Source organism: Lagopus muta, chromosome 1 (genome assembly GCF_023343835.1).
Source record: "Lagopus muta isolate bLagMut1 chromosome 1, bLagMut1 primary, whole genome shotgun sequence".
Taxonomy (NCBI): Eukaryota; Metazoa; Chordata; class Aves; order Galliformes; family Phasianidae; genus Lagopus; species Lagopus muta.
In genome coordinates, this window is record NC_064433.1 from 35,670,521 (window position 1) to 35,797,994 (window position 127,474).

The 127,474-nt window shown below is 39.0% G+C and overlaps 1 protein-coding gene across 1 annotated transcript; it reads left to right on the forward strand.

Moving 5' to 3' along the window:
* The first annotated feature begins 24,029 nt into the window (after positions 1 to 24,029).
* On the forward strand, positions 24,030 to 110,874 carry LGR5 (leucine rich repeat containing G protein-coupled receptor 5). Its single transcript, XM_048941128.1, has 18 exons — positions 24,030 to 24,280; positions 57,098 to 57,169; positions 72,093 to 72,164; positions 73,787 to 73,858; positions 83,519 to 83,734; positions 86,166 to 86,237; positions 88,361 to 88,429; positions 91,236 to 91,307; positions 92,157 to 92,228; positions 92,329 to 92,397; positions 92,536 to 92,607; positions 94,466 to 94,531; positions 94,740 to 94,811; positions 96,251 to 96,322; positions 97,866 to 97,991; positions 103,241 to 103,386; positions 104,354 to 104,437; positions 106,921 to 110,874. The coding sequence occupies exons 1-18, from the start codon at positions 24,066 to 24,068 to the stop codon at positions 107,787 to 107,789; spliced, it is 2,508 nt and encodes an 835-aa protein (XP_048797085.1). The 5' UTR covers positions 24,030 to 24,065; the 3' UTR covers positions 107,790 to 110,874.
* Positions 110,875 to 127,474: the final 16,600 nt, after the last annotated feature.

Genomic DNA, 127,474 nt, shown 5'->3' on the forward strand with positions numbered 1-127,474 from the left:
GAGAAAGAAGAAGAGGGAAAAAAAGAGCAGCTTATATTGTTGTAGTTATTTCTATTTTAAAATACTTAGGAAGAACTTAGATACCTCAGTGACAGGCCAGTTCCTAGATGGACTGTACAAGTAATCGTGCAAAGAATCACAGCCAGGGCAACAGCATCAGGGTTTGTTGTCCACATAAAGCAGACTGGCACATACAGCTCCTGTGATACACTTGGAAGCAAGCAAACCAATTTTCCAGGAAATAGCAAGGAAGAGTTATTAAATAATAGACGTGGTATTGAAGCCAGTCATTTGGTCTGCAGTGGTTCAGAAGTTCTGCCATACTGACAGGGTTTGGAACTCACCCAAGTCATATCAAAGAATGCCACTTAGCACTAGTGGTGAAAATCATGAAAATTTAGACTAGGGCTGTAAGGGCAAGGGGAAGAATGTGATGTAGGATCAGGATTGCTATGTGTTGGCTTTTTGTGGAAAATAACCTATAGGGTCAGTCTGTCTGTAAAGTGGACAATCTTTTACCAAAAAGACATCACAGAGTTTTAGATCAGCAATAACCACCAAAAAGTCTGAAATTTGGATTCAAGGAATTCAGATCTTAGATGATTATTATTCTACAATTGCTTTTGTTCAAAATGACCCCCATTCTACAAGTCCACACTATTAAACAAAGCAATCACTTGAAAAGACCATCACCTGATTGCTGTGTGTGAGTTTCCCACAAGGAGCCTCTAGTGCAAGCACAGGAATTTATTTGCAGCCTAGATAAATGCAGTTTAGCACAGATCTAGGAATAAACACTGAAGGCAGTGTCTTGTTATGCTAAGCAGGTAGTATTTCTGTTCATTTGCTTTCCACTCTTTTTCTCGCCTTAAGTGTGCACCTCCTTTTAGAAAAGTAGAATCCCGAATCTACTCAGTTCATATTTTTTTATTACTATATAAAAAAAAAACCAAACCAACAAACCCTGAAAGTTAAATGACACTACCATGTAGAACAAAGAGGGAGAAAACTTCAGTGTATCGGGGGAGGCACAGGGAGAAGGGGAGGCAACAAACTCATTGTGTTGTTCCGGACAGGCAGGAAGAAAGATAAGATGCAAGGGATGTGGTTTATTTTAGCTGCAGCTTTATTAACTCAACTCCCCTGGGAACTACTATCAATAACTTGTACAGTGCAGGTCGTCATTCTTTCCATAATTATTCCCACCTGCTGGAGAGCTGCAGTTGGCCTCCTTTCTACCATCACTCCTCCCCTCCCCACACACACCTCCACAGCTGGTTACCAGCCTGCTACTGACCAGCAGACCCATCAAAAAGGGTAACAGGGCTGGAAGAGAGTTATCTCCTTGCTGTTACAGCAGTTCCGGCTCCCTCTCAGTTTCCCTCTCAGCTATACCTTTCTCTAAGTCCTCCTGCACTTCCAGTTTATCAGACATTTAGGTATTCAGGGAAGAAATAGCTATGCTGTGCATCTGCCACCTGGAGAAGACAGCAATTGGCTTGGTTGAGCTTCTCCACCCTCCTCCCTGTTCCCCAGAGTTAATTCACATTTACAATTATGCATAAAGCTCAGTGTGTACAGACTCAGTAAAGTGCCCGAACTAGAAATAAATGTCATTTAGCCAAAATGCTGATTATCATGACATTTAAGATTGCTGTAACTTTTACTTAGATCAATATTTGAAATTACTATTTTAAAATAGTAAAGGAAGTGTTTCTTTATATTAGTCAGAGAAAGTAAGAAGCAAAGAGCATTCCAATTCCCATAGTTGTTATATATACATAAGATGATCTGTTGACCTCACATTCTTGACTTTGTTCTTTAGCAGCTCTAGGAATGAGTATGGTACCAGCAGGAAAAGAGAACAAAGAGCTTGGAGTAAGAGGAAGGATGTGTTTCACAAGATCCTGAAAGGAGGTTGCGGTGGCAATGTGCAGGTCTGCCTCTTCTCCTGCATAATTAGTTATAGGACTAGAGGGAATGGCCTCAAGCTGTGCCAGGAGAAGTTCAGGCTGGATATCAGGAAAAAAATTATTCTCCAAAAGAGCAGTCAGGAGCTGGAATAGGCTACCCAAGGAGGAGGTTGAATCATGTTTGTTGGGGAAATATTTCTTCAAGGTAGATGGTTGGACCAGATGATCTTGGAGGTCTTTTCCAACCTTGGTGATTCTATGACTCTATGATTGTATCACACATATGAGAATGAGACACACCTTTTCTCTGCATGCAAGACAGCCCCTTGGGTTACTTAAACAAAATGTTTATATGAGTTGCATGTGTGCATGTCTGATATAGGAGTGTATGTGTGCACTCCTTGAGAACTGCTGTGCAGAGAAGGACTCGGGGGTCCTGATAGACAAGAAGCTAGACATGAGCCAGCAGTGTGCACTTGAAGCCCAGAAGGCCAGCTGTGTTCTGGGCTGCATTAAAAAAGGAGTGGCCAGCAGGGAGAGGGAGGTGATTTTCCCCCTCTACTCGGCTCTTGTGAGACCCCATCTGGAGTACTGCGTCCAGGCCTGGGGCCCCCAGTACAGGAAAGGTGTGGAGCTCTTAGAGAGGGTCCAGAGGAGGGCCACTAAGATGATCAGAGGGCTGGAGCACCTCTCTCATAATGAAAGGTTGAGGGAACTGGGCTTCTTTAGCTTGGAGAAGACTCTGGGGAGACCTTGTGTCCAGGTCTGGAGCCCCCAGTACAAGAATGACAGAGAGCTGTTGGATAGGGTCCAGAGGAGAGCCGTAAAGATGTAGGGGAATGGAGCACCTCCCCTACAAAGACAGGCAGAGGGAGCTGGGCTTGTTCAGTCTGAAGAAAAGGTTGCAGGGTGACCTCATTGCAGCCTTTCAGTACCTAAAGGATGTCTACAAACAGGAGGGGAATCAATTCTTTGAAAGGGTAGAGAAAACAGCAGGACAAGGGGAAATGGTTTTAAGTTGAAGGAGGAAAGATTTAGGTTGGATGTCAGGGGGAAAGTCTTTACAGAGAGAGTGGTGGGGTGCTGGAGCAGGCTGCCCAGTGAGGTTGTGGATGCCCTGTCCCTGGAGGTGTTCAAGGACGGGTTGGATGGGGCCCTGGGCAGCCTGGTCTAGAATTAAATGGGGAGGTTGGTGGCCCTGCACATGGCAGGGGGGTTGGAGGTCCGTAATTCTTGAGGTCCATAATCCTTGATGTCCCTTCCAACCAGGCCATTCTGTGATTCTGTGAGATCTCATGGTGGCCTTCTAATACTTGAAAGGGAGCGTATAAAAAAGAGGAGGAACGGCTGTTTATGAGGGTGGATAGTAATAGGACAAGGGGGAATGATTTTAAACTGAGACAGGGGACGTTTAGGTTAGATATTAGGAGGAAGTTTTTCGCACAGAGGTTGGTGACAAACTGGAACAGGTTGCCCAAGGAGGCTGTGGATGCCCCATCCCTGGAGGCATTCAAGGCCAGGCTGGATGTGGCTTTGGACAGCATGGTCTGGTGGTTGGTGCATGTAGCAAGGGGGTTGAAACTGGATGATCATTGTGGTCCTTTTCAACCCAGGCCATGCTATGATTCTATGATTCTATGATTCTATGATTCTATGTATTCACTGGCAAGAACATGAACCTGTGTGTCCAAACCATGTTGGGAGGAACAAAGGATGGGCAGTGGGAAAGACAAGAAAAATGCAGTCAAATTATACTCCCATTACAAGTTCATCTTTTAAGTAAATAACCAATTGTACATTCAAAGACATGCAAATAAAAGCCATTTATCAGGAAAAATGCACAAAATTTCCTGAAGAAAATTCCATTTAATAATCAAAATGATATGACTGTTGCATCTTAAAAAGTAAACCGTTGTTATGCTTCTGATCTGTTATGAATTTTTATTTATTTTGGCAACATATTTACATCTTCTATGAATTATCAGTGAATGTAAGAAATAACAGATAACAGCATACAACAATCAGCATAACAGATTTGATTGAAAAATATGTATATATTTTAAAGCCATTAAAACATGGTCGTATACAGTAGTTTTGCTATCACTTCCACGTCCTTTTAGATAAGTATCTCCCTTCTGCAGACAGCCATTAATGCAGATACTAACCATCCCTTCCAAACTGTCTCTCTTTTTTCTTCTCCTATTGCAGAATTAAAATAATTAAAAATTATACTGATTTTAGACTCAGTATGAGACCAGAAATAAGTCTGTTCACGTTGACGTCAGAGAAAATGGCTCATGAGATTCTGGCTCCATGAATACATAAATAGAAGGATTTTGCATTTCTTTTTGGTATTTATTTATTTCTTCACACCTAATTAATACATGAAATCAGTTGTGTAAAGGAAAAAATGTATATATCAAAATAGAACACATTTTCATCTTTTTTTTACATTTTCTGAATTAATTGCCTTAAAAATGAAGTATTGAAACACAAATAATATATTTATTTCTTGTAAAAATATGTCATGGGCAAAATGTTGAATGTTGAACTGCTTAGAGAAATTTACTCCTTTCCATTTTTCACAAGAAGTTCCACTATATGAACTGATGAATCTTTTCTGGAACTGAAGAGATTTGTCTCTGTTCTTGTATGCAGAAGAATGGAAATATGGTATTCTATCATTTTGCTGTACTGGGTCCAGGTTCATTTGATTTTTTTCCTAATGTTTTGGAAATATACATGACATGAAAACCAACGTCTGGCCCAGTAGGAGATAGTAAAATACTTCACAAACACCAGATGGGATTTTAACAATGCTTGTAAAAACATAAAATGCTTGAAGCGTTTTCTGGAAACCTAAACCCAAACACGTTCCATCTCATTATAAGCCCTTTTTTCACCTAGTGAATTCCTTTAAATTTTCTGTTTGAAGACTGACAGTGTAATAGATCTCTGCTAAACAGAAAAGAAACCTCCAAATCAACCTCTTTGGAAACTAATATTGATACATATAAAATTCTTGTGTGATGTCACCAGCGTAACTCCTATGTAATCTTCATAGCATGATTGCATGGTCTCAAAAAAAGAAGCCAAACAAGAAAAAAAACACATCATGGTATTTTCTGTTCCATTATTCTATTAGATAACTGAAGCATAATATACATTACTGCATTTATGTTTAAACAATCAGATAATATTTTAAAAGTAAAAAAGAAGACTACCTATCCATCATCACATCAAAAGAAATGAGTTCCTACTCCTCCAGGATTAGGAATGCAGCAGAATGGAAAAATTCAAGAAATCTACTTTTTCCACAATATATACAGTGATTTAAATTTAAAAAAAGTATTGACAAGAGTTATTTAGATGACTTTCCAGTTTATTTTCTGTTTGATGCATTTTACTTTCAAAGCTTTAATCTCAAAATGTAAGGCAGTTATAGTTGAAATAATATGCATTAAAATGGAATGATATATTTAGAAATGATCAAAAAAAGAACCATTCATGTCAAAACAGTGGGTAAGCTCACAGTCATCTCAAATTTCAACATACTGCATTGACAAAGGATGAAGAGAATCATCAAAATCTTGTAGGTTTTCCCTGGAAGGAAAAATAAATTGTATGAAATAATTTAAATTAAGTTAATTTAAATGCAATATAATATAATTCTTTAGAAGGAAACCATTTCTATATAAAAGCAGCCTTACAGCCTACTCATTCACTGAAATCCAAAGAACATTAGAACTAACTGGATATTTTTATGTATGCATTACTGAAGTATTTTATTTTTCTCACAAACATTTCTTTTTTATGGAGTGGCTTCACTTTCCTGAGCAACAGATGAGCAACTCTCATACAATCTGATATTGTTGTGCCTTCGTGAGACAAGAAGTTCTTTCAAGGCAATATTTGTCACCAGCATTAATAGGCATACGTGTGTGTTTTACTGATCCAGGAGCCCAAGACTCCTTTATTCTGTAAGTGGCAAAGCCAAACTTTCTGCTTTCTTTTCGAGAGCAGACCTTTGTGATCAGAGTTTAGCACTCTTCTCATCGTGCTCTGGGAGCTAACTCAACACCAGGAGAAAGGAAGGGAAATGCCTGAAGATAGCCAGGGGTGTCAGCTTCATGGGCTGCCAGGATCATGCCTGAGGACCTTTAGGCAGTACCAGAAGAAAGTAATGCTGGGAATTAGCTTTTCTGGAATCTTCTTTAGGAGTTAGGTACCTTATTTCAATGCAGATTCACCAGTCGTCAACTTTTTAGACATTCTGGGGAAGGAAAGAGCAGATAAACATTAATAATACAAAATAGATGAGATTAGTAAGATTTAGTTCCAGAAATGCCTGTTTCCATTTGAAGATACTTAATGGAGTGTGACACTGTGGGTGTTTTCGCAACAGGTTCATCAGATTTTCTCAGTTGCAATTTATGTTTATTATTTCATTTTAAAGAGGTGACAAATTTGAGACTCTCTTAGAATACACACTTCCTAGCTGTGACTCTTGGATGAATTTATTTTCAAAAGTACAGTAAAGCCACAAATGAGTTATCTTTAAATAAGGTAACTATTAAGTGTCTTGGAGTTTCCCTATCCCTTTGCACCATGGGCCAGCATCTCACAAGGTGAAGCCTGATATCCATATGTTTTATGAGCCTAAATTTTGCACCAGCAAGTGCCACAATCGTATCTTCAAACATAGACTTAGTTGAGAAAACAGATGGATATTTGGGTGATTGAAAGCCCAGTGAAGACTAATTGAATCCAGTGTGAACATTTCCACCAATTTAATTGGTATTTATGTTCACAGCAGGACTATATTTTTATTACGAAATTAAAGATTTCTGTAGACAGGTACATAAAACAAGCAGTAAAAGCGTGGAGGCAGAAACATCCTGACCTCTGGTTTGGTGTGTGAGAATCCCACACTGAAGGTTGTCCAGTGAAGAATGATTTCAGCAAAGCCAGTGCTGAAACAATCGTTTCTTGTTATGCATTTTGTGAAGTTGCTTGTTCTATGACTTTAGTAACAGATATCAGCTAAGACACTGAAATACTGTGCATTATTTATTGATGGCATTTATTCTCTTCTCCTGTGGTATATTATTGTAGTTCCTGAGAGTTTGATTTGAAATGTTGTTTCTGGGTTTTTTGGTTAAGTATTTTTAAAGCCTTAAAGCTACCAAGATAAAGAAAAGGGAAAGCCATAATAGATTCTACTCATGAAAATTTTATTTTGGTTAAGTAATGTATGTGCATCAACTGCACATTTGGCTGCATCCACTTGCAGACAAAATCTGTCTCCATAGAGATTTATGTGCAAAAACTGGAGACAAACTTCAAAAGTTGGAGCACTTTCGTGGAGATCTTTTTACAAGGTCCTACAATTTGAATTCACCAGTTCCACTCATGGCACTTCCTGGAAGCCCACCCTAATTCTGAGTGTACAGTAGCAAAAGAATCAGGCACTGTATATATTCCTAAGTGAGAAAGATATAACAGTCAGCATCCTCAGGGAATTCACAGAATATAACCTGTTTCACTGTTTAGTTGTGTACTAAAACATATATTTGTACAATTGTGGTCTTTTCAGTATTTTTATTTCTCTATAATCCCATATAATTTCTATCTTAACTTCAAAGTTAAGGTATGTGCAGGGTTTCTTTTGTGAACATCAGCCTTCCACACTATGCCTGAAGTGTACAAGTCAAAGTAGTTTTTCTCAAGTTTATATTCATCAGCATCACCAGTAAAAGAAGCTCTGCAGCTGGACCTCCATTAGCAATGCTATTGTGCAAGACTGATAATAAACCAAATCATTCTCACTGTATTTTCTGGCTCTAGAGAAAGAGGAAAGCAGCTAAAACATACTGGCAAGAGCAATGCCACCTTTGGAAGAGCTGTGAGCACCACATGTTCCAGTTTTTTGTCTGCCTGCTGCCCACACATAACTGCTGAAGGACAGGCTGCAGGCTGCCTGGTGATGCATAGCGTTGGATGTGGGCCTGCACTGTCTTCCATTTGCTTGATTTTATGCTTCAGATTTCCTTAGCCTGTACTTGAGAGACTTTGTCAGTCCTGAAGGAGTAAGCCTGTGGTTCTGTGGTTCTGTGAATTACGAGAGCTTTGTCATCGGACTGTACTCATCCTTAGAGTCAGCACAGTGAGCTGGCAAGACTCAACACACAACGAGAGCATGCAAGAGAATCAAAACTGTACCATTTTTATGGTGCACTTTCGCTTTATATACAGAATTGCCTTCCGAGTTCCATGCTGAGGTATGGCCTCTGAATTTCAGTATCTCACTTCCCCTCTTTTGAAGATGGCTATGTATATGTTATTTAGGCTGCCACAAGAATAATAAAAAAAGCGAGTCACACTGAGAGAATATTTTTCCCGTTTCTTTTTGGCTATGGAATGCAACTGTCAGTTATTTGCGCTGGTGTGTCTATGTGTCCAGATGCTGCTTTTCAAGTAACACATCCTACCCAAACTCCACATAATGGCTCCATCCACATCTAGAGCCTTCAACTGCTTTGGGTTCCCACTCCTACCTCCTCTTTCTCATCCAAGAGAGAGTCTATGAGGCTGAATGAGTCCTGAATTATAATCCTTTTAATGGACCCAAATACTAACTGCCCTTTGTGTGTTTGAAAATTTACATCTGGAAACAATAATAAAGCCACTTTGCCTATAAGTAACTTTATCCATTCCACTTACAATTTACAGAGCATTTTCTTTGTATTTCTATTTAAATAATTTGGCAAAGAGATCTCTCAGATCCTGGCTGATTCTCCTTGTCTTGGCTAAAGGGTACAGTGTACCCTTTCAACCTCCAAATGTGATCTTTCAGGCTCTTCTGAACAGAAAGCTTCTCTTTGAAGTGCTGAGGCAAGCCAGTGAGGCTGGTTCACCCTCCTGCTTCCAGAAAACATATTATTCACAAATTGGAACACCTACTCAACTGTATAGGACCAAGCTATGGGCTTCGATACAGCATATTTCAGCAAACATTAGCCCTTGTTATTTCAGTAGAAAAACATAAAATGGAATAAATGATTAAAAAAGAATTTATTCTTGTATAAAAGCAGATATATTGAATATAAAAAGAGCTTAGGAAAAATAAAACAGATTTCATAGAATATAGACTGCATTTTAATGAACAGTGCATGCTTCTCCTAGGATTTTTTAGGCAGCATATGGAAGACTTTTTTTTCTTTTTTTTTTTTCTTTTTTTGTCTTTTATAATAGAACCAAATTGGCTAAAACCCAGATGTCAATGAGAGTAGCATGTTCATATTTTTAAATTAAATGGCATTTATACTAATTACATAATTGGTTCTCCAGTACTTTGGAAATGTGCTAGAAAATCGAAAAAGCATGCATAAATCTAACACCTAAAGCCATGCTCCTTTTTTTTTTTTTAGAAAGCAGTTACTGTTCAGTAATGGCCTCAGTTCTTCAAGCATATCTGTGCTGTGCAGCATCATCTAATGCAGCCCCTCAGTCATTCATGTGAATTGAGCTAGCTCTGCTACCTGAGGCATTTGGCCAGAAAGAAAGGCAAATTCAGGTATATTGATATACAAATACACAGGCAGGCAAACAGCCATGCACTGTGGCATAATTTATCCCTTCTGACTGAAAATTTCCACTAAATTCAACAAAAATTAGCAAAACAATGTGTGAGCTGAAAGATTAGTCCCTACAGCTGAGGAGTTGAGATAATTATGGAAGGGAATGGGTTCCTGAAACTACACTGTGCTCAGTGTGAGCTGATCCCCCTACCTTTCCTAACCACATCCTAGCTCAATTAACTGAAATATTTTTGTCACAGAAAAACCGAGCCTTGAAACATCATCACACAAATCCCAGTATGTGACAACCAGGCACAGACTCAGATATGAACAATACAAATTGTTTATTATAGGTTCTCACATCATTTACACACATTCACAGGTTTTCCTTCTTTAGCTTTCCCATCCACCTTTACACGTTAACAAAGTGTCCCACAAACAGTCCTTAACTGTGCATACAGGTGCTTATCCAATCAGAGCCATGGGCAATTTCTTTTGCTTTTCTCTTCTTCTAGAGACATCCATGGTTCTCTGCCTTGCTTTCTCATTCTGTTCATCTTGCTTCACAGCTGCTGCTCTGAATAGTCTTTCTTATATTCCCACACAAGCATCATGTGTCTCAAAGCCAGGTATAAAGCAGAGACAAGTTTCCAGTTTGAGGATGCTTTCAAAGCAAGTTGTTTTCCTAAAACTCCAAAAGCAATACCTCCTGTTTATTTCACAGAATCACAGAACTATAGGGGTTGGAAGACACCTCTTGAGATCATCTAGTCCAACCCTCTGCAAAGCAGGCCTCCTACAGCACGCTTCACAGGTAGGAGTCCAGGAGGGTTTCCATTTCCACAGAAACCACAACATATACAAAGAGTACAATAACACATTTTGATAGAACAAATTCTCAGCCACAATACAGTATTTTTCAACACAGCTAGCACCATTAGCTACATATTTTTGCAGCAATGAACAATACCCAGCGTGCCGCACTCGTCAAAATCTACACCAGAGGAAAGGACCCACAGTTTCACAGCTGCTGTAACTGAGCCGTTGCTAGGAAAATGTTGCCCATGCAGTCCATCTTTTATCAGTCTGAACAGATGAAAATCAGAAGGTGCCAAATCCAGACTCAGTGGTGGGTGTGGTAGGAGAGTCCAGCCAAGACTGGCAACGTGCTCCACAGTTTTAAAATTGGTGTGGGTCCAAGAGTTATTGTGTTGCAGCAGAACAGATGTCTTATTCTCTGATCTGACTCTGACAGTTCAAGCCTTCAACATAGCATCGTGATGTAGCCATCAGAGTTCACGGTTTGTCCAAGTTCCAGAAGGATCATTTCTTTGCTATCCCAAAACACAGTGCACATCACTTTACCCTCTGAGGGCTGTGTCTTGAACTTTTTCCTCAATGGGAAATTCACATGTCACCACTGCACAGACTGCCATTTTGACTCCAGCTCATAGTGGTGATGCTACATCTCGGCACCAGTGATGCAATTCAGGAAGCTGTCACCTTCAGCCTTGTATTTGTTCAACAGGTTCTAACAAACTTGCATACGGTGTTCTGTTCCTGTGTGAACATTCATGGGACTCACCTGGCACAAATTCAGAGATACTCAAATGTTGCCAGCATTGTTTCCAACATATTTAAGCCAATTTTCAGCTCCTTACACAGTTTCCTGGTTGCAATCTACTGATTCATGAGGATAAGCTGATCAAGACTCTCTTCGTTTCTTGTGTGACAGCTGTGCTGATGCTTGATGGCCATCTGGAACATGGCTTGTCTTTCACGTCACTGTCACCACTGCTGAAACACACCCCCACCATCTCATTGTGCTCCCATCCACTGTTTGGTCTCCATAAACATTCAGTAAGCATCAATGACTGTCAACGGTACCATTTTTTCCACACAAAGGAATTCAGTGATACATCTTTCCTTCATATGCATTTCCCTGTAAGACACTGTTTTGTCAGACTGCCCCTTTTGCTGCCAGCTGTTACACAGCAACAAAATATAACAGGATATTAGTGGGAAGGTTCAACCTCTACTGCCATGCTAACAACATCTGCCTCTGATGTCATGGACCAACAGAATGAAATAGGAGGCATTACTTTCAGAGCAATCTTCATAATTTAGAGTGGTAAATGGTGTCTATTGACAGTGTCTTCATGGGCTTAATGCAAGTGAGTTGTGCAGACCTATCTAATACGTGCTGTTGATACAAGGGCACTTCTGAAGTAGTCACATTATCAGAGTGAGTTCTAAAAATGCCCAGTTTATTAGTGCATACATCATACAAAACCTTAACTACAGATGCATTCAGTTGCCTTTCACATACCTGAGGGAGTATTGCTGTTTCTGTGTACTTTATCATGCCTATGTATGTATCAAAAGGATAAAAAAAAGTTACAGATGTGTTAATATAGCTAAAATCATTTTAAATATATGTACATTATGCTACAAAGTAGACTGAAGAAGGATTGAGTCTTCTCTGTAGATAACATCTGGTAGGTGTTACAACAGAATAGACTCAATTAGGGGCACATGCCAGTACTATCATTAATCCCTTGGACTGCATTGTAGGTTCAACATTTCAGCAAGTATCACTGATACAAAACAACCTGTAAAACATAAAGTAACTTCAAAGCCAGCTTTGTCCATGACATATTCAATGCCAATTCCTTCTGGTAAAACAGACCGGCAACACATTAAGGATCACATGAGACTTTTCCAGCTTATCTTTGTACCATTCAATTATGATATTTTTCTATTTCCTTAAAATTTGTCTAGTGAATCGAGTACTTTGACCAGTGAAAACTAACTAGTCATGAGAACTATTGCCATAAAACTGCCAGCATGTTTTGTATCCCCTTCATCATCCTGTTACTTATATTATAGCTGAGTACATCACTGCTAACAGGGGATTGAATTGGTCATCCTGTTTCTTAAAGATTCCAAACTGTCCCTTTAGAATTGACCTTCGTGGGTTAGGCTGTAGTCATTAAAACAAAACAAAACACAAAAACAAACAAACAAAAAACCAAGAACTTTGAAATACACTTCATAATAATTCTGATAGCATATTTATGAAGACAGCTTTCCTGAAGATTAATAGAAAAACCATGGTCCTTCTTTTGAGGGTTAGCTTTAAATGGAATCACAACACAGGCTCAAACAAACTTTTCATCTGATACATTCATGGCAGGATGAAATGGAATCTGTTGTAAGTAAGCTGATCTCACTACTTTTTCACATCTAATTCAAACTTGTCAGATAAGAACCGGAATTGGTTTTCATCCATGGCCTGAAGAACCAAGAAAATCACATTGGACTCCTGAGTAAAAAAAGGGAAAGAAGTATTCACAAAAGCTAAGTCTGGTCTTCAAAGAACAGACTGGCTAGACTACCTTTACTGTTGATAGAAGAAAAACTGTAGTAAGGGAAAAAAATCAAGAACACGTAGAACATGGCTTTTTCTCTGAATCATCTTCTAAAGAGGTCTCTCTCTCTTGAGAATACTGTATAGGTTTCCCTGCTTCCAGATGGCAAAGTAAACTTTCATATAACCTGTGTACTATTGTTCAGTACTTTGAGGAAGGATGGTGAGCTCACATTCATATATTCTCATGCCTGTGCAGTGAATGGTTGTGGAAAGCAGCTCTGTGGGAATGGTTGGTCACAACACAGGGTGTTAAAAGTATTCCTTTACTTTCATACAGTCTGTGTATCTTTTCCTCATTGTACAGGCATGTTGGAGACTATCAGATAAACCCCCAGTCTAAAATCCAGAGCCTAGGATTCTTTTCCAAACAAGCTGTATGTGATTTTCCCCAGCTTTATTAATCAGTTGGTGCAGGGAACAAGAAAGCATTTTCATTAATGGCTGAGGAACTCACCAATCTGCAGCCCTGTACTCTGCACCTGTATTGTATTTCTCTCTCCTTGCTAAGGCGTGCTGTTAAGCATAGAGGTGAAGTGCCGGAGGCGGATCCAGGACCCTGTCTTTACACAGACAGAATGACATTTTCTACCTTGGAATACAAAAGACCATTCAAGATGAACATTGGGTTAAAAGCTGTATTATACAAACTCTTTTTCATAACTTTAATGTTCCTTTTATATACTACACGTGTTTAGTATTGAAATATGCAACGCTGTATATCAGATAGAGGAAAGGCTGAAGAAAGCAGAAGAGATCTGATTCAATCTTTAGCTCATGGAAGGACCAATTTCAGCTCAGGTTGCTTACGGGCTTATCCAGTTGAGATCTGAAAAGAAATCAAAAGATCCTGACGTAAGTTATGCTTGAGAGTATGGGAATGGCTAAAAATAAGTTACAGATGGGATATTCATTTTCTGCTGAGTTTTACACAAGATAGGGATTGTTATATTGCATCCTTTCTTCTCCACCTTTCCACCTCTTTTAGCACCTCAGAATTTAAGTGTTTTAAATAAACTACAACTCATTTATTCTCAATTGCACTGTTTGAAAATGTATTCTGGAGAAAGGCTCAGAACACCACCGGCAGCCAGCAGAGGGGGCCCACGTTTTTAACTTGGTTTGGTCTCATTGAAATCCCTAAAATAAAGAGCGTACAGCTTCTGCCTGAAAACGGGAGTGTGGGTTAGAGATGGTAGCCAAATTACTTCTAATTTGAGCAGAAATCTCTCTCTTGTGTGTGTGTGCTTTTGGCAAAACAACAAATAAAATTCCCGCCTTCCTGTAATCAGTAGTAAGAAATTATTTGCTATGAATATACAATTGTATGGGAATCTATTCAACTTCTTCACAGATCAACTTATAGATATGGTTGGAATCTTTTAATTAACCCTTGACCTCATATGCCTTTTTGCCTGTCACTACTTTTTCAAAAGTCAAAATAACATCTTCATCTTCTTCACTTCACTTACCACTTTAAGCTCCAGCCTTGCAAAAATACAGTGACTTTGTCCACACAAGCAGTCCCAAAGAAGCTTTGTAGCATACAAAAAGTGTATTTATAATATTTACGTGTAATTCTTCCAGAGAGTTGTTTGCCACCTCAGTGTCTTTCTGTAATATGCTTTTCTTAATAGCTCTATCATAAGTCATGTTAATTACTCTCTGAGTGAAAGTATTAATAAAAGGTACTGTATTTTCCATGTTAGGTAAATTTTTTGCAGGATTGTCTCTGCCATTCACCTGAAGGTAATTCTAAGCTTCAGATTTTACTCTGGTGATGTGCTGAGATAGAAATGGAATAGTCCTGCATAATAAATGCCACAAAAGCATCTATTATTTGGACAGCCCATAAGAAGCTGCATTTGAGAAATATCTGTGCACCCAATAAGACATTCTCTTGTATCTATCAACACACATAAACAGTAAAAACCAAAATAGCTTATTAGCAGATTATTTCAAATTTTTGCACCTCAGAATAAATTAGTGTTGAAATTAACTGAATGCTTTCTTTCAGAACTAAAATTCCCAAGAAACAGAAGAAATTCTTACCGTTTGGGAAAAAAAAAAAAATTCTCTTAGAAGTGCATTGGGAAAAACATTGCAGATAAACTGCTGGGCACCAGTAAAATTGGAGAAAATTCTAACTACTAAAACTCTGAATTAAAATACAGCATAGATTATCTCTTTTTGATTACCACAGTTAGTCTAATGTCTCAAACTGTTTTCGAGTTGTTCTGAATTAATAACTCAGTCCTGCAAGCTGAAGACAGAAAAAAATACTAGTGCCTCAAAAATGAACAGTTGCATTTTGATAATATACACAGAGATACATTGTTCTGAAGATTTGGGGTACAAAGGAACATTACTAAAGAGTAGTAGTATCTGATTTGACTCAAATTAATCTGTGAATTTGACCTCATGACCTAAAAAAACCTGATTATAACATTGAAGTATACAGGTATATTCATAACATAATGTATAATCTGACAATTTATCCCAAACCTCTAACACTGCATGGAAGATGTAGATTTTGCTCTCTGCTACAAAAGAATGGGTCAGGTTGAGAAGATATAAAATCTGAAGCAAAAGTGGGTGTCTGAATTCAGTATGGTCACCCACAAACAACACAGCACCCTTTATGAAGCCTTCCTCTCTTCCCAAGTCATTGCAGTTGTGTTAAATTTCCATGTTCAAAGAAACACTCCCTAAAATAATCAGCCAACAGACCCGGTACTTATGACTTCTTTCCATCATAACATTTGCTAAAATTCAACATTAAACATTATTGTTCTTAATATAAAATGCATTAAGTGCATATTTGTTCTACGGATGAAGATGTGTTCCTTGAAAAGGAAAATGTATCATGGAAACGAAAACGTAGAAATAAAATGCTTTTGACTTGGTGCTTTTGAAACACATTCCAAATGGTCAAACTTAAAGTAATTATTTTTCAGTACAATGCATTTCTTTCTCCTTTTGTCATTTTCTTCCACTTAGTATATTTTAGATTCCATCTGTTTTTACCATAGTTCACAGAAATATTTCAGAGAAAAATTAAACTTGACCAAAGGCTGCTTCCTATTCCACTGCTCCTTCTGACAGATTCCAAGTTGCATTAGACCAAAATTATTAGTACTGATTTTCTTTCAACCTTCAATTTCACCTATCTCAGGGGCCCATGCTTTGAGCCAAATGCAGACAAAAAAATGTACGTAATCAGAATACTAAGCCTGAGTTTTTTATATTAGCCCTTATTTCTCAAAGTTTCCACTCTCCTGAGTATAACATCTCAGAGCTCTGCTCTACTGTAACATTAACTTTAATCACAATCAATGCAAGCTTGCTTTTTCTTGGCAACCTTGGTTTAACTATCCACAAATACATAAAATAATTAATATAAGTGCTTTGAACTACCTTCTGGAAGAATCTATAGTTCTTAATCAGCTTCAGAGAGATGCCTAGGAGATTAAATTTGGGTGGTATGAACACTCTCTCCTCATCTACTATCTCCATTAATTACTAAAGAAAAGTAGCCAAATGCTTAGAGGCCTGATTTATTAACAGAAATAAATGCATTGGCTTCCATGAAACTATACTTACACTGTATTGCTCTGAATCTTGCCCTTTCAGCTACTACTACAAAATGAACTTTACTCAGGATTTACAAGAACTTAACCGAGGTCTGAACCAGGTCCACAGACTACAAATTTGAACTTCTTTCAAATACTTCTTTTTTAAAAAGTCCTGCAACAGCCATGCATTGGGACATTTCAGTGCTAATGACAGTAGTCTGAATAATATCCAGCACTGAAAGCCTTGTTAGCCTTGTAAGAGGCTCTAAGGTTCCCTGCACAATCAGCGGATGTTGATGAAGTTTTCTCAGCTTAAAGCCAGGGTAGGCAAGTGCCACTCAGGAACCCCTTTGGTTTCACAAGTGACAGAGGAAGTTCAGTGATATAACATCCTGTTCCATGCTTTTGTAGAGGCATTGCATGTCATGGGTCCATGCTGACACTCCATTAAGCATGGTTTACAGATAGAAAGGTAGTTCAAGTAAGCTGATTGCCTCAAAGGGAAACACAACTCAAAACAGCAATATCCACCCTACAGTCAGCTCATCAGCCCTGCCAAGGAGCTGAAGAGAAGCAACCTAAGGCATGTTAAAAAAATATTAATGTTATATAAAGGTCTGATTCTAACATTCAATCCAGAAGTATATCTCCATCTTTTAAAAACATCTAAGGCAAATATATAGCAATTAACAGACTATTAACACTATCAGGGGCACAGTTCGTAGAAAAAGGCCACAGAAAATTGATGGTTGTGTACTTCATAACGACTGAAGGTTCCAAGCTTTGTTACCTCTTTCCCTTGCAAGTCCTTTGTGAGCCACCTTCCCAGCTCTTCTTTGTAATGACCTGCCTGTGACTCCCATTCCAAATTTCTCTTAGTTTTGAATGTCCCAGTGTTCTTCTTTCAAACTCAAGACTCCTCTAACTCATCCACTCTAGTCTTCCTATAAATATCTGGGCTGTAATCAATCTTCTTCCCTTTACTCCATGTTTCTCTCCATAAGGCTCCTTAAGTCTTCAGCTCTGCAGCAGCTGCAGGCACACAGCTCCATTTTTACTTCCTTCTGACTGCATTGCTGCTGTTCAGGGCCAGTCCCCTTCCTCCAGCTGCAGCAGGGGTACTGCACAGGCGTCAGCCATAAAGAAGAAACATTTCTTGCATATCTACATAAGCACTCCATTTTTCCTGCCTCACTGGCAAGCTCTGTTGGAGTCTTTGTGTATCTGTTAGAGGAACAGACGTATGCTTTAACCTTTCCTGCTCTTTGTGTCATTCTGTGTTAATGTAGATGGGACTACATCAACACAGAAGAGTCAAGAGGTGGGTAATGTGTCCTGTCAGTTTGTCATAATGGTGTTAAACTTATCAAAGTGAAAATGAGACATAGGAGCCACAGAAAGATGGACTCTTCAACACCTGCTCTCATTAACTATGTAACTATGAAGCTTTGTTGCTTACTTTTGCACTAGACAATATATCAACGGCTTTCCAAAACTTCTTAAAAAATAAAGTCCTGTAGAGTATTTCTTGTTTCACTGTTCTAAAGACCAGTTCAAGAATGGGAAAAGCACTGTTATCACAGTGATATAGCGTGTCTGAAATACTGGTGTTATTTGTGACCAAAAAATATTTGCAAAGAAATTTCTTTCTGCAAAGAAATCCTCTTTTTCTGTGCTTACAACTCAGGAGCCAAACACTCAGACAAAAATAAAAAATAATGTAACTCTTCCATTTGGAGAGGGATTTACAGGAACACAGGATATTAGACCACATCTAAAGTCTCTTGTTAATTTGTCACAATTAGGTGCTTCTTAGATTTCTTAGATGCTGATCCTTAAATGACTAAAACTCTTAAAACTACCAATGAAAAGGAAAAAAAGGAAAAAAAGGACAAAAAATGGAGAAAAGGAAAAAAAGCAAAAGGAGGAGGGAAGGGAAGGGAAGGGAAGGGAAGGGAAGGGAAGGGAAGGGAAGGGAAGGGAAGGGAAGGGAAGGGAAGGGAAGGGAAGGGAAGGGAAGGGAAGGGAAGGGAAGGGAAGGGAAGGGAAGGGAAGGGAAGGGAAGGGAAGGGAAGGGAAGGGAAGGGAAGGGAAGGGAAGGGAAGGGAAGGGAAGGGAAGGGAAGGGAAGGGAAGGGAAGGGAAGGGAAGGGAAGGGAAGGGAAGGGAAGGGAAGGGAAGGGAAGGGAAGGGAAGGGAAGGGAAGGGAAGGGAAGGGAAGGGAAGGGAAGGGAAGGGAAGGGAAGGGAAGGAAAGGAAAGGAAAGGAAAGGAAAGGAAAGGAAAGGAAAGGAAAGGAAAGGAAAGGAAAGGAAAGGAAAGGAAAGGAAAGGAAAGGAAAGGAAAGGAAAGGAAAGGAGAAAAATCCATTATTGTGACCTCCTTCAAACAGCTGCAAAACAATGTATTCGCTCTTTATACAGTATCAAGCAAATACACTTCAAAAACCACAGGAACCCCAGGGTGTTTGCCACACAGACACAGTGAAAGAAGGAAGGATGAAAAGAATTGGACAGAATTTCTGTATGAGTTGCTAAATTAAGAAATGACTCTATGCATGCACATGGTATATATCAACTCTCATCTTTGCCCAAAGAAGAATGCAGATCTCCACAGCACGTACGGGACATAGAAATACATCATACATCTCCACACACCCACATATTCAAGGGTTTTATGTTTTAAAAATGTTAGGGAAAGAACTCTGGAACTCTCTGTGAACTGGAGTTAACTTCCTCACAGATGTGGATGTATTGACTTTCCATTGAAATATGGAACTTTTGTTGCATTAAGTGAGCAATAATTTGCAGAGCTTCCTCCAAATCCCACTGACAAACACCAAACTAGATATGGCACTTTCTGGACTTTATATTGTGCTCTAAATATGTGCAAATTATTTTAGTGTTTGGCTTCAATATTTGCTGTTAAACTGAATGACTGGCCACTGGTTACCCTGCTGCAGTGATAAAGAATCCAGAAACCATACAACTGAGAAAACAGTCACAGTGATTCATCCATCACAATGTATCTTTCCAATATCCTGGGTTTTTTGCACATTTTTTCAGTCTTTTTTGAGCAAGATTTGATACCACTTGTTATTTGAGGTTCAAATTTGTCATATGCTTTCCTGCGCATGTAAGAACAAACGCATGTGAAAGCATGACAGACTGTCTCTCTCACAGACCTGTTGCAATGACTTATTTACTGTCAGAAGGCATGGTTCAGAAAACCGTATAAATTTGGTTAGTGGAAGGACAGAGGCAATTTGACTTGCCTCAGTGCCCTACTGCTCATGCTTTATGGTTCTTAAAAAACTGCATCACATCTGATGATGGTCCTCTAGGGCTATAGTAAGGCAAAATTTGAATGGACAGTTAGATAAGGTTGAGAAAAAAAGACCGATGGGCCAAACAGAGAGCTGATGTTTTCAAATATTAGTTGTACTGATGAGAGATATTCCTCCTTCCTGTATCATCTTACCATTCTTCATTTACATACAGCCTACGTGTTTTCCTCTTGTGCTCTTATATGACACACAGATATATAAAGATACAGTAGCAGACCAATTACTGCTAGAGTTTAAAAGCATCATTGCAAGTGTTATTTAAAACACATCTTTCCAATTTTGGTGAAATATCCACTTAATGCTTTTGCAGCCTGGCTTTAATTCCCTAAATGATGTCACATCCACCTCAACTTAAAGTAATAGTTTTTCTTTATATAGCTTATTTCCATGTCTTCACTCTAACACATGGATTTTATTTCCTATACAGAGTATTACTGTAATGATCAGCTTTCATTCTCTCCAAACAAATATTCAGTAAATCAGCCTCCTTTGTATTTACATTTCTTCCTCATTTATTTTCCCAAATCACTACCTATTAAAATGTGCCTGGAAAAACATTTCTTTTTCACTTTCTATGCGTGCTTTGCAATCAATCTTTTTTCAGAGTGAAAATAATGTCAGACATTGCAACATGCTTCAAAATTATACTAAGCCAACTGTCACAGTACAGATTGTAATAATAATTCTGTTTTTCTATTTTTGTCCTTTCTTCCCATCAGCTATTTCTCTACTGAAGAATATTTCAGGTGAATCCAAGAAAGCTTCACTTGTCAAATGTGCCATCTTGCTTTTAGCTTAACTTCAGAACTGTTGAGGGAAGACTGCAGCTAGATGGCAGTGTGCCAAACAAAAGAATAAACATAAAAAAGATGATTTCTAAAGATTCGTGACAGAGCATGCCCTAAATAGCATGAAAATCTGAACAAAAACAAGTTAATGGCACATAATCCATAATATCACTGCAATTGACATGTTGTGGCCATGTGGTAAATAGAGCAAGGGTAATTACAGTTTTCTATTTCTTCTAGGTTCTAGGAGCAACTCTGCCCTAACCATCCTCCATTTATTACGTAAAACAGAAATGGTGCCATCTGCCTTAGTCTGAAGGACATTGTAAATACATGTTTTAACTTAAGATTCTCACTGAAACAAGAAAGGTACATGACACAAGTGTGAATGTTTACTGAACAGGTAAATATGAAATTGAACATAGCATACAGCCTTCTGCTGTATGTATAAAAACACTACACAGCAATAGTTACTAACTGAGAACTATAGTTACTTAGTTATTTAGTGAGAACTATTGGTGATAGGTGGATGGTTGGACTGGATGATCTTGTAGGTCTTTTCCAACCTTGGTGATTCGGTGATTCTGTGATTCTGTGAAATGGCACACACAGTCCCTCGAGGCTGGCCGTAACAAAAGGATGAGTCAGGAGTCCTGCAAAGTGAAAAGAATCCTTCTGCACAGATAACGATGCAACTCCAGCACTGCTCTACAGTAGCACAGCCTAAGGGCTAATGGAGCTTCACACTTGCTTAATGAACCGTTTCAGCCCAAGGACTACAACATGCCCAATGACGAATTTGCTCCCCCAGTGGTCAGAAAAAGAAATCCCACTCTGTGCAACAGCTTTGTTCTTTCCATGGCCTAACTACATGGTTGAACTGCCTTCTGCGTATTTACTATGAACAAGAAAGGAAGAAACATGCTATGTTCAACTGTAAACTACCTTGACCTTCCCAATTGTTTTTTTTATTATTATTATTTGTTTGTTCGTTTTTGTTTGTTTGTTTGCTTTGGCTCTGTATTGGAGTTGCCTTAATACCTAAACACTAGCTGCTACCTTTGCTAGTGCAGGATCTGTTACCGTTTCTGCTTTAAACTCCGTTTTGGCTGCGACAACCAATCATAGCAGAATGAGGTATAACTTTCCATTGTTAAATGCTTTAGGCACATTGCTTTTCTTTTTTTTAATCAGTTCATCCAGTTTAAGCTTCCAAAGCAGAAATAGCAGTTAAAGTTTCTTTTTATAGTTCTGCACTTTAAAATCAACTTTCACATGAAATCTAAAGCTTGTCCTGCTGTAATTAATCATCTGCCCAAAAAACACATTAAATATATCTATCTACTGTATGAATTGTTGTGCTTTTAGTGTGCGTATAATACATAATGTTTTTTGCATTCAAGCAATCCAGGAAAATGCCTTTTCTATTGATAAGCCTTAAAGGTGGAGGATCATCACATTATCACAATCAGAAGACAGCTTCTTTGATTGAGTATCAGGAAGATACTCAAGAGATTCAGGACACTGTTTTGCTGAAAGCCCTTTGGGTTTTGTTTACTACCCTGATAAAATACAAAGATGGCTGCAGAATAAGTGACTAAGACTGCATGCCAAGATGGGAGAACCTGCAGGCAGTCTTAGGGTCCCAACAGCCTTTTGGAACAACAGCACCTCCCTAAAACATTACCAAACTGGCAGATGTTTTTCCTTTTCTCTTTGTGGAGAATCAGGGATCTGTAAGAAAATAAAATATGAAAAGAAAATAACTGAAAAGTTTAATTTAAAAGCACAAAAGTAAGAACTATCCATGTGCAATCCTGTCACATCCTTCTTTTAGTCCTCCAGCTACTCTTCTTCCAAAAATTCTTTAAATTAAATAGAAGCACATTGAATGTTTCAAAGAAAGTCACTAGCAGAACAAATGTATTCATGAAAAATAAACAACACTCAAAGAAGGATTTTTAAAGTAAAACTCTCACTACAAATTTATCTGTCCACTTTCAGATATCTGGTGCAATTGGATCAAATCCTCAGCAGAAAAGGAACAAACAGCATTTGCCTTGCTTTCTAGAACAAACAAAATATGTGTGCAATGGCCTCAGGTTATATAAATACTATTTCCCTACACTTATGAGAAATATTTACTTCTTTGTTAACTAAAACTATTCTGATACCTTTGGCAGAGAATGTTCGTGACTCTAAAGTCATGAAGTACGGACGCCTAAAAAAGACTATTTTGCCCCAGAATAAAGTAAAATATTCATGGTTCATCAAACCATTAGCACGTATCCATTCAGCACAACATAAAATCATGGAATGGTTTGGGTTGGAAGGGACCTTCAAGATATCTATTTCTAACCCGCTGTCATGGGCAGAGTTGCCATGCAGTTCAGAAACAGAACTACTGCTACTTTGCAGAGACATTAGGCATGGGAAGTCTGAGATTTGGGGTGGAAAAGGTCACCCTACAGCACACTAATTTTTGCAGAATTTTTCTACTTGGCCATTTTTTCTTGTAAATCTGTGCTTTCAACAACTACTCTCATTAGTGTAGAGTAAGGTGATGCTTGGAGAAAGCTTCCCACCAACCCATAGGCCTAAATTGACAAAGCATTCAGCCTAAAGAGCAAGACAGCAGATTCCTTCTTTATTAATTTAAATAGAGCACTTGAGCACCAGTGCAAGGTCCTTCTGCAGCTCGGGTTACATCCAGCGATGGTCCAGAGGTGGGAATAGGGATTAGAACCTGGGTGGTATGTAAAAAACAGTATTTTGCCAGCCTTTTCATTAGGCTCTCATTTCAGACTTAATTGTAGAGACGGCGTAGCTGAAAACCTTTAACTAATTCTCTGCGGTGCACAGCAAGCAGCTTGACCAACCATCCAGCCACCAGTTTGAACAAGACTTGGGCTGGAACGTGGTTATTAATCTGGTTGCGAGTCCTAAGCCTGGAGCCTGTGGTGCGATTTGGAGGGGGACAAAAAAGAACAACCACAACACCGCTGTGGCACAACAAAAAGGCTCAACATTTTGCCATCCTCCCCACTCCCTTGGTTTTGAGGGAAAAGAAGGAGGGAAAGAGGGGGCCAACCGCCATTTCACGACCGCTCCCCTCCCGCCGCTTCCCTGAGGGGAGCTGTTGCCCCGAGGGAGCTCCCGCCCTGAGGCGAGCCCTGAGGCGCCGCGGCCGCCCCGCCCCGGGTACCCCCCGCCTCCCGCCTCTCCCCGCCCGCCCGCTCGCTCGCACGGCGACGCGGACAGGGCCGCCGCGCTACGGCGGGCAAGGCTGGGGCGGCGTCAGCGGGCGCGCGGTGCCGGCCGCAGGGCTTTAAAGCAGCGTGTAAGCTGAGATGCTACCACAGACAGCGGCGCGGCGGCGGCGGCCGCAGCAGCTCCACGAGCCCAGCCGGCCGCGGGGCGCGCGAGCCGGGACCCATGGCGACGTCCCGCGCTGCCCGCGCCCTCCTCCTCCTCCTTCTCCTGCTCTGCCTGCCCGCGCTGCGGCGAGGGGCGCGGGGCGGCGGGCAGCGGCCGCGGGGCTGTCCTGCGCCGTGCCGCTGCGAGCAGGAGGGCATGCTGCTGCGCGCCGACTGCTCCGACCTGGGGCTGACGGCCGTGCCCGCCAACCTCAGCGCCTTCACCTCCTACCTGTAAGTGCGGGACGGGAGGGGGCGACTTCCATAAGAGCCGAGCGGCTTTTTGAGCAGCGGGCGGGCTGTAAGGCGTTTATGGGCGTCTCGCTGTTTCCGCGCCCGCTTCGGTGTCTGTAGAGGATCGCCATGCGATGTGCCGTTCGGAAGCTAATTAACAGCGGCTGCAACAGCAGAGACTCGATTAGATCCGCGGGGACGTTATCTCTACCTTCTCTTCTCGGGACAGCGCCGTGAGCTGCGGCTGCTGCCGGCGCGGTTAGCGGCTGAGAGCGGCGGGCAGGTGGCCGGGCCGTCCCGCAGTCGCCGCTCTGCCCCGAGCACTGCGGCACGGAGCCTTGCGCCGGCGCCAGGTGAGCTCCGCGCTGCGCCGCGCCGTGCGGAGCGGCCGGGGCAGAAAACTGCTGCATTTCTTGTAATAACAGTAGTAATTCCAGGGAAACTTTCTTTCTTTGCTTGCTTTTGAGATGGCTCGTCGTTAAGCCTCGCTTGGTTTTGTGTTTGTGCACGGTGTCCTAGTGCCCTTCGTGGTGATTTCACACAGATCTTCGCGGCTGCGTGCCAGTAGCTTGTTAGTGGGATGCTTCTCCGTATCCAGCACTTCTTGTGTCTGTCTTGTCCACCTGTGTGTGACTGCTGACATCCGCGCTACTGTGGCTGCTGTGAAGATGCATTCCCAGGGCTGCGTGCCTGTGTGGTCCTGACGTGGTAATTCTGAGCTAACTTGTCACTGCTGTGCTTCAGAGGGCATAGAACACACATTGCGTCTGGGGAAGTGGATGGAACTCAGCTAGAAATGACAGATGTGACAACATAGGCAAGGTAGAAATGAAATTCAACCAATAAAACGTGTTTTAGAAGAGAGCTTAGTTGAGAGAAAATAGTGGCTTTGAAAGAGGGTGTGCAGCTGAAAGCCTTTTCTTTCTGCACATCAATACTTTTCTGGAATTTATCTCCATAAGATCAATTTTAGCTTATTTTTATCCTAAACATTTCAAAGTCAAAGCTATTAGTAACGTTAAAAGGCGGAAGCCCATGGTATTTAATGGCTGCTTATAGCAGAGCAGAACTTGGCTGCACACAACTGAAATGCAGTCTTTAAGGTGCGCACAGAATTTTTCACTGGTTTTTCAAGCAGCAGGTGAGGATTTGGGGCACACACATGACTCAATACTTTCTTGTGCTTGGGAAAGTCATTACCAGAGAGAAAGTCATTATATGTAATGAATGTATAATGGCATACGTATTTAAACTGTACATGTCCTGTGTCAAGAAGAAGATGCTCTAAACTCAGTACTGCTTGTAGGAATGCTAAAATTGGAAGAAAAAAAAGAAAAGAAAAAAAGAAAAAAACACAAAACAAACCGAACTTCTGAGAGCCTACTGTTTGTTTTATGAAGAGAAAAAGAACATAAATATGCATGATGATGTCAAAACACCACTGCTGTGCACGTCTGCTGTTCAAAAGCTGTGTGTCTCCAGCAATCTGCTTCTAAGCAGACTTATGACCTGCTCCACACTTTTGTTTTCTCAATCCTCTTGTCCTTTAGTGGGAGAATGTCCTTCTCTAGTCAATAATTTTGTTCTGCTCAGTAGCATGCACCCTGAAGTGTGAAAACTCCACTGCGGGGCAGGCAGACTTCTAAGTGACCTAGGCTGTTTGCATGCATGCGGTAGTCAAGTGGGTAAAAGACTGGTGCATACATTGGTGCATCCACACTTACAAGGCTGTTATACTTGGATTGATTAATTATTGCCTAATTATGCAGAGCTGTAGCTCCTGACTGCCTTCCGTACAGAACTGCCAAGACTCATTTTCTTTAGATGGCTAAGCAATGGTAAATTTTAAAACATTCCTGTTTGTTATAGAGATGTTTCCTTCCATAAGCTTTGTGGCCCAACCAATTGCTTCTTGATTTATTCTTTTGCCTTTGGTTTTGTTTTCTGAACAAAACACAAATGTCTTTTTGTGTTGCGACAATTTTTGCTTTAGAATAAAGCAGGAAGTTAAAGCTTTATGCTCAAATTAACTCTCTTTCCAACAAAGAACATCTTCTCCGGCAAATTCCCCCATAGTACAGTGTATACATCTGGCTAAAAACTGCCTGTGGTATTACCTTATGCTAAGACTGTGTTTGTGTTTTGGTTGTTTCTTTGTTTTTGGTTTTTTTTTTCTGAATTTCTATCATTCATGTCTCATTCACTTGCATAGGGAAAAAAAAGAACAAACACGATATCTTGTTGTATGCTGGATATTGTGTGAAAATGTCAAATACCAAAGCCACATTTGTCTTATGCTGGGACAAACATCTACAGATGATGAAATGTCATGGTGCCTAGATTCTGCTTTTTGTATGAAGGTGCTCTTGCAGTAAAGCCAAATGTAGTCTACAGCTGGACCTGTTGTATGTTTCCACATTCTCATATAAAGTTTCAATCCTTGTTCCCCCATCAAAAATAATTTCACTGATGCTTTTGTATCTGCTGCCATGAACTGTTAGAATTTTAAGAACAGACACGGAGAATCCAGGAGTTTCTTGCCGTTTCTTCTTCATTTGCTTCTAGGCTAAATAATGTGTATGTAACATACAGTGTATGTAACGCAATTCCTGTTGACATTAATGTGAATTCCATGTGCTTGTGAAGGGCAGCACTGAGTCTCTGTTTCAAATTAAGAACATGTCACTTTCCTATCAGTACGCAGTGAAAAGAAGAAGCCAGGATCTACAAGTCTGTGGCACAAGGGACCTCATTAATTCTCAAACCAAGCCTGTGAGTTAGTGAAGTATTATTACCATTTATTGTGATGTGGAAAACTGAGGCAAAAAAGGGGGTTGCTCAAAGTTAAAGTTTATGACAAAGTCAGTAATTAAAGCCAGAATACCTTATCCCAACTCCATTCTTTAACCACAGCCTATTTCTCCTACATAACTGCTCATTAAAAATAGCGTAAGATTTGGCTACTCCTGTTCAAGAATATTTAATATGACAAGTATATTAAAAAAGACTGTTTTATATCTCTTGTGATGACAATCCAGAATATAGCCTTTAAAGATTCTGAGGGTCTTTGTTATATGGTTGGATAGCACAGAAAAGAAAATCAATCATAAATGCCAGTGCTGTCTGACAGTTCAGCTGCTGTGTTCTTCATGATCAGAAACTTTCCATAAAGCCCTTAACAAGAAACTCTGAAGTGGAATATTTTCATAATGTTACAACCTTGGATTGATACAGATGTATGTACATACATGGGTAACTATCACAGGATATGGTGTATTACCTTTTCCATCATGGTTTACTTAATATGTTATTTCAGGATAAGTGTTAATCACATTTTTAAAATGCTACTTTTGAGTACATTATAAGTCTGCATAGTAACATTTAGAAAAATCTGGTTCATGTCACTGTTAATCCTTTATAGGAATTACTTGTTAAAAAGATATTCTTTTTAAAAACTATGTTAACACTGACAGTATTACAGTAAAGCCTATGAATATCATAAGTTTTATAATGTATTCCTTGGATAAACTTTGGCCTTCTGTTTCATTCATTTCCTTAATATTGCATTTAATAATAATTATTCCTGTAAAGCACACTTGAAGTTTTTGAGGGTCTTTGAAAGTGTTTAAGAGAACTCAACATTAAAAAAAAAAAAGACAATTCTGGGAGAAAAATTATTTATCTTGGAAGGTTAAAAAGTACATTTGCATGAATTGTCTGCACTTCTGAAATGAGACGGTGATTTCTGTGTTAGGAATATACAAAAACATGAAGCCAGACTCTCTGGGGTAAGTTTGCCCTTTTTTATTATCACATTCTAATATCACAGTGCAAGATCAAGATCTGTATACCTCTTCATCTAACGTACCATGGGAATGACTGCAGTGTTTCGGGGAGATCAGACAGCGAGGTATCGTCATAAGCAGGAGCAAGCTCTTTAAAGACTCTTGCAACTTGCAGATCCCTTGACAAGTCCGAGGTGTTAGGTTGCTAGTAAAATGCCTGCCTTTCCTTAGAAAGGATTTCTTTACATAGCTACAAACTTTATAAACCATTTTTTCTCCTTTCTAGTTGAAATACGTTAAATGTTCAGCATGTGGTTTCAGGTCATAATCTGAGTCTCATCCTAGTGAGAGATGAAGGTAAATCCAGATTCTGGGTTTGGAATTTGGTGTTACATTCCCTTTTTGAAACAAAAACTCCGCTCGTGGCAATGGTTGGTATAGAGAAGTAAAATGTATGCATAGGTAAATCAGAGATGCATGAAAACCAGGGAAGTGACAACCTATTTAATGTTCCTGTTCATCAGCTTCCAAGGGACTTGCTTTAAATTTCAAAACATAATGTGTCAACTCTCAGCTAGTTTCTTTGTGAAAAAATTTAGATTGAGTTTGACAGTGTCGCTCTTCACACTGGAGAATACAGTGCTCAAATTAACTCCTTACACTGCTCTGAGTATAAAGGCTGAGCAGTCTTGTGCTGCTCAGAGGGGAAAAAAGGCGCTCGCGCTACATCTCTCCTTTGTAGCATTTACTGTGTGGAAATGCTGCATAAATTGACAGGGAAAAGGAAGCTCTCTTTAGGCTGGTAGAATACAAGGAGCTGGCAGGGTGGAGGCACCTTCAGTTCGGTTTGGTGTCTGAAGTGCACGGGACAATTGGCCGGGCAGAGGGGGCCCGACTCCAGCTGGGAACGCGTGCTCCAGGCTGACCTTCCCAGCCAGCATGCCAGCGGAGATTAGACTTCCCTCAACTGCTCCCTTGTTAACCCAGTCTTTGCTCTGACATGATTTGTCTTCCAAATGTATAAAATTGCTACTAGTTTTGCTGTCTAGATCTTTCTTTTTTTCTGTGTTTGCTGGCCAAAGATAATATTTCATCCACATGCACTGCTTTCCTAATTCTCTGTTGGTCATTTAAGTGGTCTCGATTAATGCAATTTATGGTATTTTCCTTCACTTACTTCCTTGAACTGTCCAGCAGATCTGATTCTTTTCCCAGTAAAAATCATGGTAAATAAGGTGTGGTTCCTTTGGCTCCGAGTAAACCGACTGAGGGCAGAACATGATGTGGTGTTTTTGACATACCAAAACAGCTTTAGACTTCAGCTCAAAGAAAATACCCTAACGTCTTAAAAAAAGAATGAGATGTGATCAAAGCGTGCTTACTCCTCAGAGATTTAGCAATTCAAGTGGCAAATCCTTATGCTACACGCTCTGTGCTGTTTGCTGATGAGGCCTGAGTAATGTCTGTGCTCTTCTGCTGATCAGGTGTGGGAAAGTTAAGGCCTGGAGAATTGTAGAAGAAATAAATGTAGTTGGGGAGGGGCAGGGTCTGAAGTGGTATTGCTCACTGAAGGAGTACAGTCCTCTTCTCTCTTTCGGAAAGGAGATTTAGATGAAAACTGCACAAAGCAAAGAGAATGAGCACCTTATACTATGTGAGAGTAACTCATGGTACCCCTCCTTTTCATCCAAGAAGCATAGTTTTGTGTTTTATCTTCTAAAAGCTTATGGCAACAGCTTGGAATTTTTGAACTAGAGACCTCAGAATGAGTATTAAAGCAGCAGCACTCACTCTGAATTCCATCCTGGAGCCTCTTTTTTATTGAGCTGAGAAAGACCTATCAGTGCTGCTTGGAGACAAGCAATTGTTCAAGTGGGGAGAGCACAAGCTCAGTGGTACAAGGTACAACCACCACAATTAGATACAACCACCACCTGTTACTCTGAGCAGGAAAGGAGTGGGATAGCAATGCAAATCCCCAGGAACTAATACAGGATGTCCCCAGCTTGATAAGGCCTTTGCAGAGACAGTGCATTCTGTATCACCTTAAGATTTCTGATTTTGCTTTGTTTTATTATTCTTTTTTAGCTACGAGCTTTAGGTTTTAGAATCAGTGGCCTCAGCACTAATGTCCACCTCTAGGAAAGAGGAGTGTCCTGTCTAGACAGTGCTGCAAAAGTAATTATTCTAAAGTGTATTGTTATCCAGCAGTGATAATTGTAATAATTAACCACTCTCAAATTAGGACTTTATTGGTAACAAATGGACTCTTAGTTTAGGCCCGATTGTATAATTTGGCTTCAGTCCTGCAAATACTTATTCGGATACTTATCTGTAGTGTCAGGAGTGGTTCTACTGAAATCACATGTGCAAATGATTGTAGGAGCAAGGTCTTGTGTAATTTTAAAGCAATTCTCACCTTCCCCAAATATGAATTCATTTGCGTTACATAGTTTTATTACAGTGTTCTTCTACACTGTCTCACTGCACAGCCTAAAGCATTAGGTATGTAATAAAGAACCTAAAAGCCTGTATTTCCTTCTTTTTTTTTTTTTTTTTAAGTTTTATATAAAATGTGTACATAATTTAGTGAGAAAAGCACTATCTTTCAGCAATTATGTAATTGCAAGTAAACAATTTTATATATATAGATAGATTTTTTATAACTATCACTGAAATATTTTGTATGGTAGTATTTCAAGAAAGGCAGGAATCGCTTTGGTTGGGAATAGGACACTCTTGCATGTAGAGGTGTGTGCGGGTAGGTAGATGTGCCCAAAGCATATCAGCACCTTGCAGTAGAAACAAATGCTTCTTCCATCTCACAAAGTCTCTTGCAGATGTTTGAATTCTTTTTTTATTGATTGTAATCATGCTTACTAATGTCACTTAAGTATTAAGTTTTTGGGTAAGGCAGAAGTATTTGTGGGATATAGACTTAATCTATATAATGATTGTGTATAAATTTAACCCTTTTCATCTTAAGAACTTTGGTTGTGCTTATAGATACATAACTATGCCAATAAAACCTGTTCAATAATTTCTTGAGGCTTTGAAGGGAGTGTAAAGATGGTGTTCAGTACTGCTTGCTTAGTGCTAATACTTTTCTATTTTATGTTTTTTTGCTATTAGTTCATTTACCAAACACTTTGATCCATTTTGCTTGAGGATTAAACAGTTATAGCACCACTGTTAGGCAGGAATAAAACTTCCTAGCTCTTGTTTCTGCAGCAGTAAGCATCTTATGATGCCAGTTACACCATGTCTTCTGGATCCTGCGATAATATAAATGCTAGTCTTAGTGAATGAGAGAGCAGATGTGAGATGATGTCAGCACTAAGAGAAGTGTAACTGCACTGATTTGGCATTCACTGAGTTTGTAAATGAGTCTCTGTATACCCTGTGGGGAGAAGTAGGTCATAGCTGGCAAAGGAAACAAGATAAGACAAAGCTCTCTCTCACCCATGTCTGAAATTTACCTGTTGTAAACCACCTTGATGACTAACTTGCCTTTAAGTCTCTTAGCCCAATAAGTTTAGCATTTCTTAAATGCCCTGCTTCACTGAAGTTGCCATTTTGGAGGCATGAGGAAAGAGAAGGAACTGCTCCTGCAAAAAGGGAATGTGATCAATAGCCAGGATCCAGATAGTGAGACCTTTGGGTTCTGCTGCTGAATACGGTCATAAGTAATTTACGACTTCAAGCAAGTCACGCAGCAATTCTGTGATCTTACTGTATGGGTTAGACAGCTATCTACATCTGAATTTAACTAATTTGGTAGTGACTGATAAATGCTGGAGATCAATAGATTAAAAGCACATAATGAAGTGCTAATTTGAGTATGACATGGTAAAACTAGGTGAAATCCCAGAGGATTTGTATGTGTGTGTGTTTGTGTGTGTACATCTCCCTTTCAGTTTTGCTCATGGTTGCTTACGTAGTCTCAAATGAGTGATATATACGATTCTTATTGCAACAAGTAAAACCTATGCAGGCATCTGAAAGCAATATTTGACCTGCTGACAAAAAAATACAGGATCCATATGTTTGGAAGTATTGCCTGCACTCATGCTGAAGTTATACAAAGACAAGGATTTGGAAAAAGGCCAAAAGAAGTGCAGGTTCAACCTTGTGACCTGACAAAGGTCTCAGGGAGTAAATTGCAGTCCTGGGGTGTACCTGTATAAAGCCTCAGTGTATTGAATTTAACCTGCAACAGGCACACACTATTTCAAAGGGATTAACAAAGGCATTAAAAGTGCATTGTGGAGAGAGGCAAGAGGTAGTCCAGTAATCTGTCTATACTGGAGCTGTGGAGCAGTGAAACGTGGCTCTCATCAGGCAGCTCAACCAACTTTAAACCCCTGGGACAGGAATGGAAATCACGGTTTTCATTTGTGCCAGGTGTCAGCAATAGAATTTCATAGGGTACAGTTACCTTGGCATAGTTATTACCTGAAAGGTGTGTGACTAACTGGACCTACTGGAAGTAACACATAAGTATGGTTGTGGTGGGGTGCAAAGTATGGGTTTGCGGTGCTGCTGCTGTTTGTTTTGAGTATGGGGCACTGTGAAAGTGCAACTGGGAAGAAGACGAGGTGTTCACATGGTGTTACTTAGGTCAGCACTGACAAAGGATGGTGTGAAAGCTCACAGTGCTGAGAATAGCATATGGAAAAGCTGTTTCACAGCATATAGTCTACTCATCTGACTTGTTACCTTTACATACGTAGAGTAGTGTGAACTGCTGAGTGCCAGAACATTTCTGACTAAGACAGAAGATGTGAAAATAAAGGGCAAGACAAGCATCCTGTCTGCCTGAAGACCAGAGATGGTAAGGAGGGTAGCAGAGTAGATTCTGGAAATGTCAAAGTAGATGCATTTTTATTTTTAAATTCTGAACACTTGCTGAATACTGATGAAGGGAAAAAATAATCTGGTATAGAAAAAAAAACCAACGTTGTGTAGAAACTGATATATGTAGGAGAATATCATATTAACAGTATTTCTAGGGTTTTCAGGGTGAAATATTAAAAAAAAAATCATCAGAGGGAATGGAGAAAAAAACCCAGTGCCAGATTTATCTCTGCATGTTACTCCATCCATGTGTTTAATTTAATGCTTATGCCAAGGAAGACTCAGGTAGGCTTTTCTTTGCTTATACTGATGGAGTTAACTTGATTCTCTAGAATTAGGACTGCTAACACAAATTCAGTTTGAAAAATTCATAGATTTTAGAAAAGTATTAATATAATTAAATTAAAACATTCAGTCATAATATGGTAGCTCTTGAAGGAAAAGTCATTACTGTGCAGGGTATCTGTCTATGAAACCAATAGAAGTCAAAATTATTTTAAGGAAAAAAAAAATAGACGTGCAACCAAGTAATCATTTCTGTCTTGCTTGTATCAGGATCTGTATTCTGCCAGGATCTGTATTCTACCTAGGGAGGAAGAATTGCTTGCACCAATACAGGCTGGGGGATGAGCTGCTGGAGAGGACCTCTGCAGAGAGGGACCTGGGCATCCTGGTGGACGACAGGTTGGCCATGAGCCAGCAGTGTGCCCTTGTGGCCAAGAGGGCCAATGGCACAGGGTGCATTAAAAAAACTGTGTCCAGCAGGTCGAGGGAGGTGATCCTTCTCCTCTACTCTGCCCTGGTAAGGCCTCATCTGGAGTACTGTGGCCTACCTGTGCGACCTGCTGTAGGGAACCTGCTTTGGAAGGGGGGTTGGTCTCGATGATCTCTAGAGGTCTCTTCCAACCCCTACAATTCTGTGATTCTGTGAAAGTTTCTTTGTGTCATAGAGTTGTGATCAGCTATTCAGATTTTCCAGCAGTTCGAGGTTTTTCTTCTATTTTTCAGTCTTTTCTGTTGCTGGTGATTGCATTCAGATTTTTGATGCAACAGATTTATGGTCTTTTGTTTTTTTGTTTTTTTAGGAGGATGCTTATGTAGCACCATGATGCTTTCGTTGTATTTGTTATGGACAGATATCATCCCACCAAATAGAGTTATCAAATCACATTTGTCCACATATTGGTGCCTCAGCCTTTAATGGCTATCTCCAGTCATCTGTGAAGAATCCTGTAAACTTGAAGCCAGATGTTGTCTGTTTTCTACATTTATCATCAATCACAACAATAGCATCTTGCAGGCATGTAGCTCTGTGTTGCTGCCGATGGGGGTCTGACCATGGGGCACTGCTGTAAGAGCATCAGATTTCATAAAGAATTTGCAATACCCAAACTTGCTGGATAGTATTATATTCACTGTTATATCTCTGTGTGGGAAGCATATAGGAAAATGCTGCATGCTGTCAACATGCCACTAGTTTAATCTGTTCTGATAAGGGCTTGTGAAAACTAATTATGAAGCAGTTCAGTTCCCAATGAAGCTAAAATAGCATCTCCTTGTGATTATATGGATTGAGCTCCCGGAATGTCAGTTAGCTCTATTGTAGTACATTCTGTTGGGTCGCAGTGAGTCTAATCTTTATCCAAATATCACTATGTGTTGAGTATGCAAACGGATTTGTTTTTCATATTTGGTGAATGAATAACTGCCTGAGAACACAATAAGACTAATTAATTGTAAATTATATTCATTAGTGGTTTTGTTTATCACAGCACTAAGGGCTTCCATTGAAAGCGTTCTCAGCTTTCATAAGATAGCATTAAAGTGGTTGTTCTGATCAAGATTAGACCATAAGGAAATAAGTGTATCATCGTGTAATGGTATGCATTCAGTAATGGCTGGCTGTCCTAGCCACAGGAGAACAATAACAGGAAGACATAAAAGAAAAAACACTTTGTAGCACTGTACTTCTGTTCCTTCAGTCACCATTACTAAAATTAAAGATAAATGAAATACATATCAAGCTGTAAAAGTATGAAATAAAATCAGAGGTGCACTATGCCTTCTATTTGTTGTTTGCTGACAGCAGCATAGTGTTGTTCATCTGAAGCAATTTGAAAATATAAAACATTTGGTAATCTAATATTTACTGCCACATTTAGACTCCAGTCTGAATGCTCCTCCGTGCCACTAAGTCCATCGCAACAAAATGCCTCAGACCATTACTCTCCAGTGTGACTCTGTCTGACAAACATCTGGTATATTTGTAGGCTTTTTGACTGATGGAGCAGCTCCCGGCTTATTAGACAGGCTGAGGTGTTCAGCAGTGTGACAGGCAAACTCCTGCATTGGTCCCCTTGGGTGCAATTAGAGAAGGCCTGTTGCTACTGCAGTGACCTCAGGTGCACTTTGGGAACACGTGGCTCACCACTGTGCAAGCTGGATTGAAAGAAACAGCCCAGGGCTGCTCCAGGTGGGGAGGATGACACAGAACAAAGGGAACTCAGAATTTTTCTTTATATACTACAGCAGAATTATTGATGTAGTTGAAATTGATGGAGGTGGAATTTGTCAGTAGTTATAGTAAAAAAATAGGCTTTGAAGTTGTGTACTATGATGATTCTACAATGTGGTTTCAGAGTGTATCATTCTTTAGTATTTAATGATGTAATATGTATATGTTTTTCACTTCTAGTTAAAAGAGCTTTGAATAGTTTCTAAAACATCAGGGCAAGTACAAAAAAAAAATAGTTGAGGCTGAGCTTTTTATTATACAGGTAGTGAAGCACTGAAATTGGTTTGCCCAGAGAGGTGGTGGATGTCCTGCCTCTGGTGACATTCAAGGTCAGGCTGGACAGGGCTCTGAGCAAGCTGATCTAGCTGTGTGTCTCTGTTCACTGCAGAGGAGGTGGACTAGATGACCTTTAAAGGTCCTTTCCAATTCAAAAGATTGTGTGACTCTATGATCTCAGTGCATGAAGATCTAAATGTGGAGAAAGGAATCCTATCAATGTTTATAAATTCAAACTTAATCTTTACTTCTACATCAAGATGTATATGAATAGATAATGCAGCTCATGTAAAAACATGAATGCTGTTTCCTGATAACGTTTTCATTTATTTAATATTCATTACAATCTTGTTGACAAGGTTGTTTCTGACCACTGGATTTAGTAAAATTACTTAGTTATATGTTGTAATAGGCAAGGTGATGGTTAGCTTAATTGCTGTCTTCTGCTGCCATGGGATCATACACTAATTTAAAATTGCTGAAAAGCACTCAGAGCACAAATTGCGTTGATATAATACATTGGAGCATTAACATATGACACTAAATTGGTGGATAAAAATTTTAACTAGAGAAACGAAAGAACAAGATTGACCATGAAATACTGTTCATAAACAATGGCAAAAAAAACCTCCAAAAAACAGGTAAACAGGTGTAGGGAACCTGCTTTGGCAGGGGAGTTGGACTCAATGATCTCTGGAGGTCCCTTCCAACCCCTACAATTCTGTGATTCTATGATTCTGTGATTCACACCGTGTATAAAAACATTTGAGATGTCAGCATGTAAGCATATACACAAGGCTGAGTTATATTCTGAAATGAATACAAGATTGATTTTAATACCAATTCTGTACCTCATGCTGGTCTTTCAGTATTTCACAAAATACAACATGCAGTTGATTTTGAAAGATGCTGATTAAGAATACTGATTAAGAACAGTTCTATAAGGGATACTGGAGTAAAGCTTATGCTGCTTCTAAGAGCCAGGTCTGGCAGGGAAAGCTAGAGGTTTCTTCTGCATTTTTTTACAAGTAATATTTCCTTCCCAATTTAGGTTACTTAGGACAGCAATACAATTCACAGAGAAAATAGAAAACACTTAAAGGCAGCTTATCCCATAGCTATCCTAGGAGCAGCTTCACTCTTCAGAACTGTCAAGCAGGAACATGAAGACCCAACAACAACAACAAGGTTTGCTAGTTCTACACAGAAGTCTCTGTTAAAATGATTGGATTTATTACACATAGTATTGTCTGTTTTCTAGAGACAAACAAATGCAAGCCAATGGAAATACTTGCATCTTCTGGTTAATTACTTTCAGCTGCAATGGTTCCATATGGTGCAGAAGCTCTGTACAGACGCTTATAAATTCTATATGAAGTGTAAAATATATAAAGATATATTTAGCTTGGAGAATAGAAGGCTGCGGGGAGACTTCATTGTGGCCTTCCAATACTTGAAGGGAGCATATAAACAGGAGGGGGAACAGCTGTTTACAAGGGTGGATAGTGATAGGACAAGGGAGAATGGTTTTAAACCGAGACAGGGGAGGTTTAGGTTAGATATTAGAGTAAGTTTTTCGTACAGAGGATGGTGATCACTGAAACAGCTTGCCCAAGGAGGTTGTGGATGCCCCATTCCTAGAGGCATTCAAGGCCAGGCTGGATGTGGCTCTGAGCAGCTTGGTCTGGTGGTTGGCAACCCTGCACATAGCAGGGGGGTTCAAACTAGATGATCACTGTGGTCCTTTTCAACCCAGGCCATTCTATGATTTAGGAATCATTAATTGTTATCAGTATCTGAATATTTCATTTTGTTAAAGGAAATATAGCTGTTGTTCTACTAGATAGACTAGTTTTACTAGATTAATTAGATACCAATGTATCATGTATTCTAGTATGTTAGGCAATGATGTAGTTTTGGACACAGATACAGAACTACCTATTTTGTGTTTGGAAGGAAAGACAGATCATGGTGTAACTGGTGTGATATCAAGTAATCCAAATGTGGGGACTGTTACCTCCATATTATCTACTCAATGCCAGATCCATTCCCAGTAAGCCTCTGTTTGCTGTCTGCATCTGAAAGTGATAGTACTGCTTTTAAGATCTTTATCCCTTCAATCTTTAAACTATTAAAATAGGAAGGAGATGCCTTACAATGGAAAGCTAATAGCTTACTCAAGCTTCTCAGCTTACTATTCCAGATCTAGGAAGGGATTGTTTATAAGAAGTTTGTAGCTATTCTGTCTGAATTTCATCTCACTTTATATGATGTTATCAGATAAGACAAAGAACGGATATCAGAAGATTGCCTTTGCAAGTTACATTTGGTAGAACACAAATATATTTCTGTGTTTGTATGCAGATTGAGAATGAAGTTCTTACAAATATTTGGGACTTAGAATATTTATTTTTACATTAATTTTTATATTTTATATTGTTTAAATGTGGCTGGCAGTCTCTTTGAAGAAGACCTGCTAATGTAGACACCTGCTGGCACCATAGAAGGCACTTTTTCTTGGAGCACCTCTCCATCTAAATTGTTTTTCTTCGTAGGAAACTTGTCTTTCCAGGAAATCCTAAATCTGTTACTCTTCACAGCTTACAAAAAAAGTCTGTTTTGGTTTCTTCTGCTTTTGTATGAGGAGATTCTATGCTGAAAGAAGAAAATGGGCATAGCTATGTCAGGTAACAAAGCATATAAATCAAGTTTGTACCAAATATATTTTGTAATAACATTTTATATATATTTATATATATATATATAACATGATAAGGGTTTGCATTAAAAGTCTAACAAGATGAACAAAGCTGTATTTTGAAGCCTCCTCCATAGTGTTTAAGGCAAAGAAAGCTGTTATATATCCCTTTGTAAAAAGTATTTCTTAAAATTGACGTTATTTGTTTTGCAGTTCAGAAGACTCTGCAGGTAGCCTTAAGAGCATGTACATTTCATTATTATTAAACCAACAAGCAGAACTTCTTTCTGCCATTCTCTGGCAGGATTAATGGATTTTGGCACGATTTTGGCAAGAGTGAAAGCTCTTGCTGCGTAAGCTAGCAAGCTTGACTAATTCTCAGTTGTGCTAACTTCATAAACCTATTTTAAGGTTTTAACTTTGACTAAAGATTAAAGGTAATGACTTCATGCTGCTGCCTTTGAATATATGATACTCTAATACGATTACAGTTAGTAAGTATAAATAAAATATAGCATACGTATATCTTATGGTACACGTGAAAAAAATGTATGTAATGGATATTTTACAACTTCCAGCAAACTCTCATTTTTGAGAATTTAAAATGAGATTCCATAAAATAAATGATACATTAATATTAAACACAGCCATTAAAATATCTGAAATATTAAATGATAGATAGAACTAGTAAGCTGTATAATAGAAACAGATCATCTGTGTTCCAAAACAATTTACACTTGAATCAAAAAAGTGAACAGTTTTGATTTGATCTGATTTAAGGCTGGCTTACTTAGCAAAGCCATTTTAACCTGTAGAGCATTCCAGTGCCTATCGGGTTTTTCACCTTGCCAGACAACCCTAGAATCAGTATTCAGAAAAGCCTAAAAAAAGGAGAAAAGAGAGGAAAAAATATTTTCAGCCTGTCTGACAAGACTACATAAAAAGCTCATGATCAAAGGGTCTTAAATACACGTTACTGGTGTGACAAACAACATTTTTGTCCCTTTATTAGATTTATTTTTCTTCTGAAAACTGCAGTGGCCAGTGCATAGTTTGTGAAAGAAAGCTGGCAGGGTTGTATTCTTTGATTCCTAATTAACACCTTCAGTCTCAAAAGAGAACTAACAGAAATACCATAAAATGTTGCAGCTGCATTGTTATTACGCTTGGTTGGTTTGTTAAAAGTCGGCTGGGCATTGGCAGCTGCAATAAAGGAATAGCTCAATGGATGTTTTGTATTGTGCCCACTGAAGTGAAAGAAGGCAACCATTTTATTTTCAAATGGGCAGCTGCATAGTGATGTTTAAATGGAGCTAAATGTGAGATTTACTGTTAATTTATAGTAATTGGTTATAAATAAAGTAGCGGTATAGCTTGGCTTTCATCTGTTAAAGCCGTAGAACACAAGTTATGAAAGGCAAAAAGTGAATCGTAAGATACTTGAGTGGTAGAAAGTGCTGCTTAAAGCAATTACTTAGAAGGAGTAACATCCAGTTTTGCAACGTAATGTAGCAGGGATCTTGAAAGCATCTAGCCAAGCCATTCTTAAGTTATGCTATGAGAAGTTAAGGTAGACAATGCTTCGTCCCACTATAGTGAAAATCAAAATTGTAGTGATGGGGTCAGAACCAAATGCAGCTCTGCCTGCAGTGTATAGATTTGTATTTTGGGTAGTAGAATAAAGGAAGCATTTAACTTTGGTCAGATAAATCTCACTCACATTCAAAAAATGCAATTAGGGAAATATGTAAATCTAGATGTTTCATCAAATGCTAACTGAGGGGTTACCAGTTCTTTCCGTGCACAATGACTGAACTAAAGAACTTCAGTGTCTGTGTAAGAACCATTGTCCCAGCCTCAGAGCCTGTTGGAAACAGAGTCCAGACTGGCCGTGGGAAATACCTACATATTTGACACAGGCCCTGTTTCTGAGAGAAAAGGGGGTGGAATAGAAAGTATGGAGATTTTACTGTTGCATTCTAATCAGCCATGATCTGCCTAATTTGCTTTGATCAGGAAGATAAACTAATTTTCCTATAGGCTGGATGAAAGTAATTAGCAATCCAATGCTTTCATGTTTTTGAAAGGGGTGAAGAAAGGAAGAGCAGAAATTGTAATGGTGGGAGCAAAGTACATCTTTTCGGCTCATTTGAAAGCATTGTTACTTGAAAATAGGATGGTGCCATGAGAGAGAGGCCCTGATTAAGGTGGTTTTGTGGGCCAGGGTGTCATTGTACCCTGTGATCTGTAATGCTGTGCAGCTAATAGTTTCTGAAGATCGGTTTAACTTGAGTTTTGGAATATTTAAATTCTGTTCTCCTTTATGGGAAAGAATTATCCCTCATAAACAGTGCATCTGTTATTCTCTAAGGATGCTGTTTGATTTCCCAAGGCATTTTGGTGTCTTTCTCCATAGTCATCATAGAATAATTCAGTAGTTAATTAAAGGTTGGATCTACTGCTGACATAGGACTTACAGATGAGGGTTTTTAATCCCACAAAGTGAAAGCAAAAAAGCCATAGCCTACGCCAAATTGCTGGACATCTTGATTCCCGATTCAGGTAGGTAGTAGCTCTGCAGTCCTAGCTGTGGCTGTCAGCCCAGCGCATGCATGTGGTATGGCAGAACTCAGATAGGTTTTTTGGGAGATGTTATTCTATTTCTCCTTGGCTTCAACTATTGTATTTAACTATAAATCAGGATGCCCTGAAAGAGATTAAGTTTCGCTCTAAAACCATTAACATGCAATCAGCATGAAATGCCAGGGCATGGTCCTGCAGTCTTAACCCAGACAAACAGTTGTCACTCATGCAATCTTACTGAATGAAGTCCATGGGTCACAGAATCTTTCACTTTTAATCCCTGTCTTTAAAATGAAGACTGTTCTGGAAATACCTACTAACCAGCCTAACTAGTATTATACTAAGATGCCTTCAAAGAATATATGCACCTCTCATTTTGGAAGCTTGCTCCCAATCAATAGTCTGAAATTCTGTCTGTAATATGCCTACTATTGTAAGCAGATCTCTAAATTGTCCATCACACATGACTTAGAAGAAATTGCTGAACTGCTCTCTTCAGTGTTTAGCTATCTCACTTTGACAAATGTGTCTTACAAGGATATAGAAGGTATTTTGTGGAGGGCACTGGAGTTTAAAACGCCCTTTCCTTGCAGAGCCAAGACGAACCTTAGGGCCTCGCATTTGCACATATATTTTTGTGCTATGCAATAATAATGCAGAGAAAAATCATGTAACCTTAGGCTGTACTAAAGGAATGTTAAGGATCTTCCCTCAGGCTTCCCCATTTTTCAGAATCAAGTAGTTCAGCAAGCAGCTACGGCCAGCCTGCTTAATAATTCCATCCACCTACATCTTTGTATACTGAAAGTTATATTTAAAAGTCAGATAAGCATAAGGATTCTATTTATCATTTGTGTTTCAGTTATATTGCAGTCCACAGCCATAATCAGGATTGTGAATCCACTATGTCAGGTACAGTTAAAATACAGAGGTAGGCCCTATAAAAACTTTAGTAGGGAAAGAAAAAAAACCCAAAACAGCTATTTATGATGAATGGGAAAACCATTTTATGGTGTGGATAGAAAAAATGGGGCATATGTTCTGTCTCAAAGACGCTCCTATTAAAAAAAATAATATCCTTTAAAGACTGAGTTTGGAAAATTAATTTCCCCTGCCGCGAGATGCACTGAACAGTGTTTGTGAGGGTAAAAAAAAAGTATATTTCTGTATGATGTCACTCTTAAACTGAAGTAGATAACAAAGTTTTCAGTTGAGTTTTTATCTTCTACAAAATGTTGGCATTGTAAACATCTGCAGTACTTGTACCCAACCCATGTTATGTCAGCTGCAAAAACTATGTTAGTTTGAGCGTGAGAACATGGTCACAAAAATAAAAACTGATGGAAGAATTGCAACAAAATGTAGATACATTCATTGAGGCACTACTGAGAGTTGCGGTTAGCAAGGGAATATTTATTGTTTATACTTGAGGAGGCAGTGTCAGCCCACAGGTGATCTGACAATCAGACCTGGATTTTCTTCTCAGTTTCACAACCATGCTTGCCACAGCAAGATCAGTTCCTCTCTCTTCTTACAACCTCTTCAAACTCTAAATAGTAGCTTACTCTTTCTTTAGGGATTTTTTTGAAAACGACTCCATAATTGAATATTACTGTATACAAAGAAAAATTAGATGGAAGAAGTGGTAAGCATGTAATTACTTCAAGTCAGATAAGATGTTCCTGCCCAGAAAATTTTCACCACCACCATCCCTGCCAACGTATATCATTCATGGTTATTGCTGGACAGAAGATGCACATCTGGCTCTTCCAAGAGCAATTGTGTCTCAGAACTTATATCTCAGAATTATATCACATTTTCTGTACAATGCAAGCTGGAATAGAGATGCTTACAGCGCTTTATTCACAAATCAGAGAAAGGATGAGGTTGTTTTTTCCCTTTTTCTGAGCTGCATAGAAATTAGCTTCTTAAGTCCGTGGAGTATTTAGAATAAAAATTGTGAGGAAATAAAAGGATCTATGACTCCTACAGGCAGAAAACACTGGCCCTCGTTCTGAAAGTCATCCTTCTTCCAACAAAAAGCCAAGGTGTTTTTTTTTTTAAATAACATGGCAATCTGGAAATTCAACTCTTTTAGTGATACAGATAAAGTTTTACAAGGAACACTTCACTCTTCTGCGATACCACTCATTTCTAGTCCCAAAGGATTCAACGTGCATTTGGAGTAACATCTACACAGATTTTTTTTAGAAAGAGGTGTGAACTCTGCCTGTGTTCTGACCATCTGGAAACCATCAGCAAAACACTGAATCTAACCTTACCTGGCAGGACAGTGTGAATCCCAATCTCAGAATTCAGTGTAATTGCCAAAGCATAAGTAACTATTGCACTTGATTTGCCTTAGGGTATCCTGCCTGGTCTTCAGCTGTGTCTTCAAAAGGCAGCTGGTCTTGTAGGTCATAATATTATGTTTGCCAGGCTTGCATGGATATCTCACATAACCTAGACTATTTCAGATGGCTCTATGTTTAGTCAAATAGATTGATTCTCTGTACTTTAATGCAGCATTTAGCTCAAATACATACTTAACTCATGTGAGTTAAGGTACTTCAGGTTGTTTGACATATCCCCATGGGGTAAAAAAAGAGCTGATCTGTGCAGGAAGCACGTCCCCTGCAATGTGGAAAGTAAAAGACAGACAGGATACTCTAAGGCACTTCACGGAGTGGCCCAGAGATAAAAATCTGACCCAGCTTACATTTAATCAGCCAAGAGATCATTGGCATAGTTCCTCCAGAAATCTTCAAAATACATAATTGTGATATTATTAACACAGTAAGTTGGGGTATGGAGAGGGGTCAGTTTTGATCAGGGAAAAACCCTGCTGCTTAGGTAGTGTGACACAATTCAGATTAGTTTTGCAGTGAGTTGGGCTGAGCCTGGGTGCTTTCTTAGGCCACATCCACGCTGCAGCTCATACTTAAAAGTATGAAGTCTCTTCAGCTGATAGCAAAAAGAGTGGGGGGCACTTGTCCACACAGGTTGGTAGTAAGGTAGATAAAAGAAGATGCAAGAACTGGCCTTTAGGTAAATTTGCACATATAAGTATTTGATTATGATTTTCCCTTATGTCTGAGAATGGTGATCTTTGGGTATCTTTGTGAGGGCTGTCCAGTGAATTTCACTGATCCCTACTTTGAGTATGATAAAAAGGTTTATTTGTTCAGACAATGAGATCTATCTGGACCAGGACAAATTTGGCAGGGATGTGTTTTCTCTTTTTTTTTAATTTTATTTAATATTAAACAATCTGCCTAACATTGTGTCATTGGAATCTCTTCCAATTTTGTTTCTGTTTTGCTTATTTTCCGTGATGCAAAAACATTTTATCTTGATTATTTTAATGGTAGCAATAATTAGATGCTTTCTACCCTTCAAAATGGTATCACTGACTGGTTGCAAAATGAAAAAAAAAAAAGCACCAACATTAATAGGTCATACAACAACTTAAATAGAAGTGTGCGCGTTATTAAACTTTGCAAATGCATGAAGTTTTTATTAAATAATAGAAAGTAAAAATGTTGAGCTACAATTATTAGAGTTCTATCTTTGCTTTCACTCTAAACAAAAAAAAATCTTTTGATTAAGGGAAATGTTAAACTGTTTTGTTAGATGAAGTAATCAGGTTGTGCTTTAATCTGTTTTGTTGTTGAATTAGAAGAAACATACCTTCCACTCTTAAAATAGTAATGTAATTGTAAAGTTGTCAGTCTGGGGTTACTATTTGTGATTACACTTGATAAAAATAACAAGCCATGACAAATAGAGGGGCTAGGTTTCAGTAATTCACTAAAGAATGTCTCTACCAAGGCTTTGTGGCAAAATGTCTTGTTTGCAGGACAAATGAAGAGTTGAAATAACAACCCATGAATACCACTGGTGAAATGGCTATGTACACAAGGTGAATGCTAAAGTTTTCCCTTCTGAATGGACCTTTTAATCCAGGCATTATCTAGGGTCTGAAAAAGTCTTCAGTGGCCTTATGTACAGATTAATGGGAAAAGCTGAGACTCAGAGTTGGGCTATTTGCAGAAACAGTTTTCAAGATTTACTGATGGTTGACAAATGCCATTTAAGCTTTCAAAGCCGTCAATATGCTATTGAAAGGGATTTAGAGGGAAATCTTCCCACTATAGAAGACGAGGACTTTGAAGGATCTTGGTGGAAGCCCTTGGTCTCCCCACCCCTCCAAACCTTTCACTGCCTTCCTTCAACATATAGAGCCTGAAACGCGTGGCTATGGGAAAGGGGGGGAAGGTCCCTTTCAAGGGCGTTTGTATATAACCAAATGTGCCAATCTGCTTTTGTTCCGCCATGAGAACTGAATAGGAGTGTTTCTAGAAAAAGTCTCTTGTGCTCATGGTCAGCTTTTCAATAGGTTTTCTGCTAATAGATTTTTAATATGTGAGCTGCAAATGGTGAAATACAAGTTTGAAAATTTTATTTAATTGAAATATTGCCCAGAAAAGACTCTCTGTCCTATAGCATTAGTTAATGTGCTACCATTTCACCATTTCCTTCTCTAACTCTAACTTTTAAATAAAAGTAATGTCATACATTATACATATGACAAGACAAATCATTGAAGCTTTGATTTTAATTACTTAAAATAATGCCTTGTCTTTTTTTCCACAGACATTTAAAAACATGCTTCTATGTCCTTTCTTTTTCTTTAGTTGTTTAAAAGCTCATTTACAAACCACATGTCTTTATTAAAAAATGTTCATTATGGAACCAGGTTAGTAAAAAAAAAAAAAAAAAAAAAAAAAAAAGACCTTTGACTACCATGTTTTTTGTTAAAGGGGTTTTAATTTAAGATCAGGATAGCTTGAAGTCTTGGGTTGGTTTTTTTGTTGTTTTTTTTTTTATGTACTGTTCTGGATACTCAGGAGCCATGATGAAAATTCTGAAGAAATTAATAAAACTACAAAAGAAAAAAGAACTTGCCAGAGCCTGTGGTCCTCTTAATAGCAATGGTGTTAATGCATGTAGAGCCATGCAGTGCCATCATCTTCAGTCTGCTGCAAGTGTATGAAAGTGCTGCCATCCAAAAGCCAAAACCATGACTGAGAGGGGAATCCCTCACCTAACAAGTCTTCACACCAGCCTGTGGGTTGGGTAGTTTCTTCGTGTATCAGGTCTGTGGGGCACAGACCTGTCTGCACCAGTCTGAGTCCCACCAACCCTAAACACCCCTTGGAGAGAAGGCCAGGCTGACTGGGCTCAGGAAAATGCGGGCAATAGGATAGCACCAGTGTTTCAAGATCTGCTTCTGCTTCGCAAATGCTTTGACTTTATTGCTGTCCTATATTTCATTACCACCTGAGTCATTCCCAAGCAAGCATCCTTTTCTCACCTCTTATGGAAAAGTTGCATCAGGTAGGCAGTGATCACTTGTGCAACTTGACCATCACAAGGTAAATTAAACCTTGAGAAGATCTCACAGAGCGTCATAGAGGCTGAGCCTTTAGTTCCAAAATGTTAATTCCTCTTCACCTATAAAGAACTATCACAGTGTAGATCATTGTGAGTAGATTTTCTGTGCTCCTGGTAGAGCTGACTGGAAACCTGAACCTCACGTAAGACAAAAATCAAGAAAAGGTTTGAGAGGAGGAGGAAAGTTAAAATGAGCAGACCCAATAAGTTGCTTTGGAAATAAATTAGGAATTAAAACATAAGTACCCAAGTAAACTGAAGCAGCCATTACAAGGAAAAGAAATAAAGGCTTTAATGGTGAACAATATGGAAGTAAAATAAACTGAGATAAACCACCCCCTTACATTTTCTGAACCCTCTTACCTGGAAAAAACAATAATCTTGATTTTCAGCAGCTAATATTGTGCCTCTCTCTCCTTACCATTCTATCTTTAATTCAACAGATTTTAGAAATGATAAAATAAAAGGGCTAGGAAAAAAATAGGTAGCAATCTTCTCAGTGAACCCAGCAGTACCCCTATCACTACTCCAGGCAGAGATGCATGATTTCCATTGGCTATGCAATACTGCCTATTGGGTAGAAGCTGGCACAAGGCACTGCAGGAAGATGTCCTGCTTCTATGAATGTCAGTGAGAACTCTGCTCCCAGCATCAGTGGAGCCAGGTGTTTGCCTCCAGGCTCTGCTGCAGTGCTGACATTGATTTGCTGTGCTGTGAGTTGTAAGTCATGTAAATAATAGGACGACTGATTCTTTCCAGCATTTTTATGGCATTTGGAATTGCTAGAGAAAAGAACCGAGATCTTGGAAGGTTCATTTTGTGTTCAAAAAAGAGCAGGACAGGTGCAGTATAGGGAACACACTTATGTCATATACGCACCTGTGTGCGTATATATGGTTCTGCTGCCAGTTGTTGCTAGTAAATTCTTGCTGGTTTACATTTGTTAAAGATTTGTTTTGCCTACTGATGTCTCATAATATTGCTCTGTGTTATCTCCAGGAAGATCCCAAACTGGTATTTGATACTTGAAACTAAGATGTAGCAGTAGCTGTGGCTGAACGGTGCCCATTAACTGTTTATCCTGAAGAGATTTTCTGCAGATCATTGTAACAATCACAAGAAGTGGTGGGTCACTGGCCTTGAAATGAGGTTGCCAAACAGTAGATTGCATAAACACTGTGAATAAAAGGAAGGAAACAGGAATCATTTAGTTTGAATCACAGTCTGCTAGCTCCACTCAAACCAAGTGATCTCAGTAGAAATAGTTTTTTGCCTGCATCAATTTTGCATGTACAGCTCTGATTATTTGAGTAATAGGAAAGGTAAGGAAATTATCTGAAGAGGAGACATGTTCATAAAAAAAGCAGTGCAGCCCTGTGTTGGTTGTGCTGGTATGACAATATATGAAAATACATGCCAGCTCTGTCCTGCACAAGTGAGGTCTCTACTGGAGGTTTCCCCTTAGCATAGTGAGTTAGTGTGTGCTCAGCCCCATTTCATGAACTGAATTCCTTACAGCTACCTCAGGAATTTGTTGACATGAAGTACAACTGTTCAGTTACAAGCAAACAATGTGTGTGGACCAGGTATAGATGATGTCTGTATAATATTAAGGATTTGATGTCTATTTATGTTCAGAGTATTTTATACCAACCAGAAAGTATCTGATGATGGGAAAATTTTGAGCATTTCAGAAAAACAAAAAAAAACAAAAAAAAAACAAAAAAACCATAACTTGATGAAGAAATGCAGTATTTTTAAGTGTGTTATCTTTGTAAGAAAAAAAGCTCTGTGGAAGGTGTTGTAAGAGGCTGTCAGTCATGAGATGGTTCTGTTAGACAGAAAGGGAAAATGTGTGCATAAAAAAATGCACTGCTTTGTATATCGGAAGAATACTGTGAATATTTCCATCCAAGGCATAAGACCACCCCTAAGCCAAAATGGCCAAGTTAAAAAATGTTCTGTTTCACCTCCCTCATTTGTTTCTCCTCTGCACTTTTTCTTGTGGTGGTGCGAGCAGCAATGCAATGAACCAGGTCAGAGAATTGATTTGCATTAAAAGTTTTTATTTCCCTGCTGGATTTGTTTTAATCTAGATCAGATGCAACTTTGATTCAAAAACATCCTTAAAAGGAAGGTGGGATGGGAGGAGATCAGGAGTGATTATTCTGGTAAGAAAGTCAACTGAAAGACTGTGCAGGTAATATGGCACTCATTGGATTGTCCATGCAGTAAGGAGAAGCTTCTGTAAATAATTATTTCAGCTAAGCAACAGCACAAATACAGTCATGTGAATAATTCAGACTAGTAGTTGTGATACAGCATAGCATCATTTACTCTGATGAAACTCTTAGATAACTCTTCAATAACAAAAATTTCAACTGAAGTATGGTAAAAGTAACAGTGCAATTAGTTAGGATGAAAGAGATGAACCCTTGGCATGGCTGAATGAAGATTTTGCCATTTTACCAAGCTAAAACCAATTGGGAGTACCAAGTTTATATCGAATAGATCTGCTATTGTACCTTACAGAAAATAACATTGTGCTGAGCCCCTACCTTGTGAAATTAATACATCATAGCAGCATCCAGCACTATCAGGGATAATCAGCCTGTCTGAGAGCACTTCCCATGATTAAAGTAGCTTCCAGCTCCAGACCTAGCACACTCACCTGTAGCTGGGGCTCTCAGCACTGGGCAGCGTAGCATGTATATTTCCTGTTCCAAATGCAGCACAAATTCATGCACAAATTTCTGGATACTCAGGCTCCACAACAGCCAGAATGCATTTACAGTAGGTGCTGTCAGAGCTCTTTAATGGTTAAATCTTTAGGCCTGTGCTATGGAATAGAGTTGGGGCAAATTAACACCAGCAGAAGTTATTTAGAATGTATCTTGTTATGAGTGAGATCAGGCTGATCCTAATTCATTTCTACTCTCAGCAGCTTCACTGAAGTTGTACTGGATGTTTTGATGAAAATGAGTTTTAACATTGATTTGTATATTATGATCTATACTGTGCATTACACTCATCTTGGTATGAAGTCCAATTGGCTGTGTGGCTTATGGCTTCCTTCATGGCTTTAGATCTGTATTTTGAGTTGGTCTATATTCAGGTGTCTTTTGAATTCCTTTCTGATGTTGACAGGGTATAGTGGGCCAGTAAGCAAAGTATTCTGTGCTTTGTAGACCCTCTCCTCTCATATCAGTAGTCATAAGTTAGGAATAACTTCATTGAATTCTGAGGGATGAAATGACAAAACTAGAATTAAAAGAAAGTTGTGCCTTCTTTTTCTGAAATAAATGAACATGCCACTTTAGGAAAAAATGACTATTCTTCTGAATTTTGGCACTGTTGTATCAAATAGTTGTAAAAATAAGCAAAATGTAGAGTTGCAGAAAATATTATGAAACTAAGATAGACCCCAGTACTTCTTCCTAGACTTGGTCACTTCTAACACATAACTTTTCTGAAGTTAACTGTGCTGTCCTTCATCAAAAACAAGATAAACAGTACCTGATAAACAAATAGGAAATGACAAAAAACAGAACAAACATTGTAGTAGACTTCTTCATAAATTGCAATAAAACATGTTGTGTATTGTCTTCAGCATTTGAACAAGATAAATAGTGTCTGCAGAACTCATATAATCTATTTGAATTAGTGCAGCAGAAACAAGTAATAACTCACAAAGTAAAATCATGCTAATGCAATCTGTGGGCATGGGAGGAAGAGGAATTCTATTCAAGCCTCTTTTAATTGCTCCTGCTGGCTCCTGTGCTATAAAATATTCCTTTAGATATTTAAGCTGTAAATTATACGAGTTAAGTACAGTATATGATTGACATGTTGGAATGTTCTTGTAACTTATCCTGCTAATTATTACTTACCAGACTGAGTCTTCAATGCCAAGCAAAGAGCCATGAATCAGCTTTGAAAGTACATGGGTAATTTCACCTACGGAGCATTGTGAATTTGATACACACAAAAAGCACAGCACCAAAATCGTTGTACCTAAAATAAAATGTCAGGTACTTGTCAGATTAATTCAGCTCTGTGTTTGTTTGATCTGATCTTTGATCTTTACTTTCTTTTTGACCTTAATTGTTTGCACTGCCCTGCTCCCTCTGCTGGAGTCTTGGATAAACTGAATGGCAAAATTGTTTCCTGAAAAGATTAATCATGCACGTACTGTTTGCTTTACAAATGTTCTGCAGTCTAGATTTAAGCAAGCTTTTGATGGCTGTTTATATGACAGAATAGCCTACCACATTCAGAAATAATGCATGCTGGTTAAAATGAGATTGGTAAAAGAGCTGCTTCAGTGATGAACCATTTTATTTTCTGTGATATTAGAGGAATCCAGTGACTGGTGTCAGGAAGTTCAGATTTTGACCACAGAGTTTCATCAGTTCTGTTAGCTTGTGTTGAATCCAGCCACAGCCTATCAACATGGTTTGCCTGGATCTGTTACTCAGCATTCACTCAGCAGCAGAGAAGTGCAGACAGAGCACTCCTGACCTTCCTTTTGATGCTTCCATAAGTTCAAGCCATCTGTAGGATCCTTCCCATAGGTGTCTATTTAAAATTGCAGAGGTTCCATCATCTTTAAGCAAAATGCACTGCTGGAAGCCATACCACTGGTGTGCAGAAGAAAGGGAAGCGAAGTACTGAGGGTCAGAGGGAAAACTGGCCCCATATATTAGCACAAAGCTCATGGAGTTGTGCCAACACACACACTGTCACCGCAAGCTCTGTTCCGATATGATCTGGAAGATTTTTCTGAATAAAATGTTTGCTCCTTCAAATGTGAACCATGTGGTGGAAATTCACATCTTAATCATAGTTGTGCTATGCAGGCCTTCAAAGAACCACAGGTGCATTTAGCAGCTCGTTTTGAGAAGAAATGTCATACTTTAACTGCTAGGAAGCACTCACATTTATGGCTCCTCCCTGTGCTTCTCTCCATGGGTGTGTTAAACATGGAAACACATGCATACCAGCTTGCAAGTCGATTTTGGAAGACAGTATAATCCAGAACCATTAGACTGAAAATATGGTCATGGTTTTGTGTAGCCATTTTGTAAAGCTGTTCACAGCTCATGCATCCCCAGTTGGAAGAGTACTATGTGAATGCTTTGGGGTACATTGGGAATCTAATGGAAAGGGAACTGCAAAAATCATCTTGGTGTTTGGTTCCTCAGTGGCATACAACTGAGTTTGACTGACAGCACATCACTTCACCATTTCTAATGGTCTTATGTCTCATGTCTAATGTCTTAGTTTACCTTCTGTAAAGTGATGATAATTATTCATCTATTTACATATGGAGACCCTTGAATGAAGAAGTGCTATAGGAATATATGTTAAGAAATGGAAACTACTGCTGCAGTGTTCACAAGATTTATCTGCTTTTGGTAACCACAGCAGGTGGAGTTATTTTTAATATACATAGAGAAGCAATTGTGGCAACAGACAGCAAGCTCTTAATAGCTAGCATATTCCTCCATCAAACAGCAGAGCTGGTAAAGTGTTCTGCCAACAGTGAAATCAAGTGTACTGCAGTAAAAAGATATGCATAGTGAGGGAAAAGAAGCAGTAATTCTCACTCCTTTTCATTATATTGCATCACTACCTATATGATAGTGTCCAATTTAGCTGTGAATGGATTAAGGAAATGGCCTGACTGTAGAAGTTGTTCTCAGCTGGTAGGAACTCAATGTATTCAGTTTATTGTCAGTATTTTTATGTGAGTGCTTTCTCTTTCAAAGATTGCCATAAAAATAATTATTAATACATCTTGTTGGGGCAAGGCAGGCCTACAGAAAGCATAACTAGCAATCATAATAGTAAGGCTTGATCATTTTTTTAAAATTAGATTACAACTGTTAAAAAATTATTCATTGTCTTTCATCCTGGATTATTGTATTAGCCCTGTGATGGGTAGAGAAGTTTGTACTACTTAGTATAATAGAAGTATAACCAAGTGATAGATGAATAGGTTGCTGGAAGCCAACAGAAAACTTGTATATGTCCAAAGATGGATTTTTGTTCTCCTTTAAAGGGCATAAGAACAATGTGGAAAACTGATTCCAAGGTGAATAGTCCCTGAAACATCTCTTGTAATAATAGCTAATAACAGGTTAGTAACTTGGCCTCCAGACCCTACTGTCATATGTTAAGAACTAGTTCACTTAACTTGTTTTACTGGCTTTGGAGAGTTTACTGTGAACTACTCACTTTAAGATGATAACTGCATATTTTTTCCAGCTTATGTATGTGTGGACAGCAAAATTGGATGGGGGGAAAGACCTGTGTGTTTACCCTTCTGAGCTCTGTTTTGCAGATGTTGATAGTTTGTTCACAGCATCACCAATTTGAAGAAAAAAGAAAAAAAAAATTAGACTCAGGTTGCAATTTGCAGTATTTTGTGTTCTTCATAAAAATAATGTGCTGCAGAAGCACCTGACAATTAAATGACAGGTAGGATTCCTTTCTCAAGTCACCAGAGACACACCTGGTGATTGATTGGCACAGTATAATTAAGATATCATTATAATGAGCCATGTTGCCAGTGCAGCCAATGAAGCAAATCTTTATCTTCTGAAAAGATGGAATTATCATTTGCTGGTATGCTGCTTTTAGAAACACCAGTTGGAAATAGACTGTTGGAACGCTAATGGAAAAAGAGATGATATGTTCATTTGACTATTCAAAATAACCTACTGCCTTTCTAGCACAGTTCTTAACCTCATGCTGAGCTTAGTTTTCACATATGTTGATTAGATACTATTGCTATACAATAGGAGCATTTTAAAACTCAGCACATATCTTAAACGATGCAGCTCCTTACTGACATGAATGAAGTCTTCAGGTAAATTTGATGGTGGAATATAGGAAAGGTTGTGTCTATCAACTCATTAAAGATTTTTCAATACAGTAGTAATTTTAAGTTTTTCATCATGGTAGCTTGTCAGACTACTGAGTTGGATAAGAATTGATCGCAGTTTCAACTGTTTTGCTTCTGCTGAGTATATATGCACAAGCACACAAGGCAAATTGGGAAACTGATCTGACACAGAAGCAGAATAGTTCCTCTGGGGATGGTTAAGAGACTTAGTACCTTGATTTTAATATTTTCTCAACATTACAGTTCAAATCCCAATGTACAAGCCACGTTTAATGTCCTTAAGTTTTCCAGTAAGAGCATATTACTGATTTTTAGAGGCTAGCCTTGAAAGGAGAAATCATAAAATCTGTTTGATGTACTTTTCAGAAAGAAATCATTGCATTTGCATTGCACCTTTTATAGTCATAATCTGTAAGCCTCCAATTTACCAGCTTGCTCTTCCTGGTTGTTAGCTGTCACATCCTAGATAGGTCTTCACAGAATCACAGAATGACCTGGGTTGGCAGGGACCTTAAGGATCATGAAGCTCCAAACCCCCTGCGCCAGGCAGGGCCACCAACCTCCCCATTTAATACTGGGGTCCAGCACCCCATCCAACCTTGATGAACCTTGAACATCTCCAGTGGGGCATCCACAACCTCTCTGGGCAGCCTGTTCCAGCACCAGACCATACCTTGGCAGTATGGTCCAAAGGCTGGCAAGTTTACTGAGAACCTCCAATTTTTTGTCTTTAGAACAGTATGAAGAATTTCTGCTCAGCAGCAGAAACTTTACAGTGTGATCCTCACATGAGATATGACTGGTTGCATTGCGTTAACTCTTCATGATTGTCTCACTTCTCTTAGCATCACTCCAGAAGTATCTTTGGATCATGGGACTTCTAAGTCCCTTAATTCCTTCAGCAAATGAAATTGGATGAAATGCATCCATGGTGATTCTGACTCAAAAGAGTACTCTGAATCTAGGAACCATAAGTGCAGATGAATTACTGCAGTGCAAGTGATGTACAGGTGAAATAATGTCATCTAATCAGCCAGTTGGTACAGCTGGGAGGAGCAGAGGTATTTGTTTCTTGTGTTTGAAAGCTTATAAGTATTTCCAGCTGTATCAGCCTAATTAGAAGATATTACCTCTCTCTGCAGTAGTCTTTCTGAGATTCTGAAACCATTAAGGCTGCAACAATAACATACTGACAACACGGACTGCAGTAGTCAGTGTATTAGTTAGCAGTGTGTTAAAAACAAGCTCGGAAAGGCATTATTGAACAAATTGGGAAAAAACAAATTGTTTATGAGAAAAATGTTAAAAATATGCATAGTTATACTGACACACAAGGGATGCTCTGAAAGTAATCACTCGTACTTTATTATGTTGGTCTAGGACATCAGAGGTAAGTGTTAGAGGTATGGCAATACAGGTTGAATCCTTCCCATCAATTTTCCATTCCATGTCGTTGCTGTGTGACAGATGGCAGCAGAGGGACAGTCTGACGCAATGCTGTCTGACATGGAAGTGTGTATGAAGCAAAGGTGTGTCACTGAATTCCTCTATGCAGAAATAATTGCCCCTATTGATATTCATCGATGCTCGATGAACTTTTCTGGAGACCAGAGAGTAGGCATAAATGGTGCTTTTTGTAAATCCACCTCTGGGATCTAAAGATGCATTTAATAAAATGTATATTGCTGATTTTCTGATTGTGTATCAAAGCATGTAATCAAAGTGGTCTCTCGATCTGATCCTCTTCGGATAATAGAGTGAGTCTGGTCTGCAGACTGCCTGTGAAAGATGTTATCGAGTACGGATCAGGAGTTCAGAGATCTGGGGTCTTGGGGATATCAGACAAGTCCTGCTTACTACTAATACAAATTAATGTACTATAAAAATAGATTTCAGATTTTCCTGGTCAGTCATCCAGAGCATTAATTAATGCTGTTTGTAGAGTGCCCTAAATACTTGCCTATTTGAAGAAAAATCGCTCTCACCTTCCATTATCTCTGATTTTTTGGGTCTAAAATGTGTTTTGGTATGTTTACAAAAACCCATTAGGACTAACGTTGAAATTCCATTATGAAACCATGTTAAAATGCCATTGTTGTCTTCATATTCAGTAGTATGTGATTCACTGAGCAAGTTTTGCTTCTGCCAAATAAATCTCCGTATTTGCTCCTCTGTCAGAATAAATCCTTTGAGCATTTATCAAAGTGAAAGGCTAATAATCTGCTAAACTGTATGGAAAAATTAGGTGATAAAGAATTACAGTAAGGAATGAATTAAGTAAGTGCATTTCTGAAATTATACTTTGATTTTGAAGTGGATGCAGAGAAACCTTACTCAATGGTGATTTGATAATTGTTGTAAAGTATTAAAACATTCCCTTTATTTCTTAATTTCTATGTGAAGTGTTTTTAAATTACACATTTTTAAATTCAGAAAAAGGTCAAACATCAAAATTAAAAATGCTGACTAAAATGTATATACTATAGTATGAAATAGCCTGTGAATAATAGAAAGTGGATGGAGCAGGAATAGGAATAGGAATAGGAATAGGAATAGGAATAGGAATAGGAATAGGAATAGGAATAGGAATAGGATGCCTACCCACCAAAGTACAGATAACTTATTTGCCTTATGAGCTTCCAACAGCTGGAAGAAATAAGGTTATTCAAATACCATCCAAAGCTGCTAGAACCTTTAAGTGTGCTTTCAACTATATATGTTTATATTGCTTTATTAAAACGATCACATAACATTGCATAAAATATGCCGTCCTCTGATATTTTTATTTTAACAGCATCTATAATAATTCTGACATAGTTGTATAAGTTTTATCTTCCGTGTAGAATTTTATAATGCAGTCTGTTTACAGTTTTTACTCCTAATGCAAGTCAGTCGTAATGACAGTGCTGGGCAAGACAATGGAAAAAATGAAGAAACACCTTCAGAATATTGTTATTGTATGAATTGTAGCCTGAACCATAGCCTGAATGATCTCTGACAGAGCTGATATGGCTGGTTGTTTCCTGTGCCAGGAACTACTGTGGAACCCCACCAGGAAGTGTGCTACAGAGAAGGATCACATTACACCCTTGTTTTATGGTTCATTTCACTTATTTAATGCAATTTGAGAACCTGCAAAAAAAGAGCACTGTAGAAAGGCGATGTTTATTTTTTGAAAATACGTCCCTTATTTAACACAAGTGGGTTGGGTTTTGGGGACACCTAATGTGACACATGGAAAATCAGTAGGCTCATACAGCAAGTTGTACAGCAAAAGCATTATTTTTCCATGCTCATGAAATGTAAAGAATCATGCAAATAGTTTGCACCTGTGCAGCTTTGCTTGTCTGCAAACCTACGGTATGCTGCAGTGCAACGACAATGAATATCAGAGTAGTTTTCCTTTACTACTCCAAATAAATTTTAATATAGTACAGTGGTTTATTAAAATTATGCAGCCTAAAAGGGTTGTTTAGTATTCCAGCTGATTTATGGAGAGTGATAAAACATTCCAAATTTTTTTTGGAAATAAGGAACATGCAATAGCTTGTATTGCTTTGACAAAGCCATTTTCATACAAAAGTAGAATGTTTAAAGTGCTAACTAGATAATGATTCATCAGTTCTGGCACAAGAACTAATTTTTTTAATGTGTTACTTAAAAATGTGTGGAATGAACAGCTGGATACCACAGTTGTGACATGCCATATTAAGTCTCTGTCTGTTTTCCCCTACAGTGATCTCAGTATGAACAACATTACTAAGCTGCCCTCGAACCCCGTGCACAATCTCCGCTTCCTGGAAGAGCTGTAAGTATCATTGTATCCTTGATGGGCATAGTCAGTGCTAGACACATTCCTGTGTTTGTCTCTCATACTTACTGTGGGAACCAGATAAAACGGTGCAGGAAAGCTGTCAGCCTGACACTTTTGGCACATGCGGAAACACTTAGTTGAAAAAAATAGATTGCTTGTGATTCTGGAAGTGAACGTATAAAAGAGTTACCGAGAGGCTACAACTTCTCTAGGCAGGGACAGAGCCAAACAAATTAAAATTTTCAAACAAGGGCTGTTTAAAAGAACTGGATTGCTTTTTGGAAATAGTTAAGCAGCAGGATATTAAAAGTTTGAATACTGGCTCATGTTTATTAAAATAGCAAGTAAAGCTATAATCAAAACCAAATCTTGCTGCTTCGTTCTGCCTGTGTCAAGGACAATTGAGTCCACATTTCCTAGTATCGGGGCTTCTTGTCCCAATCACTTTTAATTACTGTTTCCTTACTCTGAAGTTTAGCATCCCTGAAGGCTGACTGTAAAATGCAGAATCCTACACAAAGCTTAGTTAGGCTATCTAGTACGTTCACTGAGGGGGAAAAGCACCCTGCAAAAACCAGCTGACCAAACACTACATCAAAAGAGGAATGCTGGTTTGAAGTGATGGTGACTAACCAAAAGTGAAAAGTATTGTGCATTCTTGAGACCTGGATTTAGCAGTGACCCTAGCTACAATGACCCAAGCTTAAAAGAAAATTTAAGTTCCTGAGGAGCGACGGAGACTCTGTAAATGATGTACCAGAGCTCTTGTGGGAAACAGCTGGCACCTGCATCTGCATCTGCATGAATACCTCTAAAAGTTGATTAAAAGAATTGTGTAGGCATCGACCCCTCCTATGAATCGTGCTTTATAAGCTTTTAAAACGAAAGCCCTTTTTTTTATAGCGAGTTTAGCTACTAATACACCATAAAACCCACGTAAGATATGCAAAGTCATGATTGTGCCCTTCTTGCAAAGCCACAGTTTATTTTAAGCTGCCCTTTAAGCACAGTCCTCTGCAATTTAAATCACCTTTGGGTGTTTATTGCACTGATGACTTCTGGTGTCCTTGCTTAACATTCATTAGAATTTTGACATCTTGTATTTGCAATTGGCATCTATGAAGGAAAAAAAGAAAAAAAAAAAACCATTTTGGTGATGCTGAGTTTGAACAGTGCTTCTTTTCTTCTCTTTCCTTTTCATCTTATATATTTTTGTCTTATTTTTATTACTGGATTTACAAAGCATTATTTCTTTTAATTCTGTCTTCCTTTGCTTTCTTCCTTGCTTTGGTCTTTATTGCTCCTGGTGCAGGTTTCAACCAAAGCAGGGACATAACAAGGAGAGATGTCAAACACCAAGGATTACAATATTAAGTGCGCATGAAGGGAATCATTCCACAAAGACTTAGTGGATTTTTTAATGTACATGTTTGCTTGGTCATTCTCAAGGAGAAAAAAACAAAAGTTTGGGCTTTTCGTGGAATGGAGTTTTCATGCATTAAGCCAAGTTGCCTTCCCTCTGAGAATTAAATGACCCAAATAGTGAGGCACATCACAGCTTGAGAGGCTGTTCAGCAATCTACTTCATCTCCCTGGTCAAGAAATTTGGAGGTATTTAGAAGTGTTATTCTTGTGCTGAACCCATATGTTCCACCTGAAATATGAAACCACTGTCCTTGTAACCCTTTCTTCCAAATTATGTGATTTCAGTTTCTCATCATTGATAGCAGCAAGAAAGTATTTCATTGCTACATCTTGCTTTCCATGTGCAAAGTCAGCTCCCCATTTGTTTCACACCATCCAGTCATTCTGATGTTGCTTTATAACAGCCTTCCAATTTATATTCACTTTCAAGTAAGTATAGACAAATGAACCCTTTGAAGATCTGAGGTAACTGATTACCTCTTCTTAAGGCAAATTCAAACACATTGTGCTGGGAGCGCCTTTGGTGCTCAGAGCCATGTATGGTACAATTCACTCTAGTAATACTTAGAAGTGTAGACAGTGGAAGGGGAACTGTATATTAAGTTCTGAAGCAGGCAGTAACAGCCGCTGTAGTTTCTACCCTCCTTTTATACTCATTTCTGAGCATTAATTGCACGTATTAAAATTATTTTACCCATCCAACCATTGCTATATTATTTTTACTCCTGGCTTACCTGGGAATTCTGCATTTTGTTTATCTGGCTTGGTTAAGGTGGACGGTTGTAAAATGTAACTTGACTAATAATGCAAACATGGTAAAAATAAGGTTTTACAATGTCCTTGTATCAAAGCATTGACCCCATGAGATTAAAATGCATCTTAGAAATGCCTATCCACTCTTTTAAATACAACAATAGCAGGAGCGTAAAAATGCAAATTCTAGGGCTCTTTAACATTGAAAAATGTATTAGTAATCCCTTTATAGTAGGCCTGGTTCAAAAATCTGATAAAGGTTAACGATAGATCGACTGAGATTTAGATTAAATGCTACATGCTTGATGTGTGGTTTGGCAATACTAGCATCTCATTACCCCCAAAGAACTGGTCAGGTCTGCTCTGCTAATTCTGACCTCCTAAGCTGACTGATCCACTCCTCAAGATGAGGTTCAACACCTCTGCAAGCAGCATTCTTGAGGTCCTGATGATTGTGCCTGGTATTTATCTTTAACCAAAGCCTTTGATCATTGAAATGCAGCAACATATTGAAACTATGCCATATTTTTGAGATGCATTTTCCTCCAGAAATTTTGGAAAATATTGTGGTACTTTGAAATGTTCTAGCTCCTGAAAAGTTTAGTTTTGAGCAAGGTCTTTTGCTTTCAAAATGATTTTTTTCCAGGCCTTTGAGACCCATCATCATTTTTTCTTAAAATACACATGATGGAACTCCCACCAAGAAAGAAATCTATGCTTCAGCTGCTAGATTATCAGCAAGTTGCTCTGCATGGACTTGTACAACACCATTAAGGAGAGTTCTTCATTATAAATTCAAAATTGCAGATATTTATCAGTATTACTGAGCCCAAGACTCAATCCTGTGTGGAGTCTTTCTATATTTGTGTCATTCTATGATATATTTAGCACACTTGTATTAATAGAGTAGTGAATTAGAGCAATGCATTAACAAAAAAAGCTTTTTAGAAAGTATATAGAATTACATAGGTTAGGACTTTTGAAGACAATATCTGAATGTAAGCATATCATTTTGAGATCACTAACACTTCAAAGCAGTGCCTGAAAGTGTTTTATTTTATAAATTGATATACCTGTGAAGAGTGAGGAAGAAAGCCAATAATTATTTAAAATGATATGATTCAGATCTAGCTACAAACATTTCCAGCTAGTTATTTCCACACATATATGGATACATATATGTATGTATACAGGTAAATATATGCACACTCACCCATGCACACACGTACGTGAGGCTTTTATTTCAATTTTAAACACAGGAACACTCCATAGAAGAGCAAATCTCCAAGTGATTCTTACAGTACTTTGCTGTTTTTCAGCAACTCAGAACAGGCATTTTAGAAAAACTAACAAAAACAAAAACAAAAAACAAAAACAAAAAACAAAAAACAAAAACAAAAACAAAACAAAACAAAACAAAAAACCAGGACTGTTTTATTGCATTTATTTGACCTACAGTTTCACAAAATCCAGTGACAGAGACACCTTCAAAGCTCCATACAGCTACAGGAAAGTTTGTTGAAACCAATGTCCACATTTTTTCACATTGCCCACAGTATTATTACATCAGTTATTTAGGCAGAAGTGATTTAATCATGCATTTTAATGCTATACTGCAGGCAGGATTACAGATACAGTGCAAAAAAAGATATATTATGTGAAAGTCACCATCAGGTGTGTGGAAATCCCTTTGCATTGCAGAAGTGCTAAAAGACCACTGAAAATGAAGATCTAAATAACCAGGCATGACCTATTATCTGTTCTTATTTACTATTTTCTTTTTACTTCCCTTTCTGTTTGCTCTGTTTTCCTACAAAGAGGTTTTTAAAACTGTTGGTGAGAATCGGGTGTTACTGTCCCTGCCAGCTCTGAATGGTGGGACTGAGCTCTTCAGTCATTTATGTCTTTGAAAACTGGGAGCATTGGCTCCTGGGGTTGTGTACCATCCTTCTTTTTGTGCTGGTACAGGCACTTTGTGGCCAGCTCTGAAAAATGGTTCTACACTTTTTACTGTTGTATAAGCTAGCAGTAAACATTACAGTGCTGCAGATACAGTCCAAAACATCTCTTAATTTACTTGAACACACTTTGGACAGGATGCTGAAAGTCTTTCCCAAAGATGAATCAGTGTAGTCTTAGAAACCTCCAAAGAAAGAAAAGTAAAAATACCTACAACAGATGTGCACAGCGAAAGTAAAACTAGGTGTTATCTATTGTCTCAAACTGTCTACACACGTCCTTCTAATGTCAGCTAAACAGGAGTTTTACGTGTTTTGCACAGCAGGTTTTACAGCTGCTGTTCCTGATGGAAATCAGCTTGTGCTATCTCCATCAGCGAACATTTCAAGGACTTTTCCTGTTAAATGACTTCCCATCCCGTGTGTAATTCCAGTGCTGTGCTGGCTGACACATGACCTGGATATCCAGTCTCTTCACATGAATTGTGAAGCCAGTGTCTTCACTTCATACGTGCACACATGCAGAGGCAATCTGTTTGGGATATGCCCTGTGCTCAGTACACAGTGTTTATCAGTGGCACATGGCTGTGGCACGTCATAAATCCCATCACTGTGGGACAGACTTTGCTGATAACTCAGAGCTGTGGCTCCATGGCTTTGCAGGGAGGCACGGAAGTCCTGACAGGGGGAAGTGCACCGGTCATTGACTGTGCAGCAGTAAAAACAGTGAGAAGATATTGATCAAATTAATCAATTGGAAGCAATTGTAATCATTTTCACCCCTAGCTTTCACACAGTTGCTTTGATTTACTAGAAAATCATCAGATCCAAATGCAGAAGATTCCTAATGTACAAGATGACAGCCCTGGTGGATCTGAAGCTGTCACTGCCTTTGTCTCTGTCCCTTTGATGCCACCAAGCTAAAGGACAACAAAGAACTTCCCTGTGTGGCTGGGTCATCTTGGCACCCTCCAGACTGCCCCTCTTGCTCTGTTATCAATGATGACAAAATGAGGAACAAAAAGAAGAGAAACTATAGGGCAAATGCCTTACTAAATTAGAGCAGCTTGCATTGCTTGTAGAATGGATTGTGCTGACAGACAGTTATTCTCGAAATGTTAACACAAATTTCAGGGAGCAGCCTTGACACTGCTGTGCATCTGTGGTGTGAAGGGGCAGTAGGGAAGAAGGTGAGGGGATCAAGATAAAGAGAAATGAAAATAGGAAGACTTGTGCAAGTAAGAACAATGAAGGTTCTATGCTGATATCCAAGAAACTATCAGTGTATCAGTGATGCTGCATTGCTCTTACTGAACGCCAGATAAAGTGAATTTTCAGCTTGTAACTTGCACGTACTGCTTGGAACCTGTAATTTATTACCAGCAGTATTCAGTAGGAACTGGTTTATGCTATCAAATAGTCACAGGAAGAGCTTTTCGTGTTTTGCGATCAATACAGATAGTAAAATTATACTTAATTAACTTAGATGAAGCTATACTTTATTAAATGTGTTATATTTCTACAGATCCTGAGGCAGGGTTTTAATTTAAGTCTTACACATTCTGCATGTACTGCAGTAGCAAGTATGCAGAAATTACTTTTTGTCAGTGGAAGTTCAGCCTGTTTGTTCGCTGCTTCATTTCAGTGCAGTGCACAGTTCTGATACGCACTTCCAATTTTCACTTGCTTTAGGACTATAGGCACTGAATTCAGCCCGCATTACATTTATGTCTCTTTAAGCACAGTTCTTAAGTTTGGGTTTGTTTGTTTGTTTGTTTGTTTGAATTTCCAAACAGGAGTAAGTAATTTATCCTCTAGTTCTTTAGCATTGCTTCATTGTACTTCTCGGAGAAAAGCTGTAACATCAACATTTGGAACTGCACGATTTGTGTCCTTTGCCAATGGCACAGGAAGGACAAAACAGTGAGGACAATTTGTTATTGATTGTTTGATTGTGGTGCTTCATTTCACAGTACGTATCAACCAATTCCTCTTATCAGTGATGATAATTTATCCCAGTATCAGTATCAGAAGTGTAAGCAGCGCTTCGAAGGCCAAAACTAGGAAATGTAATGTATATAACTTACCATTTGTTGTTTCATCTTGCTGCAACACTGAAACACAGAGGAAGGAAATTTAACAAATTTAAGATTACTCTGAGACCCGTGATTTGGTGACAGGATTCTTCAAACGTGGAAGTGAAATTCTTTCTCTTACTGCAAGTAACTTTGGAATCTGATCCTGTAAATCGACATAGGATTTCCTGGCTAATATTGGCATGCAGCCTAGGAATTCACTGTGCTGTAAGTCAGAGGGCAGGTACTTGTCCATGTGGTAAAAGGACACCACTGGAGCCCTCTAGAAGGGCACTGGCCTCTGCCATGCTGAGAGCAAGGCAGCTTGTTCCCAGCACTGGCCATGGGCAGCTGCATGAATGGAGCAGTCAGTTGTCCTTAGAAAACGTAGGGTCACAGTACTGAATTGTGCAAGGTGCAGATAGAATCCTCCCCTTTTATAAGTGGAAAGAGAAATAGTAAATTTTAGACCACATCCTTAACTGACAACAATCTAAGATCTCTTTTATGAAAGCCAGCTCAAGATCAAATACACACTGATTTCATTCCAACTGCTTGAGGTCAGTTGGAGTTATTCCAGTTTACACCCTCTGAGAATTTGGCACACGCATTTTAAAAGGCAATTAGGCCCTGAAGCAGGAGCAGACTGTGTTATATTTGAATTTCCAAGTAGCAATAAATGTAATATACAGCACAGTTATGATTTGCACACTCCCCTCCTGCTTTCTTAAGGAAAGGAGAGCATCTTTATATTTTCTTCTTTGATCTCTCTGATCATCACGTTTTTTTAATATATCATTTGACCTACTTTTTATATTACTGTGATTACAGTTTTAATTAACATGACAGATTGAAATATAAAAAGATAATTAAAATACACAATAACATTTAAATTCTTAGTCTAACAAAGTAGTTCCACAAAAACATTTTGAAAAATATACGCTGATATCATCCATTAATTAATTAATAATTAACACAGTAATTACCCACCAATGAATTCATAAATTTCTGTAGCATTGACCCAAGAATAATCATTAAAAAATATCAACCTCATATCTCAAATTTTAATTGACTTTGCGTAAGTTCTTGATTAATATCCATATTGTCAGAACTAGTTTAAGCAAGAACATATTGTTTTATCTACGTATAGGTGCGTATATAAACTGAGGAAAGCTCTTATCATAGAAATACATATTGACTGTACATTTATATAAACTAAAGGTGTATACACTGAATGTGTACATGTCTGTCTTTGGTCAGTTTGACAGGAAACAAAATTGAAGCAAGCAATTTAAGGTGAGCAATTCTTCCTTGAACAGGAGCTATATTTTTTAAATTCAGAGCAAGCTTTTTTAGAAAAAAAAAATGGAAATATATATTTATATACACACATAATATATCTTCTACATTGTTTCTCCAAAAAATACGCCTAGAAGTGAATTGCTGTCAGATGTGATACTGAGACATGATGCAGTTATGAATCCAATTTCTGCTTATGTCAGCGCAACCTTTTTCACAGACATCAGTGGGACTGAAATTTCATCACTTATCCTTATCAATGACTGAGAAAAATTATTTTTCAGGCAATAGGGGAGAGGAGGATCAGGTCTTTAGAAAGAAATTTTAAATTACAAAAGCAAATTTATCTGTATATATCTGTAGGTATAAAAGAGACAGACCACAATTTCATAAATGTTAATGTGATGTGGCGTCAAATTTGGCAAGGTTGGTACCATGGAGCAGCAGAACTGGCCCAACTGTGGAGATTTTTCACCCTCTCAGGTTTTCTACACTTCTAATTTTTATTTGGAAAAACAAAGATTTCTGTCACCGGTTTCTAGGTTTGTCTGTATAATTCATTTTCAATTTTCTGTCTGGAGATTTTATTAACTGCAGAATGTAATGTAGCAAATAAGGAAATTAAACCTGTTTTCAAGGAAAACAGGCAAGCATAAAATTCATTGAGTTGTAACATTATTGATGGTGAACTACCCATCTTTAAATGTACATTTATATATATGTATATGTAGATATGACCAAATTCATATTGGCATTCTCTAAGTATAATAACGCAGTCCTTGTTCTCATTTCTCAAATACAATCAGCAAAATAATGATCAGAAGTAAAATGCAGAGTCAAAGGAAGATAAATGCACGATGGCAGGAAATTATTCCTGTAGATATACCTCAATATATTTTCATAGTTGACAGATGATTTTGAGTTGCACTCAGATATTGAATATTGCAATACATGTAAGCAAATAGCTTGAGGAGTGATTAAATACAATGCAACACAAGTGATTAGGGGTTTTTTAATATCTGTGATATATAACTCAGTCTGTACAAAAGGACATACATTCTCTTTTAATATACTGTTCAACATGTCCTTTATATATTGTCCAATATATTTACCATAAGTTTGAGTGTAATGGAATTCTACGTAACAGTGCTTATTCAGTGTAAGAATTAGAACAGATCTCTGATTTCTTAATAGAAGAGTTTTACTCTTGTACTGCTTATTTCTGCTATATGTTGAGCCATACCAAGATCCATAACAACATTTACTGTTCTGCATTTCTGCACCTTGCAAGACTTGAACAGTAATTTGTTCAGGAAAAATCTGTCGTGTTAATCCTCTTAGAATACAGCATGAGTGTTAATTAATATAAATCTATGCTGTTTCCCAATGAGACTACTATCTTCCTTTCATCTCTTTCCTACAGTTTTGATAGTAAGAGATTTTGAAATGCACTTTACAGGTGCTTGTTCAGCATTTGTTGAACTAGATCTTACCTTGGACAAAGACAAAAAGCAGCCCTTGCCTCTGTTTTACTGTCACTACTTGCTGCAGACTGTGAGAAGTAGCTTGGTTAGGTTTGCAACAATTTCTAATGGCTACTGAAAAGATGCTTTCTTTATTAAGTGCCACAGTTCAATTACTACAGAGATTTTTTGGTGTTTCGAATTCACCTCCCTTTCCAGAAGGCAATGAGTAGAGGCTTGGTACCAGGCAAGGTATCTTTCAATGCTGAAAACATACAAGCACAAAGCAATTTTGAGTCAGTGAAAAAAAATCTTCTTCTAGAAATGTAATGGAAATACTTAACTGTGTTCAGTCACAACATCATACTTATCTGCTTCTTTCTGAAGAATGAATCTGTTCTTTTTAGACATGAGCAACAGTAGAAGGAAAACAAAAATTTTCTGATCTTTTTTAGAACTTTCTTTGGATGTTTTATCAGTTGTGCTGTCTTAGGATTGTTCTCCTTAGTTGGGGATGACCATTTCTCAGAACTGTGTCACTGCAAGAGATGTCAGAATATACAAAAGAGATACACAGATGAACAAAACTCACAGGAGACACCATATATGCCTTTTCTTAGATCTGAGCTAGGCCAGGAACCTGACCTGAAGCACTGTAGCAATTCCAACACCAAGTGGAGTTTGCCAGCTGGGCTGAACTGTGTTGAAACATACTTCATAAATTGCTGCCATTTGAAAAGATAGAAGCAGTGTGCTTTTCTGTCAGCTCATTTATTTTGCATCTTTTAGAAAGAGATATGCAGTAGTATAGAAATTCAGCCTTTGCCACTGCCGAAAGTAGCCCAGTATCTTGTCTTCAAGAGTCTCAAATAGAGGCACCAAGAGAATACAGTGACACATCCCCATACGTTTTCCAGCTGTCATTAATTTCTGTCTTAATTAGTAAAAGAAATGAAACAGCGTAAGTTAAATCCAGTTATAAAACAGTATAGCTATTTTAGGTACATGCCATCCAAAATCAGCAATACTGACTTTTTTTATTATCTTTTCGTTAGAGATATGATAACTTTGAGCCTGAATTAGTTTAATGTGATATTTCTAAAATAATAACTCTCAGAAATGCTGGAAAAGAATTTACTTTTAAAAACTGAAATTTAGAGTTCTTCTAATAGTAGAAGCCATTTGGTTATGTGTTACTAAAAAGCTAGTTTATTCCTCCTCTCAGAAATCATTAACTAAATGCTAAACTGCAGAAACAGATAGGATGTCCATCCTCATCTATTCAGGGAAAGCGATATTTACCTATCCAGACTGAAATCACTACCCAGAGTCCATCCAAAGTTCAGTAAAAGTACTGGGCAGCTTCCCTGAAATAGCTTAGGGTAATGGAAAACAAAATCCCTGATATGGAGATGAGTAAACCCTGACAGATGCTTGATAGATACCTGTAGAATCAACAAGGGGATTTGTTTTCCCCTATGCCAAGACTGAGAATAGAAACACAGCAATAGCAAGAAAAAAATCCAGAAGGAAGGCATTAAAATGGTTGGGAACAAATAAGCCAAATTTAATGAGCTTTGCAGTATGTCTTAAATAACTGGTGTGCTAACTTCCATCCAAGAATATTGAAAGAATTAAACAATGAGCCCAATGAATCATTACTGCTGATTTTTTCCAAATCCCACAATGCTGGGGAATTCCAAAGGGCTGGGAAGATGCTGCTATTGTGCCAGTGTTCAGAAGTGGTCTTATGAGCATCCTGGGAATGGATAGGTGGTTTGCCTGACTTGGATCCAATGGAAAATCATGAAAAGGATTGTCATGAGAAAGAATTTACTTTGGTAACTGGAGGTCAGACATCATCATTATATAGAAAATGAATGTTGCCAGAAGTCTACCTTTTTTGATGTTGTCAGTTTGCTTGGTAAGAGAGCCGCACAGACATACATCTATTTTGGCATATGTGATACATTTAATTTAGTCCTCCGCTGAAATGTGGTGGGCTATACGTGATAAACATGATCCTCTGCTACACAAGCAGAGGAGTGTCATATAAAAGGACAGTAATCACTGTCTACAAAATCAGTCAGAGTTCTTTCCAAACTGAAAAATAATCAAAGCAGTGCTAAAAGAACGACCCGGGGCTTGAAAAACTCATAAGGCACAAACACAGAAGCTCTGCTTACAAAATAGAAGATTAACATGTGGTTTTCTCTATCTAAAGTGGACTTCTAATAAATGAAAAGACATTTAATTGACAAGATATTTTATAATTGAGAAAGTTGTGATTTAACAGGGAAAGAAACAGAATCCAAAATGAGATTTGGAATCTGAAAAAAGGAAAGAAAAAAAAAAAAGAAAAAAAAAAGAAAAAAAAAAGAAAAAGGTGGGAGGAATTACATCTCACTTTAACCGTGCAGATAGCTATCATTCTATCATTCAAATAGCTCAGGAACAGCATCCTTTGCTTACAGCTGTTTGTCAACTTCAGACATTCCTCTGAATGGTGAAGCTGGGGCCATGCAGATGAGTAATGCTCTAATGGTGGTTGTGGGTGGCTGGATAATTCAAATGGGCATTATAATAAAAATGGCAGCAATTTAGGATATTTTCTCTGAGAGACAGATTTTTGTTCACAACAACTGACAACAGAAGGAAACAGGGAAAAAAAGATACATGGAAAAGTAAATATAACTTTCTGCAGTACAGTCTCATTAAAACTGTGCTGAATGCCAATGAGCCGTGTATATGAATACCTCTGTGTATAGGTATTTCTTTCTGACTATTACAGGTTCCATAAAACCATTTTAAAAATTATGACTGTCCATTTTCAAAAAAAAAAAGGCCAAGCATTAAGGCTTACCACAGAAAGACTTCTTGTTAATCTAGAAATAGTCAGTATTACACATCGAAACAAAAAAAGCTGGTTAGTGTCCCAATTACATTACCACAGTGCTGCATTTAAAGCAGGGAGGAGCATGCTTACCATACCAGAGTGCTTAAAGAGCTCTAATTTTCTTAGCTAACCTTTTAAATAAAGAATATTTCAGATCTAAGAAGCAGTATGAACATGTAGTGTGTCTGGTAGTTTGCTTTGCAACAGCTGTGAAATTTATTGCAACACAGCCACTCTTTAAGACAGGATGGTGCCCTGACAGTGCCAGCTTGAGACTTTAGAGATATGAGTTCAGTTATCTGTGTTTTACTGAACTCTCCATGATACTCAGTGAGACACTTTTAGTAAGTGGAAACCTAGCACAGAATGGCCAGGGTTAGAAGGGACCTCAAGGATCATGAATCTCCAACCCCACTGCCACATGCAGGGCCACCAACCTCCCCATTTAATACTAGTCCAGGCTGCCCAGGGCCCCATCCAGCCTTGAACACCTCCAGGGACGGGGCATCCACAACCTCTCTGGGCAGCCTGTGCCAGCACCTCACCATTCTCTCCGTAAAGAACTTCCCCCTGACATCCAACCTAAATTTTTCTTCCCTTCCTTCCCACCTGTGCCTAGTCTTTTTTTCAGTAAAATTTTGTAGCCTCTTCTGGTTCATGTCTAAGACTAGAGTTCAATCATATCAGTAAAATAACGGTACAAAAGGCTGAGAGGGTTAAATATTTTGTAGTCTTTCCAAAACTCTATATAGTAAACTGAAGTCAGCATTAGAGAGATCTCTAACTTTTGCTGGCCTATAATCCACAAACAGTATTTGCTTTCAGAGAACCAGTGCCTACTCTAGTACATGCCTGATTTATCCAGTATATACAAGTGTGTGCCAGGTTCTGCTCACTGATCTGTCTGCTGGTGTGCAGGTGCACATACCCAGGTCTCAGATGCCTGAACCTCAGACCCCGGTGCACCTCATGTGAGCAGTGAGCTCAGTGGCTCTATCTTAGTGAGCCCTGCAGAAGAGCACTTTTCTCTCTGAACAAGGTCACACCAGTCAGCAATTGTTTGCACAGGGAAGATGCTTTCCCCAAATTTATAATACATAAAAAGTCATTGGTGTTGGCATCTAGAGTCATGTTTTCTTCCACTGTGACCAATATTTTTCTGTGTGGAAGAGAAGTCTAAAGTGCAAGTGTGCCCGGGACTCTGTAATTATCTTGGGCTAAATAAGCTTCAAAGGGAGATGAAGTTTAAGAACAGTCAGTGCTGGGTCTTTGGGATTGCAGTTCCAAGCACCTGGCACTTTCTACGAAAAGGATTAGCAACTCTGGTGCCTACTTCAGTGCTATAGGTTCCCCTCTGGCAGCTCAAGGCATTTGATGGAATTCATCCTCTGGTCTTTCCTAAGGGGTCCAAATGCCAAATCAAATGTCATCTCTGTCACCACATCAGCTGGCCTGATGCTAGCTATTTTGAAATTGCTAACTGCAATTTTGATGTACAATATCTTAACTGATGAGAAATTTCAAGTAATTCTACTTGGCTTCACTTGATAATAGGGTGATCAAATCAGATCAACCCACAGTTGTGGGCATCCAAGAGCAGTAAGCAAGGCTCTACTGACACATAGTAACTTGACTCTCACCCCAACCAGTCAGTTTTCTGGTGCTGGAAGAGGTGTCATGGCATGGCACATTCCTGTTGAAGTGCAATGTCAAGAGGGTAAATGCAAGATGCTCTTCAGTTCCACTGCTGAGGAACATATCAATGGCACTTCACATCAAAAATATGAGGGCTGCTCCCAAAGGCAGTGCCTCCTATTTTATTATATTGGCCCACAACATCAGAGGTGCACATTGGTGGTATGGCAGTACTGGTTGAATCTTCCCATCAATATTCCATTACATTTTGTTGCCGTGCAACAGATGGCAGCAGAGCAGTAGTCTGACACAACGGCATCTGATACGGAAGTACATATGAAGCAAAGGGGTGTCAATGAATTCCTCCATGCAAAAAGAATGGTACCCACTGACATTCATCAGCACTTGCTAAACATTTATGGAGATGAAGCAGCTGTTGTGAGCAGAGTGAGATGGTGGGTGCTGCATTTCAGCAGTGGCAACAGTGATAGTGGGGCATCTCTGCTGGTGCAAATTGTTACAAGCACAGCATGCAGGCTCTTATTCATCACTGGTAAAAATGCACAGCTAATGCTTGTAACTATGTGGAAAAATAATGTTTCGTAGCTGAGAATTTGCTCTATCAAACAGTGCCATTGTGCTCTCTGTAGTACTTTCAGTGGAAATAAATAGGAAGCATTACTTTCAGTGTAACCTGTGAAGACTTTCTTCCATAGGAACAAATCCTACATAATACTTTCTTCTATTTTTTAATTTCTTTTTATCAAAGTACCATACATTACAGAGATATTTGTTGTACTTTCCTCAGTCTGTAAAGTATTTTGAGGCATTCTGAGAAGAAGGGTACAACAGAATTAGAGAAAAAAACCTACAAATTATAGCAAATACACTGTCATGCCACCAACAGAGAAGTTTGGGGTATTGTTATTGTAAAATGAACTTTATTCTTTACTATGTGGATATATTTTGATATTATGTGGAAATGAGTTAATGCAGCTGAGTTAAATGTGCACAGACATCATATATACATAATTCCAAAAGTGTATGCCTGTAAGCCTCCTGATGCTGATTATTGTTAGTGTATCTGTATTTTAGTTACTGAGGTTGTTCTAGTGCTTAAAAGGAGAACTACAAAGAATTAATTGTCCATTTTAAGCCATAATCTTGATTTATAATGAACTTGCATTTTGTCTCTGCAGTCCAGCTGTCAGTAAATCAACTATACAGTTAAGAGCTCCTCTTGATATTTTGCTTTTAAAAGTATATTAATGACAAAACAAGGCTCTTTTACTACTACCTCTGGCATCAGTCTTTCAAACATAGCTGTGTTACACTTTTTAGCAACCAAATTAATTCCACATGAAGGGAAAAAGTATTCACTCCTTTTTTCTTTCCCTTTTTCAAACTTTGCAGACGTCTTGCAGGAAATGGCTTGACATACATTCCTAAGGGAGCATTTGCTGGCCTTTTCAGTCTTAAAGTGCTGTAAGTAAACTGTGTGTTGTTTGATATATTTCTGATTTCCTAAATGCTCCAGGGAACTAATTAACCAGTGAAGTTTTGATCAAGTAAATTACATATTTTGATCAGCTCATTTTGAACAATTCAGTTGAAGTGAGATACATATGAACATCATTAAATCTTTGTTTTTTCATATAGAAAATATCCTAAACACAAAGATTGGAAAGCATTAATCGCATTCTAAAAACAACTTGCTCATCAAGTAGATGTCTCTGTACAATATCAAAGGTAAAAATTGGTTCAGTTCATAGTTTCTTTAGTTGTCTCAAAAGTTCTGTGTTCAGGCCTAAAAAATTTGGACTTTTCATGATCACACAGAAGTTGGGGTATGTTGCCTTTTCTTTCTCTTGAGAGATGGGAGAGAAATCATTATTGTAGAACATGCCACAATTTACAATCTAGTTCTCATTTTGTATCTTGTTCTTTGTAATCTAATTAAGATAAGTTATTAAGAACATGACTGAAATGAAGTAATGAGACAACATATACAGTTACTAAAACTATTAGCAGCCCAAAAGTCACTGTCTATCTGTAAAAGGGGATCTTTTCCTTCAGTTCACAGGAATTCTTTTATGTGCAAGAACGCCAACCTCTTAGGCAGTGTCAAGCCAAGCCAGATGCTACTATAAAAGCATACTGAGCTTTAGTGCAAAGATATTAGGTGGGAAAGAAGTACAAAGAGCTACCCATTACATCTACTCTTAAGTTGGGCAGTTGTAGCTCTTGTTGGCCCACAGAGCTTCAGGCCTGCCAGAAAGTATTTCATTTACAATGTCCCACGGAGAATACCTCATTTTGAAGACATGTACTATTCCAGTGTTACCCAGATAGAATCCTTTTATAAATGGAGAAGTTGGTCTAAACAAGGATGTTAGGCAGTTTGAATGAAAATGTATTCTAAGGTAAGAAAAGTTTCTCCTGGAATTTAAAAGATTTTTCTGTCTTTGCAAGCTAAATCATGCAACAGCCTCAGAAAATAAATTTATCAGGTCATTGCTAACAAACTTCCTTCTGAGAAAACTGATTTAATTGGGAAATTTTCAGCAGTTGTTACTGAGACAAATTTCTACAAACTAAATCATAAACTGCTCGTGCAGTTAAAAATGGTGCTGGCCAAAGTAGCTTTTTCTTACATGAGAATTTCAAGAGTCAGTCTGTCAGAACTTTATCAGAATAAGAAACAGAAGTACTGAAGAAGGAAAAAGAAATCATACATACAGATGACAATTTCATAATCACTAGAGGCAATTCGGAGCTCAAGCTCTATCAACACCAAGTAAGGTTTCATCTGTTAGCTTCCTCACCTACTTTGAAAGTCCTGCTAAAGCTGGTGTGTTGACAGAGTTAATGTACTGCATGTAATCGTTTGCTCTGAAGAGAGAGAATGAGCATTTTGAAAGGAGTGAGGGGAACGGAGCATTTGTGTAGATTGTTTGTTTCTGTGCTTGTATTTTTGAAGTAAAACCAGTAGAAAGGAGGTAAGCCTAGAAGAAAATTTGCAGTAGAAAAAAAATACCTTTAGCATGTTGATTCTGTTGTTTTTTTGTTTTGATTTGGTTTGTTTTTTTGTGCTACTCAAAATGTAGAATGCTGCAGAATAACCAACTACGCCAGGTTCCTACTGAAGCACTCCAGAACTTGCGCAGCCTGCAGTCTCTGTAAGTATATTTGGTAAATCAACATGTGAGCTTGTATTAACAATAACATGCAGGATTACCTATTAATTACCTGTTATATCGCTCAGTAATGTCTTGAACCTATTTCTTCTTTTAAATCTCTTTGAAATGCTTTTCAAAAGAATTGTACTCTAAGTTAAAAATCAAAATGACTGATTTCATTCCAGTAATTTAGTGACATTGGCAGTTTCCTTGCAGTGTTATAAACTGGTTCACCACCTGAGAAGACTTGCTCTGCAATACGTTCTGTCTGTCAAGAAGAATATGGTCCCTGGAGCATCAGTCTTTCCCATGATTTCTTGTTAAGGCTCTTTACAAGGGAAAAGAAAGAATCCCAAATAACACCCTTGATTTTTTTATCATTTAATTTTTTCTTTTTAAGCAATATGGAAAACACTATTAGCTCATGAAACAAAGTGTACTGGAGGACCCTTAATTATACTCTATGCTACAGGCAGATCTCCGTATTTATAGTTCTTGACTGGGTCATGCTGACTCAGTCCACAAGCTCCAGTTTTAACAGAACTCCTGCCAGATTTCCTAGACTAGGAGTGAGGATTGGCTGTTCCATGGTATGAATGAAATTATTTTGATGTGCTTCTGCCTCATGATTTAACAGTGGTTGTACCACATCGTGCTAAAAGCTGATCTAGCCCTATTAGACCTTCAGTAGCAGATACTGAAGGAAAACTAAAAGGTCAGGCGAAAAATAAAATAATACTCCCTTGGTAAACTGTCCCAACTGCCAAAGCTTGGTGCTCAAGGACTTGCTGAGCGGCTTCTTTGAACTTGATAGCTCTTAGAGGATTTTCTTCTGTGAGCTTGTACAATTGCTGTTTGAGCTAATGTAACACCCATTATTTTCCACAGCAGCATATCTGCTGATCAGCTAACTCTGTGATGAGGTACCTTTTTTTATTTGCTTGGAATTTACTATCACGTTTATGGTAGAGATGCTAATAGGTGCAGACGCTAGAAGTTATAAACAGCTGTTCCTTGTTGAGGTATCCTAGATTTTATGTACCTCTGTCCCATCTCCAATGGTTACAACTGTTGAATTCTTTCTCATGTGGAAACTATTCCCTTCATCTGGTCATCCTTGTTACTCTTTACTGAACTTTTTTCCAGCTCTTCTATATTTTGTTTGAGACGAGTCAAGGAGGAATCAGACCTGCATAGAATACAGCCTGGATTTGCAGAGGGAAATTATGGAGGTTTTTTTGTTACGTGTTTTCCTGCTAACCCCCAAACTTCTCTTTGTTTAATTGTTTTAACTGTTATTGAACACTGAGCATTACTTTTTACACTTAGTGCAACTTCAAGACATGATTTTCTTAGCATGTTAAGAGTTATTCAGGATTTTGTCTTGACAGGTGGGAATTTCCTTCACCTCGTAGGCCTAACTTTACATCTTCTTGTACTGAAATCCATCTGCCATGTTGTTATTCAGTGAATTAATTATCATTAGTTCCTTCTGCTGCACCTGGAGTTCACATTTTGCAATTACAAGGCCACTGTTGCTGTCTCCACATAGGATGCACAATAAATTCTGTTTCTAAATTATCCAAAGAATGTCATTGTCACTTGATACAAGAAAAAAAGATGGCTAAATTTTCTAAAGTATGTGCTAACTTTGAATGAGCAGCATGAAATCTCTAGATGATTGAAAATAGGCATGTTCTTTGGACATAAATAAACATTAGCTGAGATCTACTGATTGGGAAGCATACTGTGCTAAACATGTTCTCTTATTTTTTTGTGTGTAAAGAAGTTCTACCAGAAAGTTCACATCTTTTGCACACATTCAATTCAGATGAAATCCAATAATGAATCAATTTCTAGCAAACTTTTGTCGTCGGTGTATAACTTACCCACACACAGGCACACATTATACTACTTTAGCTCCCAAGTTCTTATGTCTGTCTCAAACAATACTTACCTCCTTAATATACAAAGCATTCGTTAAGGTTTGTAAAGGTGAAAGAGCCTTAAGAATTAATTATCTTATAAATTGTTATTTGGTCTGTACCTTTTTTTCTTTATTGACCAGACAGACTGAAATATCTTAGCCATATACTTTTGAGGTTGCAGTTCTTTCCTTTGATCTTTTTAAAAAGTCATGAGAAAATGCTGGTCTGCTGACTATATTAGATTTCTTTCTGCTAAACAAACAAAAAAAAAATCTTGCTGAGATCACATCATTCTATACACATTCTGGACCAAAACACGATAAGCCAAGCAAACAAGGGTTCCTTTGTTGCTCTGAAAGAGGCTGTTGAATTTCCAGTACAGTTTCCAAACAGAATGACAGTCTCGCTCATTCTTTTCTGCAGATATTCTTTTCCATAGGTGAAGAAGCTGAAGAAGTGAACCAAACGTAGTTGCAGTGTGTAGTCTGCATTAAGAGCTGATATTTCGTGACAAAATTGAGACAGACTAAGAATAGGGGTGATCAGCATAAACTTTTAGTCAGCTGCATAGCAGTCCTAAGATGGAATGATACAGGTTTGTTCAGAAAAGCTACTATCAGCTGAAAGATGATCACTGGCAAAAGAGACCTCTTTGAGGGAAAGAAAACTATTATTCTTTTGTTTGCTTTAACTGGGTTGTGCTTGTCAGATAAAGGTGTGCATAGATTCAATTTCTTGTTTCTTACAGTCTAGGGATTTTCTGCTCACAAGGTGGTTCTTGCATTGGTTTCTGATTTACAATAGGAAGTATTTCTTGAAACCTTTGAAATAGCAGCAGTCTTTTCAGGGGTGTAATTAAGAGGTTAAAAGCCTGCACAAAGGCAAGTTCTATAAGATAACAACTTCTTGTGTTTATTATGTTTAACGAAACAGGTGGCATGGTTTTCGAAAGCCTCATTAACTCTTCTCTTTAGGTTAGCAAAGCTGCAAAAACCTGAAAACTGATGACAGGGCTTAGAGCTGCCTTTTGTATTTTCACCCAAGAAGGGCAGTCACGTAGAGAGGCAATCCATACTAACCACCTTGATACCTTAATGAATGTGAAGAGGATTACATTAAAATCATTTTTATATAAAAATGTATGTGATTTTGTGTGTGTGCATATGAGCTGTATACAAGGGCTGTTCTGAAAGTAATGCCTCCCATTTTATTTTGCTGGCCCACAGCTGTGTTTATCTCCATGTTCAGCATTTTATGTGGGCTATAATTTCCTTTTGAAATTTGTCATGAATGCAGATTATCTGGTTTACTAACCCTAACAATTCAAATGATGTTTGCTTCTGTTAAGCCAAGAAGAGGAAAGTAAGTTCTCAAATTCCATGACTGAAAACAGCCAACACACAATGACTGGTGTCACAACTTAGATCTTGGCAGCGGGGTTTGAAGTGTCACTTGAATGCTGTCTCCCTTATTATTCACTTTTCTGTAGAACTGACTGTAAGCAGATGGTCTCTGGATTTTATGTTTCCCAAAGCTCCAATATCTCCACTCTGCTTTTAAATCAAGAAGGCTTTTAATGATTTTGAATATATCTGTTTGATCCAAAAGCCTTTTATGTAGATTTACTGGTTTATTTTTGAAATATACCTATTAATCATCAGCTTGCTTTCTGACCAACTGTTTTCACTGAATTTAAGTACTTGTTTAAATAGATGTTTTTATTTCTAGTGAGATCACTTATGTACCAGAATTGTCATTTCAGTATTTTTTGAACAAGAAGGATTGATAAAGCAGGCAGTGATGCACAAATTATTTTTTAAGATCTCTTCCTTGAGAATGTTAAAACAAATTTTATGCTACTAGCAACTGATAAGTTGGAGATCTTCATTTGTACATTTTAGTAAATAAAGGAGGGAAGTCTAATTGGCACTGCTGAGAAACAAAGCTTCTGCTGCTCTTTTATTGGGACTATTGTAATGCAGCACCTTGCAGTGAATGCCACAGATTCAGATTAATTCCATTTATTTTCTTGTTTAAAAATCATTGTTTGTTAGTAAGAAACTTTTCCTATTTCATTTTCAGAGAGAAATGATAATCAAGAATAGATTATGTCACTATCCATGCTAAACCAGTCAGCAAGGATATTTAAAAACAAGCATTATTTACAGTAAGACATGCCACTTGCTTGAATTCCTGTAACATTTAGAAGTTTTAGTAGTAGAAAACTTTATTTAGTTTAATTTTCTACTTTAGTAGTAGAAAACTGAGCAGAATACAAGACAGTACCTCTTCCAAAGCGCTCGAAACAATTGTAGAGGAAAAAATAAACCATTTTTTCTCCACTGAAAACCTGAAAAGTTGGAATTTAGTGTAGCACATGGATTTGTCTTCACAAATACAGGATGAAAAAAAATAGTATAAGTAAGTTTAACTTTCTGACAGAATTTATATATCACTTCAGTTTTATTTTTAAAATATGTTGCTATGTGCAGAGCACTTTATGATGATGCATTTTTACATGAAAGTTGAGCTAGAAATAATCTTGGCTGTTCTTAATAGTTTGCTTGGCTGGAACAGGTCAGAAAATGGATTTTTCATCTCCTTCTCCCTGCTTCTCTAAACATTTGACTTTTTAAAAGAAATTCTTATTCTGAAAAAGGAGTTGAAGATTTTGATAATACAGAGTTCTGAGATGCCTCCAGTCCATTCTTAAAACTAAAATGCCTTTTTTCAAAAGTGTTAACATTATAAACAGGGTTTTTTTTGTGTGTTAATAATCCTGATTTTTAGTTAAAAGACCAAGCAACTTCGATGAAATCACGTTCTCCCAGGAGAACTGTTTTCATGAAAAGACAGGAGCTTCAGTTGTGGTTTCTCATGTCACACCCCATGATAATGAAGCCCACAGAAGGCTTTATCCTTCTTAGGAAACCCAGTACCTCAACAGTTACCCTCAAGCTCCCTATGGAGGAATTTCCCACCGTTTGAATCAAGGCTGTGTGTACTCATGCATACAACTGTACACATACACAAAAATGTCTCAAAACTCATGGCTACAGTCTCCTTTTACTTCATGCTTTATCTACGTGAGCTTCTAGAACCCTAGGGCACACTAGATAACGAAAGAAGGACTAAATCACAGAGTGCCAGGGCAGTGTCAGAGCGCCCTTCTCAGTCACACGTTTTTCCAGCCTTATAAACAGCCAGGAGGAGGACAGACATGCAAGAATCCCCAGTCTGTTTGTGCTACCACTAAATATTTGAGTCCAGTCCCCACAAAACCAGCTGTAGGGTCAGACTGCTTTCAAAGTGGGGTACAATTATCTAAACTGGGTCAGCAGTTCCAGGCCGCTGAGTGATGTTTTCTTGCATCCAGCAGAAGCTACTCAGTGTCTGACTCCTTCCTGTCTGCTGAGCAATCTTGTAAAGCGTTGCTTTTTTTTGTTTTTGGTTTTTTTTTTAAATCATACCCGTAAAGAGATACATTTCTCAACCTCAGAACTGCTAATGAGAAATCTTTCTGTGTGGCTGGATCCCACCAGGACATGCACTGCCTGTGGGAGGAGAACGAGAAGGCCAAGTGCTAAAGTGATCAGCCATGTCAGGTTCAAATCAGATACACAAGAATGTCCACGTGAGCATCATGTGGTGACACAGTATTACCACAGTCAGTCTAGCAGGGCAAACAGGGCATAGGAGTGCTCCAAAGCACTGGTCATGACCACCTGCCCTGCTGCCCTGTGAGAAGGGTCCTTGGCTTCTGACTGCTGCCAGATGGGGTTTGTCTGAGTGGTTACCTGGGGCCACTTGGCAGCTCGTACAGACCTGGGCCATCCTGTCAGCATCCTGCATGCAGCCACCTGCTTTGGGAGGCCAGTGGAGGTTACTGGCAACATTCCCAGACACACAAGATGTCTGGTCTTGGACCTCTGTTCTGCAGCCAGGTTCCTAGCATGACCCAACAATTCCTGCTGGCCCCACTTTTTCCCGCTTTTGGGGCTTTGAGGCTAGTTTAAGTATGAAAAAAAAAAAAAAAGAAAAAAGCTTTGTAACTGGATATTTGTTATGTGTTATGTGTGATATGTGTTATACAACATGCTAGTGTCCTGGCACACCATCCAGGATACACCTGAACAACGTATTTGGATGTAAAGAGAAATGCTAAGGATCAAAACTCTCAGAGGTGTTGAGACCTTCTCATGTTTTATGTGCAGATGGTGTTTGATTAAGTAGCAGGGCAGAAACAAATGTTCCTAAACTATGACTTGTGATTTTTTTTGTCCTCTTTCAATCTTGCTGTTGCTGCATAGGGTTTCTTGTATCACTACTGTACAAGCTCATACAAGGGCTGAAATCTGTGGGAACTGCTGTGCTGGCATATTGTAATTAAGCTTTCACAATAATAGCATTTTCCCCTGAGGATTGAAAGGGGTATCCTGCTTAAAGGGACATGTTGGGGAAACCACGCTTACAGTAGCCAACTTTATTTTCATTACGTTCACTTTTGAAAGCCAGTATTGATGGCACTCTTGCCATTCCTTACATGTGGCTTTAACCTAACTCCTATGAGCAAACCCTTGAGAGGGTCCATGTCACCACAATCTGACACTCTCCTTCCTGTGGTACCCACCCCTAGACGTGCCCTTTCCCCAGTCCTTGTTCATAATTGCTCCATGCTTTCAGCAATGCCTGTGTGCTATAGAACCTGGGGAGGAAGAAAGTGGTAGGAGAGGGAGGAGCATGCCCTTCTGCTATATGTGTGCCTGTCATCAATCCTCATATGCTCTCAGTTCCTTGCCTATCCTGCCTACTGCGTGAAGGACCTTCACATTTGGTTTTGTCGGCATTGTATTCTTGACTTCTTTATCTGTAGTTGTAAATTTCCTCTTGTCCAGTCCCTTCATTATGTTCAGTCCCTTATCCCTTGCAAAAAGAGGCAATCCATGTGATAGATGTTTATCTCAGAGGGAAAAATGACCTGGGAGAAGTTTCCTTCCTGTTCCTATACCTAGCATTTGACTTAACCTTGAATGAAGAAGGAAGACTCACCAACAAGACTTCAAGGATCTTCCTGAGCACTAGGTATTTCACTAGGCTGTACCTGCGCTTACTCTTGGGATAAGACTCAGAGAAAGGAAAAATATGTGTATTCATGTGGAGACGTACCAGTGGCATAAAGCTAGGTGTCCATATTGAATTGATCCAAAAATATGAATCAAAACTTTTTGGAAAAACCTACCTTTCACCCTTTTCAGGGTAATAGTGAATTAGTCATGCTTTCAGTCCTATATGAATAATATCTTTTCATCATACATAACGCATATGGTCCTAGCATTCACAGCATGCCACAGGAAACACCAGTGGGATACAGTCCACATAGCTCAAGCATTTTCTTTGAAAGGTTTGGACATTTTAAGTGAGCTCATGGTGAATTTCATACTGTCTGCTTTATTTACATGTCGCCTATCAGAAAAGATCAAGCTTTTCTGTTTTCCTAAATTGGCTCTCTCTGGAATATAATAGCAGCTTTCAAACTCACCATGTTATCTATATATTTTCAATTATAAACAGGGTCGTGTTTGTGAGTTAATGGGTTTAGTTTTGAAAGTGCCAAAACTTTGATCAACGTATGTGAAACAATTGGCTGAAAGCAATGATTTTGATCAATGCTTTATACATCAGTGTGCATTACCTACAGTTTGACAGGAAACGTAATCACTACTGAAATGTTTTATTATCTGCAAGAGGGAAAAATGGTACTTGGAAATTCTAAAAAGATTAGATAACAAAAGAGCACTTGAGGCAGTGCTTATGAGCACTGGTAGAGTGTATAGTCCAGCAATAGGACATGCAATGCAAATCATTGTAGTTTCAAATTTTCTTACAAAGTTTATTTAAGGAATAAGCTACTTAGAATCTCATTTATTTTACAGCAGTCCTATGTTGTCTATTTTGCTTACATAGTATGGTGGGTTTATACTTGGAAACTTCAGTAGTATAATTGGTTCCTTGATCTGCTCCTGAATGTTGGTAAGGTAGAAACCCTGACCTCTCTGAGGACAGCAGAAGTACTGCCTCTGCAGCCACAGGATCACACAGACAGCTGACTTCTGGCTTTGCCACATGAGCAGCAGTTCTGTGAGTAACTCCTCTGGAGTCTGTCCTCCTCTGGGAGGTTGGAGCTGCACAGTCAGCCTTGGCACTGAGCAAGAAGCTGACTGTCACACAGTGACACATTTAGGCTGAATAAAGCCTCCATTCTTTAATCAGTGTAACTGTCAAACTAATGCAACTGTAAGTTCTTAGTTTACATACCAGCATCACACAGGGAAGAAATTTACATCTAACCAAACACAAAGAAACCTCATCATTCAAATTATACCTTATTTGAAAACACAGGCATGGCACAGTTGTTGCCTGGGGAATGGGGGAGGTACAGCATGACTGTTCCTAAACACTTCCAGCCTCACCCATTTGTTGACCGACCCTGGAATTATTTTGAAAGTTCTGTCTCTGCTGCCTGCCATGTCAGTTATTATATTGAAAATTTAATTGTACAGGGGCTTTGACACTGAACTTTATAAATTTGTTCCAACTGACCTTGTCTCAGTTATTTGCCAGCCTGGCACGAAGGCTTCGCATTCATTATTTGTTCTCATGCAGAAGGTAGAAGGAGCACAGGGCAGGAGATAGAATGGACCTGACGTTTTACATGACTGTGAATGAGGAAGCAGCTTTAAATAAAGAGATGATCATGCCCATCACAGAGAGTATTGCATTTCTCTCAAACAGAACAAATTTAAGTTGTACAGAATTACTTATTTGTACCTTGCTGTGTGTGTGTTTTTGTTCTTGTTTTTTTTTTTATAGTGTTTTCAAAACTTCTATTTAAATTTGTTTTTATTTCATCATCTCTGTACTCTTCTGAACAGACATCTTCAAGAAAAGTTTTAGAGATTCGCTTCTATGACGTAGTATTTCTAGTGCCTAATCTGCAAAAAGTTAAATAGATTTAATCCCTTCTTGCAGAAGTGTGAAAGCAAGATATCACCTGCAGCTCAGGGAAGGTGCAACATGTAGCTGAGCTCCCTCTGTTGGCTCTGCAGAGGCTGAAGTACATCAAGTAACTTCAAAGGGAATCAACTGCATTAGCAACACCAACCTCTGTTTAAAACCGTTTTGCTCTTCTATTAAGAAATGTTACGTTCGTTGCTCATTAGAATAATTGAACTACTCAACTTTTAAGAAGGAGTAAAACATGAGCAGAAACCCAGAAATAATGTTTATTTTTAGCTTTTAAAAGTGACGGATAGCATCTGAAAATCCAAAACAGCTTTCAGCACTACAACTCAGTGATTTATAGATTCCGAAAGAGAGCATCATGTTGAGTTTCTTATATTTTTTTATTCCATACTTTCAAATAATTGGTAAACAACTTCGTGACTGGTCCGTAGAGAGGCTCTGTTCAAAAGTGATTAGTCTATGCTCTCAGTGAACCAAAGACCCCAATGGAGAGCTGTGAGCAGTGGGCCAGCTGCTTAGGAGACTTGTGAACACCATGTGAAGTCCCAGAGATAATGTTGGAAACAAGATAGAAATCCAGAATCTCTGGGAAACGAAGAACTGATGTGACAAATGCTGCCTATCCTCATTGTGTTCTTGATGATAGTTTCATGTGAAAGTCCACTGCTCTTTTCTCTGAATCAATTTTCTTTATTTCTTTTTCTCCTAGACGCCTGGATGCCAACCACATCAACTATGTGCCCCCCAACTGCTTCAATGGCTTGGTCTCCCTTAGGCACCTGTGGCTAGACGATAATTCCTTGACAGAAATACCCATCCAAGCTTTTAGAAGCTTACCAGCACTTCAGGCAATGACACTGGCACTGAATAAAATTCATTACATACCGGACTATGCTTTTGGAAACCTCTCCAGTTTGGTAGTTTTGTAAGTTTTATCAATAGCTTTTTAGCCAGAATCTCTGCTTCTTTGAAGGGCTTTGACCTCCTTGTGATTAATTACTTGAAATACAATGTTTAATTTACATGTTACTTGAGACAACCTAAATAGCTGCATACCTGGGTTAGCTCAGCCTCTATTTTTTTTTTTCTAAGGAGGAAACTGAGGAGTAGAAGTTATTTCAGGATACTTTGGAAAATGTCAGTATTATTAAGGAGAAAATAATATAGTCAGGAATTACAACCTATCTGAAACTATAGTCTGTAAGATACTTAGCGTATTTTAGCATATTCTAACCCCACTGCAACCATTGAACCTGGCACATTTCAGGGTTCTTTATTGAGTATTGTATTCATCAAGTCTGCCTAGTGCTTAATACATTCATTTAAACGTATAGAGCACCAATTACAGGTGTGCAGTAGCTGCCTTGTAGTGCACAATCCTTGCCCTATGTTTACATTGAGTATCAGTCCCATTCCATTGAAAGTGGATAGAGGAGTGGATAGACTTGTTATTTAACCAAATTCCTAGACATCTCAGTAATGCTGAGAAGGTAGAGAATGTCCTGAATGTCATTCTCTAGATCCCTGCCAGAAATGCGGAGACAGGAGGACATATAAGGAAGGCCAGGAGAAAATGACCTCTTTATTCCCTGATTGCTTCTGCTCACTTAGGTTCCCATATTTTAGATCTGACCTGCTTACTTCTGGTCTCCTGGGTTTCATATTGATTGATAATTACATTATTCCTCATTATTTGCAACATCTGATGCTAAGCTGGGGCTCTTTAGCCTGGAGAAGAGAAGGCTGTGAGGTGACCTGATAGCGGCCTTTCAGTATTTAAAGGGGAGCTACAGGAAAGAAGGGGACAGACTTTTTAGCAGGGCCTGCAGTGAGAGAAAAGGGGAAATGGTTTCAAGCTCAAATAGGGTAGATTTACATTAGACATAAGGAAAAAGTCTTTTATAGTGAGAGTGGTGAGGCACTGGAACAGGTTACCCAGAGATGTGGTTGATGCCTCATCACTGGAGACTTTCAAGGAGAGGCTAGATCAGACTCTATGATCTACTTGTTCCTATTTATTGAAGGGGAGTTGGACTAGATGGCTTTTAAAGGTCCCTTCCAATTCTAAGGTTTCTGTGATTCTATGATTCTCTGATTTTTGCCTCATCAAAATATTCGTGTGCAGTTATGTTTTCTTTTGTTTGCTACTCTATTCATTCTGGCAAATTTCCAGCTGTGTGTGAATATGCATGTTCGTCTGGCACAGCTTTGAAGCTCCACCACTAGCAATCCAAACTGAAGTGGAATTTGTAGACATTCTTCATGCTAACTCAAACATTACAGCTCAGTGTAGTCATTTAAAAAAATGATTAATTTTTTTCCTAGGAAGGGGGAAACCTACAAAGCATTTGTATTTTGCTATCAGGAACCTTGCTTTTTATGGACAGAGATACTGAATGTCTCTAGGTTCTGTGATCTTTAAAATTATTTTCAGAGCAGAACAAAGCATTAACGGGTATGTAACCAGCAGCTCCTCAATCACAATCCATCTTTTCTTTTGAAGTGTTACTCCCATAGTTTTCCTCCACTATGAGAGTGAAATGTGAAGAATAAAGTAGAAGTTTGCTGCAAAAAAATGCATCCTCTTCAAAAGTCAGCTTAAATAGCACTAAATTGTACATACTCCCATTAATGAGCTTAACACAGATTGATTTTTTCCGTGTCAGTATAAAAATCTTAGAAGTAGGCAGCATTCTGGTCCTTCACATGGGAGGGCTGGACTGGAATGAAACATGCAGTTACTCTCAGGGCTGAACATTTGAGAAGTGTTGACCTACAGGTGTTTACAGTTTCAAGGAAGAGCAAATTAAAGCTCTAAAAATTGATGAGTTCATTCATCTCAGTGAAGCTATGACTCCTTGTCCTATGGCTTTGTGTCTTCTTTCTGCAAGGCTAATGGTTGTTTCTGCCTTATTATCTTTCTGTTCACCTGGTGTTCTGTGCCATCCCCGCTAACAGCCTCTGAGTATAGGTTTTCCAAGTGAACACCACCCACAGTTCTAAAGGCAACATGTTAATTAATAACGTGTGAGAATATGTATACAATTTCACAACATTTAATGTGCAAAACCCATTCTAAAATTTCAGGTTATGCCCTTTCTGAGCCATGTAGATGGTTGTAAAACAAATCCCTTCTATGGAACCAAATTGAATGCTGCATGGGTGGAGTGATGTCAGGAGAAAGCAGAGGGGGCAGTGAAAGTGCCTCCTCTACACACTCTTGCAAAAGCATGACTTGCATTTAATTGGTGCATGCCTGAAAATAAGTTTATTTTGATTTAAGCATCAAAATGTTTTGCTTGAGTCCACTGTGGGCAATGTGCTTTCCTGACTGTGTGCTTAATGTTCCCCTGCAGACATCTCCATAACAATAGAATCTACTCCCTGGGAAAGAAATGCTTTGATGGGCTCCACAGCCTAGAGACTCTGTGAGTTGACCTCTTATTTGTTTCCTTTTTCTTTTTTTTTCTTTTTTTTTCCCCCCAGGGGAAAATATTCATTAATATTCTGAAAGAATAAAAATAGCCTAAGAGCTAAAGGTGTTTTTTGGCTTGTCTAGTCACTACAGGATCTAAGTGATCGTTTACAATACCTCTATATGGCAGATAGTATTTTTGACAATAAAAATCAGCTTGCCTTTTTAATAAGCATTGTCAGTTGATAAATTGTTTAAAGGACATTTGAGAACTGTGTTGGGCATTGAAAAAGAAGTGGCTATTCATGAGCAGTTGTGTTTGTCTAGTTTAGTACTATTTATTTGTCTTGTTTAATCAATAAACTTAAAGGCCAGATTGGGAAACTGTCAGAGTGAAAAGATATACCACCAAGAAACTGTCTCGCCATAGAAGAGGGTTATGAAATCATATAATTTTATTTTTTTTTTATCCCTAGAAGAAGAGAAAATGCCAAATACTTGAATCATGTGTGTTTTACAAGGAAAGATATCTCAGTTGTGTCCAAGATCATGTCTTTAAAGAGCTTTGCTGAAGAATAACACTGATAAGGGTTCAAGTCGCCTCAAGCTTTTGTCAAAGTTCTGTTCGTATCTATCTGCTAGAGTAGGTAATAGAACTCCAAAATGCTGCAGGAACAGTAAAAGCTTGTGTATCTTCTTCTCTACCACCTGCCACAATCAGCTAAATCCTTCTCAGAGATTTTAGAGATTTCACCTAACCAGGGCAGAGGATAAAGATCTGAGGAACAAATAGACAAAATATCAAATCTGAATAATGCTAGTCTAAAGGTAACTATTTTCTTTCTTGTCCATAGAAGTATGTACTGCTCACTTTCATGTTTCAGTAACACCAGAAAGCAAGAAATTTTGACCTTTTTTCTTTCTCTTTTCATTCCCGAGTTTCAGCTGCACTGATCCCTTCAAACTGAAATGCAGTTTTACAATTTTGAGTTTTAGTCTGCTGTGAGTTGAAAGGAAGTCCCTTAATGTAGCACCGGAAAGGGGGACAGGAAAGAGAGAGGGAAAATGTAATAGTTTGTTGTGTTTTTTTAAGTGAGATTCACATGGCACTTGGTCAAAAATGGGGGGAAAAAAAGAACAATGGAATAAGTAATTGCAAACCCAGTCCCAGCCACCTGGTATGAAAGAGATGAAAACTCAGAGGCAGTCATGAATCTGGGAATGGATATAGGTGGAGTCTCTTCACTGCAGTATGAGAGTGTAGCACTTGCCTCAAGCTTACTACTTGCGTACTATATAGACCAGTTTCAAGGTAGTTTCAAGACAATCTAAAGAGATCTCAGCATAAACTATGGAGGTCAGTTTTAAGATCATTTGCTTGCATTGATGCATAAGTCTGGAAATCACTTATCACTGCAGGGCAAAGCAGAACTGTGCTTGCCTGTAATCTCTTTCTGTCAATAAGTGGGAGAGAGAGATTTACAAGCAGGAAGGAAAGCCTCCTTGAGTTCAGACAGCAGTTTCCTGCCTGAATTACTTCAGCCTGATACTGTTTCAATTTCCATCTATTGTAAACTGTGATTTCTGTTTTGCCCATTCCGTAAGGCTGTTTCTCAAATTTTTCAGACTATATTCTTCAGAAAGCACTGCTCAGGGAGCAGGCGCATCTCAATTTTAGTTTCAGGTGTCTCCTGAATACTAAAGGATGCACACGTCTTGCTCAAGGCAGAAGTATGTGTATAGTTCATTCACTTTACCATAATGAAGTCTAATTGCCACTGCAGCACGAGCAGTTCTTAAAGCAAAGGTCACTACCCTAGCTAAACTACTGCTTTTACAATTTGTATGGTTAGAAACAGTCTCCATGTGAGTACTGCCAAAGCTTAAATTGAACAATACGGTTAATGATAAAGTTGGGTTTATTGTATGTTTTCCCTCTTGATACAAAAAATAAGAATGAGAATGTGACCTAAACAGATTTTTTACAGAACATCCGTGCACTTTAAAGATTTCCTGGATTTGGGCTATCCGTCTCTCATTCAATGCATGAAAAATGGTATTTCATTACAAATGCCAACAATTCAGTTATTCCTGACGTAACACAAAACCTAAATAACACAATCTGTTTTCACACAGAGATTTAAATTACAACAGTCTGGACGAGTTCCCCACTGCTATCAGGACACTAACAAACCTAAAAGAACTGTAAGTACAGCATTTATATTAGGATGGAGAATGTTTTGTCTAGTGTATGACTGATTATTTTCTTAATGCTGGTGATTTTGTCAGTAATCCCTAAAATCTGATATCCTAGGAAAAGCTAATAAATGTGCCAACATGCATAAAAGATAATTTTCAACATGCAGTTTAGAGCATTCAAGTTCTGACAACTTTTATACTGCATTGTGCAGTAAATTTTCTTCAAGAACTTCATCCTTGGAACACAGCTAATTTATTTTGAGTCCCAAACACAACAATTGTTCTTTCCAAGCAATCCAAAATATCACAATCTGTTAGACTAAGGAAAAAACATGGCCCTCTTACTGGCTTATCAAGTTTAAATGTTTTCTTCCATCCCTCCTCCCCCATTAAATTAAAGCATTCTCTTTTCAACTTAAATAGTCCTTTGTAATGTTGTAAACAAAACACTTGTGGATGCACAGACATAGTTTCTCTTAAATGACATCAACAATGAAATGAAGGCAGCCAAGTTTATTGTAAGAAACAGCTGAGTTATAAAAGAATGAATGAAATATTCACACATTTTAAAATGATGTGTCCAACAGTATGTATGTCCAGAGTTCTTTCAGTTTGAAGTACTTGCCACTCTGCATGTACCATCAGCATAGATTTTACAAAAACTAGCTGATCGTATAGCGGCTGGACACAGTTGACACAGTTGACACAGTTGTAGTATTACTGCATCACTCATAATAACGCCACTTTCTGAGGCTGGGATTTTTTTTGGAAGCAGGGAACCCCCAAGCAGTGTTGACTCCAGGTCAGTGCTTTCTGTGCTGCCCAAGAGCGTGGCTCTGCGAGGCTGTGAGTTTTTCAGTCCAGCTACTCTCAGCTGCTGTTCTGTTTCCTGAGGCCTAAAATAGTTGGTATGAAATCCAGTGGCCTTGAAGAACTGCCTTTCTTCTGACCACTGGAGTCAGTAGCCAAATATGGATAACCTAGGTTTGCAGTAAATGCACCTTGTCCAGTCCAGCAAATTGCCTGATGTGCTTGAGATTTCTCGACCCCATTGGATCTCACATCTAGGTATCAAACTGCTTGTGTCAGCTGAGCTCCTCTGCACAGGAAATCTTTGGAGTGTTAAATTGTAACCTGAATTTCCAAATCCAGCACAGAACCTGACCGTACATCAGTGTTTTGCTTGGCCCTGGAAGCTGATCTTAAAAACATGAGGTGTCTCTCATTGGGTTCCTTCTGTTCTCAGCAGGAGGAACCCAGGGCCACAAAGATTCAGTTTATTGCAGGGCTACATTACTAAGGTGTTTCTGGGTCAGGCCTCTTCTCTTTCTCAGAATCTGTGCTTGGACTAAAAACACTAACCATGGCTTTTTTTTTTCTCATTTTGGAAAGAGCAAGCCATCAAGGCAGAGCTATACAAGTCCCAGATGCTCTGCCCTTGGTGTTATCAACTGTAGGGGCAGTTCTCTCTCCAGAATGGGTATAAATGTTAGGTTTTGAAGATACCTGTGAAACATTTTTCCCAGTGTGGCCTTACTATAGTGTCCTTACCCAGGAGTGCAGATAGATTTAAGCTGTTTTGCTCAGTATGTGAACTGACAAGCAGTAACTCACCTTTGGTTCAGATGAGGTACATTGCTGAGGCGCAGTGCACAGGATATGAGCTATAGCCATGATCACTCATGCCCAGTCAGACCTCAGAAGTACCATAGACTCTGTTTTACAGAAATGCACTGCAATTTCCTTTTGGCTGATGATGGGGCTGCTCCCACACTCTGACCATGTCAGTGGTGATGAGGGGCCAGACGCTGTCCTGTCACGCCATTTCTTTTGCCTTTCTCTGTACAAGGAATCCCATTCAGTGCATCCACAAAACCAGTCTGTTCACTGGTTCTAGATGAAATGGGATCCTCATATTGCTTGGAATCTGTGTCTGCATGGATGCAGTTTTTATGGCGTGCAGAAGAACAAGGGATTTAGAGCCTTGTTCTGTCTCATCAGCAGTAGCACGGTGACTAAACAAGTGAAACCAGTAATGTGGAACCTGTTGAAGTAATGACCAAGTGTGCCTGCATGAGTGAACAATTTGAGGCTTTCTAAATATATAAATTTAATCTGGGAAGCCCTTTTCATACCCGACTGAACTAATGGGAGTTTCCCACACAAATCATCATTGTTCTTTAGAAACCTTAGTTGTTTCTTTTGTTTTTCACAATGGAGAAGTACTCATATGAATAAAATCCAGTAATTAATGATGAGACCAAGTTTTGGCCCCCTATCCAGCAGACACATTGGACAGCTTGTTCATTTCTACATCTAAAATATTTCAACAATGGGGTTGTAGGAGACTCAACAATATAATGTATAAAATCATTTACTTTATAAATTTGTGTAATTCATTATTATCACAGTAAATGGAATAGATGCAAATTAACAAATAGGAGAGGATACATATATACATGTACATATGTACTATTCAATGTCTATATGTACATTACATATACATAACCTACATGACATACAGCTATGAAACGGTTTCCTGCTGTGAGCATCTGAATTTTAAAATGCTATTTTGCTGTTTATTTCACCTGCATGGCATTTCTTGTGTAGAAGAGTGCTGAATTCCATACATTTCTTCACTTGTTCTTTTGCTCTTGCTTTTACCAGTTGTCTTACCCCAGAAAGCAAAAACATATATTTACACACAGACATTTTCCTTACTACAGTCAAAGAAATTGTTGTGTATTGTGAATACAAATTGTGCCTTCTCATTCCTTTTCTTTACTATGTAAACCATTTTTTTGTTTTGTAGAGGATTTCATAGCAACAACATCAAGTCGATACCCGAGCGTGCGTTTGTAGGTAATCCATCACTTATTACAATGTAAGTGGTAACAGTTTATTCAATGACACTTTGTGTAAGAGAATATGGTATTAAGTACCATGTTTGTTGCTATTTGTCTGATATATCTTCTTGTGAATGCACTGTGTAGCACATAATAATGCAAGTGAAAAGCTTATATCTTTCTAGCCTTATGAAAAGTGTGGCAATTTGCATGCCTTATTTAAAGGGAGTGAGTACCAATACTTCATCATTGACCTTTCAGTTGAACCACTCTTTGTAAGTCTCTTAGTATTGCTGGCAATGTAGAAGATATAGAAAAATTACTCGTGATGGATTCCAGTCTCAATTCTCATTATTTACATGAGAATACATATAATTGGCAAACCTCAGTGTACGAAATTGTAAAATGAATGTAAGAAAAATAGCCACAAGTTTTGAGCAGCATTTTTTTAATGAGCAAAAGCAATATTCATTTACAAGTGCAGTGGTACTCCACTGCTGTGGATGGACAACATTATCCAAATATGAGAAATTCTGTTTTCTTCATCCATCAATTTTGTCGTATGTCACAATAAAGTTCTTCATCTTTGAATTTTAATCTTTCTGGGAGAAAGAGGAAATGGCAGGCTTCTGGTTCTAAATCCAGGAAAAATGAATACTTCAGTATTAAAAGCATACTTAATGGACGTAGCTAGCAGGTGAGAAAAGGCCCACAGGTGCACAAAATGTCTGTGAGCATACAGAGATTACTCATTTGTATATATTGTAATCATGCAATGTGTTTTGAATCTTTTAAAATATTCCATGTAATATTTTGTGTATGTGTTATTTGTATAACACTGTGTATGACATTGTGTATAAGATGCCTTTTTTGCTCTCTTTTTGCAGACATTTTTATGATAACCCCATCCAGCTTGTTGGAAAATCTGCTTTTCAAAACTTACCAGAACTCAGAACTCTGTATGTGTTTCATTTCTTTAAATTGTCTTCAGTTGCAACGTTAGAGGTGTCCCTCAAATTCCTCATTGCAATTGTATTGAAACGGTGTTTTAAATTCTAGGACTTTAAATGGTGCCTCACAGATAACAGAGTTTCCTGATCTGACTGGGACTACAAGTCTGGAGAGTTTGTAAGTAGTAGAGGAGTATTTTTCTTTGGTTTGTATTTTTGATATTTATTCTAAAGAATGTCCCAAAAATAAGCATTTGTGTTGCAATCTTTGATTTATTTATTTATGTATTTATTTATTTACAAATTCTCTCAATAGGACACTCACAGGAGCACAGATCACCTCTCTCCCCAGATCAGCTTGTGACCAGCTACCTAACCTCCAAGTGCTGTACGTTTCTGCATGATTAATAACTTTACATTAATAAAAAAGATCAATGAGCAAATGAAATCATTATGGTTTCAAAATTACCCCATCGCTGCTATTTTTGTGTATCACGTTACTGCACAGAAATCAGAGCAGGGAGCAAGTCCCAAATGTTACTGAAAAATACCATCCTCCAACAGTTCGTATTCCACATACCTGTCAGTAATTCCCACGCACTGCTGAAAAAGATCATTAATTTTCATCTTTTTAGGAAATGCTAAAATGGTTCATGATTTTGTTTAAAGAAATCAGAGCTACTTTCATTGACTTTATTTTCATTTATTCTGTCTCTCCTGTAGCACTTTTGCTTTCTTGTGAGGCAGATAACTCAGGGAAGTGAATGGAAAATTTATCTGTGTAAGGAGTATAGCTCTGAGTGCTTTTCATGCATCTCTTTTAGATTTTTCTCCAGACAGACTTAAGTAATTGGCTGAAATTTTGATAGACTATTACTTGGCATTGTTGGGGCATAGTTCTTATACTAAATATCCAATATTATTTTAGCTTAGAAATGTCCTTGGGGTTTGCTTAATCACTAACGAAAGTAATCACTCTGTCTGCTTCTTTGAGAATCAGCCAACGCTTTCCTCTATGTATTACATCACTTGGAATGTATTTTGTATTGCTTCTCTGGCCAACATTGAAATAGGACTAATTATAGCACATGATTTGAATACCACTGTGGATGTCATTAACATTTCCAGAAAAATTAAGTTTTAGTTGATGGACTCAGTAGAATCCTACACTGTCATTACTTGCACTATTTTCACAAATCAAACGTAGAATCTACAAAATGCCCCCTGTCAGAATAGTAGTGACAAAGATAATTTTTTCCAAGGAAGCAAGTGGGTAGATATGATTTAGTTTTAAAGGATTGGAAGCAGGGATGAAAGTAGATTACTCTTTTACTTGATATTAATAATTATGGGAAAATGACATTTTTTGTAATTATGTATTTAATTTTTATTCTATATTCTTTCCACCAGCAAAATTCAGATTTAGTTTTCCCCATACAAGATGTATATATGTGTATGTATATGGTGAGACTGTTGAGAGTGGGTAGGAGAGGGGTGTTTGGTTCTTTTCCTTCTTTTTTTTTTCCCCTCCAATTTCTGCAAATTGCCTGGACTTGTTTTTGATTAGTTAGATTATTCTATAAATCAGTCCAGATGTTTCAGTTATTCTGTAATTTGTTGAATTTTGGCTCAAGTCCTTTCAAGAGCTTTTTTCCCTCATGTAGTGATTGATTTCAAAGTTAATTCCCATATCTTTAACCACAGTGCTCAGTTATAAGATGTAACAGTTCTAAGGATCAGAAGCAATACTGCTTAATCAGAAGTGTAGAACTGAAAGCTAATTACAGTTCATTGTGATTGTTGCCAGAAAAATATAGGATATTCTCAGACAAAATGTACATATACATTTAACATATTTGTAAATACATATTTATTTGTGCATTTTAAATGATTAAATATTTATCAGAAGTTTAACGTGATGAATATGAAGTCTGTGATGCAGAGCCAATGCTCCCTATAAGCAGACTGCCAATGCTGTTACTGTAAAACACTTAGAAGTCTGCACTTCAGCAGGAGATTGCCAGACAATGCAAGGAATTTGCGACAGCCGTATCTGGAGTTAATATATCTTTCCTTCTCCCCTCAGTTAGAAATTAAAAGCTGACAGATGAGAGATAATAACTGAATCTGCACATTTCTATTCTCCTGTAAATAAGTTATTTTTAACTGAGCATAAAGAGAGACAGGAAAGCAAACCTTTTAGCATTACACTGAATGTTAATCTTTTCTTTTCTTGTATATTACAGAGATCTGTCTTATAATCTGCTGGAAGAGTTACCCTGTTTTACTGCATGTAAAAAGCTACAAAAAATGTAAGCTTCAAACTATCCTAAAATGCCCAAAAAGAGTCATCTAGATAGAATTTGCTTGAGCATCATTAATTCAGTTACAACTGACCAATTTGACATACTCAAATATGTATCCTTACAATGTACTGAAGTGGATCATAAGTGGTCTACAGTACTGCTTAGTGTCTTCTGGATACCTTTGAAACTGAGATAATTTTTATTACTGTTTCAGTGACTTGCATCATAATGAAATTGATGAAATCAAAGCAGACACATTCCGGCAGCTGGCTTCTCTTCGTTCTCTGTGAGTACAGCACTAATGGTGGCTCACGTTGGTGCTCAAACACATCGGGGTATATTTTCTATTACTTCACTGTCTATTCACTGTCTGTCCACTGTCTGCCACAAGTCACTCTAATTTCTATTTCTCCTCACTTTGATCTTTCATCCATTAAGTTGTGATTTGGAAAGCAGAATAAACATTTTTAAGTTTAGTTATCTGAACAATGAATTCAGATATGTAAACTTACAGATATAGAAGCTGTTACTTCTAAACATTTATGGTAGAGGTGGAGAAAGATGCTGTCCCAGAGCTGGTATCTATGGGCAGAATCAGCTCTGAGGAGCATGAGGTCTTAATAGGGCTAAGTGTTCTCTATGAAGAAGAACAATAAGAAATACATAGGTCATTCCAAAAGTAATTCTTCCCATGAAAACGACAACAGATACAAGGAGCATAATAACATTATTTGACAGAACAAATTCTCGGCTACAAAGCACAGCTTTTTGTCGTGATCACAATTAGCCAATTTGCACGGATGACCTGGTTAAGATACTCTTCATGGCGTGACAGCTGTGCATGGCTATCTGGAACATGGGTTTGTCTTTCACATCACTGTTGCCACTGTTGGAATGCATCACTCACTGCCTCACTGTGCTCACATCCACTCTTTGGTCTCTATAAACATTCAGCAAGTCTCAATGTGTGTCATTTTTTCTGCATGGAGGAATTTGGTGATGCCCCTTTGCTTCATATGCACTTCCATGTCACACAACATTTTATCAGACGTCTCCTCTGCTGCCATCTGTCACACAGCAGCAAAATGTAATGGAATATTGGCAGGAAGGTTCACCCTCACCCTACTGCCATACCACCAACATCTGCTTCTGATGTCATGGGCCAACATAATAAAATAGGAGGCATTACTTTCAGAGCTTCCATCATAAATTTCAAACTTATGTATGTTTCTAGTGTTCATACAGACACAGCAGAATAACTTTGTAGAGAAATTACTTAAGAGTATTTGCAGGATCAAGTCTGTATATATATAGTATATTATGTAGCTACTTATTTCAGTTTTCCCTTGTTTGTGACTAAGTTTATTGACAATGGATTTGCAGTTACTAATCATATCATAAGGGCCTCTTAGAAGTAGTCTGTATATCCCATTCCTCTGTCTGCTACCTTGGGAAACTAAAGCAGACTGAAAACAACTGAGTTAGACTGCGAAGGGCATTATGAAGTTTTAGAGAATGTAGTCACTTTAGTAACTAACTCCATTAACTGACTAACGTAATTTTAAAAATTTCAATAAGATTTTGCAGCATGAGATTTGCAGAAGTTTATTGAAAGTATTTGCATGTAATTAATACCTTTTTTATATTTAGGCACCCTAATCAAGTGTATGAAAACTTCCATATTCACTCAGTGGGTATGTAATTTTCCACTCACTTTTCTTGTAGGGATTTAGCTTGGAACAAAATTAAAATTATTCACCCCAATGCCTTCTCCTCTTTACCATCTCTGATCAAACTGTAAGTATTTGTATATCTTTTACATTTAAATTTTAACATTTTTTCTTGCAAGAGCGTACAAAGCACTGGTAACTTGTTAATTGCCCCACTCAGCAGAAATAGAAACTGTCTCTGTTCTAATCTTCTAGTCTGTCAGATCTGTATCTAAATGTCTGCTTTCTTGTACTTCACCAATTCCCATAGGTATTATGGCAAAGCTGCATATACCAGAGTGTAATCAGGATGATTAGAGCTCCATGAAACATATCAGTGTATCTTCCATTCTTCTTTCAATTTGTTAGTCAGTTACTGTCTTTTAACAGTGGGGCGGATGCCTTATTAGTTGTGTATCAAAACTAAGGAAATTGATTCAAAATCAAATTACAAACATTGTTTATCACTGCATGGAATAGTTTTTCTTCTTAAGTAACTTCAGTCAGATTATTTAATGAATAAAACACCAAAAATCCAATTTTGCAGGTCTTCATTACAAGCACTTCTTTCTTTACTTTTTCCTTCTTCCCACTGGAATTGTAATACCTCTATAAGGTGAATCCCTGGGGTGTATCCCTGGGGACAACATGAAAGAAAATTCCTCTGCAGTTATCTTGCTCTGCAGTTGTTCACAAATGCACGCTGACGGGTATCTGATCACAGATAATCCAGGAGTTTGATTTGGGAGTTACAGGAAACAAAAATTTAAAAAGAGGCATTAATTTCTTTTGATGGACTAAGCCACCCCTCCGAATGGTGGACTGAAAAATGTCTATGAGGAGAATATTGCCTATGGCATTCTTTTTGGAGGGATCCTCCTTAGTGCTTTCTTATAGAACGAAGAGTACAGGACCATTGTTCTGCCAGCAATAAATTCTTCCCTTGATCAGTAGAAAACCCTTTGAACACACACGTAAACCACTGTACCAAGTGTTACCTGAAATGCCTCTCTGTAACCCTCATCTGAATGAAGTCATGGTAGACTTCACAGTTCAGTTGGACCAAAATTTCATCTTTGGTAATTAACTGTCTTGTGAGCAGTAGGACATACGCATGCGCAAGTACATGCACATTAAACATGAAAAGGTAGAAAACCAGTACATCAACAAGTCTCTTATTTTATGACTAGCCCTTTTGATTTAGATGTTCAAGGGACAAGAACTTTATAGTCCACCCGTAAAACCATACCAGTGGCATCAGACTCTCCTTTTTTCTTTTTTGAGCATTGACCATCTGAAGTATTGCAGTGTAGATTATCATGAAGAGGACTGAAACAGCTTACTGAATAAATGGTAGGGAGAGGGAGTAATAGAAAACAGAATGCATCTGAACATCTGCCTTTGCTTACTTTACCATTTCCCCTTGATCACTGTTAGCTTTCTGCTGAAAATATAGGTGTATATTTCTGAGTGCTGTTGCAGTTTTGCTCTGTTGATTGAGACTTATGTATAATACAGTCATTTTTTTATCCATTTGGAAAACTATAGCCTACTTCTCCAATATGACACTTCTATTACAGAATTAAAATAAAAGAGAACCTGTAAGCTGATTTTTATTTGCTGTTATGCAGGGATGTGTCATCCAACCTTTTGTCCTCTTTTCCTGTGACGGGGCTACATGGTCTAACTCATTTAAAATTAACAGGAAATCATGCACTACAAAGTTTGATATCATCTGACAATTTTCCTGAACTCAAGTGAGTATATCATTAAAACTAATAAGCTACATTTGTGTTCATGTGCAGTGGAAGGTGTGTCAGTGTGTAACGCATGTTGTTTCATATTGTCAGTCTTTGATCTGTGCTATTAAAACCAAAGCAAATATGATAAAAATGATAGACTTATTTTATTATGTTCACTTTTAACTGAAGAAACTGTGAAGTGTTTTGAAATATTAACCCCAGTACTTGGTTAATATGAGCCACATCTGCTTCCTGGTGATATATTTCAAAAGCTGTTAAAACAATATGATATGATATGTCTTTCTACTGGTCTGTGCTTACAGAATTTCCCTTACGTTTAGAGAGAACTCAGTAAATATCAAAAATATACTACTGAAGTTTTAAGATATTTGGCCATTTTTGTTCCAAGTAAAAATGAATGTGGTTTGTTTTTTTGTTTTTTTGTTTTTTTCTGTAATATTTGGTTTAAGATTCAGATAACTCAGAGCCATGGAATTAGGAAACTGCAGGGATTAGAAGGGATCTCAAGTGATCATTGAGCCCAACCACCCCCCAAAACTTTGCCATTGTGTGCCATATAAAATTTTGATGCTAATAATTTTGTGCTGGATGCTCTGTGATACAAGAAGGAACTGTTATCTAAAGATTATTTGCAGCTCTGCCAGTCACTGCATGACCATAGAGAAGTCACAGTAAATCATTTTGCCTCTGATTTCAGGATACTGGGGAGTGTTCCTTAACTTTCCCTTGATTTTCATGTTTTAATTGGAAGATACAAACTGAAAAATATTTTTTTTCCTCACTTTAATGTAAAATTTTTGATACCATAACATTCAAAACAGTTGAACAGTATGAACATAATTAGAGAATTACAGAGTGGTGGAGACGGGAAGGGACCTCTGGAGGTCATGTAGCCCAACCTCCTTCTCAAGCAGAGCCACCTGGAGCCAGTTGCCCAGGCCTATGTCCATACGAATTGAAAAGTCTGCAAGGAATACTCCATACTTATGTCCTCCCTAGATTTGCATTTTGCACTGGAAGAGTTCCATAAGTCATTATATGCAGACAACTCAGGGAAATGTGCTACTGATGGAAAGGACTGGAGTTTTTGTACATTGTTATTTGTTACAAATAAAGGTGTGATGAATAGAAGTAGGGAGATGATTAAATGTTTGAATAAAGTACTGGATAGAACCATACTGGAGTACTTTTATGATGCTATGTTAATATAAACAGAGAGAAGAGCTGCAGAAATGATTCAAGCGCCATGAAACAGTGCCTTAAAAGACTTAATAAACCCAGTATTTGTAGTTTGTCACAGAGGAGATTGGTAGTGACTCAATCACTAGTGTGTAAAACTACTTTGTAACATAAATGTTCAAAGTGCTAGAGGCCTTATGTAAGTCTTCAGATGAGTCTCAGAGGTCAAGAAGTAAGTATCATAAAAAGTTGTGAATGTCTGAGCCTGAGCGTCTGCCTGTTTTTCTTCTCCCACTGACTTTGCCAGCATGTTGAGGCAGGTAATAATTCTAAAATGCCCAAAGCCTCTTAAAAAGAACCTAAACACAAGAAAATTGATCACTCCAAAATAGAAAACATACAGTAATACATACACCATGTGTGTACCTGTAGTGGTCCTAGAACAATTTATTGTTTAACTGAATTGTGTACAGGTAAGATTTTTGAATTCTTTTATCAATATTACACTTTATGTGGGTTGTTTTTTTTTCACAAGATAAATTATATATATTGCTGAAATGCAACTACAGTGTATTTAGTTGGAATGAGTAATTAAAAGGGATGTGCCAAGCAATGGCTTAATTCTTTAAAAAGATGTAAAAAATATGACCAATATATCTAGAGCTGATTAACATCTGTAAGAGCAAATTATATCCATTCAGGAGAGAATGGGATAAAATCCTATCCTGGATCCTGTAGGACTTGTACCATAAATTAAAATGAGGCCAGGACTTCATGCAGGATCACTGCAGACAGTGCATGAAACACCAACTTGAACAGAGATCTGAAACGAAATGAAATTTCACCCTTTTTAATTGTTGGAACTAGACATTGGTTTCAACATTAAAGACAAATTCCTGTATAAAAACTTCCTGCTCATCTAAATGGGTCATTGCTGCTCAATACACAAACACATCAAAGAGCTGAGCATCCTCTGCCCCACCTTCAGCAATGGCACAAGAATGCTCAAAGAGCCGAGCCCAGCTTGCTATAACAAGCTATGAGGAAGTAAAGTCAGGCTGCCAACCACTCCTTCCCCCTTTATCTGATGCTTTGATTCAGTGCTGTAAAGAACTCAGTGACTAGCTCCATTCGTCATAACTGTGCATTTCCATTCACCATCAACCAACCTTTGTGAGGTGGAAAACAACCTTGTGTTCCCTGATGTTTGATCTAAAATCAGGAAAAGAGATATTCCTTGCAGCAGGAAAAAAATGTCAGGGGTACAAATACCATCAGTAAGGTAAGAAATATATAAAAATAAATTCAGACAGTGTTTCTATGGGACTATAATTTGACAAACTCCAAATCTAAACACCACTATCGCATAAGCACCGGGTATAAAAAGGACTGTTTCTGGCACTGTATGGCGGAGAGTTGCCTTTTTTTTTAACATTAAAAGTTGCTTTTAAAGGAAAGGAATTCCTCTGTCACCAAGAACTGGCGCTAATTGCTTTCCATTGCAAAGTATATTTTATCCATTGTGTTCTGGGTCCCAGTCAGTCTGTTCAAATATGCCTTGCACAGACATTCAAAAGTATTTGCAGGTTTTAAACCTGTATGTATGACCTAGTAACTAAAAAATAAAAAATAAAAAATAAAAATAAAAAAAATTCAGTTGTTTGGGTTTATCAAAAGGTTCTTGAAAGTTCTAAAGAGAGGATAAGAAATTGGAGTCTTAGTCTTTAACCAAAAACAATTTTTCTGGCCACTTTGTGGAAGCTGTGGAACAACACCATGTGAGAGGTCCACATTTCAACTTTGTGAGAGGCCAGTGGGTAAAAGCCCAAAAGAACCTGAAATCTGTTCTTGTTAGCTATGCATTAAACACAGCACAGCCAACTGGTCAGAAGAGCAAACATCCAGAAGAGAGCAAACATCCAGAAGCAGGTAACAGGGCTGGAGGGCATCTCCTGTGAGGAGAGGCTGAGGGCACTGTGCTGACCAGCCTGGAGGAAAGGAGGCCAAGAGGCAACCTCACTGCTCTGTGCAGCTCCTGATGAGGGGAAGCAGAGGGAGGTGCTGGGCTCTGCTCCTGGGAACCGATGGCAGAATGGGAACAGCACAGGGCTGCAAGGGGAGAGTCAGGCTGGAAGCATTTCTGTGCCATGAGGGTGGTCAGACAATGGGAGAGACTTCCTAGCAGGGTGCTAGATGCCTGTCAGTGCTAAAGAGGTGTTTGGACTCTGCCCTCTGTAATGTGCTTTAAGTTCTGGTCAGCCCTGAACTGCTCAGGCAGTTGGACTAGGTGAAAGTTTCTTCCAACTGAATTATTCCATTCCAAAACACAATTGCTTTCATTTCTTGAACCTAAAATACCCACTAGCTATTTCCTCAGCAATATTAAACACTTCAGAAGGTTTAACATCACAAGTCGCAGCGATCACCTTATAGAAATTTCAGTGTTTCCTTTTTTAAAGTGTTTTGTGTTGGTTTTTATTTGTTTTTGTCAGCCCAGGTGACTAACTGTTGGTCAGTTTTGTAAAGTGTGGATATAGTAATAGTTTATTTAAGAAGAGCTTCTGGGAAAAGTTTACAGAAATGTTTCATCAGGATAATATTCATATTTTAAAAGATCACATGTAGAGAAATGAGTTAGAAATTGAATATTTAAGTCAGTCAGATGGCATGAAGTTGCATGATAGAACTTAGTTTTCTTGAACTTTTACTGGAGTATTGAAAAAGTAGCTTGTGCAATTTTGTACTGGTTACAAGAGTACAGATTATTGTTGCTAATTCCCAACAGAAATATAAGTGTATAGAGTCTAAATTCTCCAAATGCACTAATTTAAAATTCACTTTAGAGCTTAGGGTTCGGTTTGCTCTTCTCTAAACTTGCTAGCATGCAAGCTTAAGTGTTGGCATTGGGCGCAGTTCACAGACTGATTCTCTTGTAGACTTTTCAGGGCATTAAGTGTTGCTCGGAACATTCATTATATTAATTTACATGACTAATTTGTTGAAAGTAACCTGGTAGTAGTCACATCTTTACCTCTGAAGGCTCATTGGTCTGTTGAAATTAAGGTGAATTAAGGTGAATGTTAGGTTTCACTATGTTACTACTGGGGATCTGCAAACTAAATGTCTCTGTTTCCAGTGCATAAAGTATGTCTCAGCAATAGAAGAAGTAGCCTTTAGAAGTTGTATACATGTAGTTCTTCCCCAGAATTTGCACATCGACGGAGAAATGGAGTTGAAAACATACTGGACATCAGTAATTTTCTGGCAATAGACGCCTCAAAATCTTTGAAAATCACTCATCTGTACTCAGTTTTGTGTTAGGAATTCCAGTTTTACTAAGGGAGTTAGAAATGCCCATCCAGCGTCCTTCAATGCTCATTGCTGTGACAATTAGTAAACTGAAAACCTTTTCTTCAGTGACATATATTTTCATATATGCTGCATTAGTGATTTATTCACCTTTCAGTTTAGAACACTACTTACTTGGTCTATATACAAAAAGCAATCTCCTTGTTGCCATTTTACTGTGAAAAGTGTTTGATGTGGAAAGAGATAGATGAAATTTGAATCCAAAAATAGATCTTATTTCCCAAAACTGGAGAAATTCCTTTTGGGAAATTAGATTTTTGTTTTGCCTGTTAGGCAGGTTAGGCACAGTTGTGAACTTTTGGTTTTTTAAAAGAAACCAGTAAGAAAGTAACGTGGAGAAACTGCTGAGTTACATTGAAAAACTATTAAAAGACAAAATAGAAATGGAACTCTCAGAGTAACATTCACTCAAGAGCAATTTATGTCTTCTACTTCCATATCTCCCATGAAAATGTGTAAGAAAATTTCACTGGGCCTTCACTACAAGTACCCTAGAAATCATCTGCATTTCTGGCAGAGGATTTTATCTGTGAATCTTCAGTTTATATCATCATGATTGACTTTTACCCATAAATATTTTTACTTTCAATTCTGCCTATTTAACCAAGTTCATTTGCACTAACATGAGAGAGCAGTACAATGAATAGCTCATGCTCCATCCCGGTATCATGGTATATTTCAATGTTCATCTCCAGGGTCATGGAAATGCCATATGCTTATCAGTGCTGTGCCTTTGGAGCTTGCGAGAGCCACTACAAAATCTCCAGCCAATGGAACAAAGATGAGAATAGCAGCACTGATGATTTTTCCAGGAAGGATATTGGGTTGTTACAAATTCAAGGTAATCGTTATCTTTCATTTTTAAATCTTCCTAAAGGTTGTGATTTTTCAAGTGAGCAGCTGTGATGTTAATCTTATCCAATATTCTTTCACAGTCACAGAGGCAGCCTCTTCCTCTCTTGCCTGGCAATGTATTCTGTCAGGTTTGCCTTACAAAAATCTCACTCACTCATTTTTCTGTCCAAGTATGGGGAAATGAAATCTTCCCTTTATCTGAGAGACAGGGAAGTGGTGCTCGTATGTAACTCTATAAAATAATCGAGCAGCAGGGACTTAGTATCTTGCCAGCCTTGGAAGTAGCAGCACTGCCTTCTCTGTCCTGCTGCACCCATGCTTCAGGATATCACAGAGCTTGTGTGGTTACTTAGGTGTAGCTGCTGGGATTTTTTCCTGGCATTTCCTGGGTACCAAGAGTGCATCTGTTCTGCAGAGCAGAAATTTACTTTGTTTTCTTCCCCTTCAGCAGAAGTTCTGTTATTTGACCTGCCATATAAATGCATACATACATGTTATACCAACCTTCTGCTTTCATTGCTGTCTCCAGTCCTGAAGACTAGTAGTTTTCAAAGTTCAGGGCTAGTTCCAGCAAGAGCAGAGCCAAGAATACATGGTAGATCAATGACACACAAAGAAACACAAGAGCCTGGGTTAAATCTTAATAGAGGGGCACAATAGTGGAATTCGTATTTTTAACTCCTTCCTACACAGTTGTCACATTGCAAATGAAGTAATGGAGAAAGCACCTTTCTGAAAGTGATTGTTTTCAGAGAAGTGATGATGCCAACTTTTTAAATAACCCTGAGTACAGTGACTTAGAACCAAGAAAGCGTACATCTGCTTCTTCTTACAGTTTGGCAGGCAGAGAGATGAGAATAGGCCTTAAATAGCCAGGACTTTTTTGCAGCTTGTACAAAAAGAAATTTTCCTGAAAAATGCAGTATCAAATCTGAGTATTTTCTCCCCCATAGATGAGCGAGACTTTGAAGATTTTCTTCTCGACTTTGAAGAAGATTTGAAAGCTCATCATTCAGTGCAGTGTTCACCTTCTCCAGGTATAGAACTCCAATAGATGGGAATCTAAGAGCAATGTTGCTAGATATTATAGATGCAGTAACAAACTCTGAATCTGAAACTAGGATGGAGACAATATATTTGCAATAATATCTGTACAATAATATGAAATTCTGCACAGTCCTCCAGAAAACTCTGCAAACACTGAATTCATCTATGAACGTACCAGAAATTTCACACAGTCCTCTGGCAGATCCTCACTCTTTTCCCTTTTCAGAGGAATTGGTCTTCTTATCAGGGGGACAAGAAACCAAAGGTTCTCTTCTGCCAATAAATAGATAATAGTAGAACAGAATCTTTGCTTGCTCTTTCCTTTGCGAAACTGAAGTACTTATTCATTGACTTATTCTATACTTGAACTTTTTGAATAACACACCGTTTAATGTCTAGGACAAACAAACACTACAGTACTGAAATATATACAGTCCATCACAAGGAACCCCCAGCACAGTCGTTTCCTTCAGAGAGTAAGTAGTACATCCCTGGCTTTGCAGTATGATGGAAAGGTTTTAAGGTTTAAAAAACAAAAAGTGATTAAATTGCAAGGCTACAAGTCACCTGTTACACTTAAATTTTACCTGAAGATGGGGAAAGTATTTGGAATATAACTTTTAGTTTTAGCATCCTGTTCAACAAAGATTCTCCCTAGTTGTTCTTCCATTGTGAAGCATGAACAGAAATCAGCTAGTACTTCAAGACTCGCTCCAAGCCAAGATCCCCATGTTTCTCTACTGCCTCCTTTGTTATTGAGCTCACAAAAACATCATTTTCTTCATGATAAGTTGTCACCAGACACCTGTAAACTGACACAACGGATACTTCTGCCTACTCAATGGAAACAGTGGTTGTATAGAGTACAACTCAGCAGCAGGGGTTGTGTCTTCATGGAGAAGGTGGATGACTTGCTTTGAGGAAGCATAGCTGACTAGTACCAAGACAAGTAATGTTTCTCATGCATTCAGCTTCAATCACGCACTGGGCAACCTGATCTGGTGGGTGGCGAAAGGGATTCAAACTAGGTGATCTTTAATGCTCCTTCCAACCTAAGCTATTCTATGATTTATCTTCACATCTCGAGAATGTGTCATTCTGGAACTGCTATGTCAAACAATCTACCAAATAATACTTTTCACTTTATGCAGTGTTATTTCCTTACTTGCAGTATACCTTGACAGTCAACTTATGCAGAAAAGTATATCTGAATTGTAAGTCAAAGATTTAGGGATTCCACTCTGGGGATATTTCTCAAATGGAGTGGTCTCAGGAAATCTCTTTGCAGCCAAAATAAACATGTCATATCTTCCATCATGAAAATTCTTCAACAAACCTGATCTCCTCTAAAAGGTTGGATTTATCATCGGAATCTGAATGGAATCCTCTCAGATCTCACTGGATCTCAATCCAAACTAGTAGATTATAGTGCATTTGTCTTTTGAAGATGGGATATTTAGTATCCATTACTTCACTGAGAATGCTGGGGATGATGACAGACTTAAAGATGTTACCCACATTTTTCTGTCTCAACAACTTGCCTTTAAGGATCCATTCCAGATTCTTGGCAGAAAGGATTAAAAATTCATCCTAAATTTATTCAAAATTTAGTTGTTCAAAAAGAGACTTCCTATTCTTTCCAGTGCTTCATGTATTAAAGTTTTCTTCCTCTTGTGTTGGATGTTGAAAAGTAGATCTGGCCTTTAGCTTTTCAAATGGTCAAATGGTCAAATGGTCAAAGCCATTTGAGTCACCTCGTAGAATCAGTGAGGATGAGAAAATGAAGAGCAAAGCACTCCTCTGGAAAGACACTGCAAAGGGGTCTTGAACTGTGTAATGACATGCTGTTTAGCAGCCAGAGTGTATCTGTTCATATCCATTACATCAAACTTCACCAGGACTCATTAGTAACTTATTCTGGTTCAGCAAGAGATCTTTTTCAGCTTCACATGACAGCATTCACTGAAACTACAAACTGGACATTCTATTCAGTAAGTAAGAAATCTAGTCAGTAATTTCACATGAAAGTTTGACCTCCAGCTGCTAGTTTAGAACAGTAAAATATGTATCCAGTAACTAATGCAAGAGACAAGCCTTCAGGATTTTTCTGGTAAGCTTCCTATTTTCCCATGTGGTATTCTGCACACGTGTGAGCCCATAGTTGGTGCACGAGGAAGGTACAGCTGTCCTTTTTCTTGAAGAATTTTTCATGGCAATCACACTGCACTTGTAGATTAAAAACAAACATAAAAAAAGAAAAAAACCTAGAATGTTCAGGCGGAGGGACAGACGCATGTGATACACAGATAAGTAGTGCGCTATTGAGATCTCTTATTGCTCAGAAGAAAGATAAAATATCCAGATCTCCTTTCAGAGTGAAATTCACTGCTTGGCTACGCTAAGAAAAAAGTGAAAAATTGAATTTTACTTTACAGGAGTTTTCCTTTCTCCTTTTTTTCTCTTGTCTTTTCAGGTCCCTTCAAACCGTGTGATCATCTCTTTGGTAGCTGGCTTATCAGAATTGGAGTATGGACCATCGTCGGTTTGACCTTCGTTTGCAATGCACTGGTGACAGCTACAGTCTTCAGATCTCTGTTGTATATGTCCTCCATAAAGCTTTTGATTGGTCTAATAGGTATTGTAAACGCCTTAATGGGTCTTTCCAGTGGAGTACTGGCTAGTGTGGATGCATCGACTTTTGGTAGCTTTGCTCAGTATGGAGCACAGTGGGAAAGTGGAATTGGTTGCCAAATGACTGGTCTTCTCTCCATTTTTGCTTCAGAAGCTTCCATTTTCCTCCTTACCCTAGCTGCACTTGAGCGCGCATTCTCTATAAAGCATGCTACAAAGTTTGAAACAAAATCCTCTATTGCTAGTGTAAAAATTGCCATTTTCTTTTGCTTTATGTTGGCACTTGTCATTGCAGTGATACCTCTCCTCACTGGGAGTGAGTATGGGGTTTCTCCACTTTGTTTGCCATTACCATTTGGAGAACCCACTGCTATGGGCTACATGGTAGCGCTAGTATTGCTGAACTCACTTTGCTTCCTGGTAATGACTATTGCTTATACAAAGCTCTATTGCAGTTTAGAAAAAGGAGAACTGGACAATATTTGGGATTGCTCTATGGTCAAACATATAGCCTTGCTGCTTTTTACTAATTGCATTCTTTATTGCCCTGTGGCCTTCTTGTCTTTTTCCTCCTTACTAAATCTTACCTTTATCAGCCCAGAAGTGATAAAGTCCATACTGCTGGTGATTGTCCCACTGCCTGCGTGTCTAAACCCACTCCTTTATATATTGTTCAATCCACACTTCAAGGAGGACTTGGGAAGTTTGTGAAAGCAAACTCTGCTATGGAGGAGGCCAAAACATGCTAGTCTGATCTCTGTGAATTCAGAAGACATAGAAAAACAATCTTGTGACTCAACGCAAGCACTGGTAACCTTCACAAGTGCTAGCATATCATATGACATGCCTACCAGCAATTCACTCATGCCATCGTCTTATCAAATGACAGAAAGCTGCAATATTTCATCCGTAGCATTTGTTCCATGTCGCTAGTTTCAGTGGCAGTGCAGAAAATATGTATGTTTACAAATTTTTTTTAACCCAAAAGTAAGTATGGGTGTGTGTTTTCAAGCTAGAGATTGCCTCTGAATTACTGTTACATGCATCACAAAACAGATGATGACAAAACTTGCAGTAGGCTGAAAATCCAGTAGTTTAGCCTTCTCAGCCAGTTTCAGAGCTGCTGGAATGAAGAGAAAATCTGAAAGCTGCAGCAGTTTCTGCAGTTGTATTGGCAGTTCCCTTTCAAAGTAGCACTACTCAGAAAAGGCAGTTGGTCAAGAGCAAAAATACTGTGCTGAATTGGTAAGCTTTTTCTTCAGCACATCTTCAACACAAACATGGCACACTTTGTTTCATGGGTTGGGTTTTTTGTTATTTTTTCCTGTTTAATATAATTTGGTCTTAATAATAGATACTCAGTGCCGAGTCTGTTTTCATAAGCATCAGCATATGGCCCTCATTCAGCAAGATGTCTAAGTGGAAGAGTAGTCCTGTTGGAAAACCTAAAGGTTTTTGCAGAATATACTTCAATTAAGCTCCATGTTCAATAGAGAAAGTTCATTTAATAGTTTACCTGCTGCTGGTTTTGGTTTTTCAAAAGTTGTCTGACATGACAAAGTATTTTAATTGCCAGAAAAATCTACAGAATTATTATATAGTATAAAAGCAGTTAATCAAAATCCTGCTAAGCACTTAAAATGGAATCATAAACAGCAAGCCATTGCTACATTAATATTTTTTTCCTACAGTTCTGCACAATCTGGTCGTGAATTACCAGCATGCCAGTAGAACTACTAATGATAAAACTGACAGTTGAGAGACTCATAGAATTTGAGAGAGAAATACTACATGAAAGGTCATGAATACAGGCAGACTGGTGTGTTGAGTACAAGTAAATGACACGAAAGGCACTCACATGAAAGCACTGATGTAAGGTCATTTGTGTAGGAATGAAAATGATAGTCCTGCTCCAGGCATTTCTAGAAAGCCTCTCAAGGTCATTAGTTGAAGATGTGGAGGTCACTGTGTCTTTTTGGCTAATGATAGATATGGGAATACAAGGAGTGAAGGTTTTATGGTCTGTGTTCTTAGCACTGGTGCGAGCACTACGGGAGTATTTCAGACATTTTTTGTATTCACATGCTGTAAAGAACATTGGGGAAATAAAACATTTCAATGTCACAAATATACTTTAAAAAAAAAAAAAAAAAAAAAAAAAGCTTGTCAAATAAGCAGCTTGATCACAGTTTGTGAGCAGCTACTTCTGGAAAACAGAAGTTTGAGGGAAAGGACTAAGTCAGGAGGAGAAGAATCTGGTAAGATCCCATGGAGGTTGATGCTAGGTGTGTATACACAGCATAAAAATAAAGGTGTGAATTGCTGACGTTAACAGTCACTACCAAGTAGAACAACTTGCCATGGCTTGGAGTGAAAACTCACCAAGTAAGTTCAAATTGGATACATTGCCAAAAAAGGTTTTGGAGCAGCTATTGGAATTCAGGGATGCCTGATGGCATTAGTTTAGGAGCTGGTTAGGTTAGATTAACATAGAGTACCTCTCTTGATTGTAATCTATTAATACTTTGCTGAATCATGATGTGTACATTGTGAGAAGACTTCAGACCTTTTCCAAGTGTACAGAGCTCCCTTCCTTTGCCCAGAAGACAAGCAGTCTTTGACCTTGGCCAAGCCATCAGAGGACCTTCCAATCATCTTTTCTTAGAGCTGGCATATTTTCACTCAAGTGAGTTGATCATTTATGACACGGAAATGCACAGATTTGTTAAAAATAGCTCCCTGAGGAATAACCTTTAATAGCCCAGTAATCACTTTGCAGTTAATGGCCACTCAACTTCTAGGTGAATGAGACTAATTTTTGAACATTACCACAGTTAGGCTAGCCCTGTAATTAAGATAATCAGTTACAGATGGTCACTGTTGTTCATCTGTTACTATATATGCAACTTTCTGGGACTACAGGATGGATTTTCACAGTGAAGACTCTATTGCCAACAATGGATATGCTTTGGTTTTCTTGTCTACTCACACTGGCATATTTGTAGTTTTGCAGTTACAGATGGCATTAGTTGACTTTGGCTGACATGTTCATCCTTCAGGGAAAAAAAAAATGAACCAATGCTGAAATTATGTATGATAAAGTCAGCTGAGTACTTATCTGAATCCTTTATCTCTTGTGGGTTTTGAAGCAGTGCAGCATACAGCTGGGGAATGATGCCTGAAACCACTTTGAATTAAACAGAGGATCAGTCAACCATTGCACAATGCCTATTACCGTGTTTACTTAGCTTTAATTTAACTGGGGTCTGTCTGTGCTGCACTGCTTAATGTCAGTGAAATTCCTTTCAGCTCGCTATATTTAAGAAGTTTGTAAAGTGATTTGAGAATCAAAGTAATGTTATAATTCTAAGGACTGGTTAAAGAAAGCTTCTTTTATCAAAACTTTTTTAACTCGCAGAAAGTCCTAAAGGCTCCGTGTCTTATTTTTATAAGCATGTTTGAAATATTTTGATCAAATATTTTAAACTTGAAATTGTTAAAATTCATTTAATAGATTTTAAAGTAAAATTTGTAAATATAGAACTGTATTTATTATTACAGTGAAATGCAACTCCACTATAGGACGTGAGATTAAGCCCTGTACAGTTTCGTATTGATATTTGCTATATTTTCTGCTCAGATATATTGCTAAATTCATTATCTGTAAATAATATAATGTAAATGTGTAGTGATTGTAAATAGATGATGTGCTTTCTTTTCTACCTGTGTTCCAAACGTATGTCAGTTGTAATAAAATGTGACTACACAGTAAAGAGCATTTAATCAGGGCTTAACACTTCACAACTGTGTGCATCTTCAATTAATCCTTCCCAAGTTATTCTAATATTTACACAAACATCTCCAGATGTCCAGAATTCTTGGCCAAACATAACTTGCAGGCTGTGTGCTCTCGTTATGTGCCCTGGGGAGCAAAAAATAGTGGAAAACAGTGTTTCGTTTCAGCATGGACTGAATCTTCTACAAAAAAACAGGTTCTGCTCCCTGCTGTCTGTATCTCAGTGACAACCACACACTGCTGCCATCTCAGCTCAGACCGTGTGTCACAGGCATGCACCAAGTCACACAGTGAAGGGTTGCCTGGCAGACTTCTGACCTCTGTGGGTCACATGGGACATGAGGGGCTGCTGCACTTACTGCTGGCATATGCAGGACAACAAATTCTCCTATATACATCTTCATTTTCTCTCCAATGCTGTATGTGGCAGGCAGAGCTGGTAATTCATCTGGCAAAGCTCACAGCAGAGGGGCAGTAGCAGCATCACATACAGGAAGCACAGGGTGAAGATGTTCAGGGTAAGTGGATGGTGGGGCACAAAACGTGGGATTTAGCAAGAGTCACACAGCTCAGCTGCACCAGGGGTGGCAGCTCTGCTGGAGGAAAGGCAGAGAGCAGCTGAAGGCTCAAGTCATCCTTTAGGTAACAAGAAAAGGTGGTGGCAGATACGTTCTTGTTGGAAGGGACTGCAGTGCAGTACAGTGCTGTGTGCTTATTTTCTCAGAGATTGTGAGTGGGTCCTTTCTGGGAAGAACCTGAAAGAAATAATGCACCAATGAAGTACAAACACTGTGAAAGCAAACAACCATTCAGACAGGAATTCAGGGCAGGAATACAGAAGTAACAAATTACAAAGACAAAAAATAAAATATTTCAGTTGCAGGTAGATTTTAGCAGGAAATGCACAGGTTCTCAGAATGAACAAGAAAGTCAGAGTGTATGGGGTCATCCAGACAGAAAGGCCAGTTAAAAATAAGTACTTCTGATGGGTGAGTTTGGGGACGCTTGTGTTAAGATGGGGCAGAACCAGCAGTGAGTGGTGAAGAGAGGGCATTAATTACCCACAGAAGGAAAAATCAGACACATGGCAGAGTACAGGAGAGTGCACAACTCAGGGAGGAAAGGGAGCTTTAAGATACAAAAGGCAAACAGGAGCAGAATTTGATGGGATGTTACCAATAGTAGAGTTCTGTGATGGATGAAGAGCTCAGAATTAATATAAAAGATGTGATGGCTGAGGAGACAGTGAAGAGTTTTTCACAAGGCAATATCAGAGCTGGGGACCATGTGGGAGAAGAAAGGTGTGCTATTTGAGGAAGGAAACACTGCATGATCAGACTCTCTCCTCTGAGAGACAGAAACCATGGAGGAAGAATGGGATGGTTTGATGAAACCTTTGGTGGAGAGTGGAAAAAGAGATCAGTGTTGTGTGTTCTGGAACATGGAAGATGGACCTGATTGACTTGTTTTGTCTAACAGCGAGCAGTAGGGCCTGAGGTCAGCTTCGGTTTTCTGGTGATCTGTAAGCACACGTGAGCACGGGTGACTTCTGCCTCCAAACACTTGTGCCTCAGAAGTGTTACCAACAATAACAGCTGAAAGAGAGCTTACCACAGTCTCAGGTGACGAGTTATTTAGCTAGCAAGTAGAGCATACCATCTGTTCCCTATGGCACACTGGATCCAATGCCAAGTGTTACTTGGGAACTCAGAAAGTCTTCAGGAAAGATACAAATTTGGCCAAAGAAGAACTAGTCAAACACAGGAGTAAAAGCCATAAAGAAGACGGGATCATGTGCTGTGACAGTGTGCTCCCTCCTCCCCTTCTTTCTCCCAGATCCCTTGCTGTCTTCCATACGAGGCTTTTGCAGAGAAAGGCAATGAGCATCAGTACTGGTAACACTCTCATTAAGGCAGATTAATGACCACAAATCTGTCTCAAACTGAAAGGGCTGATACCTGGTTCAACAGCCAAAGCCCATTGAGAATGCTCCTAAAAACTACCTATGATTAAGTCAATTGTTTTACATCATGAACAGCAAGCAGCCCAAGAGCCCCTTCAGCTCTCCTGCATGGCAGTGAGCTGCATGACAGGATCTACCTTTGAGCAGGAACACCTCACATAGTCATGCCTGCACAGAGATCCCTTACATCTTGACATCAAGGCACCATGCCAATAAAGATCATCAGTGACTGACTGTTTAAGCTTTGTTAGTTTTGCTAAGATTGTTGTGCACATGGATGGATTGTGCACATAGGGTCCCTTAGACACGAACCGTTGACCAACTTCGGGATTAGGAGCGGATCCAACCACACCTGGGCTCCTTACCTCTTAGCTCAAGGAGTTTGGAAAGCAAGGAGGTCCACTCTGAACTTTGTGACTCAAGAGGAGGGGCTCCTCCATGCGTGTGTTTAACACTCCCCTCTATGTAGTAAATAGACAAGTGCATCCAGCCATCTCAGATCTTGCTAAGTTGCTGTTAAATCACTATATTATATTGTATCAATGAATATATTCTGTCTTACGAGTGAAGTACATAGTGTAGATGTTCCCATTTGCAGCACCTACAAAAAAAGCAGAAATGGGTAAAGGCCATGCTTAACTTTTAGTGGAAGAGAAGCCCGGAGAACAGCTTTTGGTAATCTCGTAGTTCTTAGTCTCCAATTCAGGCCCACTCTTTGTGCAGTCCTTTCTGCTTCTGTTCCAGGCTCGCATTCTGGCCCACTGACCTGCATATAGAAGCCAGCAAGTCAAACTGTCTCCTATCCATATCCTCTGTAATAGGAATTCCAGCATTGGGCACCAGTTATTTCCTCTGGCTGTTGAATGAGACTCTGCCATAACAATAATCTCATTATCAGGCATTTCTCTCTCATCAGTTTAGGTCACTGTATGAAAGTTAAAGACTTGCTGAAAACCTCATTAGTCAACCATGTAAGGAAAATCTTAAATTGTTTTGTAGGAAAATTAACGTGCATCCTCCAGGAAAGCACTGGAAGTCACAAAAGCAGAGATAAAGGAGTAAGAACATGAATACAGGAAGACTAACAATGACAGATCTGAACTAGGATCACAGCAGCAACAACACTGTTTGGAAATCTTTTCAGACCTGTAGGGCATAATAATTGCACAAAGGCTCAGGTGCTGCAGGAGAACACAGCCCTCAGCCTCCAGAAGAGTTGCACCCTTCTACTAGCAAAGTATTGGAACAGCATTTCCACCAACTCCAATAATCAGCCCGTGTTCTCTTTCAGTAGTGTGCCAACAATAATTCTGCAAGGGATGAACAATGTTATTGTTAAAAGTAATGGGATGTTATTGTGTATTATCGAAACTAAGCTCAGGAAATTGATTCAACACATACCTGTCTTTGCTAGAACAGAATCCTAGCTCTAAGAGGCTTGAATTTTTAGGGAAGAATGCAGATTTACCCATGCTAATAAATAAATAAAGAAGAAGGAGTTCCATCTCTCCATACCTAACACAAACATGCTGGAAAGGAAAGCCAGTATCAACATTAAGAACATCTTGTTAACATAACGAGAATCACAGACTTCTGCTCCAGTGAGTCTAGAGACATAGGAAACATGAGTATATTCCTTCCATAAAACTATTTGTTGTGGCATTGATAAAATTATCTAAGGATCCAATCTCAGCCATAGTTAAAAACAAACATTAGGTATATTCCTCTTGAGAGCTGGCCCATAGCCAGGAATTCTAAAAAAACTCAGTCACAGACAAAGAGTCCACTCAGAATCCCCATTTAATCTTTTCACAGGTGGCAACATTTTCTACTTGTCAAGCAAAAAGAAGAAATGCCTTCATTAGCAAGGGGAAAAAAACTGTCCATCTGTGGGACTAAAGACTTCCACTAAGTATTATGCATGCACATATCAGGGGTCTTCAACTGGCTTTGAAAGTCTCAGGACTGCAAAACTAATACTTGAAGGAAGTTTCAAACATCTCCTTTTTCATCTGGAGTCATTCTTGATATGTAATCATTGTTTTGACAGGTGTCCACTGTTATTAATTTTGTTCCCTGCATAATGAGGACTCAATCTCTCTATCTGTAGATTTCACTGCAGTTATCGTCAACATTTCCAATTAACGAATTTTTTCCTTGAGGAAGAAGCTCTCCCAGTCTTCTCCTGTAGGAAGAAACACAGTCTATTGTGAAATCCTCGCAGGCCTCTTTTTCTTGTTAGTTATGAATGTGAAATCCAGAATGTTTCATGCAGTCAAGGAATTAATTCTGGGATCTGAAACTAATCTGAGGTCTGCAGTGGTAACAAGTGCCTCAGCTCTTCCTTTCCTGAACACAGCCAGCAAACGAGAAGCCAAAATCATCGCTCCAGGGAGTGCACCAGAGAGATTGATAAGCGGGTATCTGAAGTGTGGCATACCAACCAAGTGGAAGAGCCAGCCATCAGCATCTTAATTCCTCAAGTGAGAAGATAATTATTTGATTTGATTAAATGAATCATAGAGTCATAGAATCATTAAGCTTGGTAAAGACCTCTAAGATCACCTAGTCCAACTGTCAGCCCAGCATCACCATTCCCACTAACCACGTCCCTCAGTGCCTTCTCTTCACTGACAGAGGTGGAGGACCTACACAGAAGGCACAAACTCCCTGCCCTCAACGGGCCTCCTTCCCCTCGCCTCACAGCTCTCCCAGGTCCTTGCTGTCCTCGTGGGCTGTGAGCAGAGAGCCCAGCACCTTCTCTGACCCTGCAGCTGTGACCACAGCTGGCTCCATTCCAAGGACGTGTCCTGCTTAACAGCACCAGCCCTGAGGCACTGAGAGGGAGCTCTTTGTGTCTGAGGGACAGCGACATTCTCACTGGGGTGATATAAGGCAATAACATGCACAAGGTGGAAGCACGCCTAGGAACACCTGCAGCAGAGCTGGAGCGTACTCCGTATCAAAAAGACAAAGAGGCAGTATGCTCTGCTAGAGAAAAACACCATTTCACTGTAATAATTGGCCAGGAGGTGAAGTCAGAACAGTCTGGAAACACTGTAATGTCACCGAGGGTCAGAAAGTTCATGGGATTACCTTAGGAAAGTGGAGAAAGCAAGTCAGGGAAGTGTTATTTCGGAGCACGCTTCAAAAAACATGCTCTGGCTTTGCAGCCCCACGCTGCAGTTGGGGGCTGTTGCCTGAGCAATGCATGGTGCTGAAACATCCGATCCTGACAGTGCCACCCCTGGGCTGGGTGCAACCTTTCTGCTCCTGAATGAGAAGCTGTGCCACTGGAAGTCACCAGCCCTCCTTGCTCTGGGCTGAAAGTACCACAGGCACTCTGGGGGGAACCTCACTGAGGCCTTCCAGTACTTGAAAATAACTCATGAACAGGAGGGAGACCGACTTTTTACATGGTCTGGCAGTGACAGGACAATGGGGAATGGTCTTAAGCTAGAAGAGGGGAGATTCAGGTTAAATGTTAGGAGGAAAATCTTTACTCAGAGTGCAATGAGGCACTGGCACAGAGAAGCCATGGGTGTCCCATCCCCAGAGTTGCTCAAGGCCAGGTTGGATGGGTCCCTGGGCAGCCTGAGCTGGTCAGTGGCAGCCCACGGACGGGAGTGGGAGTTGGCCCCCTTCCAACCTAAACCATTCTGTGATTCTGTAAGTAATATTGGCCTAACTCTAAGAAGGCAAAGACAGAGGTGCTATATAAAGGTTGGAAAGTGGCATTCAACGTTGGAAGAAAAAGAAGAAAAGATAACTCTTGCAGAAAATGAAGCAAAAGCAGTTAAAAATCTCATAGTCATAAAGGGCTTCATTCCCAAAAGCAGCAAAGGAAAGTGAAATGGCAGGGGCAGCTGCATGTGTGCACTCACACCAGGCACAAAGGAGGACTGACAATACTCCACTGGTTTTGCTGGGGAGAGAAACATCTCTGGGCTTAAACACAGAGAGGTACGTTCATCCGTGGGTATTGGCAGGGCATCAGAAAGAATATAAATACTCAATACAGAAAGACTTGAAATGAGAAATTTCTTAAAAATACTTCAGCTTTACACAAGCATCAGCAGAAAACAAACAAAACAATAAATCACTGTGGTTTGTTGGGCTCATCGGGTGTTACGAGCTGTTCAAAACTCAAATATTTTCCTACTGTCCTCTTGAAAAGGACTCGGTGTATGTGCTTGTATGGAACTGACACACTTCACAGTGTATTTATTTATTAGAAACGTTTAGATGTTGTACTGAGGGACATGGTTTAGTGGGGAAATATTGGTGATAGGTGGACGATTGGACTGAATGATCTTTGAGGCCTTTTCCAACCTTGGTGATTCTGTGATTCTATACAGGCTTCAACAAATTACCAGCATTCACAATTTAGTTCTGAGTATTCCTTTTCCACCAACAAGAGCCAACAGGTGCTTTTTTTTGTAGAACATTTTCTCTCTATTCCCCATACTCCTGACATTGAGCTCTACACAACGCTGCTGATGGGGCTTTCCAAGCCTTTAAGCCCTTGTTCCCTTCTTGGAGGGATTTACAGCTCTAAGAAATCCATTTTGTAAGCCGTAAGTGAACTGTTCACAGTATCGATCGTTCTCTACGTACATTATTAGCTGTGCCAGGAGAGCACTCAGGAGCTTTGGACATAGAACACATCCCTCTGCTCTAAGCACTGTATAAAGACAGAGGGAAAAATATTGCTGGGAGCTCAGTGCTAAGCTCTCAGCATAAGTCAGCATAAACAGATGGGAAAAATGGGCGAGAAAGCCCACAGGCTCTTCCAGTGTGGAATGCAGAGGCTTTGTGAGAACCTTCTGCACTTCAGTGCTTTTCAGCAAGCTTCTATTTCTGCACCAAATACTCCTTTCTGCACAGTGGAACTTCTCACGTTTGTAGGCAGCGAACATCACAGCCTTAGATGTTGTTGCTTTATGGCAGAGAGAAGAGTTTCACATCAAGCCTGGGACCTCATAAATGAATATCCTAAGTCTGATTTTTTTTTATAAAGGTAAATAAGTGATAAACAATAGTGCCATTGTCCAGAAAATACAATTCTTACACCAAGGGCCTTTCATAATGAGAGCAGCATCATAAAAGTGCTTTGATCTACAAAGGATCAAATATCTTTGTTCTCTATTAACATAACTTTCTTTCCCAGTGGAACATGGAGAATTCCTGATAATGGCACTCCATTAGGATAATTAGAAAAAGATTGTTCAGCTCTATTTCCCCTCTTAGAGCTCCCTGGCAAATTTATCTTTCGTGTCATTCAGATTTTCTACCCCAAATATTTCTGTCATAAGGAAAAAATTTAGAACTTTCACATTTATGACTCAGAAGTTTTGGCTGCCAATGTGATATTTACCAGCCATTAAAGGATTCTGAAGAGGGAGCCATGCTGAAAATTAAGCCATCAGCTTTTAAAAACCTAATAATTTCTTTTAATGTGAACAAGCTTGTAGATAACTATGTCATGGATCTTTTAACAAGGTAGCGGGAATGTGCCTGGCCTTATTCACAGGGGAGTCACGAGAGAGCGTTCCAGGAAAGGTTGGCCCCAAGGGACTGGAGGGTGTAGCATGACCAGAAGCAGGACTGTATGGCAGATGACAGACAGGGAAAGACACTTGTTAAGAGAGTATTCCCAGACATCCCAGCAGAAATCCCAACATCTTGCTCTGTCTTGCAGTGCAGTGGCAATGTCTCTCCCATCAGGGATACAGACCTGAGGCCACAGACAGACGGGGCCAGGTGAAGAAGCCTTGTTTGGCCCCACAACCTGTGCCACTATGCCTACACACACTGTTGTGAAACATCTACCGTTCACCTTCCCAGGTTCTGGTTCAGTGAGTCACCCCTCATCCAGAAACTGCATAAGGGAAGTTTGAGGAGACTGCCTATGTAGATTTGGGGAATTCTGGCAGAGGGGACACTCCCAGACTCTCCTGCTTTGGTGGTGAAGGAGACAGGCACAGGCTGGCAATGGGATCCTCATAGGCTTTGGTGGTTTTCCATCTGAAACACAGCATCCTTGATCAGCAAGATGGATGCCAGTCACGGTAAAACACTCGAACCTGCAGAAAGGAAGTAATCAATGAAGAGATTGACTGATAACGCTGATCAAAGGGCACTAACATCATAGGAGAAAAGCATCTCATCAGTCACTCTGAGCAATATGATGGCAGGAAAGCCAAGCGCACTGAAAACAGAGCCCCATCACACAAGTCTGAGAAAAGGGGTGAGTGTGAAGAATGGGAAATCATAGGTGACTCTGAGGTCTATGCAGAAAAGTGGTCATGAAACTGAGAAAATGAAGTCCCCTGGGAATACTTTTTTCCAAATCTTTTCATTCATCATTCTATTAAAAATAGATTAAAAATCATGTGCCTGTTCGCTTCAGCTATCTGAAAGAGTAAGCTGTAAACCCTGAGTGCTTGGAAGGCTGGAGATCTGGGCAGCAGCGTTCTGAACCTGCTGGAGTGTTACAGCTCTTGATTTCAAAATCTTAGAGCAGGTGGGACATTCAGAAGGAAAGCCAAGATAACAGCCAGTACTGCAGCCTGCTTCTGTGTGCTCCCCTGCCTCTGAGCCCGCTTGCGCAGCCCAAATCCTGAAGCCTTGTAGGTGGGGCATTACAGCAGGGATACAAGAAGAGACTTATACTGTTCAAAAACATCCTGGAAATGTCTCTCAGTCTGTTTGCATTTGACTGTTCGTACAAGCTGGGGTCTTAATAACCATCATCATCACTGTTTCCATGAAGCCATATAGAAATACAATTGCTTTGCTAAGTGAGCATCCTTCTTTCACCCTGCATAATTACTTAGTGTTCTTACTCACTGCAGCCCTGAGGTCAACATTTTGTGCCGGCTTGGGGGACCCGAGGGAAAAATAATGAGTGGAGCACTGTGGAGTCCCATGTGGGCGATGGAGCCAGAAGTCCAGCTTGCTGTCCCCAGGCAGAGGAGTTGGGGCTGTGTCTGAAGCACCTGGGGCACTTAGGGCCACCAGCACCCCAGTTCCATGCAGCAAGAAGCCAGCAGGCTCTGGCTCCAGCAGGCTGTGTTCTCCAGAGCACATGGCCTGGTGTGTGTCTCTAGGCACAGAGGCCTGTGCTGTGAATTCAGTGGAACAGGGCTATCCTCTGCCCTCAGTCCATTATCCAGGCCCATGTGCTCATGCTCCCTCCAGTCTTTCTTTTCTTCTAAATTGAGTGGTCTTGACCATAAAACATATGAAAATCGTTGTCTGGTCCACATCAATTCACCAAATAGCAGGACAAATACTGCTTGGGCTAAAACCATGCTGGGGAGTCTGTTAACAGTGTGTTGGCTTGTCTGTGCTTGAGCCCATATCCTGCTCAATCTCACTGGTCCAACCAATGTTTATGGAATTTCAGGCACAAATATGTTGCTCCAGACTGATCGAGTCCAGGTTCAGGGTTAGCCTATCAGTGTCCATGGCAGGTCTGGAAGCACTGTATTCCAGACAGCTAGGTGGATTTCTGCCTTTTCTTTGGAAGTTTTCCAGGCACTCCAGTATCTAATTTCCCTGAGATCTGGCCAACGCAAAATTAAATTTGGGATGAGATCCAGTTGCCCATCAGCAGGCACTTTGCGATTGGGATGGAGCTTCCTGATTCAAAGAAGTTTCTCCAGGCAATTCTCCATGCAGCCACTCACCCCAGATGTGGCCTAGGACTCCCACCGCAGCAGAACCCAAGGCTGAGCCATGCAGGAGCCTCCCTGCCCTCCACCCAGCAGCATGTTGGGCAAGAGGAGGCCACAGTGAAACAGATGTTTTCATTGCTCTGTTTCAACAAAAGCTTTTCATGGCTTAAAGCCTCTGGACTGCTTAGAAGAATTGGACAGAAAAAAAAAAAAGAAAAAAAAAGCTGAAAGATAAACAAATATAATAATCAAGCCTAACCTTTGATCTATGTTGATCTGATAAAGCTCTGGCACAGGGCCTACAGAAACGACTCAATGTAGCACTCGAGGAGGATTGTGCTGAATTAAGCGGTACAAACACAGGCTTTGTGTTCATTGGCACTTTATAGACACTGCCCCACTCACATGCTGATCTCAGGCAAAAACATCGACTTTTTACCTTCCAGAGGAATTACACTGGTCGTATTATCATCTCCTCTCATGCAATTATATATCCACTTATTTATGGTGCAATATCTTTGTGTCTCCCCAATATTCTGCAATCCCTCAGATTATTAATGGGGCTTTACAACCAGGAAGCACAAAAAGCAGGACTTCCTACTCTCCAAGACAAAACTGCTCTGCTGTTGGTGTACAAGTGCCACATGCCAATCCGCCTGGACATTCCCCCAGGGAATATGTCATCACTCTTTCCTGTTCTTCCAACAAGAAATTAGATAAAGTTTGGTTTTTCTTGACTTTCCTGAGATTTGAACTGTGCAGGTCCTGGTGGTTGACTTTCCAAACAGTGAAATTACTCCTAAAATCTAACCAACCTTTTCTGGAAGAAAATGGAGTGCTGGCATCTCATTCAGAAGGGAAAAAAAAACACAGAACCATAAGGTTCAGAAAGGGACCTCTGGAAATCATCCAGTCCAACCTACTGCTAAAGCAGTAAGACTCACAGTAGGTCATACAGACCCATTCTGTATATCTCCAGAGATGGAGACTCCACAACCTTTCTGAGCAACCTGTTCCAGTGCTCTGTCACCCTCACTGTAAAGAAGTTCTTCCTCATATCTGCGTGAAACTTTCCATGTTCCAGCTTCTGTCCATCACCCTTTGTTCTGTCAGTGGAAGAGTGGAGGGAGAAGGAAGCCTCAAGAAGGAAAGGTGGAAGTTGGTGGGAAAGGCAGATGTGATGGCAGTGAGTGGGGGCTGTGCAGGAGCATGTGGGCTGTTCTCACACCACATCAACATCATCATAACAAAAACTCCTTCATGCAAACTTGTAAGAGCAGTTATTTTGCCATTCCACTCATGCTGCATGAGCTCTTCTCAATACAAGAGTTGTTCTCATCATTATTCTCAAGACCTGTACATAGAAGCTCCCCAGCCACCCTTTCTCAGCCACACCACATTCTTGAACAGGTTGGAAAACAGACTAAAAGGGGCATAAATGGGAGTCAAATCAGCACTTATCATAGAAATAAAAAGCAAAGGTAGAATTCAACCATCATCTCAGAGAGCAAAGTCTCCTCATGAATCACTTCACAGGAGGTCGCCTACAACCATCAGGTCCTGTGTGTGATAAGAGTGAGAAATAGATGGAAAATCATTTCCTTTTCAAAAAACACAGTTTTCCCCAGCTCAGACTCTTTGAACCAAATCATTTTACAACAGCACCACTGCATCTTCTATGGTGTTTTCTGCCAGATCAGATCCTGCTGCCCACACTGAAAGGCTTACTTCTGTTTAGTCTTCATAAGCATTTCACTGAGTGATGTTTACTACCACACAGTCACTTCTGCCAGTACTCCAGGTGCAGCACTGTGAAGTTTATGATGGGTTTTTATGCTCCTATTGGCTAACAGTCACACAGATATATCATTGCCAACAATTTAACAAGGTTAACTTTCAATCACAGGCCATGCTCTGTCTTATTATCTGCTACTCAGGTAGGGCAACAAGTTGTAGTAGGCAATAAAAAAAGAAAGAAAAACAGCAGTTAACAGCTACATCCTCTCTTAGGTCAAATTTAGATCTTGTTTTACTTGGAAACATTAAGCCACCTTGCCAATACAGATATAATAACACTCCTGTTCTGTTCTTCAGATCAACAGAAACCCCTGACATGAAATACTGACATACTCTGGAAACAAGCCCTCTTCGGCTCTCTTCTCATCCCTAAACCCACAGGGAAGATGGTCCCCCACTCCCTGGTGAAAAAGCAGGGTGCGTATGGGCATCTGCTGATTTCAGATAAGATGTACGGTCCCATCTACTTCTATGCAATCTGACTGCCTCTGCAACCTGCTACAAATTTGTAATGGATTTGAATGTTGCTGAAAAAGAAGTTGCTGCTGCTGCATCTTCATTTGAACTCTATCGAAGCTACCTTGGAGCACCTCCACATCTACAATCCACTCCCACTGTAGGATAGAGATATAACTGGAACATCTTGTGTGACACATGAAGTAGATACAGATATTGAGCAACCTTTTTTTTCACTAGATATAGAACCCACAGAATTATTGCCTTCCAATCAAATACTGCCAAGACTTAGATGCTTACGTTCAACTCATTTAGAAATCATCTTTTCAAACTATCAGGTGCAAGTATGTGACGCAGCATTTAGCAAAGTTCTTTGAGTTATTTTCTTTTAAGACTGCCAACACCAAGGATATAGGTGACTCCTATTAGCTAGGTGCTGAAAAGTAAGGTGCATTTTGAGATACAGTTGACAAGGCAACTCCATGAACTCCAATACATTGATTTTCAGTTGATTCAGCTGTCTTGGTTAAAAGGTCTGTATTTCTAAATTAAAGTAAACGTCACACATTCTTCTTATCCCACCAAAATCCATCAGTAAAACCTTCCATGATTTTCTGTAGATATACAAATGATCCCAGAACAATTCCCACAAAGTTATCTAGCAGAGATGTGACCAGACTTAGTCAACATGAAACCTGAGAATGGAAATGAGTTTGCAATTGGTTTGAATAGCCACTCATCATTGGAGAAACTTATATTTGAAATCCAAAGAAACATTATTTGTGGGAAGAAATGACCACATGCATGTTTGTCACAACTTTTGTGATCCAACTGTGCTTCCATGGTCCCATGAAAAGAATCTCAGAATTCTACAAAGCTCATAGAATCATAGAACGGCCTGGGTTGAAAAGGACCACAATGATCATCTAGTATGCTGTGTGCAGGGTCGCCAGCCACCAGACCAGGCTGTCCAGAGCCACATCCAGCCTGGACTTGAATGTCTTCAGGGATGGGGCATCCACAACCTCCTTGGGAAACCTGTTACAGTGCATCACCACCCTCCATCCCTGGAAGTGTTCAAGAAATAGGTAGATGTTGTACTGAGGGACATGGTTTAGTGGGAAATATTGGTGGTGTGCAGATATTTGGACTGGATGATCTTGGAGGTCTTTTCTAACCTTGGTGATTCCATGATTCTATTCTAGGATTAGTTTGGGTTTCAGACCTACTTGTTCCAATAATACAGAAATATTATTGCTTTGTAAGTCTGAGTGACTGACCACAGGACAGAAGCTCAATCGGTGGGTCACAGAGGAGGGGCTGTCGGTCTGACTGCTTCTCAGGGGCAAATGCAGGTACCCACACTGGAGCCTTGTAGGCAAAAACTCATCTCAATGATCTAGTGACGGGCAAGCCAACTACTAGGGTGGGATTTTCCTTCTTCTATCAGAAAATTCATTCAGTTCTGCCCTAGTAAATATTTTGCTTAATTAATGTAATCTGTCTTGATAATTTCCAAAACTTTGAGATGGTCTTTACAGACCAAAGGAAAAACAAAAACAGTCAATATATAAAATCACAAGAAAAGAGCAGAACAGAGGACCAGAACAGGTGCTCCTCATGAACACAGAAAAGCCTGCTTCTGAATGGAAAAAGCTTTCATTTTGTGATGCTTTTCTTCCTTCACTGTCTCGAGAAGATTGATGTGATTGCAGCCCACTTACAGCTCCTGTCTCTCCACTAGAAGCCAAAGTCTTGAGTGAAAAACTGCAGTTTGTGCATCTCAGAAGAAAGAAATTATGTAGAGAGTTGCACCTTCCTCAGAGTTTGAACACTACAAACACAGGAACAACTGCAGCAATAGTGAAGAGTTCACGTGTCTTAGGGCTGCACCAGTCGTCAGTTGCTTCCTCAAATTGGAAAACTTAGAAACAACAGCCAGGATTACCTGGCTGCTATTCCTTTTTGGGTTTGTTTCTCAGTATTTACAAGGGCTGCTCTGAAAGCAATGCCTGTTTTATTATGTTGGCCCAATACATCAGAGGCAGATGTTGGCAGTGTAGCAGTAGAAGTTGAACCTTCCCACCAAGGGGAATGCAACCCATTCCATGTTGTTGCTGTGTGACAGATGGCAGCAGAAGCAGACGGGCACTCTGACAGAATGGCATCTGACATGGAAGTTGCACATGAAGCAAAGAGGTGGCACTGAATTCCTCCATGAGGAAAAATTGGCACCCACTGACAGTCATTGACACTTCGTGTTTGTGGAGTTCAGACAGTGGGTGTGAGCACAGTAAGGCACTCAGTAGTGCATTTCAGCAGCGATGACAGCAGGTCACCTCCACTGGTGCTGATTTTTATGAGCACAGGGTGCAGGCTCTTGTCCATTGTTGGTGAAAATGCATAGCTAATAGTGGTGGCTATGTTAAAAAATAGTGTTTTATAGCTGAGAACGTGCTCTATTAAGTAATGCTATTACGCTTTTTGGACCTGTTGTAGTTTGCATGGACATAAACAAAAGGCATTACTTTTGGAGCAACCTCTGTAGTTATGCTTCAGATCCTTAGGACTGAAAATCAACCATCAATCCCTCAGAGCACTTTAATCCCAGGCCACAGGTGATAATTACAATTTTCAAAGCTGGGTCAGATTTTCTGTGATGTTTACAGTCAAAAGCCTGTGGAGGAAAAAAGGGAACTAATGGTTCCTAATTAAGATAGAAATACATTCACTGTTCTCCATCATCTCAACCTTGAGAGTTGTGGAATTGGATCCAGGCATACAGCTGGACACAGTATACGTACAGATCTGTATCACAGAACGACGACTGTGTAAGCAGCATTCTGCTTTCAAGAAAGTTGGAGGAGATGGATGCTTCCACCTTCTTTTCACTTCAGTGCTTCTGAAGATGATGCAAATTTTCTGCTTGCCAGAATACCATCAGTTTGAGCAGTTAGCCTGCTTTGATAAACACTTAATGAGCACTGAGGGCAGAACAGAACAGGTGCACAAGGAATATGCCTGAAGGATTTTGAAAGCAAGCCAGTGTTAAACTCACACGTATCTGAGGCATGGTCTCGGCCACCACCAAAGATAAACAATCAGCCTTCTGGATCTAAAGAATCATGGAGCTGTTTTTTTTTGTTTGTTTGTTTCTGTCAATCATATAAACAAAAGAAGTAAAATATATTTTTCATTAAAGGCCAGGCTATCTTCAGAAAGACCAAAGCCAGACATAATGACTCCATCACAATCTGCGTTCTATATAAAATAAAGGGTGTGCAGTAGAACACCTCAACAAAAGCACTAAAGAAATCTGTAAAGCCCCTAGGTAGTTTGTAAACCGCTGCATGCACTAAGGTAAGAAATATTTACATCCTTAGCCAAAGGCAGGTCACTTCTTACAGCTACTTCCCAGCAAGGGATGGTAAGAAAAGTGCTGGCCTGGCTCCATGATTTTTTGCCATCTGAACGAGGGAAATGAGGGGGCAGGAGGAGTGATTAGACTAAGGGGTGGAAGTACACGTTCACTAGAAAGGTCACAATCCCAGAATGGTTGAGTTTGGAAGCAAACCGTGGAGGTCACGTTGCCTAACCCTCTGCTGAGGCAGGGCTGCCAGAGCAGTGTACCCAGAGCCAAATCAAACATAAATTGTAGCAAAAGGCGACAGGTGATATTGGTAAAGGTAACCAGGAATATTTTAATTAAAACAATATGGATTAAGATCAGCAGCAGATAGAACATCAGTTTGTCTTTCCCTTCATCTCCATGTGAGAACTCCTTTAGGTAGAGTACTGCACAATCACAGAAGCCCAGGGTTGGAAGGGACTTCGAGATACCATCGAGTCCAACTCTCCTGCTAAAGCAGGCATCCTACAATAGGTCGGTCACACAGGTAGACGTCCAGATGGGTCTGGAATATCTCCAGAAAAGGAGACGCCAGAACCTCTCCAGGCAACCTACGATTATTCCCTGATTAAAATTTTAAGCAAAACTAGGCCTTTTGTTATAAAGTCACTGTAAAGCAAGACACAGAAGATAAAAGAAGGTAACAGTCCTACATGAAAGAGAAGCTGAAGTGACAGAATGTGCAAGATAGAATTAAAACTCTATAACCCTTGGCAGTGTTAGTCAGCAGAACAGGAGAAATGGCATCGTGCTACAAACTTGCTGCATACATTCAGATGTTGCTTAAGAAAAATGTGAACATCAGTTGAGTTACACACGCTGCCCATGTTTACCAGACAAGAAGGCTTTTATTAAATACTGCATGTTTACAGTCTACATCTTCATTCTGAGCTGTACCACTGAAGTGTAGTCTGAAGAAATCAGTACTACTGTACCACAAAGAATGGGTTAGAATCTGCTTTCTTCATACTCCATACTTTTGCAGCCTCCAGGAAAACCTGGCCATTTAACCTGAGTACTTAAAGTTTTACTTATTTAGTAATTCATTCTTAAATCTTTCTATACACCTTTGTATTTATGGTGTGTAATCACCCTCCATTCCCTTACATGAAAAATAGCATTTCCCACTTTTCTCTCCTTTAAGAGAGCTGCTTCATGTGTAACTTCAGATTCAGGTTTTGAAAACTACTAAATTTTTTTTTCTTTTTAATGTCAGAAGCCTCTTTTCCCTTATTTACAAACATTTTAGACCACTTACTCTGTTTTCACAGCATCTGCTTAAGTCACCTTGGC

What these genes read in the sequence shown, in the direction of transcription:
- LGR5 (XM_048941128.1), top strand. Translation starts at nt 24,066, where the DNA reads ATGGCGACGTCCCGCGCTGCCCGCGCCCTCCTCCTCCTCCTTCTCCTG. An exon ending in GACAATTTTCCTGAACTCAA is followed by an intron (nt 97,992 to 103,240) that starts GTGAGTATATCA and finishes GTTCATCTCCAG; the next exon opens with GGTCATGGAAATGCCATATG. An exon ending in GCAGTGTTCACCTTCTCCAG is followed by an intron (nt 104,438 to 106,920) that starts GTATAGAACTCC and finishes TTGTCTTTTCAG; the next exon opens with GTCCCTTCAAACCGTGTGAT.